Source organism: Antechinus flavipes, chromosome 1 (genome assembly GCF_016432865.1).
Source record: "Antechinus flavipes isolate AdamAnt ecotype Samford, QLD, Australia chromosome 1, AdamAnt_v2, whole genome shotgun sequence".
Classification (NCBI taxonomy): Eukaryota; Metazoa; Chordata; class Mammalia; order Dasyuromorphia; family Dasyuridae; genus Antechinus; species Antechinus flavipes.
In genome coordinates this window covers 285,932,786-286,076,964 of record NC_067398.1, presented here as the reverse complement: position 1 = coordinate 286,076,964, position 144,179 = coordinate 285,932,786, and the positions used below count along the sequence as shown (strand labels likewise).

Genomic DNA, 144,179 nt, shown 5'->3' with positions numbered 1-144,179 from the left:
TTTCACATCTGTAAATTTGGGCTGGGAGGGGAAAAGGGGAAGGGAGTGACTCAATGACTTTCTCCTGCTAATTCTATGATCCTATGTCTTCCCAAAGATGAAACTAGCTAAATCAAAAATTACTTTTTTTAAGAGAGTAGAGTTTCTATTAACTTTTAATATATTCCCTTCCTCCCTAATTATCAATAATAATAACCAGTATTTCTAAAGCACTTACTATGTGCCAGGCAGAATGTTAAATGTTTTAAAATTATCTTATTTGATCCTCACGACAACCCTGGGAGGTAGTTGTTTATTATTATCCCCATTTTATAGATGAAGAAATGGAGGTAAACAGAGATTATATGAATTGACCAAGAGCATACTAATTTGTTTTTGAGGCTGAATTTGAACTGAGATCTTCTTGATTGTAGCCTTAGCACTCTACTGTGCCACCTACTTACCTCCTAACTCTTTCATTACTTTTTGTTTAACTATCTTGTGTCTATTTTATGTTTATTCTTTATTTATATGCATATATATTCGTGTATAAATGTGTGCATACTATTTCCTCATTAAGATCCTTAAGATAATGACTATAACTTTTTTCTTTCTTTCTTTTCCTTCCTTCCTTCTTTCCTTTCTTCCTTTTTTCTTCCTCCCTCCCTCTCTTCCTTCTTTCTTTTCTTCCTTCCTTTCTTCTTTCCTCCTCTCTCTTTCTCTTTCCTCCTCTCTTGCTCTCTTTCTTTTTCTAACTCTCCCTTCCTTCCTCCTTCTTTCCTTTCTTCTTTCCTTTCTTCCTTCTCCCTGTCTCTCCCCCTTCCTCTCTCCTTCCCTCCCTCCTTCCTTTCCTTTCTTTCTTTGTTTCTCCCTCCTTCCTTTTTGTATTTGTCTTCTTAGCACCAAACACATAGAGGGCATTTAATAAAGGCTTGCTCATTGATTGATTAATTGATTCCAGAGACAAAGTTTATTAGACATAATAGAAAATAATTATCAGTTTGAACATATGTACAAATAGCTTTAAAGGAATAATTGTTCTAGGGAAATTGAATTTTGAAAAACAAAATATTTTCTTTGTACAGTCAATTCTCAATTATCTATGAATGGGTTCCATTCTAGCACTAGTATCTCCTGCTGTAACCTCAGTGTGTCTTAAAGCTGCTTTCCTTAACCACTGTGTTTGGAGGGAAGTTTTTCAATTTTTTTTTTTTTTTTGATTCCCTTTTGTCAGGGATGTTTACTCCTTGCAGATGCTGTTGGCAGGCTCCATCCACCTCTGTGTTTGACAGTCATTTTTCTTCTCTGATGATTGAATAATGCCCTCTGGTGGAAAGCATTGAATGAAAGAAAAAAATCAGTCCTCTCCTACTGGGACATTTTCTATAAACTCTTTCCAGCCTTTTTAGGAGATGTTATTTAGCTCACATAAAATCTTCCTTTCCCTTGTTCATATAATTTATCCTTGATAAAGCTGGTAACATAATATATAATTATGAGGAACATAACAACTGGAAGCTGAAAAAAACCTGAGTGGAACAGGAGATACTCATTTGGCAGTTAGATGTGTCAGTTACTTCTAGGAGCCAAGATGATGACATAAATAACCAATCGATATAACTCTCTCATGCTCATCTCTGGGCAAATGATCAGCAAATGATCACCGGAGTGAAGATGGTACTCAATCCAGGACAGTAAGCTTCCCAGCCAACAGGCAGCAAGTCCCACCTCAGCAAGCCAAGAGGAGATTCTGAGCCTCTAGTATGATGGAGCATCTGAATGCCAATACTAGGATCCTCCACATGGTTTAGGAGCTGGAGGAATACAGCTCCAGAAACCACCATGTACTTCAGTGTAGGCCTGGACAAACAGGCATCCTCCAGAGGCCAGACCTCCCCATATTTCAGCAGAGCCTCTAGCAACTAGATATACACCAACCCTACACATGTTTAAGCATACAGATAATTGCTAGCATGAACCTGAAAGGCTTCGGTGTAGTCTTGGGCAAATGGGCAGACTGCAAAGGCAAAATTGCCATATATTCAGTGCTGAAGGGAAGCAGAAACGTCCTGGTGGGCCTCAGCACATACCAGATATCACCACTAGGACATCAGCTCAGTACCAGGTAAGTTGTTAGACCCCTTTAGCCTCTACTAGTTTCAGCCACTCCCAAACCCCCACCACATTCCCAAATATGTGGGACTCCATGGACCTCAGATAAACAATCAGGACCTGCAGCACCGGGCACAAGAAGCCTGAAACTGTATTTTCTTGGAGAAGAGATCAAATTTAAAAGTAAAGAAAAAGGCCCTCCCTCCCCCCCCAAAAAAAAGAAAAAAAAGAAAATTATTATGGTGACAAAGATAAAGACACAAACTCAGAAGAGGACAACTAAATCAAAACACCTATGGGCAAAACCACAAAGAAAAATGGGAAGTGGCCTCAAATCCAGACAAAATTCATGGAATAATTTAAAAAGGAACTTAAAAATCAAATAAGAGAGGTAAAAGAATAATTGGGATAAGAAATGAAAGTGATGCAAGAAAATCATGAAAAAGAATCAATAGCTTGGAAAACTGCTTAAAAGTAGAATTGGAAAAGGAGATACAAAAATCCACTGAAGAAAAACAATGCTTTAAAGAATATAAATGGCCAAGTGGAAAAGAAAGTACAAAAGCTATTTGAAGGAAAAAAAGCACCACCTTAAAAGTTAGAATTGGGTGACTGTAAGCTAATGACTCTATGAAACATCAAGAATCAATAAACAAAATCAAAAGAATGAAAAAAATGGAAAATTCTCATGGGAAAAACAACAGATATGGAAAATAGGTCTAGAAGAGATATCAAAATCAGTGGAGTACCTGAAAGCTATAATCAAAAGGAGAACCTGGACAGCATCTTTCTAGGAAAACTATCCTGACATCCTAGAACCAGGGGGCAAAATAGACATTGAAGGAATCCACCAATCACTTCAGGAAAGAGATCCCAAAAATAGAAGCTCCAAGAAATACTATAGGCCAAATTTCAAAACTATCAGGTTAAGGGGAAAAAAATGACTGTAAATGGTCAGAAAGAAACAATTAATTCAAATATCAGGGAGCCACAAGCAGGACTACATAGGACCTGGCAGCTGCAACATTAAAGGACTGAAGGCCATAGAATATCATATTCTGGAAGGCAAAGGAGCTAGGACTACAACTAAGAATCACTTATCCAGCAAAATTAATTCAATAATTATTCAATAAATTATTGGTCATTCAATAAAATAGAAGGATTTCAAGAAGATCAGAAGTAAACCAAAAATTTGACTTCTAATATCAAGACCCAAGAGAAGGCAGAAAAAGTTAAAAGGAAAAACAAAACAGAAGGGATTCAATAGAGCAAAAAATGTTTACATCCCCACATGGGAAGATAATACTTGTAATTCTTAAAAACTGTATCACTAATAGTATAGCTAGAATATATTATTCTAGTAGTAGAGGATATGGGCATAAAGTAAATTTGAGGGAATGATTAAAAAAAATTTAAGGATGAGAAAAAGGAGTAAATTGGGTGCAGAAGAGGAGAGGTAGAATGATGTAAATTATTTCACGTGAAGAGGCACAAAAAATTATTAAAGTGGATGAGAATATTGTGCAGTAGGTGATAAGCATTGCTTGAATATTGTTTTCATCATAATTAGCTCAAAGAATTCTCCCAGTTTTACTCACTTCACTTTGCAACAGTTCATGTAAGTCTTTTTCTGAAATCAACCTGCTCATCATTTTTTATAGAACAATAATATTCCATTATACTCATACATCATAACTTATTCATCCATTCCCCAGCTAATGGGTAATGATCCATTTTCTTACCACTACAAAAAGGACTACTACAAACATTTTTGCACAAATATGTCCTTTTCCCTGTTTTATGATCTCTTTGGGATACAGACCCAGTACAGACACTGCTGGATCAAAGGGTGATCTTTCACCTAGTGAAAAAGGAAATTTTTTGCCTCAATTGCTACCTAGCCTTAATCACTGAATGAATGTGGCCTTAGTCAAACTGAGACCTGTTAAAGACCTTAGTTTAAAAAGGCTAAGGTCTCCAATTTCATCTTGGGCCTTCTCCAGTTGTCTTGATCTATATCTTGCCATTGTACCCTGATGACTCTGGAGGGAAAAGTGAGGCAGGTGACCTTACACAGTCCTCCTTTACTCAAATACAATTCACTTGCATATCACAGCATTTCCTCCCTAATGTCAAAGTCATCTTTTAGAATGAAGGATAAACACAATCAGTTGAATATAGAAATCTATCTTAATTGACAGAGAAAAAGGAGGGAAGAAATTAAGTAAAGCAGCAAAAGGAACTGACAAAAAGGAGGACAGATCAGGGGAAGTAATAGGCCGAAGAAGAACACTGGTGAGAAGGAAAAGAGTGAAAGGAGAAAGAGGACAAACAGGAGGAAGAATAGCATGAAGGGAAATCACAGATAGTAATCATAACTATGAATATGCAAATTAGAAGAGCAATAATTAGTCTACCTGTCAGATCTATGGGAAGTAAAAAAAAAAAAACTTTTGTACAACAAAACCAATGAAACAGATTAGAAGGAAAGCAGGAAGCTGAGAAACAGTTATATTTATAGCAAGTGTCTCTGATAAAAGCATCATTTCTCGAGTATATGGAAAACTGAATCAAATTTATAAAATGCTAGCAATTTGCCAAAAATGATAAGTGGTCAAAAGATGCAGTTCTCAGATGAAGAAATCAAAGATATCTACTGGCATATGAAGAAGTTCTCTAAATCATTTTTATTTATTGATTTATTTCCCACATTTTAATAGTATTTTATTTTTTCAAATACATGCAAAGATAGATTTCAACAATCACCTTTGCAAAACCTTGTGTTCCAAATTTTACTCCCTCCCCCCAAGACAGGAAGCAATCCAATATAGCTTAAACATGTGCAATTTCTCTAAACATATTTACATATTCATCATGTTGCACAAGAAAAATCAGATCAAAAGAGAAAAGAAGATAAGAAAGAAAAAAAAGCAAACAAATAATAACAAAAGGTGAAAAAAACTATGCTTTGATCCACATTCAGTCCCCATAGTTCTCTTTGTCTCTAAATGTGGATGGCACTTTGCATCCCAAGTCCATTGAAATTGGAATCAGTACAGAAGATTTCATTTTGACCCAGCAGTACTAGCAGTACTAAGCCAATATTATAAAGCAACAGTCATCAGAACCATTTGGTACTGGCTAAGAAATAGACTAGTTGATCACAATAGTCAATGACTATAGTAATCTAGTGTTTGATAAATCCAAAGACCCCAGCTTTTGGCATAAGAACTCACTATTTGACAAAAATTGCTGGGAAAATTGTTATGGAATATTATTTTTCAATAAGAAATGATAAGCAGAATGATTTCAGAAAGGCCTGGAGAGACTTACATGAACTGATGAGAAGTAAAGTAAGTTGAACCAAGAGAATATTGGAAACAGCAACAACAAAATTATGTAAGGATAAGTTTTGAACAACATGGCTCTTTTCAAAAAAATTGACATGATTCCAGCTAATTCCAATAAACTTGTGAGGGAGAGAGCCATCTGTATCCAAAAAGAGACTGTGGAGACTGAATGTGGATCACAACACAGTATGTTCACCTTTTTTGCTGTTGTTTGCTTGCTTTTTGTTTTCTTTCTCATTTTTTTCCTTTTTGATCTTATTTTTCTTGTGCAGCACAATTGTGGGAATATGTATAGAAAAATTGCTAATGTTTAACATATTTTGGTTTACTTATTGTCTAGGGGAGAGGGGAGAGGAGAGGGAGAAAAAAATTGGAACACAAAGTTTTTCAAGGGTTAATGTTGAAAACTATTTTGGCAAGACCCCAGAATGGGAATTAACCAGTGTGAAGTGCAGATACCGCCAGGCTAGCTCTACAGAAACAGCAAATGGGGAACCCTGTGACTAGCTGGGTTTGACTTAATGCTTCAACTAGAACCATAGAAACTTTCACTTTCTGGAGAGTGGGGAGTGGGGAGTGGGGGAGTGAGGAGTGGGGAGTGGGAAGTGGGAAGTGGAGGTTCTGAATCAGGGAAGATTAAGGAAACCTCTCCTAATTAGGAATGCCAGATCCAGCTGTGCTGAGAGACCCAGTCCTAAATGAGAAGGAGCCAAGATTCATGGTGAATGCAAAGGTAGTGGGGCAGGGATGCTGGTAGTTGTGGTCACTTGCAGGAGGAGGGTGATTTGGGATTTCAGGTCAGAGGGGGAGCTGAATTGAAGCTAGAGACACCATTCCCCGAAGCCCAGGATTAGCAGTACTTAACACTAATCCTAAAAAAAAAAAAAAAAAATCACTAAAAAAAAAAAAAGCCTTTTCTATTCCAAAGAGTAATGTGAATGGCTACCTCCTCAAAAAGAATCTATAGAAGAACCCCAAAAAGACTTTAAAAATCAGGTGAGAGAGATTGAGAAAAAAAATCCAAGAAAAACAACAAGTTAGGGAGGAAATATAGACTTTAAAGAAATAAACTCTGAAAATTAAAATTGACAAGTAAAAGCCAGTGAAACTATAAAAGACCAAGAAATAACAAAGCAAAATATAAAGGATGAAAAAATAGAACAGAATGTGAAACATAAGAAAAACAATAGATCTGGAGAACAGATCAAGAAGAGAATATATAAGAATAATTGGACTGTCTGAAAGCTGTGACCATAAAAAGAACCTTGACACAATAATGTAAGAAATAATAGATGAAAACTGTACTGAAGTAATAGAATAGGAGAGGAAAATAAAAATAGAAAAAAAATCCATCAATTAAAACATCAAAGAGCTCTTTTGTGGAAAACTTAAAGGAATATTATTTCTAACTTTCAGAACCTTCAGATCAAAGAGAAAATTTTTCAGAAACAAACAAAAAGCAATTCAAATATGATGTAGCTACAATTAGAATTATACAGGACTACTTAGCAGAAGCCACAATTAATATTAATATTAATATTAATAACTTAATATTGTTGCAATTATTTAAATCTGACTTTATCTGTGTGGAAAGTGTTTTGTAATTTTGCTCATATAATTCCTGACTTTCCTTTGTCAGATAGATTTCCAAATATTTTATGCTATCGACAGTTATTTTGAATGGAATTTCTCTTTGTATCTCTTGCTATTGGATTTTGTTGGTGATGTGTAAAAATTCTGAGGATTTATGTGGATTTATTTTGTATCCTGCAACTTTGCTAACGTTATGAATTATTTCTAATAGCTTTTTAAGTAGAATCTCTGGGGTTCTCTAAGTATACCATCATATCATCTGCAAACAGTGATAGTTTGGTTTCCTCATTACCTACTCTAATTCCTTTAATCTCTTGACTTTTATTGCCGGGGCTAGCATTTCTAATACAATATTGAATAATAATGGTGATAGTGGTCAACTTTGTTTTGCTCCTGATCTTACTGGGAAAGGTTCCAGTTTTTCCCCATTGCATATGATGCTTACTGATGGTTTTAAATATATGCTCCTGACTATTTTAAGGAAAATCTGGTCCAGCTTTCTATATCATTTCTACAAATGAACTTTGTTCATGATCAGACAATTCTAGAATTGCCTTTCTTCTCCTCCTTTAAATTGCACATTACAAAATTTAAAGTACTATATAAATATCTGGTTATTATTGTTATTGTTTTTATCCTGAGGCACTATGTCATGGTGAATGGAGAACTATTCTCCAAGCCAAGAAGATCTGAGTTCAAGTCCTGCTTTTGACATAAATTGACATAAATACCTTGAACAATTCATTTAACCTCTCAATGCTCTAGGCAACTCTCTAAGGCTATAAGTTACATATAAAATATCCATCTGCATTGATAGACTTTTCTTATCCATAAGTTACCTATACCAATGAAATCCAAGGTCCAGAACCTATTCCAATGTGGAAAATATTGCCATAAATAAAAGAGAAAAGCAGTAATGTCATCTCCTCCATGAAGCCTTCTGTCATTCCTTCATCTGAACTAAACTCAGTCTCTCTAACTGAACATCTATCTATTGTACCTTTCTAATAACACTTATACATTAACGTGTATCTATATTGTATTTTTTCCTCTGTGTTATACGGTAAGTTATATGAAGATGACAATGTCTTAATCAAACTTTAGATTTCATCCACTGCCTGTGTGCTGTAACATGTTAGGGGCTAAATCAATATTTGATGAATAAATGAAGTCTAAATGTTCAGATCTTTGTTGTCATCCCTGTTAAACTATATAGAAAAGTGATAAAATGTCTTTTTTCATATGCATAAAGCCTGGTAAGAATCACTTTTCTTTTTAAAAATAAATTACAAAAAATAATGATTACAACAATGTAAATAGAAATAAAAAATAGAAACTTCATGCTATAGAATTTAATCACTAAGCTTGTCCTCCATATGGAACAATGCATATAATGTCAGTCTTTTTCCATTACTAGTTTTGCTGGATTGCTATAGACCAGTTGCTAAGACTTCCTAGGATCAGACAATATAGATAGAGTTCAGTTAGAGCCAGTAGTTTCATGTGTGGTATAATTTCAGAACTACTTAGATGTCTTCTGTCTTCCTACCTTACTGGTACCTGGATTTTCACATTGCTATTTCATTCTTTTGACAAACAAATTAAAGACTTTGTAATCAATTAAATATAAATCATAGAACTATGATTTAGAACTAGGAAAAAACTTGGAGGTCATCTAGTCCAATTCCTTTTTATAGACGAAACTGAAGGCTGGAGGGTTAGGGGATTTTCGTCATGATTGCAAAGGTTAAGTAAATCACAGGTAAACTGAGATTAAAACTCAAGTCTTATTTCTAGTCTTCATGCCACTGGACCCCCTTTCCAGAGAAGGTTTTGATTGCATAGGGAGGAAGAATTGTAAGATGAAAGAAAATGAGGTCACTGAGTGTGTGCTTGTTTGAGGAAATGGTAGGAAGAGGTGCTACCAAAGAGAAGAAAAACTGAAGAAGGCCGAGTTTCAGGCACTAAAACACAATTGTGTCTACTCCTAACTTTTATAATGGTAAGCTCTGCTCCTCAAAGCATTATTCTAAATGTAAATTCTTTAGGGATCAATGAAGTAACGGTCATTGCTTCTACTTAAGAAAGTTGTAATTCTTCTAAACCTTAATGGCTGTTCTTCAAGGCCAACTATTACAAACCAAAATTAATCACAGGATAACTAATCTAAGAGTGAAAAGCTTCTTTGAATTTAGCTAATTTGGTTCTCAGTCACCAGACATATAGTCTTTGCCAACTCTGTAAGACCTCCCAAAGCTTATGTTCTGCTTTCAGAACACAAGACTGCCTCTGTCCACACCATAATGAGGAGCTAGAAGAGGATGTTAGGGGAGGGCTCCAAAGATAGATGAAGGATGTCAACATTATAGGCCTTTCACTTAGGAGAAAAAGGAAGTCATTCTTCTCTGTACGAAACAGAATTCAAATTTCTTGACATGCTCTCTACTTTTGTAAAATTATAAATTCCTTATGGATTGGGGCTATTTTATTTTTTATCATGATAACTTATTTGTGCTAATGCAAGATCATTGGTCTCATTTTCTCCTCCAGCAGATGAGGATGACTGGAGATGGCCCTAGATGCAATGGGAAACCTTGATCTTTTTAAACTAAAGTCTTTAACATAACAGGTCTCAGTTTGACTGAGTCTACACCCATTTAGTGATTAAGACTAAGTAACAACTGAGGCAAAGAAAGGCCTCTTTTGTCTAGTTAAAAAATGAATAAATAAATCTGGGCTCATATATGACCAAAGTGAAAAACAAAAACAAAATCCAACAAGATTAGCAAATATTAGAATAAGATGGCAGTAAAAAGGGATATCACAGTTTCAAGAAAGACAAGAAGTGAAATAGCATTATATTTAAAGGTACCATAGATACTAAAATGGTATCAATAAAAAACATAAGATATCTGGGAACTTGGAAGAATTAAATTGCAAAAGAATTTGGATAGTATGTTAATGATTTTAGGTTCTTTCAACAAGCCTCTTTGAGACCTGGACATGTCAAACAGAAATATAAACAAAAAAGATGTTATAGATCTAAACAAAATGCTGGAAAAATCATATATGATAGACCCTTCATAATTACTGAATGTGAATGTATAATGTATTAGTTTTCAGTATCATATAGCATCTTTATAAAGACAGGTTACAGAATAAGGCAAAAAGAACTCAGAAATGAATACAAAAAGGCAGAAATAATAAATGGGATCCTTTATAAAATACAACATAATAAAAATGTCACCTAAATAAAGCAACTATCAATAAAGAAAATGGATTTAAATATATACTAAATAATGTTGTACTAAATAATGAGTGGTCAAAGGACATATCATAGAAACAAAAAAAATCTATTTTAAAAATGTTTACAGGAGCAGTTAGGTGGCACAGTGGATAGAGCACCAACCCTGAAGTCAGGAGAACCTGAGTTCAAATTTTGCCTCAGATACTTAACACTTCCTAGCTGTGTGACCCTGGGCAAGTCACTTAACTTCACTTGCCTCTGCAAAAAAAAAAAAAAAAAAAACATACTTACAACAATATGAAAAAAATCCCCAAATTCAACAGTCACCTAAAGTAGTCTGTATAAAAAATAATATTCATACCTCCAATAAACCTTTGAATATTTAACAAAAGGAAAAGAAAAAAGTGAATTTAATATATAATTTAAAACAAGACAGTCAACAAATTAACAGAAGAAATTCTTACTGGGTATAAATGGACCATGCTACAGTCCCTCCATGGGCTTGAGCTGAGGCAGCTTTAGTGCTTGGGGCTCCTATAGTCGGACATGCTTCAGGACCCCTTGGCATAGAGTCACACCAGCACTGCTACTGCTATCCTGAAGGAGCCACCAGGACCCCAGTTGGGCTTGTGGAGTTCAATTTGCATAATATGGATTTATGAAAAGCAAGAATTGTCTGCAATGTCAAATTAAGGAGAAAAGCAGAAAGGACAAAAAAAACAAAAGCAGAAAATCAAAGAAGAAATATGCAAAATAGAAGATTAAAAAGCCAACTGAGATGATAAAAACAAACAAAAACAAAGGGCTGTTTTTATAAACAATAAAATTGGTAAGTCATTAATTTGATATTTTAAGAGGAAAAAATCATTACCATGCTCATAAATGAATATGAAGAATTAAAAAAGAATAAAGAGGAAAAAAGACAATTGTCTTTTTTTTTTTTTTATTAAAGCTCTAGACTCAGTTATTTGGTAACAAACTTAAAACTTCATCAAAATGGAAATATATTTGGTATCAGAAGAGGAGATAGAGAATAAGTAATTGAATCTAGGAAGAGAAGTGATCAAGCTATAAAGTCTCACAAAAAATTAATATTGGTTCAGATGGATTTGCAAATGAATTGTGTCAAATGTTTTAAAAATAAACAATTCTATGTTATTTCAACTAACAGAAACACAAACACCTTATCTAACATAAGATATAACATGATAAAAATATGGTCCTGGTACTCAAGCTTGGAAGAAAGAAAACTGTTGACCAATATCACTAATAAATATTGCAAAATAGTATTAAATAAAATATTTGACAGGGCAATATGCAAAAACATTTTAAAAAACTATTATCTATAACCAAAGATTCTAACACAAACATTTCAACATTAAAAAAAATTATAAGTATAATCAATCATATTAATTATAAGAGTAATATAATTATAGAGATAGATTCCAAAAAAGACTTTGAAATAACATAGAATTTATATTAAGCATCATAAAAAAAGATCTTTCCTTAAAATAATCATATAAAACCAAGAGTTGACATTATTTATCTTTTTTTTCCCCTGAGGCAATTGAGGGTTAAGTGACTTGCCCCCAGGGTCACACAGCCAAGAAATGTTAAGTGTCTAAGGCCAGATTTGAATTCAGGTCTTCCTGACTTCAGGGCTAGTGCTCTATTCACTACACCAAGTAGTTGCTCCTGAGTTAACATTATTTCTAATGAGAAACATATGAAGCTTTTCCATTAGGATCAATGATGACACATATATGCCTATTGTCTTCAATATTATTTAAAATAATGTAAAAAATGCTACTTATGACAATAAGATAATAAAATATCCTGAGTACAAATTATGGGCAAAATGAATTCTATTTGAAAATTATATTATAGCTCATTTAGAGATTCCTAGAGAATCAACACCCCCGAGGTGAGACAATATTTTTAGGAAACAAGCAACATACAAAAAAAAAAAAAAAAAAATCTGTAAAAGTCATCAAAATGTCAGCAACAAAATTAGGAAAGAATAACAGGAAGAAAAATTTCACTGCAAATATCAACAAAATTCATCAAGTATCTGGTGATTCATCTACCAAGATACACAGAAAACCTATATAACTACAAATCAATTTTTACAGAAATAGAAGAACTAAAAATATGATAAGACATTCACTATTCATAGTTTGGTCACAACTATATAATACAAATATATCAATCAATTAGCTAGATTTAGAACTATACAAAACAAATTAAGATATTATTAAATAAAAACAGAATTCATTTTTTTAAAGGAATAAAAGATCAAATATATGAAAGAAAAAAATGAAAAAAAACTAGGATGGAGTAGAGCTTGAAAGTATAGAGTTTCAAACTAAAATATAAATAAGTATCAAAGTGCATAATATTTATTTTTTTAAATGGAAAAGGTGATTACTTGATATTGAAATAAGGAAGATTTAGAAAAAAATGAGCACAGAAGTTTAGTGTTTGATATACCTAAAAACAAAAACTATAGGAAAAGAATTTCTTTATCAACAGTAACAGCTTGAGAAAACCAGAAAACAGTATGGAAGAATAAATGATTTAATACAACATCTTATCATACAAAACACCACAATAAATTTAAAGTAGATATATGAGCTAAAGAAGAATCTATAACTGTACATGGAAGTGTTAATGGGAGAAGGATATTATAAATGGCATAGTAGGCAATATTGATTACTTCTAATTACAAATGTTTTCTACAAATAAAATCAATACATCTAGAATCAGAAGAAAATACAAAGGAAAAAAAGCTTTGCATTAAGTAACTGAAAAAGTCTGACATCTAAAATGTATAGCGAATGAAAATATAATAACCATTCTCCAGTGGAAAAATGGTCAGAGAATATGAACAGCTTTCAAAAGAACAAATACAAATCATCCAAAGATATCTGAAAACAATTAAAAATCATTAATAATCAAAGAAATGCAAATTAGATCAATCCTGAGATAGCACTTTACAATTTTCAAATTGACCAAGATGATAAAAGTTGGAAAACTCATTGTTGGAGGAATTATGGTTCAAAAAATGAGGCCCACATTCACTATGACTTGACCTAAGGATTCAGTTCATTTTGGAAAACAATTTAGAATTATTCAAGAAAACTTATTAATATGCTCATGCCCTCCAACCCAGAGATCTACAATTTGACTACACCACCACTGAGCTTTTATTGGCATCAAGAAAAGCTCTATATGAACAAAAATTGTAATATAAGTATGATTTGTGATAATAAAAAATCTAGAAATAATACATGTGCCTGACAAGTAGGGGATGAAAAAAATATATGAATCTGATGGAATACTACCATTTGGTAAGAAGTGATAAATCTAAAAAATTCAGGGAAACATGACAAGGCATATGACGTGATACAGAATGAATAGACCAAAAAAGAAGGCAAGGGAAAGGAATAATCATTTATATAACTATAGATGCTTAATATTTTAATATAAATTAACTTTATACTAAATAAATCAAATTATTAATTAAATTAAATTATGCTAAATAAAAGTAATATAAATTAATTTTTAAAAATTTGTATTTTAATTTACATTTGTAATTAGCATAGTACTTACCATATGCTAAGCCAATGTGCTAAATACAAATATTATCTAATTTATTCTCACAATCACACATTTACAGCTAGTATCTGGGTTTGGATTGGAATTCACATCTTCCAGGCAAAAAGCCCAGTCCTATCCTCTGCACCTGATGATCTTGCCAATAACACATTGGCTACAATAATGTAAGAGGCAACAAAACTTGGGTCAGATATAACAAATGCTCTTGGTACCATGCTATAAAAACTAAAACACATGACCTTCCTCTGCTAACAATCCAAAATATTTTGTTCTAATCCCATCCTAAAGTGGTTTAGCTAAATTATCCTTGGAGAAAGATATTTTGTAGTGGAGAGAAGGTTGTTTGGTGGCTCTATTAGGAAGTGTCTTGTCTTAGAAAAAAGTGTAACGACAGATTAAAAAAATTAAATTAAAAGATGGATTTGGGAGTTTTGGAGAAACTGGAGATTTTATTCATGGCTACCTATTCATTTATACCTGCTACAAGACACCATATTAAAATGAAGATGAATGAGATATAGTCTTGTGCTCTTGAGACCTACTATGTAGTAATGGAAATAAGATGAAGACAAATAATTGTAATCCAATATAGGGGATGGGAAATATATAAGAAATTCAAAGTGGTATGAAAAACTGAATGTGATGTTGCAGAATTAGAAGTAGTTTCACTCCTAGTACATACAACCCTTTCAGAAGAATTCTCAGTAGAGAATTCAGAGATTAATTTATCCATCCTGTATAAAGAGATCTGTGTAGAGGTTAATAGACTTTTATGAAGTAGGATATAAAAATTAACAAAATTTGAGAGCTTTGAAAAGAATGTGGAAACCAAATTATTAAAAAGAAAAAGAGGGAAGAAATTGCGAGAAATAGGTGGGTATTTTGGGTTTCTACAGTTATGAAAATTAAATTGGAGAAATGAAATTAAATTAGAAAATTGATACCCTCAAAGACATAAAGAAATAATCAAGGGTGGAGGTTATTTTTCCCAAAAGAATGTAAGCTCCTTTCGGGAAGGAACAGGCTATGTAATGAGGGGTGGAGATTCATGTTGTGTGAGTTCTGTAACATCCAATTGAAAAATCAGGCGAGGGACTTGTGCTTTAGGATAGTTAATAAAATGCTTCCTTTGGAGTTTTAAAGGTGTGTGTCTACTCGCCTAGATACTCATCCTTGCAAGAAAATAAAATAATCTTCCCTGCATTCAAAAAATATTTTAATGTGGGAGAAATTAATTCTGGGCTGGAACTGGGGTTGGGGATAGGGATGGAATTAGGAAATCTTCAAAGAGAAGATGACCCTTGATTTGTATATATAAAGTGTGGGAGATTTCAAAAGGTAAATTTGGGATCTTGAACAAGCCTATTGTAGGTTTTGGAATTTCTAGGTAGAAATTTAGGTAGAAAAAGATGAATGAATTTTAAGAAAGGTGATTAATTCCATTTGAATAGCATATAAAGCATACAAAAAGGACACGACACAAATAATTGAAAAGAGTTGGCAGCAGTAGGTAAGAATGTAGGAGTTCCCAAGAGATTACTGTACACATAATAACAGAATTATGTCATGACCCACTGTGATGGACTTAGCTCTTTTCAACAATGAGGTGATTCAAGGCAATTCTAATAGACTTGTAATGGAAAGTGCCAGCCACATCCAGGGAGAAAACTATGGAGACTGAATGTGCTTGAAAACATAGTATTTTCACCTTTTTGTGGTTGTTATTTGTTTGGTTTTTTCCCCCTTCTGATTTTTTCCCCTTTGGATATGTTGATTAATTTTGCAGAACTTTCTCCCCTTTTAATTTTTCTTTCTTATTGTAGGAGATCTGGGAACAATGAGAAATGATGTAGGTGATGTAAAAATAAAAGATCAATAAATTTTTTATTAAAGAGCCTATAAGAATTCTGGATTATGTTCTATAGTCATTCCAAAGAAAACATATTTGTGAATGGGAGGGGAAGAGAAGGAGTTTTTAACCCATGGTATTTAACAGAGATATTTGTATTAGGGAGTAAGATTATAGAATCACTTAAATGATATGACCTTTTGCTACGTTGATATGATATACTTCTTGTATAACTTTAGTTTTCTCTTTGGATTTGTGGTTTTATTTAGGTAAAATATATTTATACTGGAAAATACTTGTATTTTACTAACTGAAAAAAAAAAATGAGCAATTCAAATGTAAATTAGCATCAGCTTAAGTGACTTGCCCCAGGTTGAAAAAAATAATAATATGAGGCACTGGACTTAAACTAAGAATTTCCTGACTTCAAAGTCAGCCTCTTCTGTGATACTATGCTGCTTCTTAGAACTCTTTTTCTTTTTTGTTGTTATTCAGTTAATTCAGTTGTGTCTGACTCTTTGTGACTCCATTTGGAATTTTCTCAACAAAGGTACTGGAATGCTTTGTCATTTCTTTCTCCAGCTCATTTTTACAAATGAGGAAACTGAGGCAAATGAAGTTAAATGACTTATTATGGGTCACATAGCTAATAAATGTTTGAGATTGGATTTGAACTCTCTTCCTGATTATGTCTGGCACTCTATTCACTATGCTGCCCTTCAACTTTTCTGCTTAAAGCACATGTGTTGGCACAGATTTTGACCAGGCATATTAACCTCTAGTTAAGCCCTTTTTGCAATGATAATGCATTTATTTTCTAAAACAAAGCAATAAGTTTGAAGTAGCCAAATGATATAGTAGGGTTTTTCTCTCCTGATTTAACTATATGTATTGCTTCACACGTTTCATTTTCCAAATCCTTGACTTTGAGATCATGTCCTCAAAGGACAAAAAAATGGTCCCAAAAAACCATGATGGCCTAGGTCAATGGAACTGTAGGACTTCCCAATCCTGCTGGCCATTAATGTCTTCAGCCCACCTCTTACATAACCTGAAGGGCCCTATACTATAACTAGGTGAGAAGTCATGTTTAGAATCCAACTACAGGCATTCCATCTAAGTAATGGAAATATCCTTAAAAACCACTAGGTGTACTTAGGTGACATCATGCATAGAAAGTCACCTTGGGATTGATTGGGGAGATAGAGTTAGATTTTGCATACTAGAAGCAAACCATTCTGAAATCCAAAGATTGAAATACCAGTGCTAACCCTTGAAAGAAAGAACACTGGTTTTAGCCTTATTCTCAGAATCTTCTCCAGATCCTCTTGGCCCTTGTGATCTTGAATGCTTCAAAGGATTTGGATTTTTCATTAGCATCCTAATAACATCCCTTTCATAGCCAAGATTTATGGAAATGTATGTATTGGGACCATAGACAGACTTACATACACTGATGAAAGTCAGTTTAGGATTGTACAAGGCACTGAATAACACATACAGAAAAAAACACAGAAACAACTATGCAAAAACAAGTTATATACAGAAAAATTAGAGATAATCCAAGAAGGAAGGCACTAGAAGTAAGCTAAGTCTCAAAGGAAACCAGGGGAAACATTATAATAAAACGTATTTTATCCCTTCCCCTTTTATATCTGTCAGCTTTGTTAGTCATTTTTTGAGACTCCTTTTTTTCCCAATATAGCTTTGAAAATAAACTTTTCTTTTGTCTTTAGGATTCCTCACCATCCTCATTTTATCTGTGCTTTAGTACACCAAAACTGCTGTCATTGTACAAAGTCCCTTTGTTACCTGCTTTTCTATATATGTAGATAGATGTATGTATACACACACATACACACACCCACACACACATGCACACACACACTTTTTTGTGGAGAATATTTTCTTTCTTTTTTAGATAATTGTCTGTATATTTTTGCCACCACATGACTGACTGAAAGAGAATATACAATCCCACTGATCTTACTGGAGTTTTTAACTATGAAAAAAAAAAATCACTTGAATCAGCATACTTTAACAGTTCTCTGACAAGACATTTTTCATATATGAGAAGTTGGGGGGTCGTGATCACCTCCTTTTCAGTGCTTTTACCTCCTTTCCTGAGAAGTCAGGGAGGGTGTGATCACCTCTCCTTGGGGGCTCTGACCTCCCTGAGGAGTCAGGGATGGCATGACCACCTGTGTTCTAAAACAAAAGAAAGTGGGAGATGTAATGGGCTAAGCTCGAGTTGATACACTGAGGTCCCAAGTACGTGAGGCTAAATGGGCTGAGGCTCGAGTTGATGCACTGGTCCCAAGCACGTGAGGCTAAATAGTAACTGGACCATACTCTATTAATGTATATGCTTGGAGAAAGAATACCCCCCCTCCCCACATTCTTTGTGCAAGTCCTGATGTGTTGTATAGGAAATGACATAGGGATGATTTTGATGGGTGGAGGCAGAGGGGCAGGAAGAGAGGTGGAGAGAGACTGCTGGCTGTGTTCCTGTTGTGGATGCACTCATTGCTAATCCCCCTTCCCCTCCACAGAGAATAAAGATTGAAGATTTTCCCTTAATCTGAATTCCTGACTCCGGCTGATTTTAAAATACACGGTGATCACAGAGGAGGGTAGTTCTGAAAACTTACTCACATCAGGAATGATTTAAATAGGCAACATATACCATGAAGAGTATAGCACCTTCCAAAATCTGTCAAGAAACAAAGTGGGGAGGGATGGGTATACAAGGAAGCAAAGGTTAAGAGAAGCAGACAAAAAAGAAATCCATGGAAGGGGGAGAGATTAAGTAATAGGCAAATTAAGGAGCAGAATTAAAGCAAAGAATCAGTAGGTATAGGAAAGATATGTGGGGGGGAGGGGCAGGGTGTGTGTGTGTGTCTATATATGTGTATGTATATATTTACATTGTATGTATCCAACAATAATTTGGTTGGGTGTGGTGGGGTAATAAAAGGATTGAAAAGAATAAAGTAAAAAAGGTGCGCAGCAAAAAACAAAAGAAAAATTTACAAGGAAGTAAAGATGGACATTTGTAAATATACTTTATTCTACTAATATAATATATATGAAGAGGGGACCCCAAAACTCTAAAATCCTTGAAGGAGAAAATTTCCTTCAACTCTGCCTCAATGAGGGACCCCACTCTGAGGGACAATTTCATCCTTGTTATCTAGGTGGGGTCAGTTCAGTCCTAAAACTCATTGAATTCTATTCAAATTCAGCTCAAGCTGAATCCCAGATTGTAGAATTCCACCCAGGAGTTCCCTTCAGCTTGTAGCTAAAAACTCCTATTATAAAAAAGCCAATCTAAAATTCTCTTTGCAGAGGTTCCAAACATGCCAGCTATGCCATGCTTGCTATGCCAAGAAGCCTCTGTCCACTGGAATATTCTTTTCCAGTGCCACCCTCTCTTTACTCTCACCTATTTCCCTAACCAGACTTCATCATGCATCTTAGTTTTTTAACTTTAGTTCTCAATTCCTATAATAAGTCTCTTTTATCAATCTAGGTTTCCAGGTCTGTAAATTCCTTTACAGAGAATCTCTGCGCTGCCAGAAGGGAGTCCCCAAAACTCTTACCCTTGCACCGAATCCCAAGGGGGTGCAGGGGAGCCAAACCTCTCCATTTGGTTTCTTGAATCCTGAACCTGCCACTAGACCTTATTATTTAACTTTTTGACAACAAGAAACCCTAATCTCATTTTGGTTCCCTAAATCTAGACTATATATACATACATACATACATACACACACACACACACACACACACACACACACACACACACACACACATATATATATATATATAAATAATGTGGGTGTGGTCCCTTTAAGAATTGATTTATTTCTGATTCCCAACCCCTCCTAGTTGATGCATTATCAATCCAGGACCTTTTGATTCACAAATCCTGGTCCCTCACAAATTCCTGGTCCCTTTGAATTCCAATAGAAGATCCAGGACTGTCCCAGCTCCACCCTGATCTGAGTCAACTTGGGACTCCACCCACAGGCCCCTCCAGCTGAATCTTTCATTATAAAACAGTTAAGCTGGAATTCTCTCTCTCTCTTTGCATAGGTTCCAAACATGCCAGTCTTAGGCCTGGCATGCCAGGGATCTCTGTCCACTGGAATCCTGTTTCCAGTGCCCTTATTATCTCTACTTTCATTTATTTCGTTAACTATACTTTAATCTTATTTCCAAATCCCATAACAGACCTTTTTTATCAATCTAGTTTTTCGGGCCAATAAATTCCTTTATTGGGAACTCTCGCACTGCTACTAGACTTCATTTAACTCTGTATCCTTGCGCCGAATCCAGAGGGGTTGCAGGGGAGCTCTATTTGTCTCCCTGTACCCCGAACCTGCTACTAGACCTCAACTAAACCCTAATTTCATTTAAGTACCCCATATCTAGACCTCATCTAAATATATATATATACATATATGGTTCAAGAAAGTGTATATACATGCCACACACACACACATACACACACACACACTTTCTTGAACTGGTAATTTGATGTCATATATTTTGAATCTTCTCTGATGTTTTGCTGGGCACATGACAATGTTCTCTTTTGTTTTATTTTGTTTTGTATTCCTTTCCTATTTTTCTTTTATATTATTCTGTTTTTTTAAACAAAATAAATTTAAAAAAAGAAAGAAGCAAGAGGATAATCCATGAAGTTTCCTTGCCTGATCCTTTTCATTGGTCATTCAATGCCAATGTCTTCATGCAATAAAAAGAAATCATTTCGTATTTGCAAAATGAGACTGTGGAAAGCATGGGATTCTTGCAGAAGGGGGAAAATTCATTGGATTAAATGCACTGCAGTAAAGAAAGAAAGTAGATTTTCATTTATTGACTGCTGTACTAAAAACTTCTTTCCCCAATGGCATTAGCAGAATGCATTATTACCTTGAGTTGAATTTTTCCTGTTAAAGAAAACAAGTTGACAAGGAATGAGGTCTATTGGAATGTGGCTAAAATAGAGCAAATAGAGGCAATCAAGTGAAGAAAGAAAAAGCAAATGTTCAGAAAAGCAAAAGATTGATTCTTAGCAGGTGCACTGATTCCATAAAGAAACATACTCTGCTTTATTATCCTTGGTCTAGCTTGCAAGGAACAGAAAATAATGAAATTGGGGTTTTCCCTAATAACAATGCCTTACCTAACATTTCAAAATGCACTTGGAAAGCCTGAAAGAAAGGCTATATTGTATCTATGGAAATGAAGCCATCACAACAGGCTCTTAACAACAGTCTTGTCTCAAAAGATTTTGGCTACAAAGGCAAAGAAAGCTTCAGAATCTTTGCAAAACATAAGCATTTATGGCAAGAGCATATTCCAAGTAAAACCAAAGAAAAAGAAATGTCCTAGCTAAATGTATTGAAACGAATGTGAGAAAGATGAATTCAGGCTTTGAAAATAATATCAGGAAAAATGGTATCAAATATAATCTGTGCAATTTCTTTGTTTGATTTTTTCACCCAGGTCATTGAATGTCAATATCTTTACCCAATGAAAAGAAGTGCTTTCCTATTCAACAAATGAGAGTGAAAAGAGTCTTAACTTTCCTGCAAAAGTTAAAAGGATTCATTTCACTGGAAGCATTGCAATACACAGAGGAGTGGATTTTCCTTTGTTTGTTTGTTTGGTTTTTTTTTTTTTTTTTTTTTTTGTCTCCAGTGCTCTCCCCCTCTCCCCATTAGCAGAATGAATTATCTTGAATTGAATTATTCCTGCCAAAGAAAGCAAGTTAATATGAACAAGGTTTATTGGAAGAAAGTTAAAATGAAGTCCATAAAGACTATCAGAAGAAGAAAGGAAGAGCAGAAAGCTAAGCTCAGAAAGTTAAAAGATTAAAGCTTCCTGTGAGACTGCATTGATTTCTTAGGAAACATAATTTAGCTTGGGACCTTTGATCTACATTGAAAGTTATGGAAGATACTGCAATGCAATGATTTCCACTGAGAAGAATGAAATTTGGGCATGCTCTATGGGACAAAGCAACACCTATAATGTTTCAAAATGCACTTGCAAAACTTGAAAAAGAGCTATATTATATCTATGAAAATGAAGCCATTGCAACAGCCATTTAATATAGTCTTCTCCCCAAAAAAACTTTGGCTGCAAAGGCAAAGTTTCAGAATCACTGCAGAACATATGCATTTACTGCAAAAGTGTATTTCAAGTAAAATCAAAGGGAAGAAATACCCAAATGTATTGAAAAAAAGTGAAGGAATTCAGGTTTCAAAAATATTATCAGGAAAAATGATATCAGGTATAATCTGTGCAGTTTTTTCACCTGATCCTTTTATGTATGTAGGCCATTCATTAGCAACATCTTTATGCAATGAATTTTCCTATCTGAAAAATGAGAGTTGGAGAGAATAAAATTTCTGCAAAAATGAAGGAATTGTATTGGATGTACTGCAATAGAGGAAGTGGATTTTCCTTTTTTGAGTGCTGCATTTTTCCATGTGGCATTAGAAGAATGCGTTGTTTTAAGTTGAATTTTCCTGCCAAAGGAAACAAGTTGATAATAAAGAAGTTCTATTGGAAGATACGTAAACTAGAGCCAATCAAGGCCAGCAGGAAAATAAGGAAAGAGAATTACTGATGATCAGAAAAGAAAAAAGTCAAAGCTTCCCATGCATTTGAATTGATTCCATAGAAAAAATTCTGGTTTGGGATCTTTGATCTAGCTTGGAATAAAAGTTACTGCAATGCAATGATTTCCATTTGAGAAGAATAAAATTGCCATTTTGTATCTATTGGAATGAAGCCATGGCAACAGCCCTTTGGAATAATCTTTTTTACTATGGACATTGGCTGTAAAGGACCTGGTTCAGAATCATTGCAGAATATATGCATTTACAGTAAAAGCATATTCCAAGTAGAATCAAAGGAAAGAAATGTCATAGCCAGAAACAAATTTAGGCTTGGAAAAAAATTCTGTGGAAAAGTAGCTTCATCTATAATCTGTGGAGTTTCCTTGCCTAATCCTTCAATGTTGCTTATTCAATGCCAATGTCTCCATGCAAAGAAAAGAAGAGCTTTTTTTCTGATAGTTGGGAGAGGGTCAAATTCCTGCATAAATTTGAAAGATTCATTGGATTACAAGAATTGCAAAAGAGAGAAAAGGAGAGTAGTTTTTTATTTTATTTATTTATTTATTTTATTGACTTGCATTAGCAGAAGGCATTACCTTGAGTTGAATTTTTCTTTGGTCTAACTTGTAAGGACTAGAACACACTTATTACATTTTTTTTTTTTTTTTGGCCAAAGAAAACTAGTTAACAATGAATAAGGTATACTGGAAGATGGTTAAACTCAAGCCAATTGAGATCATTTGGAGAAGAAAGGAAGAGCAAGAAGTAATGCTTAGAAAGGAAAAAGATTGAAGCTTCCCATGTAGGGGCATTGATTCCATTAAAAGTATATTCTGCTTTGGCAGATAATAAAGCAGAGTAGGTTTCCTAAGGAATCAGTGTACCTTCTGGAAGACTTCAATCTTTTTTCTTTCTGAACATTACTTTTTATTTTTATTTTCTTCTCCTGAATGATTCGGTTGCTAGTTTAGTCAGTTCAAATAGAGCTTGTTTCTTGTCAACTTGTTTTCTTTGGCAGGAAAAATTCAACTCAAGATAATACATTTTGATACTGGCAGAGAGAAAGGAAGCCTTAAGCACAGCAGTCAATAAAAGAAAATCCACTTTCTCTGCCTATTGCAATACATCCAATCCAATGAAGCCTTCCACTTTTAGCTAGAATCCTGTCCTTCCCACAATTTCATTTTGCAAATATGAAAGGATTTCTCATTGCACAGAAACACTGGCATTAAATGACTAGCACATAAAGACAAAGTGAGAAAACTGCACTGATTATCCTCAATACAACTATTCCTCATATTATTTTCCTAGCCTGAATTAATCTTTTTCACATTTACTTCTATACAACTGGCTAAGTCATCTTTCCTTTGATTCTACTTGGAATATGCTTTTGCTGTGAATGCATAAGTTCTGCAATGATCCTAAACCTTGGATTTTGCAGCTAAAGTCCTTAGAAAAAAACTATTTCAAAGAGGTATTGTCAATGGCTTAATTTTCCTAAATATAATATGGCTCTTCTTTCTGAGAGTGAAGATTTCTTGGCAATTTCATTGGATTCCTTAGGGAAATTTCTTAGGAAAAATTTTGCCTTTTTATCTTTGATATAAAAATTCTGGAAAAATATGGTTTCTCTGGAGCAGTTATTGGATGGTTAAGGATTATAACATATCCATGCCAATCGTATCTTTATTACCATTGGGTGACCTTTGATTTACAAATTTTTCCAAGATTTCAGTCTTACATGACATTAGTAGAATATTGTTGCTAAAAAAAATGGGTTTTTATTTAAAGTAGAAGCCTGAGGTTGTAATGCCAGAGAAACTGAGCAAGACAGAGATTAGAGAAAAATTTAATAGTTTATTAAATGGAAAGATTTACTGGGACCAAAAGGATCCATGTTTGGTCCCTGGGCTGAATGAGACCAGCCCCGAATATCAGATACAAGACTCTTTTATAGGATAACAAGAACAATGACATAATGGAGGAGGTACCTGGATGGGGATGACCTAATGGGGGGGGGAGGCACCTAGGATAACATAATGGGGGAGGCACTGGAGAGGCTCCTGATATTCTACTGACATCTAAAATGGATAAAGACCTTTATCCCATTAAACATTAAGAAGGAATAAGTATGGCCTAAGGTCTAAGATATAACACCTTTATCTTATCAAACATTAAGAGAGAATGGTTATAAGCTGAGGCAGAGTAACTAAATAGAAAAATTAGGGAAACTGGGTCAGGACATTAAAAGGGAATTGTGGCACAAGGTTATTTAAAGAACGTTAATAATTTACTAAAAACCTTATGCTTTCCTCCTGTCTAATTTCTGCTCTAGCAGAATGTACAGTGTCTAACTGAAATATATTCAAGCTGATGGAAGTGGGCTATCATAGTCAGGACAAGAGACATTTATTTAGTTTTCTCAGCATGGACAGTTAGATCTAACTTTTTTGATTATGAGTTTATGGATCTCATTTGGGAGGCTCGGAATGTTCTCAAACTGATATGAGTACAATATCATCTATAAATTAGAGTATTTTAGAGAATCTAATATCTCTATCAATGAGGCCCAACCAGATAAAAATGTGATTGGGAAATGTTTGAAAGTAAGCAACAATATAATATAACATAGGTAATATGCAAACTAGCCCACTTGTGTCTCTTATCTAATTGATCCAAGATCCCAGGCCATATTTCACTTTCACACCCCACCTAGCCATTCATCCAATCCCTTCTCATCATCTGTCTACAATTGTTCCTAAATTTTCACCTTCTGTATTCTGTCCTACAACCACCAACTCTTATTCAGGGAATAATAATCAAATTAACTGCAACAATGCTTCTGGAAAGGATAGGTCAATTAACTGCTTTTTAATTAATCCTCTCACTTGCCAAACCAAACTCTCTCCTCTGATCATCACACTCCAAATGTGACTGGCTACTTGAAGGCAAGTATTGTCTCTCTTTTTGGGACATCTCTAGCACATGGCACAGAGCTTACTTTTTTTCATCCATTCATTTATTCATGCCTGTATTTATTCATTGATTTTTTCAATTTCTATTTTACCCTCTGGTTCTATAATATCATAACAATTTTCCTTGACAAATTTCTTGAAAAATGATGTCCAGGCTCTTTTTTTTTTTTTTTTTTGATCATGATTTTCAGGTAGACCAAAAAAATTTTTTTATTAAAGCTTTTTATTTTCAAAATATTTACAGGGATAATTTTAAATATTCACCCTTACTTTTTTCCCTTCTTTTCCTCTACCCCTTCCCCTATATGGCAAGTAACTAATATAGTTAAACATATGTAATTCTTTTATAGATATTTCTACAATTATTGTGCTGCATAAGAAAAATCAGATCAAAAAAGTGAAAAAGAAAACAAAAAGAATGAGAATACTACTGTTGTGGTCCACATTCAGTGCCCACTGTCCTCTCTCTGAGTGCAGATGGCTTTCTTCATTATATTGGAAACTGGCCTGAATCATCTCATTGTTTATGAAAGCCATGTCCATCAGAATTGATCACTGTATAATCTTGCTGTTGCTATGTATAATGATCTCCTAGTTCTGCTCATTTCACTTAGCATCAGTTCATGTAAGTCTTCACAGGCCTCCCTGAAGTCATCCTGTTGGTCATTTCTTATGGAATAATAATATTTCATAACATTCATATGTTCAGCCATTCTCCACCTGATGGGCATGTAATCAGTTTCCAATTTCTTGTCACTGCAAAAAAAATGTTGCCACAAACATTTTTGCACATGTGGGTCCCTTTTCCTCCTTTATGATCTTTTTGGGATGCTGGATTAAAGGGTATGCACAGTTTGTTAGCCCTTTGAGCATAGTTCCAAGTTGCTCTCCACAATGGTTGAATCAATTCATAACTCCACCAACAATGTATTAGTGTCCCAGTTTTCCCACATCCTCTTCAACATTCATCATTATCTTTTCCTGTCATATTAGCCAATCTGAGAAGTGTGTAGTGGCACCTCAGAGTTGTCTTAATTTGCATTTCTTTGATCAATGGTGATTTAGAACACTTTTTCATATGACTAGAAATGGTTTAAATTTCTTCATCTGAAAGTTGCCTGTTCGTATCTTTTGATCATTTGTCAATTGGAGAATGACTTGAATTCTTATAAATTTTAGAAATGAGACCTTTATCACAACCCCTTGATGTAATGTTTATTGCTTCCCTTCTAATCTTGTCTGCATTGGTTTTGTTTGTACAAAAACTTTTTAACAATATAATCAAAATTATCCATTTTGCAAACAAAAGTGTACTTGAGCTCTTCTTTGGCCACATATTCCTTTCTTCTCCCCCATCTGGCAGGTACTCCAATACATGTTAAATATGTTGAAATACAATTTAGATCCAAAATGTGTATACATATTTATAGTTACCTGATTACTCAAGAAAAATCAGATCAAGAAAGAAGAAAAAGAAAAACTTGAGAAAAAACAAACAAAATGCAAGCAAATAACAGTAGAGAGAGTGAGAATGCTATATTGTGTTTCACCCTGTTCCCATGGTTCTCTCTCTCTAGGTGTAGATGGTTCTCTTCATCACTGCACACAAGTGGAACTGGTTTGAATCATCTCAATGTTGAAGAGGGCCATGCCGTCAGAATATAGTCTTGTTGTTGCTGTGTATAATGATCTCCTGGTTCAGCTCATTTTACTTACCATCAGTTCATGTAAGTCTCTCCAAGCCTTTCTGAAATCATCTTGCTGGTCGTTACTTACAGAATAATAGTATTCCATAGCATTCATATAAACATAATTTCTTCAGCCATTCTCCATTTGATGGGCATACACTCAGTTTTCAGTTTCCTCCCCCTACAAAGAGGGCTGCCACAAACATTTTTGCACATGTTTCCTTTTTTTAAAGATCTCTTTGGTATATAAGTCCAGTAGAAACACTCTTCAGAATTGTAGACCAATAATTTTAAAATTATCTCTCCTGGATCCGTTTTCCAGTGCAGTCATTTTTCCAATGAGATATTTCACAATTTTTTTCATTTTGAGAGGTTTTTGCTTTATTGTATCTTAGTTCTCACAAAGTCACTAGCTTCCATTTGCTCAATTTTAATTTTTAAGTAATTATTTTCCTCAGTGTGCTTTTGTACCCCCTTTCCCAATTTTGCTTCTTAAAAATTTCTTCACATTAGTTTTTTGTGTTTCCTTTTGTTCCATTCTCAATTTTGTACCTATTTTTTCCTCTGTCTTACTTGATTTTCAAAATTCCTTTTGAGCTCTTTCATGGCCTGAGACCAATTTTTATTTTTCTTGTAGGCTTTGGATGTAGGAGTTTTGACTTTATCTTTTTCTGAGTGCATATTTTGATCTTTCTTGTCATCACAGTAAATTTTGATCAGAAACTTTGTTGTCTGTTCATTCCTAGCCTATACTCAGCTTTTTAACTCTTTGTTAAAGCAGGGGTCTGTTTCCAGGGTGCAGGGTTTTTATGCAGCTGTTTTCAGAAATCCTTCTAGGGACCTGATCACAAGCATTCTTTTTCTGTCTTGCAATTATTAGGAGTGTCCCTGCACCACTGTAGCTATGAGATCTAATATGTTAAAGCAACCTTTTCTGCTGAACTTCCAAGTCCTCTTTGGTGTCTCTGGGCTGAAAGATCTAGAAACTGCTTTAGTGGTGTGGAACTGGGCTGCACTGGCCTGATCTGCACCAAAATTGCATGCTGGACTCCCAAACTGGTGTCACAAAATTTTGCTGGTGACCTTCTAAATTGCCTTTGGCTGGAAAATATTCTGCTCCATCTTTTAGGATGTTCTGATGCTCTAAAATTTGTTTAGTCATTATTTAAAGGAATTTGGAGCAGTTTGGGGAAGAGGTTAGGTGAGTTCCTCCTCACCACTGGAGTCTTTATTCCATTATCTTGGCTCTGCTTCCTATTTATTAATTCATATTCATTGTATTGTTATTACATTATCTTACTCTTCTAGAAATAGCTCCCTGAGAACAGGGACTGTTTTTGCTCATATTTGTATTCTTATAGCTTTAGCGTAGTCCCTGGCATTGAATATATGCTTGTTCACTTGACTTCCGCTTCAGCTGACTTAGTCAGCTGATCACTGAAGATGTCATCTCCATTACTTCTTTCAAGGAATTCTATTCAATTTTGACACATTCACAGCAAATAGCTTGTTGGAAAGCCTTTAAAAAAGGGAATTTTGTTTTAATGAATTTTCTTTAAAAAATCAATGCACAATTAGCAGTTCGAGCTTGTATTCACCATACCATTTATTTAGCTAGTTGTGTGATTATAAAGATGTAGAAGAAGATAAAGTCAAAAAACCTACATCCAAAGCCTCCAAGAAAAATAAAAATTGGTCTCAGGTCATGGAAGAGCTCAAAAGGAATTTTGAAAATCAATTAAGACAGATGAAAAAATAGGTACAAAATTGAGAATGGAACAAAAGGAAACACAAAAAACTAATGTGAAGAAATTTTTAAGAAGCAAAATTGGGAAAGGGGGTACAAAAGCACACTGAGGAAAATAATAAATACCATTAAAATTGGTTTTGATGCAAAGATAATTCTCATAATTCTATAGAGATGTGAAAGTAGGTATATGACTTGACAGTCACTAATATTATCAATTTCTGTGTGTCTGTCCCTGAACAAGATTTCTTATGAATTCTTCCAAGTGTTTGGCATTTTCTTCTCTTTCAGATACCTTAAGATGATCTCTTATCTCTCCCCAAAATGTCATACTAGCATGGTCACCATTGTGAATAAATGATCTACTCCAGCCAATTTCCTCATCTTTGTTTTCTTTAGTTATTTTCTTGTGTCAAATTCTAATGAGGGATTGTGATATGGTAGTTCTATTATCATTGACCAAGGCAAGTTATGCAGCACTATCTCCATTTTACAGATGAAGAAGGAGAAATTCTGGTGAAACTCATAGAGCTTGAGTGAACCAGGATATTAATTTGGACTTTCTCATCCTAAGTGCACCGTTCATCACATTGTCTTGAAAATCCACAAAATGCTTAGAATCTTTCAGGCTAATAAAAAGGAAATAAGAGGCCTTAGGTGCTAAGGCCTGAAAAGACTACTCCAGAGTTAGAATAATTGTCTCCAACTGGCAAATACATAGGTGGAGCTGCCACTGATAGGTTATAAAAACAAAGACTTAGAGAAACAAACAACTGTTTCTTATAAATGATTCAGAAACAATTTCAGAATCCAGTTCTTGCCAAATTTTAGGCTTTACTAAATGAGTGATTTATGTGTGGGATGTCCCTGACTAATCATACTGGAAATCTCCAATACTTTTTGGTAAGATAGACAGGAAATTCTACAAGTAAAAAATCGAAAGGAAGGAAACCACATCACGGTAACAGATAGTCTCTGCTGGATCATAAAGAATTATTCCAAATTTAATGTTGTAGAAGGGATGGGGATGTGACATTATGATGGAAATGATCCCATTGGAATAAATGGGAGACAAAACAGGAAAACAAAGAAAAAAATTGAAGGTCTCATTATGCTTTTTTTGTAGTCATGCTACCTTGTCACATTTTTGGCCACAAGCGTATAGTTTACTGCTTCTCTACTTCTGATTTTTCATGCAGAAAATTTACTATAACACCTATGGCAGTACAAGGTCAATAAAGCAGGTATTTCTTAGGTGGGGTAGTTACCTTTCCACCCCAACACCCATCTTTCTTATTTGTTCTTGTCCAAGGTCCTGAGGCAATCAAGGGGTATGTTCTGGTATTTCATTAATTACTAAAATTGTAACATCATTAAATGATCAATCATCTCTGAGCTGCCCTCATTAGTTTACCAAACATTACTTAATAAAGAAATAAATGTTACTTAATAAATTGGAAAAATCTCTCTTCCCATTAACTTTTGCTAATGTATAAATACTGAACTCACTAATTTTTTCAGCTTAAAGAAACATCAAAGTTACTGGCTACATTATTATTAGTGTAATGAACAAGAGAACAAATAAATAATTATTCACAGTATATTAGCTATGAGAAGGATCACAGCCAAATGACCATCATAAATCTAGATCTTCAAAATTCTGGAAATAAAGTTTCATCATTCTGTTATTAAGATACAAACCAGTCTCAGGGGCCCAGAGGCCTAAATAAGAAATGCTGAAAGCCCTTGTTTATAGGTGGACATTGTTTTCAGGTCCATTATACTTACTAAGTTCTTTTGAAGTGATTCTCACTGTTTGTGAGATTTGAGATACTCTTTATCTTTTATCTTTGATCCCATCTTCATTTCCCATTTCAAATTCTTTGGAACTGTTTCTTAAACATCAGTTCTTTAGATTTATTCAGCACTCCCATACCACAAGGTTATAATTGTAACAGAAATCAGTTGGTTCTCTGCTGGTACTATATTGGTGAAAACCTTGCAGTCTTTTATATTTAAAAATAAGATAATTTTATTTTCTGATTCCATCTTTCAAGTGATTCTCTGCAAATTTTTGTCCCAAAATCTTTATTATCGATGAGATTTTGGTAGTGCTTATGCCTCTACCAGTACACAAAATCTTCCACCTAAGTTTTGAAAACTGACTGACACAGTATTCAGAATGGAGTTCAAGATCAATACTGCCCAACAGACATTTGCCTCCCAGTGTTTCCATGTCATCTCTCTGATTTAGAGCAGTGTCAAAGAGAAAGACATGGATCCCTGCCATCTCCTTATTAACTAAGAAAATCATAAATATCATCTGTGTTTTTATTGTATTTTTCTAAATCTTGGTAAACATTTCCCTATTACATTTTAACCTGGTTCTAGGTTCTATTCTAGGAATTCTAGGAATTCTATTCTAGGAGTTCTAGGAATATTGTCTTTGGGTGCCAAGTTTGATTATTTTTAGTACCGAGCATCCTTTCAGAAATTGGGAGGGCAAAAAATATCTATTAAAAAGTACATATGATAATACAGATTTGAAGATAAAAGTTTATAGGGAATTTGTAAATTGTATGGTCTTTTTCCTTCTTATACAAAGCTATGAAAGACTGTTTTCCAAAGATCACTGTTTCTTTGGGGTCTTTGGACCCTCAAACTTAATGGAGTAACCCTACTGGGTGGTCTATCAAATAAAATAATTTTCCCCACATAAATAAAATATAAATGAACATACAAAACACTTTGACTCTGAAAATACTGGGTATGATTTTTCAGTCTCTAGCGTATACAAGTATGTGCATTGTACACTGAATCATTTTAAAATAAAAATAAAATCCAATACAAACTTGTATTGCTTGAGCACAAGCCTCTTACAGAATCATAGGATGCAAAGAAACATGATACTTTTTAGACATCATTCCCAACATAGTAACCTGTCTTTTTGTTAATTTTTCAAAGTATGCTATCCTCCAAATATAAATGAATTAATAAATCAACAAAAGATAATTAAGTATTATGTCTGCTATTGTAGATGCAAAGACAAAATTTATAGTTTTGTCGCCATCCTCAAGTAGCTAACATTCTAATTAGCTAACAACATGAAAGGTACAAAAAATATAAAATAGGTGTGATGATGATGATAGAGAATATTAGTAATTAAAAGTGAATAAGGAGAGGCTTCACTTGTGCTAAGAAGTTTAGGGAAATGAAGAAATCTATAAGGCAGAAATAAGGCAAGGCATGGGAGAGAATTTATACAAAGATTGGAGATGACGTGCCATGTGTGAGGAACAACAAGAAAGTATATTTTGCTGAACCACAAAAATGTGTGAAGGACAAATAGTATGTAACAATGAAAGCCAAGTTGAAGCCAGATCGTGAATTGCTAATTACTAAATACAAGTGTATATTAAAGTACTTATGTGTCAAGAGACTCAGGATATAACTGAACAAATGAGAACTGATAAGGATACCAAATGTGGGTAAAGATCAAAAAAAGAAAAGAGGGTATAGCAACAAAGGCTGGCTTTGGAGTGTGTGAAGAACTGGATTAAAATATTGTTTAAGATAAATGCTGCCTATTCGACTATGGACAATTGATCACATGACAATTTTCAAACATACATTTCTTTTTTTTTTTTTTTGCTGAGGCAATTGGGATTATTGAACATTTATTTCAAATTAATTGCTTATATGTGAAAATGGAAGCAGTTTCCAAAACCATGGACAAAAAGATCGGGGCCTAATGCACTGAACTAAGCTCACATTTAATAAACTCTATTCAATTGATGCCATTTCTTTCTTCTATTTTTATGCATTTTTTTTCTTCTTAAGGAATGTTTTAAAACAGTTTTAAAATTGTCCTGCATGACAGAACAGGTAAGCTCATAATTTTAAACCTTCACTATTTAGGATAAAAAAAAATTATTTTTTATATAAAAATATAATTTTTAGCTATATAACATATACTATATATACATATATAACATATCACTATTAAAAATGATATTTCAGAACATTCAGTATGTCGTCTTGGTATATGGCTTTGCTCCACTTCTATATAATGGTTTACATTCTAGAAAATGACTCTGAGTCAGAAAACAATTCCTATATAAATACAACCTAACTAAATAACATAGATTCTAAGCTATTACAATTACATAAATAGGCCACTAGATGATGCTCTTTATCAAACTTTCTTCCAGTTGAGTAATCTGTGTAACAGGCACCATGCTTAATAGTAATAATATGCAGAAAGCAAAGACATTGCATAATTACATTATATCCTGCATGTGTTTTGAATAACTGAGATATTGCTATTATATTAAAACACATTTATAAATGACTAGAAGAGAGCTGAGAAAGATGAAGATTACTGTCCTATTTAGCATGCTGGGAGTATAGCTCCATAAACTTGTTTTCAGAAATTAATATACCATTTTCATATTTTCTAAATGATTTTATATTCAAAACTATCCTGTAAGACAGATGGAATAGAAAGGGTATTGGCCTGAGATAATTCAGAATAATTCTTCTGCCACTATTACACCCATACAGCAAGGGGCAATTCCTGTGTTCTTTGTGGGCCTGCTTTCTCATCTGCAAATGAATAAACTCTACAATGTTTATGACTTGAAGCAGAATAACTCTTATTAACTTGCTACATAAGAAGCTGAGAATCAGAGAAACTCAGTTAACTAGCATCTAGTTGACTGGCAAGAGTCAGAAATCAATTTTATTACTTGTCCTCCTTTCTGTAAAGTGCTATTATATGGATGATAAAATAAGTATATAAAAGGGCTTGAGTATAATGTATCCCAAAAATGTTTGTGTCTAAGATTTCTGGGTCATGGAATTGAGTGATACATAGAGATTATACCTTCTGACTTTTCACAATATAACATCACTTCTTTAATGTAAAATATGAATTGTCTTTTATATGAAGAAGAATGAGTAGTATAAAATGATATTATTATTCTTACAAATAAGAATATTCTTACATAATTTTTGTGAATAAGTCACAGTTTTTTAATGTTTACAAGATGTTTTATTTATATCAACTCTGTATAGAAGGTATTTTTTAACTTCCATTGCACAGACAAGGAATCTGAAGTCCAGAGAATTTAACTGACTTATCTAACTTGTAAGTTTTACCTCACATTCAGTGTTCTTCCTATTACAAAATTTTATAATGAAGGAAAAATATGAGATTATGGCTATTCAATGTGAATTGCCTATTTGGGATTAATTAATATTTATTGAAGTCCCACATCCTAATAATCACTTCCTTTCATATCAGAGAACAAAATATTCCATTATTCCTCAATATTGTTCAAGTTTATGACTTTTGATCATGTACCTTTCTAAATAATAACAATGAAATTTCAGAACTCTTGATCTGAAAAAACATTCCATGAGAAAACTCAAAATGGAAACATCAAAATTAAAGGAATAGTATGTTGAATTTAAAAAAAAAAAAAGGAATTTTGTTTTTATTGTTCTAAGAGAAAATTTAAACATGGCTTCTGTTTCTAATGGAATCCAAATGACAGAAAACTACAGTTGGAAACCATTTTCCCATCTTTTTATTCCATTTTACAGATGAAAACAAAAAACAAAAAACAGATTCCAAGAAAGCAAGAGATTTGACCATGGTTAATTAACTTGCTAAAAACAGAAGCAAACTTAAAACCTAGCAACCTCTAATCCCAGGTCAGTGAGCTTTCTATTGTCTTGTATTTAATTCCATAGACCTTTGTACAAGATCTTCAAGTTAGTTAGATTTTCACATTTGCATATGGATTATCTTGTTCTTCATCTTCTGATTCATTTAAATCAATGTCAAAATCTAATTCATCACTGGTCTGTCCTTCAAACCTTTTTCTTCTCTTGTAGTTACATATTTCATCACTTTTAACATTGTCTATCTTCTCTAGCTTGTTACTGATCCTGATGGAGAGAGGAAAAAAAATGAAATTACCTGCCAGGTTTTTATTATTATTTTTTGTTCAGTAAAGGCAGAGGGAGTTTTTTAAAACAAAATTCTACCTTTTTCAGATTCCTGATCAGCAGGAATTTCAATGAAACAAGTATATATAAGGATTCATGAAGATTAAGTTATGAGTCCAGTCAATAATAATGTTGAATAATATATTCATTGATTGGCTATTTATTCCACTTTTGCAAAGTAATTTAGGCTTAAAACTTCTCTAAGGAGTAGATTTGACTAGAAGCTAAGGAAAAGTAGTTGGGGCAAAAGAATGAATGAAGGGTATCTGGGTTTCAGGGAGTGGTGTTAACTGTGATAACAGTGCTTGTAAAGAACAATCAAATAGAATAAGGTTTGGGGTACTTATTGACTCATCCTCCCAATGGTTGTACACCAAGTAGTAAATAAAGTTATACTAAATGCTTATATCATAAGGCTTTTAAGATAATCTGCATCCTTGAGACAACATTATAGGAATACTACAAGTATGCCCTACAAGAGCAACAGCAAATATATTCCAATTGACATTTGGTTTTCCATTTACTATAACAAAGCAATAAATGCATCACATCTAATTCACAACTCCTTATTTTCTTTTCTTTGTCAGACAAGCAGGTCTTAACATGAACCAGATATATATAGATTACATCCTGAGTTTAATGATCTCAGCCAGACAAATAAGACTTGACTTATGAATAAAATTATGCCATCAACGGGAAAAAAAATTTTTTTTTAAATTTAATATAAAAATGTTAACTTATTAGGGCTGATTAATGTAAAAAAAAAATTATTGAAATTGATATGGTGAAAGACTATAGAAAAATTTTAAAATAGAAATTCTCTTATAATCTGTTTCCACAGATTTGCTTTTGGCCCACTGTATAATTATACTGAAATATGAGCCCTAATTAGTTACCAGAATGCTTCAGCATAAGAAAACTCAAGTGCCTCAAACACTGAAAGAGTAAAATAAAATTTCATGGAAATACTCACGGAATAACAATTTCTTCTTTCTTTCCACATTTAGCACAAACTTCAAGTTCACAAGCACATGGTCTACAGATCGTGTGATAAGAATCCTTCACTGTCTTTTGTAAACATTTAATACTAAAGAAGAAGAAAAAAAATTGATACCATTTCATTTTAGCTATTTGAATTTTATCAATTATCCTTATCAAACATTTTACCTCCTAGAAAAAAGCTTCAGAAATTCAAAAATTATAAAGAAAATTTATTTTCACCAATCTCATTCAACAAATGTTGAATGGAAGTATATGGAAGGGAAACTGGTAGAGGACATAATATATGCTAAAATATAATACTAATTAATAATAAAATTAAAATATAGTAACACCAAAAAATTAAAAGGACTTCTGTCTAAAATGACAGAAGTTGACCCCAAGGTTTGTACTTGAATGCGGCCTTCAGAAAGGGGTTGCAATTCTATAAGTGAAAGCAACAAGTGAAGAGAAGGAAAAACTGAATTCCAGACTTAGGTGATAATGTAAAGAAAGGTATGAATGTGTAAAAAGAGAGAGAGGGGATGAAGGTAATGACAAGTAGAGTCTTGTTCAGTTCAATAGAATACACCTATATTGGTATAGGGATTCCTTCCTTCTACCAATGAAGTAACAGGTCCAAGCAAAAAACAAAGCAAAACAAAACAAACAAACCAAAAAATAGAGAGATATGGTGGTGGGGAGTAGAATTATTGAAGGCTTCCAAATGTGGGAGTAAAAGGGATCAATTCTATGCATTAAGAATTTTACTCTAGCAATCCTAGGTAAAACAGATTGAAATAGGAAGAATGTGAAAGTGGAAAAGTCAACTAAGAATCTAAGTTGAGGATTACTTAAAGAGCTATAAAGAAGCAAAGAGATGGGCTGGTTATGTATTAAATATGGGAAACAAGTTAAGGAACTGCTTGTGTGCTCTACTGATTTCCATGAAATGTCAAGAGAATAAAAAAAGGCAACTATCAACTCAAGTGGGTCCTCTGTAGTGAAATGACAGGCCAACATGGAGAGAAATTGACAAGAAAGGATGGGATCTGATTTGTGGTCACTAGAGAGATACCTTGAATAAAATTATCTCAGCTCCACTGGAATACCCAAGTAATAACTAACAGAATGCTTTAAGATTTACATAATGCTTTACAAATATTATCTTTTTTGAATCTCACAACAACCATGTGAAGTAGATACTATTATCTCTATTTTCACAGTTGAGGAAATTGAGGATCAGAAAAATCAAATGAATTGTCCACGGTCATCCAGCTAAAAAGAATCACATGTAAAATTAAAATTTAGTTCTTTTTGACTTGAAAGTCTAGTATTCTTTCCACTAAGTCAGTATCTTCAGTAAGGAAACTGAAAACCAAATAAGCTGAGTCGACTTGTCTATTCACAGGAGCAAGAACCAGAATTAGAATTTGTTCTTAAAATTTTTCTACTCTAAATGTAGCATTTTTTTCAATCAACCACATTATTCCTAATGGGAATTTTGCCTGAGAAACTGTCCCACTATTTGAAATGTCTATCAAATATTTCATGATCACTGCAATGCCATGAAAACTATAAAGTATCTCTAGGAAAGTTTTTTAGATTTTTAGTCATATGCATAAAATGCATTTTCTTTTTTAAAAAAAGAGGAAATAACAAATTGAGGTTTCTACTTAAAAATACACGACGGGGAGCCAAGGTGCCGGAGTAACCAGTAAACCCAGTTAATTCCCCCATATTTACTCCCAAACTCACAAAATAGTGCCCCCAAACAATCCTGGAATAGCAGCAAAAAAAAGTAAAAAGTAAAAAGACAAAGTAAAACAGTTTCTGAGCCCAAGAAATTTAGAAGATCCAGGAAAGGTTTGTCTCACTCAGGTAAAAGGAGAATGTGTAGTTCAGGACAGGAAGCAAGCCCTACCTCAGAAAACCAGTGGTAGATCCTCAGTTCTAGTGCAGTGGAGCAGGTAAATGGCAATAACAAGACCCCCAACCACCTCAGAATAATCAAGAAACTGGATAGACTCCAGCTTTGAGAGTCTCTTTATGCTTTACACATAGCCTAGGGCAAACAGACAAACTTCAACAGTCAGACTTCCTAGTGCTTTACTGTAGTTCTTAGCAAACAGGTAGAGACCAGTCCTAGGATGTCTAAGCAAACAGGCAGCAGCCAGCTCCAGGCCCCCTGCCACTTGCTTCAACATAGCAAATATAGAAAATAGGCAGGTAATAGAGCAAGACTGCCTTACACTTCAATATAGCCTGGAGAAACACAGAAATATCTCACGCAGCCTCAGCACATGCCAGACACCACTTATCAGCACCAGGTAAGCAGCTAGACCCCCTACAGCCTCTACTAGGGTGAGATACACACCATCTCCTGTCCCCTACCTTCCACTGTTTCCCCTCAGCACAGCAGAATGAGGCCTCAAAGCCAGAATCTGCAGCCTTAGGCAAAAGAAGCCTGAGATGATGCTCCCTCCACCCTGGGAACAGAAATCAAGTTTAAAAAAAAAAAAAAAAAAGGTAAAAATCTGCCCCCCCCCCCCGCAAAAAAAAAGAAAAAGAGAATCTGACCATAGAAAGTTATCTTGGTAACAGGAAGACCAAGAAACAAACTTTGAAGAAAACAACAAGACCAAGACATATATCTATGGGCAAAACCCCAAAGAAAAATGGGTCCAAAAGTGGTCTCAAGCCCAAACAGAACTCATGGGAGAGTTTAAAAATCATATAAGAAAGGTTAGAAGAAAATTTGAGAAAAGAAATGAGTGATGCAAAAGAATTATGAAAAAAAGGCTGCAAAAAGAGATACAAACACAAATGGTTAAGTGAAAAAGAAAGTACAAAAACTAATCGAGGAAAAAAAAAAACCTTAAAAATTAGAATTGGGTAAATGGAAGCTAATGACTCTATGAGATATCAAAAATTAAAAAAAAGAAAAAATGAAAGGAAATATAAAATACCTCATGGAAAAAAAAAAAAAAACTGACCTGGAATATAGATCCAGGAGAGACAATATCAGAATCACTGGAGTACCTCAACAGCATCCAAATTATCAAGGAAAATCATTCACATGCCATGGAACCAGAGGGTAAAAGAGGTACTGAAAGAATCCAGCAATCATCTCAGGTAAGAGACCCCAAATAAAAACTTCAAGGACTATTATAGCTAAATTTCAGAACTATCAAGGAAAAAATACTGCAAGTGGCCAGAAATGATTCAAATATTGGGGAGCCACAAATAGGATTACACAGAAATTAGTAGCTATAACATTAAAAGATTAGAAATCATGGTATCCTGGAAAGAAAAGGAGCTTGAACAAAAAGTAAGCATCAAGAAAAATATGGTCATTTAATGATTGAAGTTTAATGCTTGAATAAAAGGAAGGATTTTCAGCTTTATAAGAAGACCAGATTTAAATCAAAAATTTGATCTCCTATATCAAGACCCAAGAAAAACTGAGGTATAAAGGGGGAAAGAAAACGTAAGTGATTCAACAGAGCTAAACTATTTACATACCTAAATGGGAAGATGTTATTTATAATTTTAAAAAAATTATATCACTTGAGGATGTTGATTTCAGAAAAGTTTGGATGCTGAGTGAAGTTAGTGGAATCAGGACACTTTACATAGTAATAGCAAGATTATATGATGATCAACTACGACAGAATTAGTCTTCTCACCCATGCAGTGACCTAAGACAATTCTAATAGACTTGGCATGGGAAATGCCATACACCAGAGAAAGAATCATAGAGACTGAATCAAAGGATAGCATTTTCACCTTTTATTTTTTTTTGGGGGGGGGGTTGCTTTTTCTTGTTTTTTTTTGCTTTTTTTTTTTTCCTTTTGCTCTAGTTTTTCTGGCATAGCACATATGGAAATGTTTTGAAGTATTTTACATCTGTCTATAATCACTGTTTTGTTGTCTTAAAGAAGGAAAAAGTAAGGGAGGAAAAGAGAAAAATATGGAACAAAATCATACAAAAATGTTAAAAAAAATAAAAACAAAATATTGAGAAAAAAAATTGTATCACTAACAGAAGATATAGGCATAAGATGAATTTGAAGAAATGGCATAAAAATAATTAAAGAATACACTGCGTGTAGAAGGAAGGGAGAGGAAGAAATATGAAAGACCTATTACGGTGGAAGGGAAGATGGAAGAGCAGGTAGTGGGCATTGCTTTAATCTTACTCTCATCAGTATTGGCTTGAGAGGGAATAATATACACAATCAGCTGAATATAGAAATCAATCTTAGCCATTATAGAAATAGGAGAAGAAAAGATTAAGTAAAGAGAACTGACAGAAGGGAGGACAGATAGAAGCAAAACACTGGGAAGAGGGAATGGATGTTTGAGGACAAACAGGATGGAAGGAAATACAGTTAGTAAATATAACTCTAAAGGTGAATGAGATAAACTCTTTCCCCATAAAACGGAAGCAAATAGCAGAATGGATCAAAAACCAGAAAAAATTCTACCAGAAACCAAAAACCAGAAACAAAGCAGAGTAAAGACATGGGGCTAGATTATTTTATACTTCAGTTTAAGTGAAGTAAAGCAAAGAGGAAAAGCAAAAGTAGACATAATTTTAAAAGATGAGGGAAATTATATCTTGCTTTAGCAAGGTATCAGACAATGAAGCTATATATATATATGTATACATAGCATACAGGAAACATGCTCCAAGTAATATAGCATTCAAATTCTTTATATATTATATATCTTTTTATTTACAAGATATATGCATGGGTAATTTTTCAGCATTGACAGTCAGTTGCAAAACCTTTTGTTTCAATTTTTCCCCTTCTTCCCCCCATTCCCTCCCCCAGATGGCAGGTATACCAATACATGTAAAAAATGTTAAAGTATATGTTAAATACAATATATGTATACATGTCCATACAGTTATTTTGCTGTACAAGAAGAATTGGACTTTGAAATAATGTACAATTAATCTGTGAAAATGCAAGCGGACAAAAACAGAGGGATTGAAAATGCTATGTTGTGGTTCACACTCAATTCCCAGAGTTATTTCATTGGGTGTTACTTGTTCAATTCATTACTGTTCTATTGGAACTGATTTGTTTCATCTCATTGTTGAAGAGGGCCACGTCCATCAGAATTGATCATCATATGGTATTGTTGTTGAAGTATATAATCTCCTGGTCCTGCTCATTTCACTCAACTCAGTTCATGCAAGTCTCTCCAGGCCTTTCTGAAATCATCCTGCTGGTCATTTCTTACAGAACAGTAATATTCTATAACATTCATATACCACAATTTATTTAGCCATTCTCCAATTGAAGGGCATCCACTCCAGTTTCAGGTAGCTACAAAGAGGGCTGCCACAAACATTCTTGTACATATAGCTCCCTTTCCCTTCTTTAATATCTCTTTGGGATATAAGCCCAGTAGTAACACTGCTGGCTCAAAGGGTATGCAGAGTTTGATAACTTTTTGAGCATAGTTCCAAATCGCTCTCCAAAATGGCTGGATGTGTTCACAATTCCACCAATAATGCATCAGTGTCCCAGTTTTCCCAACCTTCCGCATTATCTTTTCCTGTCATTCCAGCCAACTGACAGGTATGTAGTGATATCTCAGTTGTCTTAATTTGCATTTCTCTGATATTTAATAATGACTTGGAGCATCTTTTCATATGGCTAGAAATAGTTTCAATTTCATCATCTGAAAATTGTTCATATCCTTTGACCATTTATCAATTGGAGAATAGCTTGATTTCTTATAAATTAAGAGTCGAGGCCTTTATCAGAACCTTTAACTGTAAAAATGTTTTCCCAGTTGATTGCTTCCCTTCTAATCTTGTCTGCATTAGTTTTGTTTGTACAAAAATTTTTCAATTTGATAATCAAAATTTTCTATTTTGTAATCAATAATGATCTCTAGTTCTTTTTTGGTCACAAATTCCTTCTTCCTCCATAGGTCTGAGAGATATACTGTCCTATGTTCTTTTAATTTATTTATAATCTCATTCTTTATGCCTAGGTCATGAACTAATTTTAACCTTATCTTGGTGTATGGGGTTAAGTGTGGGTCAATGCCTTGTTTCTGCCATACTAATTCTCAATTTTCCCAGCAGTTTTTGTCAAACAGCGAATTCTTATCTCAAAAGCTGGGGTCTTTGAGTTTGTCAAACACTAATTAAAGTTATTGATTATTTTGTCCTTTGAACCTAACCTATCCCACTGATCAACTAGTCTATTTCTTAGCTAATACCAAATGGTTTTGGTAATGGCTGCTTTATAATATAATTTTAGATCTGGTACAGCTAGGCCACCTTCATTTGATTTTTTTTTCATCATTAGTTCCCTTGAAATTCTTGACCTTTTGTTTTTCCATATGAACTTTGTTATTTTTTCTAGGTCATTAAAATAGTTTTTTGGGAATCTGATTGGTATAGCACCACATTAGCAGATTAGTTTAGGTAATATTGTCATCTTTATTATATTTGCTCAATCTGTCCAAGAACACTTAATATTTTTCCAATTGGTTAAATCTGACTTTGTGTGAAGTGTTTTGCAGTTTTGTTCATATAGTTCATGATTTTCTCTTGGCAGATAGATTCCCAAATATTTTATACTATTGGTAGTTACTTTAAATGGAATTTCTCTTTGTAACTGTTGGATGTTATTAGTGATATATAAGAATGCTGATGACTTATGTGGGTTTATTTTGAATCCTGTAACTTTGCTAAAGATGTGGATTATTTCTAATAGCTTTTTAGTATAATTACATAATAGTTGACATAAACTGTGAATATAAGTCACTATGACTAAAACCCAAATATAAAGTAAACTCATCTTCCTGGAATATAGTGACACAACATTCCTTCTTGTCACTATTAGTATTTACTGATAAGAAATCATAATTTAATGACCCCAATATTTATTTATTTGGGACCCACAGTTTAAGCAGCTTTGCTCTAAATCAGCTTTGCATTTGCCTACCGGGTCTCTTGGCAAAGAACAATTAAATATCTCACGGACTGAGGAAGCTGTCATGCTCTTTAGCCTTCTCATTGTATTGCCTGCTTTACAATGTTAATCATTTAAAAACTGTTTTCTCTTTATACAGGGCATATTTAAGATGCAATTCAATGAAGTGTCTTCAGTTAATTCTTCTAATTTGCTATTGACGGTCACATTTTCTCAACTAGTCAATGATCTGGCCAGAAATAAATGATTCTAAAATGGTTCATTCACACATTAGTATTTCCTCTTTGTTTAAATATATTCAGTTTTGTTATGAACAGTACTTATCTTGTTCACCATTCCAAATTCTTGAAGAAATTGCTTGACAGATTGACCTTTAAGAAAATATTTAAAGGGAATAAGTATACAGCTTCTGAGTAATTTACATTCCTTTGACATATTTCTTTTCTTACTCATGAAAAAATTTTGCTATATTTTCCTATGCCATCAAAGAGAAGACAAATAACTATATAGTATATGTTAACTTGGTATGGAGTAACTATGTCAAGCATGGGAGCCTTCCTACCTTCATTGCTGCTCTTGGAACAAACCAGATTAAAATGCAATTGGGAAATATTTAACTAAATAAAAATACAAAGAATGCAAAAAATATTTATATGTGGTTTTCTAAATCAATATGTGGCATACAAGGATCCCTTTATACAATTTAGTGGCTCCCATTTCTATTTGAATTTGACACCACTATTTTGGAGGATCCTATCGCATCTTCCACAAAGATGTTCAATTTCTTCATGCTTTGCAGTGGTACCTAAACCGTAATTTATGGAGGTCTATTTCCTTATGCTCTTTATAAGTACTGCAAAGCAAGTATTTCAAGTATTCCAGCAAATGATGTTTGTTATTACCGTGGGGAACACAATAAAACCAATGCCATTCTTCATTTCTCTGAGGAGAACCTGTGATCCATCTTACCATTTAGGTACAATTGTTTTATATCTTCTGGTATCAATTACAAAAAAAATGCTAATATAAGTGTAATTTTTCATGTTTGTGATATTCTTAGAGTTGGGCAAGTCTGATATACAGCACACTTAATAGATGATTATACAATGGAACTGAAGTGGTTTGTATTCTCCTGTCATTACTGAAAAGAAGCTGTAGAATGACTCTTTATCAAGATGAACTAAGAAGATAAGTTTGCATCCCATCCTTATCCTTGCCAAGGCCAATTATGGATTTTAACATAGTTCCTCCTAAACACAAAACACACATTTTCCACTCTGGTCTCTCCCAGAAGAGGCTTCCCATGTGGTACCATACATTGTCTTTGTGCCTACACTCTGAACAAAGGTGGGCAAAATCATACAATTATTCTGTCTAGTCCACTACAAATTTATGTTACTTTATCTCAAATGGGCCCTGCTACTAGATAATCTTCCTATATCTCTTGTCAATTCATTTTCCATAGCAGCAATTCCAAAGCTTCTCATGCTTGGTTAAACCCCCCATGGAGCTCTCTACCCCACTCTCTCAGCTAAGAACCTTTGAGTCCATTTACCATCAACTCTCAATTTTCACTCTTTTTTTCATCTCCTGTCACTTTTGCCTCTCTCTCCCTTTTGCTGTTGCATATGAGGAAGCAGCCATAGTTCTGTACCAAGGTTAACTTTTCCACTTGTTCAAGTAATTGTATTCCATCTCACCTCCTTCAATCACCGGAACAGCTCCCTGTCATCTCACTTTCACTTATTTTCAACCTTTACCCATTACCTTATTTCCTATTGTTGGCAAATATATCCATGTTTCTCTATCCTGAAAAAAGCCCTTATTTGATCCTTCTACTCTTATGTCTCTTCCTTCTTTGGAGCTAACCTCTGAAAAAAAAGCTATCTACAATAGATACTTCCACTTTTTTTCCTCACTTTCATCTTAACTCCTTATAATCTGGTTTCTGATCTTATTCAACTGAAACTGGTCTCTCCAAAATTATTAATGATCTTTTGTTGCCAAACCCAAAGGTCTTTCCTTGACCTTTCTGCAGCCTTTGACACAGCTAATCACAACATATGGCGCCCGAATGTGGGTCATAAGATACACAAAGAAACAAAGAAGCATCAGTGCCCAAGAGCTGTTTGTGAGTAGGATCCTCCCAGAGTTTCTTCAGTAACCTGCAGGGAAGGAAAGGGAGAAGAGACCCAGTAAGACTTTTTTTAGTCTAAGTAATTAAATGGGCCAACACATCAAAGGGCCAAGCCAGGAGACTGATGAGAGATTTATGAAAAATGCTTGTTCTGACTACAATTCTCTTCTCTATTTGATTTGCCTCCATGACAAGTCACAAGATTCAACACCTGCTATAGTATCTTACCCTACAACTATCTACTAATAGATCTATTAGTAATAGTGCTGTTTGCACTCCCTAGCATGAGGACTCGTGTGTCTTAGCATGTGGACTTAGATAACAGCTAATGCATAAACTTACTGACTATGCAATGGGGGGAAAATAATCGTGTTTCCATAAAACAAAAACTGGGGAATTGTTAAAGACCAGGCCAAGGTGAAAGGGCAGGTCAATTCTCCGAGAGCCTTCACAGTTGTGAATCATAATTAAAGTGCCTATCCAATCATAACATTTCTCTACTCAACCAACTTTAGTCACTTCATACCATCTTCAGGAGAAAACAAAAAGTTCTATTTGGCATGCAAAGTGCTTCATAACCTAGTCCCCTCTTACATTTGTCTTTCACCTCCCTAACAGTTTTCAACTCCAGTAATAACATTGGCTTACTGGCAGTTACACAAACAAGACATTTTAACTCTTGGCTCCAAACATTTTCCCGAAGTTGAGAAAACTCTTATTCCACTCTTCCTAGTGATCTCCCTGGCTTCCTTTTAAGTTCAAAATAAAATCCTATCTTGTAAATGATGTCTTCCCCAACCTTGTAAATTCCATTGCTTTTCTTCTTTTAATTATTTCCTATTTATCTTGTATATAGCTTTATAATATCTTGGGTAAATGACAGAACTTATAGGGGCCTCAGTTTTCTCATCTGTAATAACACCTATTTACATATAGTACTTTAGTTTACAAAGTGAATTGAATTAAATAATTTTGAAGGTCTATTTTTTTTAATAGTATTTAATTTTTCCAATACATGTAAAAATAGTTTTCAACATTTTTAAATTTTTCTCCCTCCTTCCCTTAGCCCCCCCCTCCTCAAAACAGAAAGCAATTTGATATAGGTTAAATATCTACAATTCTTTTAAACATATTTTCTTATTTATCATGTTGTACAGGCCAAAAAGGGAAAAAAACCCTGACAAAGAAAAATAACAAATAAATAAAAAGGGAAAATACTATGCTTCAATCCTTATTCAGTCCCCATCGTTCTATCTCTGGATGGCAGATGGCATTTTTCATCCCAAGTCTGTTGGAAATATCTTAAATCAAGACATTGTTGGGAAGAGCCATAATCTTCTTGTTACTGGGTACAATGTTCTTTTGGTTCTACTCACTTCACTCAGCATCAGTTCATGTAAGTCTTTCCAGGGTCTTTCCAGGGTTTTCTGAAATCAGCCTATTCATCATTTCTTTTAGAACAATAATGTTCTATTACATAATACCATAAATCTCTAATAGATAAACATTCACTCAAATACTAGTTCCTTGCCATTATAAAAAGGACTGCTACAAAAATTTTGCACATGTAAGTCCTTTTTTCTCTTTTATGATCTTTTTTGGAATATAGACCCAGTAGGGACACTGCTGGATCAAAGGGCAAGCACAGTTTGATAGCCCTTTGGGCATAGTTTATAGTTTTTTCCCCCAATTTTCCACATTTTTATTTGAAGTTTTGAATTCCAAATTCTAATCCTCTCTCCCCATCAAGCAATCAGATATGGGTTATACATGTTCAATCCTCTAAAATATTTCTACATTAGTCATTTTCTATATTTCAAATAAAAAAAGAAAAGGAAAGTGAAAAAAAGCATGCTTCAATATATCTTCAAACATTATCATTTCTTTCTCTGGAAATCGATAGTATGCTTAAACATTAGTCCTTTGGGATTGTAGTAACAAGAATAGCTGACATTCACAGTTCTTCATCAAACATTATTGCTGTTATTGTGTACAACATTCTCTTGGTTGTTCACTTCTTTATGCATTAGTTCACAAAAGTCTTTCTAGATTTTTCTGAGATCTTCTTGTTTTTCATTTCTCATAGCCCAATAATATTCCATTACAATCAAACATCACAGTTTATTTAGCCATTTTCCATCTTTTCTATAACATGAGAAGTTAAATGATCTGTCAAGTTTTTCTGGGAAATAAAATAAGGCAATATTTGGACCCAAGATCTTTGATTCCAAATTCAATGCTTTTATACTTTTTCTCTACATATACACATACTAAATAAGTCTTGTAATTTAATCAATGTGGGGATACTCTTCACTGATGGATTATAACCTTACAATCTATGAATCATCATGGCCTCCCTTTTCATCCAAGATCAAAAGTTACAAATACACAAAGCTATACATATGACAAATACATAGATACAGTTATAGACCATCAAAGATAACATTTAATAATGCTTTAAGGTTTGCAAAGTATATTACTAAGATTGTTTCATTTGATCATCATAACAGTCCTACGAAATAGGTACTATTATAACACCCATTTTGGAGAAAGGAAACTGAGGCTAGCAAGCTCAGTGACCTGCCCAGAGTCAGAATGTCTGAACTCTTCCCAGTTTCCTCTTGGAAACAATGATAAAACAATTCTTGAAACAGATGCTAAGTGACAAAAAGATGGAGTGAAACAGTTTTCTAGCTTAAGATAATTCAGAAGGATTTGAGGAAAAGTTTTGTCTCTCTTGTATAAAGGGAAGCATAACCCATAAGTAGCTGAGGCAGGAGTCAAACTAAGCATTCCAGACTCCAAATTCAGCACTATATCCACTCTGATACCAATTACTTAGAGATGATATAGAAATTAGCTCAATTTAGTAGGAAAGCTAGAAACCGAAGACCAGATATTTACTCTGTGGTGACATATTTTCATTTGCTTACTTATGGCAGGAGACAGTATTTTTACTCAGTATCTCACTATTTGCCAATACATAACAGACATATCAGCGGCAACTACAGCTAGCTAATAAGAATAATAAGATGAACTTTCAATAAAATATTTATTTTATTGAATAATAAAAATCTTTGCACATCAAAATTCCCTTGTAAAGATAGTTATAAAACATTGCTGTTCATACTAATTACCTTTTTTATTTAGATGTGGTGATCTCACCAATTGTAATTGTTGTCTTTTGCCTCTAAGCAATTACCCATAGCAGACATTAAAACATCTGATTTAGTCTACAGAATACAAAGGGAAGAATAATACAAATCTTCACTAAAGCTGAACTCAGTCCAAGAATTTTCCAACAACTGCAAAAATCTCAATGTTTGGTACTTATTTTCAGTGCTACCAGCAGCATCCTTTTTCACTATGTACATTAAGAATAGAGACAAAAATCATGAAGGTTGGAACATATAATTAATGAAAAAGTCAAATGCAGCCTATATAAATAGGACGAGCACATTTTATATATCTACTTCCTGTGATTTAATTTGTCATTTATTAAAAGGCTATGATAAAGAGTGATGTTAAGACTATAAAAACTTGAAAATACCATTAGCAGGTTTGAATTCAATCAAAATATTAAAAATATCTTAAGTTTATATGAGTTCTATTTGTTGTTTTTCAGTCATTTTTCAATTGTGTCATATTCTTCAGCACCCCATTCAGGGTTTTCTTGGCAAGTATACTGGAGTGTTTTGCCATTTCCTTTTCCAGCTCATTTTACAGATGAGGAAACCAAAGCAAACAAGATTAAGTGTCTTACCCAGAAGTCACTCACCTAGTCAATCTCTAAAGCCAAATCTGAACTAAGATTTTCCTGATTCCAGGCATGGTGACATCCATTATGATACTTAGCTACCTTTATAAATTATAAGTTCCATAAATTAAACTAAATACCACATAGCAAAACTAGTCCTAACTACAGTACAAAATACAGCTAATTCAGTTACATAAATTGGAAATTGACATATTTTGTCATATTCATGATGGACAGTGAACAGAAGCATCCTCCAGATTTCCTGATATGTACTTTATTGTAGGAAATAATATTGCAAAGCATGAAAAGAAGTTCTGACTTATGATGATTTTTTCATGATTGCAAAATTTCTATAAGAATGATTAAAGAGAGAGTGTACTTGATGACAAACCCTCCTTTACGTCTCAGGTAAAGTCTCACCTTCTACAAGAAACCTTGTCCTATTTCCTCCAAATTTTCAACTTTACACACATACACACAAAAACACAATCTATTTGTATTTAGCATTTTGAATTAGTGCTTAGTACAGTATCTGGCACATAAGAGGTACTTAATAAATGCAAATTTACTGATGGCCTGACAGACTACATAAACAGGATTCAACAGTTTTCTACAAAAGACCACATCTTTACAGTCACACAAATGAATGAAAGATATAAAGTACAAAGGATGCCATTGCATATACTATTTCTTGATTTTTTCTAAAGTATTTAACATTGTAAATCAAAATGCAGCCTTGCTTGAACAAATTGCATCCCATACATAAGTTCAAATGATAGATAGTACTATGAATTTAATTTTACTCAATGATACATTAAGTAGGGAGGAACCAAAATGGTAGAAAAAAGCCAGGAAGTTGTCTGAACTTTCCCCAATTTTTCCTGGAAACAATGTTAAATCAATCCTTGAAACAGATTTTGGAGTGACAAAACTCACAAAAACATAGAGTGAAGTAATTTTCCAGCTTACGATAACTTAGAAAGACTTGACGAAAAGTCTTGTCTCCCTTGGGTAAAGAGGAACATAACCCAGCACAGACAGTGCCCAGGCAAATCAAAGGGAGGCTTTCAGCACAGATCAGCAACTAAGGCCCCTCAGTCCTGGCTCAGCAGGCTAGTGTCACAACAGGCCAGTTGTCAGGTCTCCAACCCCAGCATAGGAGGGAAACTATCAGTCTTGGAATTCCCAACACAATAGGCACAACTACTCTGGGTCACTCAAGTGCAAAATTAGTGCTAACTATAGTAGAGAACACAGCTAATTCAATCACATAAATTGGAAATTGGCATATTTTACAGAATTTGTTCTATTGATAATGTTGGACAGTGAATAGAAATATCCTCCAGATTCTCTGGTATCTGGCTTTACTGTAGGAATAAGTACAAAGCATATGAAAAGAAGTTCTAACTCATGTTAATTTTTCATGACTAAAATTTCTGGGCTGGGCAAACTGCCAGCATCTGAGGTACAGAAAGCCAAAAATCAGGTTTCAGGTCCATAATGAAAGAAGTGTAAAATGAAAAGTCATGAAACAGGTGCCAAAATAGTAAAAAAGAAAAAGAAGAAATGAACCCATACTATACAAAGCTACTATGATGACAGGGAAGGAAGGAAGGAAAGAAGAAAGGAAAAAAGGGAGGGAGGATAGGAGAGAGAAAGGAAGAAAGAAAGGGAAATGAGAATTAAGAGAGTAAACAGCTTGGAAAAGGAAGGACAAAAATTTACTGAGGAAAACAATTCCTTAAAAATATAATTCATCAAATGGTAAAAAAAAAAAAAAAATCCACTGAACAAAAAAAAACTCCTTAAAAAATAGAACTAGCCAAATAAAAAGGGAAGTATAAAAATTCACTAGAGATAATAGTTTCTTAAAAATTAGAACTGAAAAAGGTAGAAGTGAATGACTCTATGAGAAACCAATAATCAGTTCAACAAAATCAAAAGAATGAAAAAAAAAAAGAAGAAGAAGAAGAAAATGTACAATACCTCATTGAAAAAAGACCTGTCCTGGAAAACATCCAGAAGAGATCATTTAAGAATAATAATTCTATTGGAATATTCTATACAGACTATCAGAAAACCAAGATTTTAAAAAGGGGCGTAATTTCTATTAAGAAATTATCAAGAAAAACTTCCCTGTTAAGGAGAAGAACCAGTGAGAAAATACTTAATGAAAGAATTCCCCAATAACCTTCTAAAACAAATTTCATAATGAAAACTTCAAGGAATTGATATTCCTGCCCAAATTCTAGAATTATCAAGTATCAAATAAATACTGCAGACAGCAAGAAAGAAACAATTCAAATATCAAGGAACCACAGTCAGAATTACACAGAAAATAGCACCTTCTTTATTAAAGGACTGCAGGGCTTGAAATGTAACATTCCAGAATGCAAAGGAGCTTAAATTATGACCAATAATAAACCGCATATAATATACTATAATAAACTGAGCATAATCTTTCAGGGGGGAAATTGACATTCAAGGTATAGAGGACTTTCAAATATTCCTAATGGAAAGACCAGAGCTGAACAGAAAATTTGATTTTCAAATACAAGACTGTATTTCAATTCAAAAGAAGCATAAAAAGGTAAATGGGGAAAAAAATGTAATATGTTATTCATAAGATTAAACTGTTACATCCCAACATGGGAGAATGATACTTAATAACTCTTGAGAACTGTATTCTATTTGGACAATTAGAAGGGAGGGTATACATAGATGATATATAAATATACAAAAGCAGGCAAAATATTGTATTGGGAGAAGACAGGAGGAGGCAAAATGGGATAAATTACATCACATAAAGAGGCACAGAAGACGTCTTACAGTAGGGAGAAGTGAATTTGAACCCTAGTCTCATCACATTTGGTTCTGAAGGGTATAGAAATGTATCTTCTCCTAAAGGAAAGTAGAAGGGAAAGAAAAGGTAGAGAGGTTGATAGAACACAGGGCAGATTGAGAGAAGTGATTATCAGACCAAAACATTACTTTTAAGGGGTAAAAGGAGAAAGAAAAATACAAATGAAGGGAAAATAGGATAAACACAATTAGAAATCATAACTGTGAACATGAATGGGATAAATTCTATAAACAGAAGCAAATATCAGAGTAAATTAAAAATCAGAACCCTACAACATATTTACAAGAAACATCTGAAGCAGAGAGATACACATAGAGAAAAAGTAAATGATTGGAACAGAATATATTATGCTTCAGCTGAAGCAAAAAAAAGCAGGGATAGCAATCTTGATCTCAGACAAAGCAAAATAAAAAACAGATCGAAATAAAAAAAAAAAACATAAGGAAGGAAACTACATCTTGCTAAAAGGTACTTTAGATGATGAATTGATATCAATAGTAAACATACATGTACCAAGTCATAATACATTCCAATTTTTAGCAAATTTGAGTGAGTTTTGGGAAGGAACAAACAGCAGAACTATAATGGATGGGTAAGGGTACCCAACCTCTCCTTCTCAAAATTAGATTAATCTAAACATAAAACAAAAAAGAAATAATTTAAGGGAATGGAATCAAATTTTAGAAAAGTTAGATATGATAAGACATCTGGAGAAAATTAAATGGGAATAGAAACGGAATTAGAAAGGATTATACTTTTTTCAGTGATATACTTAGGTAAAAAATGACCATGTATTAGGGCATAAAAAATACACAGTGAAGTGCAGAAATGCAGAAGTAGTAAATGTTTCCTTTTTAGATCATTGTGTAAGAAAAATTATGGGTAATAAAAGACCATAGAAAAGAGAGATTAAAATTAATTGTTAATTATTAAATAATCTAATCCTAAAGAATCAGTGGGTCAAATAACAGACCACAGAAGTAATCAACAATTTCACCAAAGGGAATTATAATAATGAAACATACCAAAATTTATGGACGAAGCTAAAGCAATTCTTAGGAAATTTTATATCTCTAACTGATTGCATAAATAAAACAAAAAAAGAGCAGACTGATAAATTGGGCATGTACTTTAGTCAAAGGAGATACTAAAAAAACTAAAAGAAAGAAAACTATTGACCTAATAAATAAAACCAAGAGTTGATTTTATAAAATAACCATTGAAAAATAAAAGTTTGGTTAATTTGATTTTTAAAAAGAAGGAGAAAAACAAATGAAAAGGATAAATTTACCATCAAAGAAGAGAAAATTAAAATAAAAATTAGGTCTGACAATCCAAATGAAATGGATGAATATTTAAACAAATATAAATTGCCCAGATTAAAACAGGTAAAAAAAAAACACTTAAATAACTGCATTTTTTTAAAAAAGAAATTGAACCAATCATTAGTGGATTCCCTTAGAAAAACTATCCAGGGCTAGATGGACTTATAAATGAATTCTACAAAACATTTAAAAAACAATTAATTCTAATACTTTATAAACTCTTTGAGAAAATAGGTTGAGTCCTATCAAATTTAATGACATAAATATGGTCATAATATCTAAACTAGGAAGAACCAAAACAAAGAAAGAAAAATATACATCAATTTCTTTAATGAATTTTATTACTGTAATTGTTATTACAATAATATAATTATATTAATGTAAAAATTTTAAATAAAATACAGCAAAATACAGCAATTTATCATGAGGATAACATACTATGAGCAGATGGGATTTGTACCAGGAATGCAGGGCTGGTTCAAAATTAGAAAAACTTTCAAAATAATTGACCACTTCAATAATAAAACCAATTGAAATTATATAATTTAAATCATATGATCACAATTAATGTTATGATTCAACATTTAACATTATCTCTTCCTGTCATCTTAGCCAATCTGAAAAGTGAAGCGATATCTCAGAATTGTCTTAATTTGCATTTCTCTAATCCATAATGATTTAGAGCATTTTTTTCATGACTAGAAATGGTTTTAATTGATAGGAAACATTTTAAAATGCAAAATGGATCATTTTTTTTTGCACAAACAAAACCAATGCAAGCAAGATTAGAAGGAAAGCAGAAAGATAGGAAACAACTTTTACTGCCAGTATTTCTGAGAAAGACCTCATTTACAAAATATGTAGAGAACTGAGTCAAATTTATAAGAATTCACATTATTCTCCAATTGATAAATGGTCAAAGGATATGAACAGGCAATTTTCAAATGAAGAAATTAGTCATATTAAAAAATGTTCTTATCACTATTGATTAGAGAATTGAAAATTAAAATAACTGAGATATCATCTCATATAACAGAAGATAGAAAAGGAAAATGATAAATGGCACAGTGGATAGAGCCTAGGCCCTAAAGTCGGAAGGACCCGAGTTCAAATCCGGCCTCAGACATTTAATACTTCCTAGCTGTGTGACTCTGGATAAGTCACTTAACTCCAACTGCCTCAGCAAATAATAATAATAATAATAATAATAATAATAAAAGAAAATAATAAATGATGCAGAGGTGTGAAAAAAAATGGAACACTAATGCATTGCTAGTTGAACTGTGAACTAATGCAACCATTCTAAAGAGCAATTTGGAATTATGTTCAAATGGCAAGAAAACTGTGCATATCTTTTGATCAGATCTGTATCCCAAAGAAATCACAAAAAAAATGGAAAAGGAAAAAATACACAAAATGTTTATAAACATGTACAGAAATGTTTACAGCAGCTCTCTTTGTGGTGGCAAAGAACTGGAAATCGAAGAGATATCCCTCAACTGGGGAATGACTGAACAATTTGTGGTATATGAATGTAATGGAATATTATTATTCTATAACAAATGATGAACAGATGAATTTCAGAAAAACCTTGGCAGACTTATATGAACTGATGCTGAATGAAATGAGCAGAACCAGGAGAATATTGTATAGCAACACTGTGCAAAGATAAACTATTAGACTTAGCTCTTCTCAGTAATATAATAATATAAGACAATTCCAAAAGACTCATGATGGAAAGACTATCCACATCCAGAGAAAGAACTACGGTGTCTGAATACAGGTGAAGCATATTATTTTCATTTATTTTTGTTGTTTTTTTTTCCTCATAGTTTTCCCCTTTTATTCTGAATCTCCTTGTACAACATGACTAATATAGAACTATGTTGAATATGACTGTATATTTATAATCTATATCAAAGTGCTTGCCATCTTGGGAAGGAAAGAAGGACAAAAAGGAAGTCAAAATCTTTTAAAAATACATGTTGGAAACTAAAAAAAATTTTTTTTAATTAATGGAAAAAAATTGTTTTTATAGATAACTGGGGGAAAATAAAGTGTTTAAAAAAAAAAAAAAAAGACTTGGTTAGGGCAAAAAGCCTGAGGAGTATACCTAACTCTCTAAATGACAGAAATAACTTACGATCTATTGCCCACAAATTCAGACTCCAAAGGGAATATGGTAGTATTATAAGCACAAAGATTTGACATCTAAAAACCGATACAAGTCATTCTAGGAACCTAACTAGGAAACCATTATTTGTTGCAGGATTAAATCAATGCTAAACTAGATTTAACCATTGCCTCCTCAATTCCACTTAGTACCTTGTTTCAAGTTCTGGCCCATAACAACAACTTGTAGGATTTAAATCAATCATACTGAACCATGCTAAATTAGATAACTATTGTCTTTATCAATTCCACTGACTTAGTACCTTGTAAGACTCCTTTGTTTCAAGTTCAGCGTTCTAGCCCATAACAGCTCACGGTATGGGAACCAAAATATGATGAGATTTAGGTTTTTAAGGTTCCCTTTAGTAGGGAGTCAAATGATAAGATCTAGATTTAGAGAACCAAAATGAGATTAGGGTTTCTGGTGGTCAGGGAGTTAAATGATAAGGTCTAGTGGCAGGTTTGGGGAACCAAATAGAGAGGTTTGGCTCTCCTACACTCCTTGGGATTCGGCGCAAGAATAGGGAGTTTTAGGGAACCCCCTTTTGGCAGCGCAGAATTCCTGTGTAAAGGAATTTATAAACCCAAAAACCTAGATTGATGAAAGAAATTTATTATAGGGATTCAGAAGTAAGGTTAGAAATCCTGACAGAGAGGCATAAAAAAGGAAATAGGTGAGGATAAAGAGAGGGTAACACTGGAAAAGAATATTATTCCAGTGGGCAGAGGCCTCCTTGTCATGGCCATAGCATGACCCGTTTAGAACCTCTGCAAAGAGAGGATTTTAGATTGGCTCTTTTATATAGGAACTTTGGCTATAAATTGAAAGGGGCTAGTGGGCAGAATCCCAAGTTGGCTCATCTACTAGCTGGGTTTCAGCAGTGAACTGGAATTTGAATAGAATTGAATAGAAGATCTTTAATTGAATATTTCTTTTGCTCAGGACTGAATCAGCCCCACCAAGAAAATAGAATGAAACTGTTTGTCTTGTTTCCCTAGGGAGGGTCCCTCACTGAGGCACAGTTGAAGGAGATTTTCTCCTTCAAGGATTTTTACAGTTTCAGAGTCCCTTCTTCATTATGAGCAAGATAGAGTGATATAGGGGTAAATGACAAAATAACGAGAAAAGGAATTGCCTGAAGTAACTTGACTTACAAAGTCATTATTAATGATTCAAAATCAAGTTAATTGGAAGGACAAATCAACCAGGGATCATTGCCTGTTCCTATGCTGTTCTGTATCACAGATGTTTGCAGATTGTACAAAGCTTCAAAAGATAATTAACCTAATGGATAAAAGAATTAAGACCCAAAAAGATTATGACAAGTTAAAACTGCATGCTTAATCTAATAATGTGAAATTTAATGGAGATCAGGTAGGCTTGGTATACTTGGCTTCAAAAAAAATCAATTTCCTGAGTACAAAATATAAGAGGTAAGGCCAGACAGCACTGTATCTGAAAAAAGATTATAAAATTTTAGTGGGTTAGTCTCAAGTCAATGCTGTGAGAAAAGGGAGTAAAAAATGTGAATATACTAATCTTACATTACAAAAAGAGATAGTATTATTTAGATCTAGGGAGCATGATAGGATCATTGTACTCCACCATGGGCAAATCTGGAATGTGGAATACAATGTTCAGTTAAAGGCATAATCTTTTTGGATTAACATTCATAAGCTTGAGTGAATATGATCAGGATAGATAAAATTGACAAACTGGTAAGAAAGAAAAAGATTCAGGAGAAGTATGATACTACTATTGTCAAGCATTTATAAAGGCTTGGCAGATGGAAGATGCAAAGATAAAAGTTGAGGCTTGATGTAAGGAAAAAAAAAAGATATATAAAAGGTTCAGTAATAAATTTTGAAAAGTGACACAACTGATGCTGCATCAACATCAGTGAATAGTTAACAGTCTTGTCCTGTTATGCCACAGTTCTCTTTAACTGTCCTGACTCAGTTTCCCTGCACTAGTTTCCCTTCTCTCAGTTCCTTTAACTGTTCTGTGTCAATCCCCTAAGTTGTAAAACCCCCCCTCTGGTCTGACTGAGGACCAATTACTCTAAGGTTATATTGTTAGCAAGATAAACAAGAGAGTAGATCTCCTGACTCTTTTCTGTCCTCAAGAATTTACAATATCCCTCTAAAATATTCCAAGATATCTCTGTGTATTCAGACATCCTGTCTCTGTTTTTTTTTTTTTTTTAGGATTTATGGCCTCCCCTATCTTGACAGCTTCTTACCCCTTCCTTTGTTTAGAGAAAAGGTATTTAAGAAGTTGGGGTTCCTCCATTCATGGATTCTGGACGCTGGATTCTTTGGGATGACAGTCTCCTCCAGGCCTAGGACCAACATGGATTCCTTGGTCCCAGTATGCTTATCTCTGTCTGACTGCATAATTTGAGACAAGAGTCCTGTCCAGTCAATTTTACTCTCCCATTAATAAAATATTAAAACTCTCTAATCTCTCTCCTGCCTCAATTTCTCCGGCATTACAGTCCAACAATTCTTTTCAGACTCATTTTCTATTATTCTTCAACATATACTTGGTATTTCAGCCAAGTTTGCTGGATGCTTGCTGGATGAGCACCAGACACCTGCTGAATACTTACTAGTGATTTGCTATTACTTCCTACCCCTCCATGATTTTGCACAAATGACACCATTCCCCTTCTCAGCCTCCCTTTCCCTCCAGACACCTTCTGATCTTAGCTAAGCCCACTTCCCATTTAAGGCTGTTCCCAAGCATTCTCCCTCACCAACTCTCAGTTCTTCCCTGTAATTGTTAGTGCTCTGCATCTCTAACATTATTTTCTATTTATTCTGTATATTTAAGTTTATATTTTTCTGTATATATTATTATCCTGTCTCCTCCAGCCCCCAGCAGACTCCTTGAGGGGATTAAGTGGATTTTTTTTTTTTTTTTTTTATAAATTTTATTTTATTTAATAATAACTTCGCATTGACAGAATCCATGCCAGGATAATTTCTACACGACATTATCCCTTGCAATCACTTATGTTTCGTTTTTTCCCCTCCCTCCCTCCCCCCCCCCCAGGATGGCAAGCAGTCCTATATATGCTAAACATGTTGCAGTATATCCTAGATACAATACATATTTGCAGAACCGAACAGTTCTCTTGTTGCACAGGGAGAATTGGATTCAGAAGGTAAAAATAACTCGGGAAGAAAATCAAAAATGCAAATAGTTCACATTCATTTCCCAGTATTCCTTCTTTGGGTGTAGCTGTTTCTGTCCATCATTTCTCCAATGAAACTCAGTTAAGTAGTGGATTTTTTTTTCTTTGTATTTACAGTGTCTGGCACACAATAGGTACTTAACTCACCATTTTTTAGGTTTTGATAGTGGTTTGTACTTGCTGTATTTTACTCGCCACTCCAGAACTCCTTTACAATGCTGACACACTCCATCATGAAGCTTTGCATTTATTCTCTTAAGGAAAAAAAAGACATAGTATATTGAAAGATTATACTTATATAATGGAATATGGCATCAGACAACTTTAAGCCATAGAAAAACTCATTGTGTAATAAAGCACTTCAATCATCAGCACTTTTGGTACTTAAACAAAAACATACTTTTTCCCCCCATTCTATTTCTAATTTTATATTATTATTTATATTATTTCTAATTCTATAAGAAATGAGGAGGATGCTCTCAGAAAAACTTGGAAAGTCCTGTATGAGTTCAGGCAAAGTGAAATGTACTATAAACAAAGTAATAGAAATACTGTGGAATGATCAGTTGTGAATGACTTTACCATTCTCCAAGACTACTCTGAAGGACATATGATGAAAAATGCTATCAGTGCTATCCATACCGAGAAAGAACCAATTGTATTTGAATACAGACTGAAGCATTTTTTTAAACTTTATTTTTCTGGAGGATTTTTTTTTGAAAGGGGAGAGATCTATGTTTTCTTTTATACATGGTTTTTATGGAAATATTTTGCATAACTTCCTATGTGTCTTCTCGATGGGGGAGGGAAGGAAGAGAGAATTTGGAACTTAAATTTTAAAAACAAATATAAAAAACTGTTTTACATGTAACTGGGACAAATAAAAATATTAAAACTTAAAACATTATATATGCGTTTCCATTTTTATCCTCTTTATTTCTAATTAGTAGTCCAAGAGGATTAGCTTAAAAAGAGAGAAGTGATAAAATTAACATTTAATTTAGATAAATTAGACAAATCACTGAGATAAAGAATTAAAACTATTGATTAAAGTAGTATCTGAGATGACCTAATAGTTTGTTATCTAGGTTATAGCTTAATAATTTCTAATAAAGATTTGAATGGTCACTTAATTTACTTTTAGAAAATTAAGTAAACTATTGATATTAAAAACATCATGGCACTTATAACAACTTTATAAATTTGAGTTACTGATAACAAATAGATGCTTTAAAATGACCCTCATTTCTAACTCCCTTTGTCAAAATATTTCAATAGCAGTATTAACTAATACAATCTTAAATGATTTTATATAATTACAGTATCCAGAATAAGTGTCCAACACAAAGTGTAGTGTGTTTTCAGAAGTATGACCAGGATAGTGAAAGGTCAAGAAGCCCTGTCATGTGTTTTTAATAAGCAGGCATTCTAAATGCTTTAGAATCATTACCTCATATAATTCTCAAAAGCACCCTGGAGGTAGGTGCTATTATTATCCTCATATTATAGATGAGGAAACTGTATATAAGGCTGGATTTGAACTCAAAGTATTCTTAACTCCAAATCTAGCATTCTATTTATGGTGACACAATATAGTCTGGTAACCTTCTGATTAATAATACCAAATAAAGCAAACAATTGGGTGCTTCCCACTGTCATGGAAGACACCTACTATAGAATGCAGATCTAAAAGGTTCTTTATAAATGTCAGGGCCTCTCCAATATGTTTTTGTTTATGGAAAATTTGTTAATTTCACTGAGTCAGGGAACAGTGCAAAGCCTACTAGATAAGATAGAAAATCTATGAAAAGCGGTTAACAACCAAAGAATTTGATCAGACAAGAAAACCTCTCTTTCCTCTTTCTTGTTTTTTCCATTTCTTTGGCTAAACTCCATAGTTTAGTCGCATCATCCTTTGCCCCAAACACTATAATAACTTCCTAAATGGTCTCTCATTCAATCTATCTCCACAAAGCTACCAAATTAGTTTCTTTAAAGCATAAGTCTGACTTTATCATAACCCAATTCAACAAGTTCCAGCACATCCATATTCCTTATTGGATAAAATGTGAACATCTGTGTTTATATATTAATACCTTACAGATCCTTGTTTATTTTATAAACATATACTCACATTACTTCTCTCTCTATATATATCAGATTAAAACATAGCTAGTTCTTGTATGTGCCATTCTATCCTGTCTTCATATCTTTGCACGAGTTGCCTGTTTCCCTTTCCTGAAATAATCTTGCTCTTTACTCACCTCAGGGAATCACTACTGAATCCAAGTACCATATTTAATGTAAGGTCTTTTCTTATCCTTCTTCTCATTATTGTTTCTCCTCCTTCTTCCAGCATTACAACTTTGCATTGTTTATATATATTATTACATATTGTTTATATATTTTGTATTTAATTAAAATAGAAAGATTATGGAGAAAGTGAGACTGAAAAATAACTGTGATAGGCACACACACTCGTACATATCCTCCTGCTTCACTGATAGTTAACAAAATTTCAAACTATATAGAGGAAGATTTCCACTATGTTGGTTAGACTTTGTGGAGGCTTCAGGGAGATTCAAGTCAGTCAATAAATGTTTTGTAAGCATCATGTTGTTGCAAGTTGTGCTGCATTAGAGTACCCATATTGATTAAATCAAAGATCTACATTTGAGGTATAAAATGTATAAAAACAATCTATATTTGTTACCTTGCCAGCATTTTCTTTGCCCTTTACTTAAGTTACAGACAAGAAGATACTCTATTTTGAAAAAACATCAGATCAGAGAATTGTAAAGTGGGAAGGAATCTGAGCTGATTTTGTCCCACTTCCCTCATTTATGAAGAAGGGAACTGAGCCCAGAGAGCTTGTGCTGCTAGTCCCAATCACATAGCTGGTTAGTATTTTCAGATTTTGTTTTTCGCTCAGCCTGACTCCAGTAATAAACCAGAAGATATACTAGGGAAGGTTACATTTGTTAACCATATAGGGTATGTCTATAATTTGATATGAAATGGAACACTATAGCAATAAGTTTCACTATTGGGATGTAGGAAAGTCATTCCTGGACCGAGAAGTGGAAGATCTGGAAATTCTAGTTTAGACACACAACTCCTTTCATTATCTATTTTTTTTTAAACCTTGATCAAGTTATTTAACTTTTCTGAACTTCAGTTCTCCTACCTATAAGGAAATATATTTATGAGGCAGATAGATGGCACAGCAGATTGGGAACTAGTTTCTCCTGTTTGGAGTCAAAAAGATCAGAGTTCAAGTCCATTCTCAGACATTAGCTGTGTGATCATGGGTAAGCCATTAAACTTCTGTTTGCCTTAGTCTCTTCAGATGTAAAAGGAGTATGATAATAATAGCTACTAATCAGAATTGTTGTAAGGATAAAACGAGATAATATTTATAAAGCATTTAGCAGCACAATGCCTAGCATATGGTAAGTGTTATATAAATCATCTTCTATAAAAAGGATTCTCCACCAATTCTAAGTCCCATTTGAGTTCTAAAATGAAAAATACTGTAATAGATCTCTATATCTTTTAAATCATCATAATTAGGTTTTAGTGGACTAAAGAAAAGTAACACTGAGCATTTATTAAAAATGAGTAGATTACGAAAAAGCTAAGTGATTTTTATAATTGTGAAAACATTTCCTACTAGTACAACTCCAAGCCCTGTCTCCTCTCTAATGTTTTCACTCTAATATAAGGAAGGAAAAACACTTTCCAGTCATCTGCATCCTCACATGTTGCCTATCCTTGATAATGCTCATTAATTTTTGAGAATCTCAGAAATTACAGCAACCATGCTATTTCATGGTCAAGCCCGGGATAGTCTTGTCTTGGTGTCCTAAAACAGATTCTCTCTCTCTTTTTTTTTCCAACAATTCCTCACTTCTGAGGGGAAAAAAAAAAAAAAAAAAAAACCAAAAAATATTTAAAGTAAAAGAATGCTTAAAAGCAAAGCTAAAAGAATTGCTGTTGAAAAAAGAGAAATCTGAAGTTTATCAAAAGATGATTTTCATACTTCATTTCGTTTTTGTTTCTAAATTTCATTTTTGAGATTTTTAGTGCATTGGCCCCAGAGCCAAATAAGGACAAAGCTCTTTTTAGGAGCATAAATCTTTCAACTGTCCCAAAGCATCTTTGGCCCTTTGAGAGGAAAAAATCTATTAGATTTAGTGGTAATGATAGTTAAGTCAACTAAAGTCCTATTTCCTGAAAAAAGCCTTTCCCAGTTCTCCTTATTTTTTTTATCTTCCCTCAGAGATTACCTCCAATTTGTGAAGCCTTTTATAGGAATGATGTGAATTCTAACCAAATTCATCCTGTTCCTATTGACAACTTTATTACAGACACAAAAGGAAGCCTGATTTCAGGGACTGCCTTGTCAGCATGACTAAGGCTTATTCAATTCACCAAATCAGTTAAGAGACCCTTTCTTCCTCTAAGCAGGTGCACTAGAAAAGCCCTACAAATAATTTTTTGCGATCAAAGCACCTTGATTACCTTATATTACCATAATCTATTTCCCAGTTATCCCATCATGCAGTTGCTGATGTACATAATGTACATGGGAATTTGTTCTCCATTAGGACCATCCCCAACTTCTTTACAATTCTATAGACTCTACTCTTATCCTTCCCCTCAGACCTTTCAATGGCCTCCTTCACTCATACATCTCTGCTAAATCATTCTGATATTTCCATGTGCCTTTTTACAATAAAGGGTCCTTGTAGCTATGATAAAACCATGTTGTGAATTTTCCACATTCAGAACTACATTCCTTGGACTGCTATTTCATCACATAGAGGTCTGCATCTTGCTTCCCTCATTAGACGGTAAATTTCTTGAGAACAGAGACTGTCTTTTAATTTTCTTAGTGCTTAGTTTTTTCAATGTTTAGCAAAGTACCTGGCATATAGAAGGTGTTTAATAAATGCTAGTTGACCTGACAAAAAAGGTTTACAGTTCCTATGAGAAAAGGATCACAAGAAATCTGGAAATTCTTTAGAAATTTATTTGATATTGTGTTGAAAACTTAAAGTTTAGAAATAAAATCTGAAGTAAAAAGCTTTTGAGTAATGTCTGATGTTATGTAATTTTTAAAAATGGATAGAATTTTATAATTTCATTCGAACAAAAGACATATCAAGAGTATTTTTTGAAAACTAAAAATTATGCTGGGAAGTGATTACTCTATTTGAATGTAAATCTACTTAAAGTATTTTTTCAGGAATTTTCTTGACTCAAAATTGAAAGAAAAGCTTGAGTCAGAAGGTCCAGTTTTATTAGTTTTAAGATATGTTACATTTACAAGTCCCTTTACCTCTCTGAGCCTGCTTACTTATGTAAAGTAAGGGAAATAGTATTTCATCAAATACCTCATAGGATTGTTGTGAGGAATATAAATTTACATTGTAATGGACTATAAGGCTCAAATTTGTATATGTTAATAGCTGGCTTTAGACTGGTTGAGGTAGAGTTGTTTGTTAGCAGTGAGTGATTTTAAAAACCTGAAAAAGAAGGAATGTTAGAGATCATTTAGTTTAATATGAGAAAACCTGAATCTCAAGGAAACAAATTGATTTGTTCAATGTACCCCTAGGTAATAAGATGCAAAGGCCAAGATGAAAAAAAAAAAAAAAAAAAAAAAAAAACAAAACCTAGTGCTTTTTTTATTCCCAACATGAAAAATTCTTATGAACCAAATTCTAAATTTGTTTCATACTGACAGACTATATAAGAACTGGCACTTGGGAAGAAAGAAGTTAGCCTTCATCAAGAGAAGGAGAAGAGAATAAAAAAAGATAGTTTCCATTGCCAGCTATAAGAAACAAAAGATCTTATGAAGAACTCCAATGACTCACTGATCAATACAGAAAAGTTTTATTTTACATTCTAGCAAAAATAGGTGTGAATGAGGTGAACAACATCTCCTAAGATGGAGATAGTGTTCTAAAAGTTGAGCTGGTGATCTCTGTCTCACACAGTTTATGAGGGGCTTGTCTGGGATCATGTGACCCATATGGTCACATGGGCGTGATCTTGAGCATTAGCAGGATGACTCCCTGCCTTGCTTTGTGTAGCCTGCAAACTTCCAAGAACTTTCCCTGCTCTTCAAGGTAAAGTGACCCACAAAATGGGTTCATGACCTAGGCATAAAGAATGAGATTATAAATAAATTGGAAGAGCATAGGATAGTTTACTTCTCAGACCGGTGGAAGAGGGAGGAATTTATGACCAAAGAAGAACTAGAGATCACTATTGACCACAAAATAGAAAATTTTGATTATATCAAATAGAAAAGTTTTTGTACAAACAAAACAAATGCAGACAAGATTAGAAGGGAAACAATAAACTGGGAAAACATTTTTAGAATCAAAGGTTCTGATAAAGGCCTCATTTCCAAAATATATAGAGAATTGACTCTAATTTATAAGAAATCAAACCATTCTCCAATTGATAAATGGTCAAAGGATATGGACAATTCTCAGATGAAGAAATTGAAACTCTTTATAGACATATGAAAATATGCTCCAAATCATTATTAATCAGAGAAATGCAAATTAAGACAACTCTGAGATACCACTACACACCTGTCAGATTGGCTAGAGTGACAGGGAAAGATAATGTGGAATGTTGGGGAAGATGTGGGAAAACTGGGACACTGATACATTGCTGGTGGAATTGTGAACACATCCAGGCATTCTGGAGAGCAATTTGGAACTATGCTCAAAAAGTTATCAAACTGTGCATACCCTTTGATCCAGCAGTGTTTCTACTGGGCTTATAAGCAAAGAGATACTAAAGAAGGGAAAGGGACCTGTATGTGCCAAAATGTTTGTGGCAGCCCTGTTTGTAGTGGCTAGAAGCTGGAAAATGAATGGGATGCCCATCAATTGGAGAATGGTTGAGTATATTGTGATATATGAACGTTATGGAATATTATTGTTCTGTAAGGAATGACCAGCAGGATGAATACAGAGAGGACTGGCGAGACTTACATGAACTGATGCTAAGTGAAATGAGCAGAACCAGGAGATCATTATATATCTCAACAATGATACTGTTTGAGGATGTATTCTGATGGAAGTGGATCTCTTCGATAAAGAGAGCTAATTCAGTTTCAATTGATCAAAGATGGGCAGAAGCAGCTACACCCAAAGAAAGAACACTGGGAAATGAATATAAACTGCTTGCATGTTTGTTTTTCTTCCCGGGTTATTTATACCTTCTGAATTCAATTCTCCCTGTGCAACAAGAAAACTGTTCGGTTCTGCACACGTGTATTGTATCCAGGATATACTGTAACCTATTCAACATGTAAAGGACTGCTTGCCATCAGGGGGAAGGGGTGGAGGGAGGGAGGGAGGGGAAAAATTGGAACAGAAGTGAATGCAAGGGATAAAGTTGTAAAAAATTACCCTGGCATGAGTTCTATCAATAAAAAGTTATTAAAAAAAAAAAAAAGAAAGAAAGAAAGAAAGAAAGAAAAAGAAACATATACTGATGTTAAAGCTAAAAAAATTTTTTTTTAAATAAAATATTTGCAAAGTGGAAAAAAAAAAAAAAGGTAAAGGACCCAAAGAGGAGAGACTCAAGGCAAAATGAAAATCAGCAACTCCACGGCAAATTCTGAATGATTGTGATTGGATGGCAATTTGGCAGCTTTCATGCACAGGAAACCAAAGGATAAAATGACCTGTGAGACCCTTGAATCAAGGGTTACAGATTCTGGACAGGATAGACTTTTTGAGATAACTGTGGGTTGGGGGTAACCCTGATGAACTGGATTTGAGACGGGGATCTAATCTCACTTGAGGAAAAATCTCGTCAAATATTCAAAATCGGAGGGCTCAGCCAAAGCCTCCTCTCAGCCCCCTCCAACTCCCCATGGAAAATACAGTTCCTTGGGAAGATAGAAGGGCAAAAGGTAAATTGCCTAAATATTGTTGCTCTGTATGAAGATGCTTTGAGTATGCCTGACTTAAATCTGTATGTAAAATAGATTTCTCTGTGTGTCTGTTTTGCATTCTGTGTTCTGTGCTAAAAGTTAGCAAGCTGAGTGAGTGATAAGTAGTCAGCCTCTGTTGTTACTAGTACTTGTTATACCCAACATTTCAATCCAATAGCTACTATGAAATTCAAAGTATCTGGTCCAGTGAAAATGTTGGTGAATTTGTAACCAAAAGACATGAGTTCAATCTGAAGCATGACTTTGGGCAAGTCAATTAACCTTTCTGGGGTTCAGTTTCCTCATTTATAAAATGAGGGGATTGGAATAAATTTTCTTTAAAATTCCTTTCAACTTTCAATCTGATATCATGATCTCTACCACCAACTAAAAGATTTGCTACTTCTACTCTTTTTGAAAACCATCAAAAGATTTTGAAAATCCTAGTAATAGCAAAAAAGGTAGTTTTCCCTGGATTCAGAACTTACCTTCCTTAGGTAGTAATATTTTGTTTGTTTTTTAAACTTTTCCCCTACTATTGCATGAATCTTTTAACAAAAATATCTGCAACAACAAAAACAATCAAGTTTCTAACCAAAGGCTGAACACCAACTAATAGAGGTCCTGAAACAGATGCCTATTATCTCAGAATGCATCATTATGACCATTGTCATTTGCAAGTTACACAACAAAATGCTCACATTGACACTAATTTAAAAATATTCATATGAGCAAGCTGCCATTCAGGGGAAGAACAGTAGCTACATCTGCCTATATTCTCTGGGGCAGTGGCTGCCTGAGGGGAAAAAAATTTCTTAAAATAACTCATTTTGCTAATTCATAGTTTTTCTAGAAGAACCAAAATTCTGGATTTAGCTGCTGCCCATTTTAAAAGAGTAATAAGCCTAATACTAACTAAAATATTGATCTTAAATAAGTCAAAGCAAATTTCAAAATAGGCTTTTCTAAGTTTCAACAAAGATCACTGTGGTCCATGGTAATTTGCCGTTCTTTCTATTCTGTTTCCAAAGGCAGATTAAGGAGAGAACATGTTTTGAAAGTTAAGCTGCATTTTCAATGAAAGGACAGCAATAGAAATTGAGGTACAGATCTTAGACAAGAATCCTATGGACAATTTTCCTGAGGTCAGTGGGAGGGTCAGAGTGAGGAAAGCATACCTTCCCAAATAAACTTTAAAGTAGCATTTCTTTGATTATTTAGGAGTAGTATATTATCAATTCTCTTTAGATATCTTAATGGTGGGAAATCCTTGATAAAAAAGAATGAATCACAGATTTTTACTAATCTCAACAAGTTATCCAAGTGCATAAAATTTTCAAATATGACGCTGAACTACTCCAATTAAAAAAGGTAGCACTGCTTCTCATCTTCCTAAATTATTGTATTTGACACAATTTAAAGGAGATTTAAGTTTATAATACATTATGAGACCACAATGCAATAAAATTTAATCAAATAGACAACTGTTTAGGAGTGTCAGTCTTGTTTTTCCCCATTTCTCTGATTTTTTTTCTTTAGTTTTCTGCTCTTTAGATTATTTTTCATTCTTGTTTTTATTCTCTTTTTTACCTAAGCCATGCTAAAAATTAAACTCTGTAAATTTAACTTATCTCTAAATCAGGATAGCACATTTGGCTGATATTTTAGTCTCTCAGCAACTGTATAAGGTAGTATGTAATCCCCTTTAGGGTTTTCTTGGCAAAGATAATGGAATGCTTAGCCATTTTCTTCAGTTCATTTTAAAGAAGAAACTGAGGCAAACAGGATTAAGTGACTTGCCCAGGATTTCTAAATACTGTGCTACCTAATTGTGCAACATAATTTCTATCATTATCCTCATTTTGCAGATGAAGAAATCGAAGCTCTGATTTATGCAAGATCACCCAGCAAATGAGTGCCCAAAACAGGATTTCAACACCTCTTTCTGATTCCAAATCCAAAACTATCCATTCTGCCTCCAGGTCTTTGGAAAGGCTTTTAAAAGACAATGATCCAAAACAATCCAATAGACAGAAATTTTTAAAATCTGACATCTTCTCACATGAATTCTATCTGATTCATCAAAAAGAGGGAAACTGAGTCAAGTTTTTGTTTTCTATACAGAAGAGTAACATGATTAGAATAAATCTAATTCAGTTTCCTACCAAACCCAGCCATTTTGACAAAATATATTTTTAGTTTCCATTGGTTGAACTGTTGGGCAATTTAAAACTAAACTGTTATTCTGATTATTGAAATATAGTCACCATATAATAACTTACATTTATATAGCTTTTTAGGGTTGGATAGTTGTTTAACGTTATCTCTTTTGATACTCTCAACTACCTTATGATGGGGATACCACAGGTATTATTATCCCCAATTTATAGATAAGGGAACTGAGATTCATAGGAATTATGTTATTTGCTCATAATTGCAAAGTTAGTTATGTATGTTTTGAAGTCAGATTTTCCCGATAACACTGAAGCCACTAAACCATGCTGCTTCTTTATAAAAGCTTTATCCATGTGATTGTACTAGTTCCTGCAAGTGTTTATTATACATATTTATTGAGAAGGTATTATGTGTGTGGATGGTATAATAAAGGCTTGGAGAAAAACAATGAAGAATCAAGCATGGTTTATGTCCCCATAGAATTTAAAATTTTTGAGAAGAGAAAATATGTACTTTGTTAATAAGGATAATAGTAATTAGCATTTATATAGTGGTGAAGACTTGCATAGGATTTTATGTATGTTAACTCTAGTTTATATGCCATTATTACCTTAATTTTACAGATGAAGAAAGGGAGTTCTTTAACTTTTAAGTTAAAAAGAAGGGTCACACAGCAAGGATATAAGGTGGCATCTGAACTGCGGTCTTCTCGACTGCAAGGTCAGCACCATTTATTGTGTAATGTTGCTATCATAGTAACAAAATGCTATGGGGGATAGAGGAGAGTATTTAAAGCAGAACTTGAAAAATGGACATCAATAATAAACAGAGCTGCAAAAATAAAATAAAATTAAAATGTAGAGCTGGGAATAGAAGGGGATTAGTGGGAAAATAAAGGGCGGAATTCTAGACTGAAAAAATATTAACAATGCACAAAAATGGGGTATGTTTAAGGAAAAACAAGCTATCTAGTCTAACTGGCATGGGGTACATGATGGGGTGCAATACAGGGAAACAAGGTTAAAAAGGAAGATTGAAAATCATTATAGGGTTCGTTCAACATTAAAAAAAGTTTTAAATTTTATTTGGTATATAATGGGCAAACTGAAGGTTTTTTGAAGCTTTGATTAGGCAAAACTAGGATGTGGTAGTGGTGTTAATCAGTCATTTTTCACTCATGTCCGACTCTTCATGATCCCATTTAGGGTTTTCTTGACAAATATGATAGAGGGGTTTGTCATTTCTTTCTTCAGCTTATTTTACAAATGAGTAACTGAGGCAAACAGCATTAAATGACTTACTCAGAGTTACCCAGTTAGTTAAGTGTCTGAAGCCACATTTGAACTCAGAAAGGTGAGTCTTTCTGATTCCCATTCCAGCCACTATGTCACCTAACTGCCCTAGTAGACTGTTTTAATATAGTCTAAAGGGGAAAATATAGAAACAGGAAAGACAAGTTAGGATGTGATTAAAACATTCTAGACAAAAAAAACCTGAATTGGGGAGGCAGTAGTGGCAATAGGAAGAAGAGGAAAACATGTTAGGTTTATAATGGAAATAAAAATATCAGTATCTCGGATATGGAGGGTGAGGGGAAAAGAGGCATCAAAGATTATTCCTTCAATAGGAATTGGGGCTTCAAGTCTGGAAATCTGAATAAATGGTACCATCAACCACCATGAAATGATGCTATAAAAAGAGAAAAATGAAGGAAGGGCTAGTTTTGGAGAATAGTTTTGTCATGTTAAGTTTGCCTAGAAAGAGCATCAAAGACAAGTAGGTATTTGAATGAATGGATGAAAAAATATTCATTAGGTGTTTTCTGTATTAAAACACTATCAATGAGGATATCAATGATAAAGTATGGCTTCATTCACTTTACATCTGATTATTACAACAGCCAGCTGGTAGATGTGCCAACTTCGAGTCTCTTCTCACTCCAATTTACCCTCCATTCAGCCACTCATGTGATTTTCTTTAAATACAGGTGTGATTATATCATCTCCTTCTTCTCTACGTCCACATTCATTAAATTCAAGTGGTTTCCCATTCCTAAAGTGCAAACACAAAGCCCTTTACAACCCTAGTCCTCTCAAAGACTCTTTTCCAATTGCCTTAAAATATACTCCTCCTAACTTCCTACCAACTATGCTTTGATGCAGTGATTCTAGCCTCCAAGTTGTTCTATATTTTTCTTTCCCTTTCCCCTACCTTCCAGCTCCATCTATTCCTTCCCCTGGCTTTCTTTCAAGCTCAATTAAAAATTCACCTTTCTAACAAGAAGTTTTCTCTCCAATAAATTCTAATACCTTCTCTATGTTAATTATTTCCTATTTAAGTTGTGTATAGTTTGCTTCACATATGTTTGTGTGAATGTTGTGTGAATGTTATCTCCTTCATTAGACTGTAAGGTCTTTGAATGTGAGGACTATCTTTTGTCTCTTTTGGATACTGTATTCCAGTTCTAAGCACAGTAACTGGCACATAGCATGTGCTTAATAAATGTTTATTGGTTGATCACTAAAAAAAGGGGAAGAAGAAGGACCTATTTGTACAAAAATACTTAAAGCAGCTCTTTTTATGGTGGCAAAGAACTGGAAATGGATTGGGAAATAGCTGATATATTATCATAATGTAATACTATTGTGCCAAAAGAAATGACAAGAATAATTTCAGGAAAAAACTGGACTTATATGAACTGATGCAAAAGTGAAGTGAGCAGAACCTGAAGAATACTAAGTCTTCTTTTACAACACAGTATGGGAATGTTTTGCAAAACTGTATGTATATAACCTGTATCAAATTGCTTGATGCCTCAAGGAGAAGGGAGGATTGGGATTCAAAATTTTAAAAAATTTGAGATTCAAAATTTTTTTTAAAAAGTTAAAAAAGACTGATTGATCATGTATGAATCAACCAATAGTACAGTGTTCATAAATTGGAGAATGCTTAATGGCAAAGCACAGGCTCATGTGGGCCCCTTGTGTGGGCTTAAGGTCACAGTAGACAGGCAAACTTCAGATTAAGAATAAAATATTCTTAGCCAAACAAGTTCTAGAAAGGCAAAAAATTACTGACTTGATAGAAGATTTATACTATAACTAAATTGTATTTCTGAAATTCCTATGTAAGTATAATTTTGGAACTCAGACTTGTTTTCTGACAAAAACAATACTGCAGAGTGGAATAGAGTGACATCAATGGAAAGTCTAGCCAGATGAAGTATGAAATCTAACAACTCAAATCTTCCTTATATACATACAGTTTACAATTCATAGAAAAATCAGGCTACAGGTATCTCATCCCAAAAACTACAAATAGAGATGGGGAGCAGAGAATGGTAAGTATAATTGGGGGAAAAGGAATGAGATGGGGATTAATGATGAAACTGGGACTGGGGAAATTACCATCAGGTATGAAAAAGATAAAGCTAGGACCTATCTTCCCCTTTTTCATCCTTCAGTATTAGTAGACCTTCTAACACAAATCAGTTCTCAGGTAATGCCAGGGGAAAAGTATGCAAAAGTCTCATGCAACAGTCAATGAAAAGGATTGTTCTTGTGGTTAGCTTGAGTAGTCGATACCAAGTAAAAGACACAGGTAAACTGGGAATGTATATATCACAGATGAACTCAAAGTCCCTAATTTAGATGCCATGGCTTGCTGAAGAGTGATTTCTAGATAAATGTTTTTAGATTGACTGATGTCATTTTCTAATATCTTCATATGTATGGGATACAAATGTTATTTAGACCAATCTGTACTTTGATAAGTGTCTAGTAAATTGCTTTCTCAATATATTTTTGTTTATACAATCTACTATAAAACATGTCCTTTAGATAAGATTACTTGGGACAGTGATGTTATAATAAAAACAATACACATAATAATATCACATCAAATGCATAAATCACATTCTCAATATTTTGCAAAAGTTCCCTTTACTGTTCTTAGAATATTCCACAGTGAATGGAAGCAGAGATTAAATAATTTGCTTGATATCATACAATTCATCAGTGAATGCCAAAGCCAGGATCAAAAATCATAATGCCTAACTGTCCAGTGCTTTTTTAATCCAACATACAGATAGAAAATTATTCCTAATTCTTTCAAAGTTGCCTATATAACCTTTCATGACTCTTTTAACTATTACTTCAATTTGAGTTTTAATATTTAAGACTGATTCACCCTGGACAAGGCACTCAATCTCTCTATGTTAAAGACAACCATATAAAACCACCCAGGCAAATCTGTAAGACTATAAATTGTGAAGGTGACAATTTATATTGGTTGCCAGAGTTTCATCACCCTGGAGATCATAGTTCCAATTCCTATCCCTTACTAATTATTAAGTAAGCAATAATAATGAGATTAACCTGATCATTTGTATTCCTCAGAGGTTGAATGTCATTAAAAAAAAATTATAGATTAAAAAGAAAGAAGAGTATCAAAAATAAAAAAATTAGTTTTGAAAAAAAAAAAAAGGTCACTTGCTAGGCAATATTCTTTTTAACAAAATGAATCATGTCATGTCATTTACAGAGACTTCACTGACTGGTAATTATATTCTGCATCTATTCAAACGCAAAGAGGAACAAGTACTAATAAGTCATAAACAACATGGGCTGAGTTCTATAATGAACATGGAATGCAAGATCCCTACTCTTAATATGAAGTAATGTAATATGGAAAGACACACGTGTTTTATAAATATTCATTAAGAGTTAGTCATAGGTAAGACTTGTCCAACAGGTATGATATTATGCCCCAAGTAAGGGATCTTAAAAAAGACAAATTATTGACCTTTGTTGAAAAACATATTAAATAAAGACATTTATTTTCATATCCCCTTTATGTAGGGTTTTTCTGGAACATATCTTCAAGCACATTAAGCAACTAATTATGGCATCCTTAGAAATAATAAATGATTCAAAATCAAAATCTTATAAAAATGAATGCTGAAAATTATCTCTACATGTAAGTTGGGAAAAATTATTCTTGGGGAAGTAAAGAGAAAAAAATGCCAATGGACATCTCTATGAAAAATTAAATTCTTCAATGGAAAAGGTCAAAGCAGAACTGGATGATCACCAGTTTATAATGTTGTAAAGAATAATGTATTTGAAGACAAGTTAAATTAGAAAAACTTTAAATTCCTATTAAAAATTTATGATGCTATCACGATTATTATGTCTATTGATGTACCAATGAAATTGAAAATATAAAAAGTAAAAAAAAAATCCATTTTGAACAAATACAAAGAAACATATTGAATCTAGTTAATACCTTCATGAAAGGTATAGGACTGGGCCTCTCCCTATATAAGAAAGCAAACTGAATTTGAGATTAGAGCAATCCATTAGGGCAGCTGAAACCTGGACCTTGAGTTGAGAGGATATGAAATTCTGTCTTAAACACTAGGTATGAGACCGTGGACAAGTCATTTAATATCTATCTGCCTCAGTTTCCTCATGTGTAAAATACTGACAGTAGAACTTTTCAAAAGTTGAGAATAAAGTGAAATGTTTGTAAAGTTCTTTGCAAGTTTTAAAGTTTGAAATATCTGAAATAAATGAAAGCTGCTATCATGACTTCCTTCAAAACTTCAAGAAATCTATGACATTTACAAAAATCAAAATGCAGCAGGGTACAACAAAAAAGCACCAAATGGGGTCAGAGGACACTTATTCAAATCCCAGTTTTTCCCTTAATTTCTAAGACCCTGGAAATGCAAATTCACTGCTCTGGGCCTCAGTTTCCAAATATAAAATGGGCAATTGGAGTAGATGGCCTGTAATGTCTCTTTCAATTCTATATCTATGAACTCCAATACAATTCAATATATGGTCTCATTTAGGATCCAAAATTTAATTAATCTGTAGCCAAGCTTGTAAAGAGTGTTTTAGAAATAAAAGCAGGCTGGCTTGATGAGCTTCACACTCAAAAGTCTTTTCTGATCAATCTGGTAGATAGAGCTTGTATACAACTTCACTTTCAAGAACTCAAGAACTTTTAAGAGCAGGATTTTGAGGGAATCTGAGTCAATTTTTTGTGTGTAATTAAAAATTTTCTTGATTGTAAGGTGTGAATATTATCTAAGTCTCTCTTTGTCTGTAGGCAATTCATTTAACTTCAATGTGGTCTGAGTTACCTCATTTTCTAAAATGAGTGCAGGAAAAAAGGATATGAAAGCAAGTGATGAATTAGACATTGAAACTGCTATTGAGTTAATGGATAGAAATTACTCATAACAGAATAACAATGAAATAATGATATCTTATATTTCTATAGTTGCTCTTATATCTAAATTCTTTTTAATAAATCATCTCATTTTAATCCTTGAATTATCTCTATGTGGTAGGTAAGTAGCAATATTGTTCCAATTTCTCAGAGGGGTTATATAATATGGCCAAGGGTATATACTTTTTGAGTCACATGGAAAGCCCTATCTTAGCTCCTAATCCAATATTCTTTCCAAGATTACATAGTAACTTAACTCCTGGGTCAATGTTCACTTCAAGCTGTTTATATATAAAGAAGCATAAATTAATAATTTTACTTACACTTAAATAAAAAGTTTTCTAAAAAATAAAAAGTCTCTAAGAATAACTGTGAAAGGGTTAAAGTAATGTATTTTGATATGTAAGAAGTATAATATTAATTTCCCCACAAAATCACAGAACAACTATGCATTTCATTTTTTCTCTAGGTGAATACTATTAGATACTTGATTCCTCTATCTGTCAAACCACAGAAATTTGGGAAAAAGGAGTGATACACTATCTTTGTATTTGTTCTCTTGTCAATAAGACATATATTTGCCTGCTTCTATTTCCTGTTTAAGTGAGTGAAAAGGAGAAATCTAAGCCAATGGATAAAGGACACAGAATCACAGGAACTGGAAGAGATCTCAAAGGTCATTTAATCCAAACAATATCCTCTTTATAAGATCCCTAAAAATGTTCAATTAGACAAATTTTGAGCAAAAAAAAGAGCATGCTACTATAGAAGCAGTCTCTTAATAGTCAAGAGTATGAAAACAAACACTATATAGATAATTTAGGAGAAGGGAGGGGGAAAGCATAGGTAGTACATGAAGATCATCTAAGCATTTTTAACTTAAAAGATTCCTCAAAGTAATTTTTCAAAATTCTACTTTCTTGTAAGTTAGTTTGAGCTAACATTACTGGAATTTTAATTCCTAATTTGGAACAGTTATAAAACCAATGTAATCCATTTTAGCAAAATGTCTTAATTGCTATGATTAATCTTATTGGATACCTATAATATGACACTTTTAATTTAGCATATTACTATACAACCAGTACCATCTTTTTAAAGTTTTATGATAACTTTAACAAATAAACAACATGCAGAGTTTACAGCAATCAGTATTATCTGGTTATATAACAATAGTTCTTTCAATTGGATAATTACTGAATAACTTTCAAAATTATCAGGAATATTACTAATCAGATGTTCTAATGCTACCCAGTTACCTGATTCTTAAAATTTTTATTCAAAGAGATATCTGTAGTATAATTTTATTCAAAGTAATAATAGGAACAATAAAGATAAAAGGGAGCTGATAACGTCTTAAGAAAATTTTATCTACTATTCCAAAACATTTTTCCATCAATGGTTTCTAATGCAGAATCATTGAGAATTATGTGGAGTTGCCATATCTGTACTCAGGCATCAAACATTTATTGAGTATCAATCAACACAACCCTAAGCTGTTTGGCATACTCCTCTAGAAGCAATAGTTGCAAATAAGAAATACAAAATAACTAACAATATAAGACGGTATATGATAAAAGGTAAGTATGCTTGAAGGTGATTAAAAGTGACTTTATGCAGGAAGTTTCATGGCTTCTTAATCATCCTTTTTTATCTTAATTTCATTCTTCCACAGAAATCATCAAGGTTCAGAGAATATTGAGAGACAAAGAATGATATGAGACAGCAACAGATTGCTCTGAGGAAAACAAGGATGTATACAAGGAGGTATAAAGATACCTGCTTAGAGGTTGTGGTCCTAAGATGCAGCCCTAAGCAACATATATTGTGCCAAACACATGACAGTCTTAAGGTTCCCTTTCTTTAGAAATATTGTTATACCACTTCTACAACCTTGTTTTCTCAGGTGATCTGGTCTTTGCCTCGAAAAGCAGAACTTATAAATGAGGAAAGCATACAGAGATACAAGCAGAAGCAAAAGAGGCTGGCTGACCTGGTGGATCTAAAAATCCCAGGATACTTTGAATTTTATCTCACAGTAGCATTCAATTAAATGGATGTTTCTACGTAATATAAAGTTATAATTTTTTCAGTTTCATGATAATTCAGTCAACTAAATGACATTAATTAAGCCATGATAAGTGTGGCAAAGACAGACAGAATGGTATAGTAGTTAGAGTACTGCATCTGGAGTCAGAAAGACCTAGGTTCAAATCCTATCTCAGATATTTATATATAACTCTGGACAATTCACTTAACCATTATGCCTTATGAAGCTGTACATCATGGTCTCTAAAGTCTATAATCAAATGCTATTTCTGAATATTACTAATAAAATATAAGTAAATCAAATGTGATATTTCTAACATAAAAATTGATAAAATAGTGAACAAAAAGTATGTTTCTACGAAGAAAAACTTATAATCAGGACATTTAAAATAAATAAAATTAAGATGTACATGTCCAAATACTGCGTAGCTCTGATGAGATTTTCTAAATTGTCCTAGCACTTTTTTCATTTATGCATCTATTTGCTAATAATACCCATATCAGGGGCAGCTAGGTGGTACAGCCCTGAGGTCAGTGGGACATGAGTTCAGATCTGTCCTCAGACATTTAGTACTTCCTACCTGTGTAATTCAGGGCAAGTCATTTAATCCCAATTGCCTCAGCAAAATAAATAATAATAATAAATAGTAATAATACCCAAGTCATTCCAGAGTATCTTTACTGTATCAGCATATTGCTTTCCTGAAATTAGTTTATCCATATATATTACTACGTAATCATCAACTCAACTAGACCTTATTTCTAGGCCCCTGCCCAGTGAATAACTTCTATTTCCATACTAAACTTTTTAGCATTTAGTAATTCATTGTAAGTTTTTCTACAATATTCAGCAATATTTTTCTTTATCAGAAAATCTAAGATTAGGTGAGGTATAAGTAATGGAGCTATAGAAAAGTGGTCCCAAATTAGCTACACAGAATAGAAGTCTGGCAAAAAGCCTCATTTCCAAAGCAAGTTTACTCAATTTGTGGAATGGGGCCCAGAAATCCCATAGAATAGGGATAAACAGATTATTCACAGTTTAGCCACCCTGCTTCACATCAATTTTTTAAGAAAAATTCAAAATTGAGAGAATATAAAAATATGAAATTTTCATGAAATAATTTGAGCTTTGGCATAATTATGATTCTGCAAATTCAGTTAAATCTCCTATTTTTACATTTGCAAAGTATTTGCATGTATTTATTGCTTGTGTGATAATTAATAAGAATTTACTAAGTACCTATTAGTAAGTACAATTCAAAACACTTTCCCCAAACTCTTTATACAATAAAACATGAAAAGCACACCAGAACATACGCTATAAATTTTTCTCATGCACTGATTTACACACTTCTGCAAAAGATTTTAATCAATCTAACAGTCATTCATTTGTGGCATTCTTTGTCCATTAAATTCAATATTGACAACTTTATTGGCTGTACAGAAAGTACATTTTCATTTCCAACCAAAACTAAAATAAAGTTTTTGCTTACAGAGTTAAGCTATTTACAGATACAAATACAAAGACACACACACACACACACACACACACACACACACAATTTTTTCCTGTCAGCTTTTAATCAGTCATATTATTATTTCACTTTATTATTAGTATTGACTTCGGTTTGAAAACATAACACTTCGACAAAGCTGTATTTTAACATGAACATCCTCCAGCAAATCCAAACTATATTTACTACATGAATATCTATTGATATTCAAGAATTCCAGAAACTTAAAAGTTACTGTCTTCAATTCTACTTTGCAACTCCTGTTTTTTTTTTTCATTGTTTGTCTCAAATTCTCAGCGATTTATTGTAAATTACCTAAAAAATCTGAATTATCAACCACCTGAACCCATTGCCTATGTTTTTTTAAATACTAACATAAATCATTTTTGTTATGATTTTCAACGAATCGAGTACACTATAGAGATTATATAGCTATAATCCAACATGTTAATTATGATAGTTTTTTTTAACTGACCAATAGCTATATTGGAACAGAATTGAAGATTACAGGCTAAACTGAAAGCTACCAGAATGGAAGGAAACTGCGACTGAAGTAAAAAGGAGAGGTAATCACTTTTTCACAGTATTTGCATCGTTTTCTTGTCTCCTCTCTTGTCATCATTTCCACTTCATCCCAACTAGTACCTGGTCTCTCTGCCATGGAACCCCTGAGATTTGCCAATTTGGGTCTAATCTTCTTTTGATACAGACTTCCACAACTTTTCCCAGGTATTTTCAGACCACTATGAGGCAAATGTATCTCCTTCCCAACTCTCCATTTCTCTCTCCCACTCTCCATGTGTACTCTTCTTTTGGAAGAAGAGTACACATGAATGTTTTTGGAAGGACTGTCCCCAGAGTTTAACATATTGTAATGCACATTTGTAGTTAAAATACTTTTTAAAAATCTATTAACTATCTCTTTTCTCCACTCGTCACATATATAACAAATGACTTAGCATCCTATTTCATCCTAAATATTCATTTAGCAGAGAAAACTAAAGCAGGCCAAACCTGAGACCTGTAGCTTCTCCCTCCATTTCTTAAAAATTCTCAGCAGTATCAATCACTTTTCCTGTGATCCCAACATAGGCATACTTATCTACTGCTTACTAAGACTAATTCCCTGAACCAAACATTCTCTCCAGCTTCCTTAAGAACTTTGCTGAAGATTCCTAAAAGGAGGTGGCATCCCTAAGGAAGGGTTAATTGACCAGCATTTTGTTTTAGTTTGTTTGGGGGGGAGAGAAGTACTCAATCCCAGGAGTTTGGGGAAAAATAGGGCTCATAGCAAAGGAAAAGAGGCTCTAATGTTCCTTGTTCATAGGGTTTCCCCTCTCCCAGTTTTTTTGTCTCATCTTCCTTTACCTCCCATTGGACTTTTCAACAAAGTCAATCTAAATAAGAATTGTACTATATTCCACAAATTCAAAGTCCCTTTCCTTTTTCCAGACAAGACAAATTCTGATGTCTCTTGGGGAAACCCTGAAAAACAGAAAGCCATGAGGAGAAATTCGGAAACTTCTGAGGCCATGTTGGACATGTAATTTTGACAAGGGAGCCCCAAACTCTCTAAAACTCCTTCAAGGAGAAAGTCTCCTTGAATCCTGCTTCTGTAGGGGATCTCGCCTGAAGGAGACATCCTAACAGCTTCATTCTGTTTTCCTGAGAAACCACACCATCCTCATTGATAACACTACTGATTAAGCTTCCCATTGAATTAAAGATAAGCCTAGAGACACTCATTCAATTCTATTCAATTCCAGTTCAAGCTGACCAGCCCCCATCAATAACAGGCCAAGGCTTCTATTATAAAAAGAGGCAATTTAAAACCCAGTCCTTGCAGAGGACCTAACATACTATGCCATGCCATGCCAAGGAAACCTCTGTTGGCTGAAACTGAAATAGCCCAGGCAATAAAATTCAAGACAGCCAAAGTGTTGTAATTTTGAGAATGTTAAGTCCATCCCAAATAGAAGAAGGGACAGGCTTATAAACATTCTTGTTCAGCCTTGCTGTTCCATTTGACGTAAACAGTGACTTGACTTTCCACTTACAGGGGGAAAAATAGGGGGCTTACAGGATGTAAGGAGAATACACAATGGAAGATGTTTGACATAGATTATTGGAATAGATCAGAGTTATCCAACATTGTTAGGCAAGCATCCTTATGGATAAACACTTGAGCATTGTTGAGCAAGCACTTTCATAGAGCAAAACACTTCCCTTAATCTAGTTTTTTTTTTTTTTAATAACTTTTTATTGACAGAACCCATGCCAGGGTAATTTTTTATAACATTATCCCTTGCACTCACTTCTGTTCCAATTTTTCCCCTCCCTCCCTCCACCCCTTCCCCCAGATGGTAAGCAGTCCTTTACATGTTAAATAGGTTATAGTATATCCTAGATACAATATATGTGTGCAGAACCGAACAGTTCTCTTGTTGTACAGGGAGAATTGGATTCAGAAGGTATAAATAACCCGGAAGAAAAACTAAAATGCAAGCAGTTTATATTCATTTCCCAGTGTTCTTTCTTTGGGTGTAGCTGCTTCTGTCCATCCTTGATCAATTGAAACTGAATTAAGCTCTCTTTATCGAAGAGATCCACTTTCATCAAAAAACATCCTTGTATAGTATCGTTGTTGAGGTAGAGAATGATCTCCTAGTTCGGCTCGTTTCACTTAGCATCAGTTCATGTAAATCTCGCCAGTCCTCTCTCTATTCATCCTGCTGGTCATTTCTTACAGAACAATAATATTCCATAACATTCATAAAACACAATTTACTCAACCATTCTCCAATTGATGGGCATCCATTCATTTTTCAGCTTCTAGCCACTACAAACAGGGCTGCCACAAACATTTTGGCACATACAGGTCCCTTTCCTTTCTTTAGTATCTCTTTGGGTAGAAACACTGCTGGATCAAAGAGTATGCACAGTTTGATACCTTAATCTAGTTGAGCAAACATTTCTCTGAGGCCATTTGACCCAAGACTGAGGGAGGGAAGGGGAGGTCAATCTTTTGTCCATTTCAAAACAATATTCTCTTTCAGCGTTATCCTCTCTTTATCTCCCTCACCTATTTCCCTAACAAGCCTTTATATATATATCTCTCTTAGGACCTTGCCACTAAGGAATTCAGTCTTTCTATTCATGCATAGCAAAAGCTGACTTCCCAATGCAAATAATAAACTTTTTATCAGTCTAGCTTTTCAGGCTCCTAATTTACAAAGGATCTCTCTGCGCTGCCAAAAAGGGGTTCCCACAACTCCCTACCTATGCCCCGAATCCTAATGGGGATTTAGGGAAGCCAAACCTCTTCATTTGGTTCCCTGAATCCTGAACCTGCTACTAACCTCATCATTTAACTCCCTGAACACCAGGAACCCTAATCTCATTATTTTGCTTCCCTGAATCTAATCTCATCAATTTAACTTCCTAGAGAATGTTTCCTCCTGGAATTAGATGGCTTCTGAAACAATCTGAACATTCTTTGAAAACTGAAGAAAATCTATTAGAACAACAAAATGCATGGTTCAGTTTTATTAAATATTTCCTAAGCACCTACTTTTGAGTAAGTTATCAGGCAAAATATAAAGGATACGAACAAATAAAGGAAAGAGCCCCAGTCTTCAAAAGAGCTTACAAGGTTTGCAAAGAGTTTTACAAATGTCTAATTAACTCACAACCACCCTGGGAAGTAAGTGCTATTATTATTCCCATTTTACAGATTAGGAAACTGCAGCAAAAAGGTTAAGTGACTTGCTCAGAATCACAAAACTATGGCTTTACTCTCAGGATAAGCAAACCATAACCTGGAACATCATCCTACCGAGTTCTGCATCACAGCCAATTCCGGATTCCTTTGAACCAGTATCATAGAAAGTCTGAGCCAAAGTGGTGTTTGAATTATTTCCCAACCATTCCTTTTAAAGGTGCAAATAGGGCCCGGGGGATGATTTGCCTAAGGCTCATAGCAATGGGACCAGGACTTCAGAGTCCACTTATTCAGACTCAAAGTTCAGTACTTCTATCTCTTTCCTCCTCTCCTCAATTCTAAGCTGCCCTCGGATGCCGTTCGACCCCACTCTTATTCCATTTCTGTCTTTCCCCATTGCTCCGAAGCAACTCCTCCAGATGTTTAGTGATAGCGATGAGTTCTCCTACCTTGGTCTGAATACTAGTATCGAACTTGTCATTTTTGAAGCTAAATGCATTCTGGTGCCTCTGAGGTCTGGTCCGGGTCACATTCCCTTTCTGGGAGCTCATCTCGGAAGTTGCCGCCTCCAGGAAAGGTGGAAAAGAAAGAGAAACGAGATTGGGAAGTTAGGGGCTCAGGGGAGCCCCTCACACCCAAAAAAGGTTCCAGAGAATTTGGCCAGAAGGCGCTGGAGTGATATAGGGCGAACACGAGGAATTCTCAGCGATTCCTAGGCTGACCCGGAAGGAAGCGCTTCAGCTAATTCTCCACCGCCCACGTGACTCCTGGGGCGGGGGAGAGGGAAACGATTCAGAAAAACTCCACAGTCCCTTAGCAACACCCAACTCACGAACATCCACCTCTCCAAGACGACGAATCACTCACTTTCTGTGTCTTTCCCTTAAACTCCAAGGACTAATCCTGCTTTCTTCGAAAGGGGACTTGTCTCATTTACCCCACTCCTTATCAAAGCTAAGGGGCCCGCAATGGTCGCTCTGATTGGTCTAGCTTTTCCGCAATCCCCGCCTCTTGCCGTCACCACTCGGCCGTTCCGGAGGCCCCTTGTGAGTCTCGCTCAGCTGGGCGGCTCCTGATTGGCGAAAACCCAAGCCAGGATGGGTCGCTCCTCCCCCGTGCAGACTGAAGCCCGAGTTGTGTGCGACCGAGGCCATCTGTTCGTCGTGGTCTTAACTCCCGCTTTACTGTGGGTCGGTTTTGTCCCTCTTCCTCCCCTTCCAACGCCCCCCTCCCCCTCCCCGCCTTCCCATTCTACGCTCCATACTTTTCCCTTTCTCTACGTGAGGGAGCCCAAGGGCCTGACCAAAAGACACCTAGCTGGCTTTTTTCCGTGGACGGAAGAAAAGAAGCATCGGCCGCAACCACCAGGACCACTACCACGCGGGACATAAGGCCCCAGAGCAGCCTCTCGCGCCCAAGCCGTTACTCAGCAGAAGAGTCACTTAATCTGAGCAGCGCGAGGAGGACTCCGGGGCGAGAGGCAGCGAAGAAGGAGCTCTCGGGGCCCCTGACCCCCTTCTCCTTCTCCCCTCTTCCTCAGCCGCCGCGATCTGGTCTTATCCTTCCTCCTTGGGACGAACACGCCGAGCCTCCAGCCAGGCGGGAAGAAGACCCGCCGCCATTGGAAGGGGTCCCTCGGCGACGGCGGCGGTGGACTTCGTCCTTTGGGGAGGGAGGCGAGAAACCCGGAGTGTGAGAGCGAAGTGGGAAGGGGAAGGGGGGGGGGGGGGGGACGGGACGGACGTCCCGGTTTTTCGAGAATAAGAGGCTCTCCCGCGCTAGGTTCCTTGAACTCAGCCTTTCTCTGAGGTGCAGGTGAGTTTTCGACGGGGGTAGGAGGGGAAAAGTCCCGGGGTCGGGACTAGGGGTACGGGTCGGCCCTGTCCCCTAATGCAGCTGCAGCACCACCTAGGCCCCGAAACTGCAGAGGAGACAGAACCCGCCGGGGCTGGCGGGGGGAGGAGGAAGAGAAGGCGACGAAGGCTGGGAAGGAGAAAGGCTGGGGAGATGCCTTTGTTGGGTACCCGCAGAATCCCGGCCTTGTGTCCGGGAAGCTAGAGGTGGGATTAGTTTTTGGGGAAGATTATGACTAGATTGGGGAGAGAGGGCACTGGCTCTAAATTAGTCTTGTCATTGTGGAATCAGTGCTTGATGAGTCCTGCCTCTAGATAGGGGTGCCCGGCTCTGAGCCATTCGTGGTAGATAAAAGGTGTGGGGAAGGTACGTTAAGAGCTTTCTTGCTTATTCCTGGAAGAGGAAGAGGAAAGGGAAGGGGAAGGGGAGGGGAGTTGATCCTGGTTAGGGATGCCCCAGCTTTAGGTGACTTGAAAGGATTCTTAATCTTCGAATCGGCTACTAGACTGATTTCTGACTGGAGGCAGATATTCGGGGTCTGGATGTTGGGGAGGGGTGGGGAGATGCCATAATGTTTTGAAGTTTGTTTGGAGGGGTGTAATTTTTTTTTTTCCTTTCCCTTTTGTTTTTGGAGCGTTCCGTTTCTGGGACTGGTCTCTTCCCTCCACTCCCATCCCTCGCCCTCCACTCCCACCCCTCGAAGTGTTTACATTAGGAATTCCCTTTTTAAATTAGAATTTTGTGCGGTTAAGGGAAAAATTGAAAAAAATTCACGTTGCATGTTGCTCTGAAGTCAATTTGTGCTATAAATTTTATGTGGATTAAAAATGTGTTTGAAGAGGGATTTTTGTCCATTTCTTCCTTCCTCACTGAAAAACGTTACTTGAGATTCTTCCTCCTCCACCCCTTTCCCCAGTTTTGTTAGTGAGAACAAAAAATAGATTTCAAGTTGGAAGGGATCTTTATAAATTAAATCCCCTTCCTTTCCCCCCGATTTACAGATGAGTAAATTGAGCCTCAAAACTAATATGTCTGGAGGAATTTGAATCCAAGTTTTTAAGTCCTAAAGTGAATTTAACAAGATTTTTGGAGCAAAAGCTCCCAAAAAAGTTTATTTAAAATGAAAGCCATCCTCCTATTTGTAAAATGTAATATAATGTAGTCTTATTTCATGATTTTGATAATTTATTCCTAGTCATTTTGTGATTCTGTTATAGTATAACATCAGTGTTTGCAATCCTCTTATACATATAAAATATACTATAAAAGATATACATCTTTTGTACTTATGTAGTTAAACAGATAAGGAAACTGAGGTTCAGAGATGGGACTTGGCAGTGGTCAACACAGCTGGAGTCAATGTTTGGGATTAGTGCTTCTGAGCCAAGTGTGTCTTGATTGGTTCTTGTAATTCAAATCTCATTAGGGGAGTTTACAAACAAAATCAATTTATAAAAATAAGTTTTAGTCTCTTATGATGTCCATACTATAGCAACAATAATCAGAAATAGGAAATAATGACTGATGTGCTTTTGCCTGTATTCTTTGCTTTCTTTTTTGGGGACTCTATTCATGGAATTAATTGAGTACAGCAAGACCAACTATATTTCAGGAAACAGTGTTAAGGTAATCACAACTGAAGTATATTTGGATTGAGAAGATTCATCTCTAAAGCTCTTTCCGTTTCTAAAAGCCTATAACTTTCCAAGGACATTAATATTTATCACCTATTATTTTGACCTCTTTGGATTTAGGGAAGTTAATTGCAGAAGCTAAGATTTAGACTTTTAGAAATCTAAGCAGATTTAATCCTCTCCCTGTGAAATATGCTAGTTGCTCTGAAGACTTTTGTTTCTTTTTTTGGAATTTGTACTAATATTGAAATTTTGTCTGAAATAACTTGATAAAATGTCATTGGGATAAGCAGAATAACATAAAGCGTCTTATTAATGTGTTATTTCTTTGCTTAGTGAATATAAGGTGGAACTGAGCTTTTGATTTGAGTTCATTGACTTGCTTTACAAGTTTACAAACTTTAGTCATCTAGGGTGCTTCATCTAGTTCAGTTTCTTCACATCTTTTAGATGGGTCATGATCCAGTCTTGCTGACTTCTTGGGGGAGACTATGAGAATATAAAAATAACGATGCGCATTGTTTTGAAAGAAATTTTTCGATTTAACATTAGAGAAAATATTTTAGTTTTTTGAGTTTTTATTATTTTTGAAGAATTTGAATTGACTCTTACACAATTAATATTAAGAATTATGGCATAGTTGGGACATTTATGTAATCTATTTGAATATATGCTCTCATTTTAGTTCTTAGTTTAGTTTCAGAACTCATTTTTCATCTTTTCTGGAGATTAGTCAAAGGTGTTGATATTTGTTGAATTTAAAGTTTTTTTTTTTTTTTTAAAGATGTTTTTAATGATCCTATAGAACTTTTTCAGGTAAAGATTTATATTGCTACAATGAGAATCCCTGATGATGGGAAATTAGTCACAGAATGATGGTGTGCTTTTTACTAGTAGGTTTCATTTCAGATTTCAAATTTTTACCTATTAAGCTTAACATCACCAAGAATGGTGAATATTTACAAATTCTAGTTGTTCTTGCCTCTGCATGATTTTTTTCTAGTTTACAGGGTTTTTTTTAGTACTGACGGTAATCTCAGTTTTTATAAAATTAAAATGTATATCTTTTCCTCACTGAATTAATGAGTATCCCTGAATGAATTTTTTGCTGCAACTTCAGGTTTTAATACCCTACGAGCCTGAAACTAGAATTTTTAGATGACAAATAGCAGGCTTTTAATTGTAGATAGAAGAAAGAAAAACAACTTGAAAATTGGAAGTGAAGACTAGTATATGAAATAAAAGTAGAAAAGGGAAGTATAATGGAATGTATATTCCACCTCTGAAATTGTTTCTTGGACACCTAGGTGCTATGAGATATATTCTAGGGAGTCAAATTACTTTATAAACATCACCTTTTTAATATCCACATTTCAAAAAATAGACATTGATTAAAGCATGGATCATTTTGTACTTGAGAATACTAAAGCAGTTCAATCAACCAAGATGATAAAAGTGAGGGTAAAAGACCAACTTTCCCGAAAATCCACTAAAATCTTGACTAAAATTTTGTTCCTTCCATATTCCTGCAGTATTCTCTTAATTAACTTCCCGGAAAATATAAATACAAAAAAAAGTATTTCTTAAATTGAAATCTTAGTTTTGGGAAATTATTATAAAAATAGTATACCCAGAATAGTTTTTAATGTGAGGAAAAATGAATGTAGAAGTTGAATGTAATTATGGATATAAAAGTTGCAATGATTTTCTTTTACTAATGTACACAGAGAAGAACTTATGGTCTTATAAGAACATCTAACCATTTTGACTTTTGAAAGTATAACTTTAATAAGAAGTTAGGGCTGGAGCAACTAGGTGTTGAAGTGAATAGAGCACCAGCCCTGAAGTCAAGAGGACCCGTGTTCAAATATGGCCTCAGGCACTAACACTTCTAGCTGTGTGACCCGGAGCAAGTCATTTAATCTCAGTTGCCTCAGCCAAAAAAAAAAAAAAAGTAGTAGTAGTAGTAGCAGCAGTAGCAGCTAAGAAAATGTATATGCCCAAGAAAAAAAGACTTTTTAGTTTACATTAGATATATTTTTTTTCATTTTGCTTCCTCTCTTTGCCTTGCTCATAAACAATTGTGTAAGCTGAAACTAAATGATAGTCTGGACATTTTCTCTCTATTTTAATCAAATGAAAATTGAAGAAATTCAATTAAGGCTATTAACTATTAATTCAGTTAAGAATATTAACACATTATAAATATAATTTGACAGTGTATCTTAGGCATAGATTTTCTTTACTGCAAGGGAATGTTATACACCATCCATCCAATATCTTTATTTTACAGATGAGATGTCTGGAAAAATAATGTCTTGGTTATGATTTGATAGCCATCATAGTAACAGAGCTAGAACAAGAAGACTGTATTTCCTGACTTAGAGGCTTCTTTACTTTCCATCATATTGCAGTAGGTAACATCCAGCTTGAAAAATAAATAAATTCTTTGCTCTTCAACTAACCCTCAAGTAAAAATTACCGTAAGTTCATAATTCTCTAGAAAAGATTTTTAACATTTTATATGTAACGTTAATACAAATATAATGCAATGCTAACATTATTATATTTATTAAATTGTTAAGTCATTTCTGTGCTGTACAGCTGTAGAATCCCACTGCCACCATTTTACAAAATTTGTTTAGTGTTATATTTTGTTCAAAGACTATAAGTAGTGTTAAATTGAGCTTTTATTCATTTAATAGGAATTAGGAAGGTCTTCGTAGCAAGAAGGAAATAACAATAATTGGTTATAAACATCATTGTGAAATGACATTAAAAATAGATCTCTTTTATACAGTAATAGAGACAAATTGATTTAGTTTGGGGGAATTCATTGTCTTTGGATAAACTATTAATTTGAAACCTAATTTCTAAGTTTTACATTTTTATCACCATGTTTTTATTATTTCACTATGGCTTATGAACTTTTAACAGATTTCAATATGTTGTTGATGAATCATTTTCAGTCCTGTATGGTCCTTTATGACTCCTTTTGGAAGTTTTCTTAGCAAAGATATTAGAATGGTTTTCAACTTCTTTCTTCAGTTCATTTTACAGGTGAGAAAAACATGGGTAAGTGACTTGGCCCAGGGTCACTCAATTAGTAAGTATCTGAGGACAAATTTTAACTTAGATCTTAAATATTTCCAAGCCTGGCACTCTATCTACTTGTAAAGAAGCCCCTGAACTTGTTTTTTTGAGTTTCCCAAATTTCCAGAGATAAACTCCCCTAAACACACTGCACCACTTAGTTGCCCTACATCAGATAACTACTTAGGGTAATACCACTTAGGTACATACCACTTGGCTTCTGAGTGTTGGTTTATATACTTTATCCAATTTCATCCAGGCAGTTAGGTGGTACCATAGATAGACCTCAGGATGACTTGAATTCAAATGTGACCTTAAAGATTTATAAATTTTGTGACCTGAGCAAGTCATTTAACTTGTCTGTCACAGTTTCTTCAACTATAAAATGAAGGCACCTACTTCCCAAGGTTGTTATAAGGATCAAAAGAGATAATAACTGTAAAATCCTTAGCATCATCCTTTCTTCTAAGGCTTGCCTTGATAATATGAAAGTGTTTTGAAAAGTTACAAAGTGCTTTGTAAGGATGGAGTAAGTGCTTGTTGGAGGACAATCAGAGCAAAGGAAAGGAAACAAGAGGTGAACTTGGTATGAAATATAAGTAGGCTAGTTTAGTTGGATTGTAGAATTCAGAGAAGAGTAAATTATAAGAAAGCTGAAAAATTAGATCAAGGCCAGGTTGTAATAAACTTTAAATACCAGATGACTTTATATTTGATTCTAGAAGTGACAGAGAGTCACTAGAGCTCATTGATCCAGGTGACATGCATTAGAAAAGTCATCATAGAGCTAAGTGGAGGATGGATTGGAGTGCAGGGGGAGAGGCTTGAGTCAGGAAAAACTGTTAAAAGACTTGGAAATGGCCCAGGTGAGAGAAGATGAGGACCAAAATCTTTTGAAACAAAGGAGATTTTCATGAAAGATTTGTCTTGCTGCAATAAGAGAGACTATTTGAGGTTATGTAACATAAATTTCTAGTGGACCCAGTCAGCCTGATAATATGATTTTTCTCCAGTTTCATTCAGCTGCATATTTGTAAAAGCAAATTTGTAAAAGCATTGAATGGAGTGATTGATTCAAGACTGAGATCTGTAAGGTCAGATTGGGGGAGAAGCACTCAACTCAGCAGAGTTGAACTAGTTCATCAAGTGCTTAAGGTGGGAAAGGAAAAAGAATATAGTTAGAATGAGGGGAAAGAACTGAGGTAATAGAAATCTTGGTTTTGGTGAAAGACAAGATTTGAGGTTATAAAGCAGAGGTGAATGAGTATAGATTGTTATTAAATAAAACAATTTCAAAATTTATGATTGTGGAAGTAGTGCATTTTGTGAATCAAATGTATGAATATCTTTGTAGCTAATATGAAATGGAGCAGTAAGTCATGTGAAATAAATCAGTTGAAAAACTGATAAAAGGGCAGGTATTGAGAGATTGAGCCCAGACAGTGAATTCTTTAAGATGCAGAGCATAAGGTAATTTTCTCAAGAAATATAACCGAAGAGGATTTAACTAGAGGTATTAGGTTCTTGTGGGGAAGGAAAGAAAAAAAAAAAATTAAACAAATGCAATTTTTTTTTTAAGAATTTGGGAGACTTTGTAATACTTGTAAGATAATGGACTGCTTTGCAAGAGAATTGAAGGTGGGAACATTCCTATCTGAGTGCATTAGAGAAAAAGCACTACCTTTTCAGTAGAGAGAGTGGAGGAACATGTTATTTGAATGATATTATATAAAGAGGTGGGGGAGGTGTTTTTTTCTGAAAAGTATAAGGTGAAGTTCTTGACTGAGGAAATTGTTGGGGGCAACTACTAAGACCATTTGGAACAACCAAAATAGAGTGTAGGCTAGGGACACTCTTTTGGTGGTAGATGAGGGAGGGGGAAGGTGTTCGCAGAGATTCTGCTTCCATCCTGTTCAATCCTGAGTCTGGGGACCAAGAATAAAGATTACGGACTTTTGCTTATCCTGACTCCAACTGATTCTGGGGTGTCCTGGGTGCTAGCGTGGTTGTTACAATAGGACAAAAAGTCAAGGGAATTATCAGTAGGAAATTATGTAGAATTGATTTACTTCATATGGTTAAAAAAGGAAAGAAAGGGGAATATAAATACTTTGATAATTTTATCCTATAGCCATTAGGGAGCCATTGAAGGTTTTAGCGCAGAGGGATAACATTAATAATAGCATTTCTATTGTATCTATTGTGTACTAGACATAGTACTAATCAACACTTTACAAATTTTAAGTCATTTGATCTTCACAGCAACTCTGGAAGGTAGGTGCCCTTTTTATCCCTATTTTTCAGTTGAACAAACTAAGGTATACATATGTTTATACACACACACACATATGTATATGTGTATATTATATATGTTACAATTGAAGAAACTGAAGTAAACAGTGATTAAGTGATTTGTCTTCAGGATTACGAGTGTCAGATCCTGAATTTAGAACTTAGGTTTTTTTGACTCCAGACCCAGTGCTTTATTCACTGTGCCAGCTAGCTGGTCAGATCTGTGCTTTAGGAAAATTATGTTAGTGCTCTGTGGATAATTTATTGAAAAAGGGAAAGCTTGAAGACAGGGTGAGGTTATAATAGTCTAAACTACTGTGGTAATTGTGTTAGAAAGGAAAGGAATGCAAAGATGGTATAACAATAGATTTTATTAGACTTGGAAATTAATTGGTTATGTAGAATGAGAGAAGGAGTTTCATGTAACTCAAGTTTATAAATATGTGACTTGAAGAATGGTAGTATCTTCAGAAATAGGGAATTTATTTAGTTTTAGATAAGTTCAATTTGAGATGTTAATGATATTATATCTAGTTAGAGATAGCAATAAAGAAACTAGCTATATGAGATTGGAATTCAGAACAGAGATTAGAGCTAGTAATAAAAATTTGGAAGTTGTCCTTTATAGAGATGATAATTAAACCCATGAGAATAGAGGAGATCATAAAGGCAAAGAATTTAGAGAGATGGAGAAGAGGATCCTGATGGAACCTTGGGGGACCATACATGCTCATTAGCTTAAAGATGGGTGATTATAAAACCTTGGAGACTTGAGGAAGGATTAGATAGGAACACCAGGAAATAGCAGTACCTTGAAAGCCAAAAGAATAAAGAAGTTTTGAGTGATGAGGAGGAGGATCAATAGTTACTAAAAAGTTAAGAAAGGTGAGGATTGAAAAAAGGCTAGATGGGATTTAAGCAGTTATTTTTGAAAGAGACATGTCAGTATAATACTGGTAGTATGAGAAGCTAGATTTCCTAGAGGTTGAAGAAAGGAGGAAACATTGGGAAATAGATAACTTTTTAGGAGTTTCTCTGTTAAAGGGAAACATGGTTATAGGGCATAAAATTCAATTAATTCACATTATCACAAAAGTTCAAAGTTGTAAAGGGCCTAGAGGCCACCTAGTCAAACATGTACCTAATAAATGCCTCTGCAGCAGATTCAATAAATGGTTACCTACACTTCATTTGAAAACTTCCACTAAGGAGCAATCCACTATTTCCTAAGTTAACCCCCACCACTTTTTAGACCTCTAATTATTAGCAACCTTTTTCTCATATAAAACTGAGATCTGAGACTCTAGTCTTTTCCTAATTCTCTAAATTGTGTCTTCATCAGGGTAAATATCCCTTTTCTTCAATCATCTTTATATAATATGGTCTCTAGTTCCTTAATTATCCTGGTCACATCTTTCTGATCAGTATTCTTCTGGAGTACCCAGAATTGTAGCGATATAACTATCAAAGTAGAGCACAGTGTGGACTATAATCTCCCTCATTCTTCATGTAGCAGGGCTTCAAGCAAGTGTTTCTCTTTATTACTTAGAGATTCTGAGGCAAAATGACAGGTCTCCAGGCAAAAGCTAGATCTACTCTCTCAAAGTCTAGAACTAGAATTGAGGACAAAGTTGTACTTAGCAGATAAGACTTGCATCATTCACTATAGAGTTCATGTTTGTTGACAGTGGATTTAGGAAGAAGTTCTAGTCTCTTCAGCTTAGAATATTAAGCTTTTTACAGAAGGCTAATTTTTAATATGCCTAAGTAATGTGAAATTTGTGCTTTGTTCTTTGTGACATCTCTCCAACTTTTCATTATTTGAAATTCTCTCAGAGGGAGACTCTTAATAAGTATTACTTATGGATGATTGGGTGGGGAAGAGATCTGTGTTTAAATTCATCAAGATATAAAATAAACAGAAACTTGATTGACTATTGACTGCCTAAAGGTTGTTTTGAAACATAGGCATTCCCTAAGAAAAAACAGAAAGCATCAGTAAAATTTTTAAAATTGAGATCAGAGGTTAACAATTTTGGCAGAATCTATTAATGAAATACAAGATTGTACTTTAGACCTTAAAAGGGAAGGGATCTTGAAGATATGATCCATAAGCTAAAGACTTGATGTAATTTACAAGAGAACCCCACAGTCATAGATATCAAGACATTATTTCATTAACCATTATGTTTTAAATAAACTTGTTCATTTAATTATTAGAAGTGAATTGTCTTTTGTGTTATATTTCTATGTTTTTCACCTTTAGATCATTTCTAAAAACGAGCTTGTATAGAACACTAGGAAATTGGTATCTTAGCAAGCAGAGTTGCATGTCAATCTTATTCGACCTGTGTTGGAGGGGAATGAGAAGTGATAAGTTCAGTATTTCCTCAAGGTTCTTTTCCATTAAGCTAGTTTTTCCTTTATATCTTTAAAAGTTGTTTTGTAGCTATTTAAGTACAAATGTTATTCAAATATTGTTACAGTTTTAAGTAGTTTTTATAGCTATTTTTCCCCAAGAGAAAGGACATATTTAGATTTAACGATCAATTAATGTTTTGTGGGTTTTTTTAATTTAAGTCATACTTAGAGGCAGTCTTTTTCCCAAAAGAATTAGTTTGAGTTACTGATATAAAATTGAAGGAGATGTTAGATATCACCAAGTTCAAATTAGAGATATAGAAAAGTGACTTGTGGAGGGTCACACATCAAGGGAGTGGCTGAAGTGGGTTTTGAACTTAGATTTTCATGACACCACATTCAGTACTCTGTTGACTTAATATTGTATACACAAACCATATTACTTTTCAGAAAGCCATCAACTAAAGAAGAAATAGAAATGGTTTTCTCAGAATTAGTGGCAGAATGAGAATCAGAATACCTGGCTTCAAATCTTGTCTTTCCTACTTGCCACAGAATCATTTACCATCCCTGGTCTTAAGTTTCTCTGTCTCTGGAGTTATATTAGATCAAAGCTTTTTAAACTGTGGTCATGACCCCTCTTCCATATGGGATTGTGTAACTGATTGTGGAGGTCACAAAATTATAGTTATTAGTAAATATTGATTTGCCTATCTGTTTTATATACCTGGGGTCATGTAAAAATGTCTCAGTGAAAAGGAGATTGCAAGTGAAAAAAAATTTAAAAGATCTGAACTTGATGCTTGTGAGTTCTCTTTTAATTCAAAATTCCTTGATACTAGTAAAATTTTATTCATCAAAGCACTACGCCAAATACTGACCTTAACCATTTTCAAGTTGCTTAATGAAAATATATAAATGAATTGGGATCTCAGTGATACAGATGTTACTTCCACCAATACAGGTCCTACCTGCCAATACTTAGCCTGATCAACTTAATCTATGTCCTCTCATAACTTGATTTTAGAGCATCAATCCAGTATTTTGAGAGCCTTCCTTGCTTTTTCTTGATACAACAGATACTATTGAAACACGCGAGCTAACCCTCATTTTATCTCTTTTGTCTTTTGAGTAATCCTCAATTTTAATTCTTTGGAGAATAATAAACAGTAAACAGCCAAAAGAAAGTAAAGCTGCCAAAAGAATATTAGATTTTTAAATTTAGGGTTTTGTTTTTATATAGAAGTGTGAGATTATTAAAAGAACTTTGTACTTTTCCAATTTATATCTCTAGATCTCAACTACTCTTGTTTATTTCTGGCCCTTTGTCCATTTGCAATGATCAAGATATATATAGATAGATAGATAGATATGTTTACATATATATATATATATATATATATATATATATATATATATTATATATATATATATATATATATTCCTTCTCCCCCACTCCCCCCTTACTGGCAAGCCCTATAGGTTGTCTATCCAGCTAGTAGGTCTTTGCTCGGCTTACTTTGATAACTCAAACTCTTTAGAGTTACTATGGATACCATCTAGGAGTGTTTCATGGCTTAATGCAGTCAACACAGAACTATACATGGATAACTTCAGAAGAATAGCCTTAACCAATAGAAAATCTATATTCCCTGTTGTATCTCTATGACAATAGCAAATATTTTCACCACCAGTTGTCTTTTTTTTTTTTTTTTTTTTTGATTCTTGGCATTAATCATCAGAGATTCACTAAATAAGCTTTATCTTTTAAAATTTTTCTTTCATGGAATCTTTTATGATTTTGATGCAGAATATTCTTACGTAGCATTTAGCTTTATAGCCTCAGCTATTTTTTGTACTAAGCACAACATTCTCTACATCTTTGAATCAGTTCTATAATGTTAAAGATGTGGTCTTACATTTTTACACTTTTTTTTTTAAAGATGTGAATTCTACTTTTCTAATAACTTCATCATGCATTGTTTTGTTTTTATATATTGATAACACCATTTTTGGGTAATGTATCTAATTTCTCTATGCCTTTGGTATTTTAAGATACTTGGATATATATAGCTTCTATCATGTACTTCCTCTGGGTCTACTTGATAATAGTTTAGCTGTTTTCCTATCATAGTTTTTTGTAGTGACATTTCTACAAATACTCTGTAGTATGAAAAATTACAAAAATTCTTATAATATTTTTATTCATTTGTTGTCCTTTAATTTTCATCTTTAAATACCATCAAGGTGACTTTGCTTAGTTGAATCCAACTTTAAAAAAAAAAATTTCCCCCTCTACAGGCTCACAATTTTGTGACGTGATCTTGTAATCTTGTTAACATGTAAGATTTCACAAATGAGTTAAATTTTCAAAATTGATATTGCTTTCAATTGTGATGACTCTGAAATTGCAAGCAACTGGAGTATTTACTAAGTGAGGAGCTAAGAATTTTTTCTTTTTTTACCTGTTTATGGCAATTGATTTGTATCACTTAAAAGTTCTGTATGAAATTTCAATCAATTTATATAGTTGTCATTTTTCTGTTTTCTAGTACCTATTTTATTTAAGTATCTAGTTTATTTAAATATAACTGGTTTGAGCTCTTCATTCATTGCCTTCTTTTAATTGTGTAATAATGTCTGATTCTGCAATAAGTCTTGTTGAATAAAACAACTTTATTTCTGAAGATGTTATTTAAAACTTGTCTCAATAAGCATCATCCTGTTCTTTTCCAGGAGAAAAAATTCATGATACATGAGAAGTTTATTTCCATATTCCTGAATAGCATTTTCCAATAGATTTCTTTCTTTCTTTCTCTCTCTCTTTTTTTTTTTTTTTTTTTTTTTTTTGAGAAGATGGGAGTCATTGGAAAAAAAGTCCTGATGTAGGAAAAGATTGAAAGCAAAAGGAAAAGGGGACAGTAGGGGATGAAATGAATAGATAATGTCACAATAAACATGAACTTGGACAGATTTTGAAAGATAATGGAGGGTTCTTGGAGTCACGTAGAGTGGTATACAAATAAATGACTGAATAACAATTATTTCCTTTTATTCTCTTCTCCCTTCCTAAAGAGCAGTATCCTTGAGAACTTGACTATCTTGTATCACAACTTGTACTTTATTAGAAAGTAGAATGTTAAATTGTCATCTGTTTCCTACACTTTCTGGACATCATGATGTTTCCATAGGCCCTTGGAATGATAATGTTCAGGTCATTCTAACTTATTTAAGTTTATAAAGTAATTTGCATTTAATTTGAGTATTCTCTCAAGAACTTTGTTTTTTGTTCTTCAAAATTCTACAATTAGCATCTCTTAGAAAATGATTAGCAAATCAGAAATTTCAGTCTGAAATATTTTTTGAGTTCTGGAAACCCATCCTGTCTAAAATCAAGCTCATTCTTTTTCTCCAGCTTATTTCTCCTTTTTAAAGTGTGCTTTTACTATTCATGAAATACTTCACATAAGAAAATTGGAATTTTCTTAGACTCTTTCTTTCCTTTCATGTTATAGGGAATCAGTCCAATAACTATACTTTTCTAACATTTCTTTGTGTCTGCGTCCAATATTCCTTTTCTTCTGACTACTTGCGTAGGCTACCATAGTAGTTTGCCCACAGGTCTTCCCATACCACTTCTTTCAGACCACTAATCTTTCATTCCATCTTTTATCTTTGTTTCCTTGAAGATCTAAATTTATATACTGCCATCTGAATAAACTTCAAACTTCATAAACAAGGACCATCATAACCTTCTATCACTTTGTCTTTCTAGCCTTATACTACTGTATTGCATACTCTTCTGTCAAGCTAAGTTTTTTAAAAAAGCAAAGTTACACCAGCTTTTTGTGATTTGCAAACAGTTCAAAGAAAACTAGTGTAACAGGGATAGGTAGCATGGAATGAAGATTGCAATCAAAAATTCATTCTTCTTAATAAATCAATCCATTTACACAAATGTTTCAGGTTTCTATAAGATTGAAAGAAAATAAATGAATAGTGAAGAAACTTAACTGCAAGTATTAGTTGGTTAAGTAACCTTAAAACCAAATTCATTTGCATACTTTTATATTTACAAGACAAGTGACTGGCGCAAATGGCACTGTGGCAGCTAAATAGTCCAATGTTTGAGGAAAATAACTTTAATGTGCATAAAATAGGCTTATTTGGAAAAAGGATACCTATTGGAACTTAAATTTCTTTCCTCCCTTTTTTTATTCAATAATACTTTATTTTCCCAATTATATGTGAAGATAGTTTTCAACATTCATTTTTGTAAGATTTTTAATTTGAAAATTTTCCTTCTTCCTCTCTTTTCTCTCCTTCCCAAGATAGTAAGCCATATGATAGAGGTTGTACGTGTACAATCATTTTAAACATTTTCATATTATTTGTCTTGTGAAAGACAAATCATTACAGAAGGGAAAAACCATGAGAAAAAACAAACCAAAAAAAGGTGGTCTATATTCAATCTCCATAGTTCTCTCTGAATACAAATGATTATCTTCCCTCCCAAGTTTATTGGAATTGTCTTGAATCAACATATTGCTGAGAAGAGCTGTTACTATACTATGTACAGTGTTGTGGTTCTGTTCCCTTTACTCAGCATCAGTTCATGTAAGTCTTTACAGACTTTTCTGAAATCAGCTTGCTCATCATTCCTCATAGAACAATAATATTTCATTATATTCATATACCATAATTGATTCAGACATTCCCCAGTTGATGAGCATCCACTCAGTTTTGAATTCTTTGCTACCATAAAAAAGAGTTGCTACAAACATTTTTGCACATGTGAGTCCTTTTCCTGTCTTTTATAATCTCTTTTAAGATGCAGACAATATAGACACCGCTGGATCAAAGGATTTGATAGTTTATTAGCTCTATTTTGTCATTTTAGCCAATCTGGTGCCTCAGAATTGTTTTAATTTGCATTTCTCCAATGAGTACTAATTTCATTTATATGACTACAGCTGGCTTCTAAAAATAGTTGGGGAATAGCTAGGGAATGTCTTATATATTCTTATAAATTTGACTGTGTTTTAGAAATGAGGCCTCTATCAGAAAGACTGACAGTAAAAATTTCCCCACCTTTCTGCTTTCCTTCTCATTTTGTGCTGTATTGGTTTTGTTTGTGCAAAAACTTTTAAATTTTGAACATATTAAATTAAAAAGATATTGCCCTAACAGAACTTAAATTTCTAAGAAAAAACTGAACATGGGTTTCAAGTGTCTTAAGGATTATCTAATGCTTTTGTTAAGAGGTGGTGCACAATTTAATCAATGAACTAGTTTTGAAATGAAGAATGGCACCGGAAAATGGTTTGTGAATTGATCAATAAGAATTTTTTTAATTAAGAATTTATTAAGTGATTAATCTGTGTTAAGTAATGGGGATACAAAGACCAGAAAATAGATCTCCTTTCATGGAAGGTGAGTGTTCTCTAAAATTTAATTGTTCTCTGGGAGCAGGTTTTTCGAGGGGGCTTCTGGAAGCAGCCCTAGTTTTAGTTCAGAGTAATAATCACCTCAAATGAAGTCAGTTGTTAAAGTCCAGATCCTTTATTTTTTCTTTCCTTCACTTGGAGCTCAGCTAGCTTTCTGGATCTTGGTTTCAGTGTTCTCCACAGGACAGCCTGCCACTTCTCTGTCTTCTTTCGTTCTGCCTGACTGAATCCTGGCTTCTCAATCTCCCAAAGTGCTCTTTGGCCCTGAGAGCTTATATTCTTCACACTGAGTATACTCCAATCATTACATCACTAGGAAACCATTATTTGTTGTAGGTTTAAATCAATGCTAAATTAGATTTAACCATTGTCTCTTCAATTCCACTGACTTAGCACCTTATAAGAATTCTAACATGTGAGTTCATTAGTTTTGTTTGTACAAAAACTTTTCAATTTGATATAATCAAAATTTTCTTATTTTGTAGTCAGTAGTGATCTCTAGTTCTTCTTTGGTCATAAATTCCTTCCTCTTCCACAGGTCTGAGAGGTGAACTATCCTATGCTCTTCCAATTTATTTATAATCTCATACTTTATGCCTAAATCATGAACCCATTTTGAACCTTACCTTGGTGTATGGTGTTAAGTGTGGGTCAATGCCTAGTTTCTGCCATACTAATTTACACTTTTCCCAGCAATTTTTGTCAAATAATGTGTTCTTATCCCCAAAACTGGAGTCTTTGGATTTGTCAAATACTAGATTATTCAAAGTTATTGGCTGTTTTGTAACTGGTGAGTTCTTTTTTTTTTTTTTTTTAATTTTAATTTTATTTTATTTAATAATAACTTTGTATTGACAGAATCCATGCCAGGGTAATTTTTTACAACATTATCCCTTGCACTCGCTTATGTTTCGTTTTTTTCCCCTCCCTCCACCCCCCTCCCCCCAAGATGGCAAGCAATCCTATATATGTTAAATATGTTGCAGTATATCCTAGATACAATACATATTTGCAGAACCGAACAGGTCTCCTGTTGCACAGGGAGAATTGGATTCAGAAGGTAAAAATAACTCGGGAAGAAAATCAAAAATGCAAATAGTTCATATTTGTTTCCCAGTGTTCCTTCTTTGGGTGTAGCTATTTCTGTCCATCATTTATCCATTGAAACTCAGTTAGGTCTCTTTGTCATAGAAATCCACTTCCATCAGAATACATCCTCATATAATATCGTTGTCAAAGTGTATAATGATCTCCTGGTTCTGCTCATCTCATTTAGCATCAGTCCATGTAGGTCTCTCCAAGCCTCTCTGTATTCATCCTGCTGGTCATTCCTTACAGAGCAATAATATTCCATAACATTCATATACCACAATTTACCCACCCATTCTCCAATTGATGGGCATCCATTCATTTTCCAGTAACTGGTGAGTTCTTAAAAACTGTCTAGCAGTGAAATAGTTTTGCTTAGTAGTTTTGATTTGACTTTACCTTATCACAAGTAACTTTATCTTCAGCTAAATGAAGGTTTATGAAATTGGCTTTCATTACAGAATGTGGGATTAATTATTTAGAAAACAATAAATGTATAAAGCTTTTGAAAGTGCTAAAATTAAATTTTTCTTTTTGCCAGAATTGAGTTTTATGTGGAGATTAGACACATTAAGAATGAATCTGTTGTTACATGACTTTAATCTAAGGGTAATTGTTTGCTATCTACAAGCATTATTACCTTAATTTTGTCTTTTCCTATCAGAAGTTTGGTAGATTGTTTAGACTTGGTACAGAAAAAATACATTCATAACTAGTTATGATGAAGGAAGATTCTTTAATACATTGCTTTTAAACATTAGAATTGATATGGAAATTACCAAAGAGAGGCGGAAGAAATAGTATTGAAGGAGGATTTTTTTTTTTTTTTTTACGTTGGCTGGCCTACCTGTTTTAATCTTTGTCAGTGAATAGGAAAAAGTTAGCAAGGACAAACATTTTGATAATTGCCACTTATTTTAGGAAATTTCTTTGAACTTTCAGCAAAGTAAATAGCAGATTTTGGCAGAAGATTAGATAAAAGAGGAAACAAAGTTAACATCATTAAAAGCCTGGAAATCTGGTTGCTAATAACTTTGAGAGCTGTTTAAAAAAAAAGTTTGGTTAACTAGGGGATGTGATAGAGGGAAAATCAGTTCTATTTGAAACATACTGAATTGTCTGTGGGACATTGATTGTCATACTGTTGGCAGAAGATTTGAATCTAAATGTTATAGATCAAGTTATATTACATTATGGCAAATTACTTAATTTTTTTTTAAAAGTTAGACATTAAACTTCTGAATTCATTGGTATAGGGAGCTTCTGATGAAGAATTCCTTCTATGAATATATCTTCTCTGCCACTTTTAGTTTCAAAAAGTTATCTAGATTTGCTTAGAATTATCCAAGCTACATGTCAAAAGCAGTATTTAAATTCACATCTTCCTGCCTCTAATACTTGCTCTCTATCTTCTATGACTAGAAGCTTATTTTTTTTTAAAAAAGTATACCTAAATTTATACACTTAAGCAGAATTTATTTCCTTTTAAAGTGCTTTGTTTTTAACGAACAACCACTAAAAATAATAACAAATTTTTTATCAAAACAAAATGCCTTGTCATTTATTCTTATTTTAATAACTGTGAATGTTTAGTCATACAAATATTTTTATGCCATATCCATTATCAAGTGTCATATTTTTCATATGTTGTAAGTGTTATCTAATGTAGAAATGGAAATATATGTTTGCCATAAGCAACCAAAATAAGTCCCTGGATAGAATGTCCATGGAGCCAAAATGCATGGCTCTAACCTTGGAGGTTTTGAGACTTAAAAAGAAAGCTGCAGTACCCTAGAGCCTACTTCAACTCCTTGTTTGCAGATAGCCTGACCTTTCTATATTCAGACTAAATTACTCGCTAAACTTTGCAACAAGATTAGAAGAGATTTTTAAGGAACCTGTTATAAAAAGGATCCAGAGTAATTCAAATAGAAAACTTCTGAGTGCTTCTACCAGGGATTTCATTTCATTTCTGCCTAGAGGATTCAGGGATATCATTTGATTAAAGTTATCTTTCTCTACTTTCACTTTTCCTGTAGTAGTATTTTCCTATTTTTCCTTTTGCTGTTTTACTGTTTTTTCCTCTCATCTTGGCTCTATCAATTAGAGAACTATTTTACTATATGTGGATACCTCAAAAGTATAAATTATATAAAGATAGAAATTACAAGTTCTTAAACCAGCTAGGTACAACTTGCTTATATTGATTGATTTTTTTTTTCTTGTTTTAGGCTGGGGCTACATGAGGAAGATAATTTTGAGCCTAAGACCATATCTAGAAAGCCATTGTCTTAAAAGTTTATCTTCAGCTATCTATATTTTTTCTCTAAGCTTGTCCTGAGGGGAACCTCCCTTATCTTCCCAATTATAGGTGCTCATTCAGGCCCCATTCTTGACCTCAACAGTGTTGTTGAGCCTTTTTTTCCTCATTCTGCCAGAGTTTGAGTTTTCCATAAATAAGCATAGCTACTTTCCATATTCAACAATAGAGGTAGTAGAAACAGCTGTGACTGTGCCATCTTGAATAAATCACCCAGTCTGACCCAGAGTTTACTTGTCTGTAAAAAGGGGAACAAAATTATTTCTAAAATTCCTCCTAAGTTGGCCTTCCCAGGAGAGAAATCTGTGGAATAGGAAGGAAATAGCTTTCTTTAAACACGAATTTACCACAAAGCATTAGGATAGTAGGGAAGCTATGTAGCTCAGTGGATGGAATCCTGGATCTGGAGTCAGGAAGACCAGAGTAAAATCCTGCCTCAGATAATAGTAGTTATGAGACCCTGGCCATGTCACTTAAGCATTGTTTGCTTTGATCTAATAGAGAAGGAAATGACAAACCACTTCAGTATCCATGCCAGGAAAATCCAGTGTGTGGTAGGATCCATGGGGTTACAAAAAGTTGGACACATCACAATAAATTGGGTGCTAATGGAGATGAAATATGACATGGTTTAGGATTGGACCTGGGAATTCAGAATCAAAGAGAAGACTTCAAGAAAGTATCTCATGCAAAAAAAAATTTTTTTTTGTATTTTTTTTAATTACAGCTTTTTATTTACAAAACATATGCATGGGTAATTTTTCAACATTGTCCCTTGCAAAACCTTCTCTTCCAACTTTTCCCCTCCTTCCTCCCATCCCCTACCCTAGATGGCAGGTAGTCCAATATATGTTAAATACTATATATACACACACACACATACACATATTTATATAGTTATCTTGCTGCACCAAAAAAAAAAAATCAGGTTTAGAAAAGAAGGTTAGTAAAAATAACCTGAGAAGGAAAACAAAAATGCAAGCAGACAATAACAGAAGTGGAAATGCTATGTTGCTCCCACCAAATCTTAACAGCAATAACACACTGTTTAGAAGACTGAAAAATATGGTTTAATATCAAAACCACAGTGAGTTGAAGCAAAACAAAGAATAGGAATAAATGGAGGTGCACTATAATATGCAGATTTAATCAGTTTGAAGGTAGATTTAGTTTAAAAAATACTTATCAGATTTTTTTTTTTTACTTGATAATTTCTGAGATAAGGTATAAAAGAAGTCAGTGCTATGGATTTAAGATTGATTGTTACTGTCCCTTGCTCTTTTTTTTTCCTTTCTTCATAGATCCCTGTCTCTTTCTGATCTCAAAATCCTTAGAAAACTCAATAATTTTATGCTTATTTAAGAGTATAGACAAAATGAGAAAGTAGAAAGAAGGATGGATAACAATAGAGAAGGGAAGTAACCAAAACAAGTTTTGGGGGGCGTTAGGGAAAAAAGAAGGAAATAGGGCACCAATTAAGTCAGCATTTAGAAATATCTTTAGAAGCTTTCACAGCTATCGGTTCTCTGCTCTGACCAGCTCAGAAGATAATGTACAGACTTAAGATTCTATCCTTTTATCCATCTCTTTCTTCAGTTCCTTATTATCTCTAATACCTAGAAAAATTGATACTCAAAAAAGTGTTTACTCTGTGTATGATGGGCTTAGGAAGGTCTTCTTATATCAGATGGACTTTGGGGAGAAGAAGGGACAGAGTTAAGAGAAACTTGGGGTGGCTTATATGGTATGATGTGGAGTGAATGAAACAAGGAGAGCCAGGAACAATTTATACTATGACTGTGATTGATCGAGATTTTCCCTGCTTAGGATCTTCCTTGGCCTCTATTTCCCTTTACTCTGCACACACTCTGAGAATCAGTATTTGCTAATTTAAGACTTTCATGGCATCTTTCATGGCATAACTGTTATTTCTGATACCTTTTCACTGTATTATTAAATTAACATTTAAGAAAAGTACACATTGTATGACCAGCTGATTTCATTTTGAACAAGTTAAGTCTCATTTCTGATCTCTAGTATAGGTCACTCATTTTAGTTATTCCACAAAAGTAGTTTTGTTGGTTTAGGAACAAATGGCATCTTTTTAAGGCTTACTTAAAGGTGGGCTCTAATTAGAAGTAGAAGCTACAATTTAGGTGGAGTTTTTCTAGTTGGTTTATTTTTTGATTTTTATCCTGTAACTAGTACAAGAGAAAGGATTAAAAAGAGAGACTTAAGGAAAAAAGATTTTATTCTGCTTCTTAGGAATTGATACTTTAAATGGAAATTTAAAAAAATAATATCATATTCCAGCTAATTTGAAACTTTTAGATAGCCTAACATATATAGGACTGCTTGCCTTCTAGAGGAGGGGGTGGAAGGAGGGAAGGGAAAAATCTGAACAGAAGCGAGTGTAAGGGATAATGTTGTAAAAAAAATTACCCTGTCATGGATTCTATCAATATAAAGTTATTATAAAATAAAATTAAATTAAAAAAATAAAATAAAACCTTATGTAGAGCTTTGGGGAAAAAAAAGAAATTTTTAGATATCTTCTTAATATAGTAAGTAATACACACATGTCCTACTTGCAATAAGTTTTGCCATAAATTTGACATAAATGAATATGACTAAAATTGTAAAACAGGAGTGGAGAACTTTTTTTCTGTCAAGGCCATTTGGATATTATTTGAGGCCTATATAAAATTATCAGCTTCTAGAACTTAAGCAGTGGGAAGTTATTGTTTCTAGCTTTCAGTGCATCATCACCTGTGATTTAGCAGACCTTAAATGGCCTGTGGACCAGACATTCCCTACCCTTGCTCTAAAGGTCAATCCCATCTAAGGTGTACAAAATTCTAAATGATTGATTAAGGTTGTACATTCTGTATTATTTTGATCATATATTTTTCCCAAAATAATTCTAAATTTCATTTTGTGAATATTAAGATTAACTATAAAATGTTAAAGATTTTCTATGATGTCCATCATGTACTGGAGTTGGAAGCATAATAACTGTGACTTTAAGCTAGTCCCTTAATTTCTTTTCATCAAAAAATGAGAGTAATACCTTTAATGTTTACCTCAAGAGTATTATGAGGCTCATATTCAGTGTAGATTGTCAAGTATTTTAATGTAAACCTTAAAACTCTATGGTGTTATTCATGTGGTTATTGTTCATTATTTCCCACATTTGTGAATTATATATTATTCATTTCTGTTATAAATTTCAAAAAGCAGGGACCTTTTCACTTAAATGTGACCTTGCCAAGGGAATTTTCCCAACCATTGTTTCACAAAATTTCCATTTCTTAAGAATCACACATGCTTGAATCCTTATAAACCATAAATGTTGTAGCAAGTTATTTTGTTCTTGTCTTTATAAACTCTTCCAATATAATGATTTGAAAAGTGTTTTTTTGTTGTTGTTGTTTTTTTTTTTTTTTTGCCTTTTCTTTTATAGATTGGAAGATGAATAATCTTTCATTTGGTGAACTTTGTTGCCTCTTCTGCTGTCCACCCTGCCCAGGGAAAATTGCTTCTAAATTAGCATTTTTACCACCTGACCCTACTTATACTCTGATGTGTGATGAAAGTGGAAGTCGTTGGACCCTACATCTTTCAGAAAGAGCAGACTGGCAGTATTCTTCCAGAGAAAAAGATGCTATTGAGTGTTTTATGACTAGAACCAGTAAAGGTAACAGGATTGCCTGTATGTTTGTGCGTTGCTCACCCAATGCCAAATATACTTTACTCTTCTCACATGGAAATGCTGTTGACCTTGGTCAAATGAGCAGTTTTTACATAGGACTGGGTTCAAGGATTAATTGCAATATATTTTCATATGATTATTCTGGATATGGAGCAAGTTCTGGGAAACCAACAGAGAAGAACCTTTATGCAGATGTTGATGCAGCGTGGTTGGCTCTTAGAACAAGGTAAATTTGAATTATTTGATTTACTCAACTTTTAAATACCTTGAACACGATAGACCAGTTTAAATATTTGTTTAGTTTTCCCAAAACATAAGAAACCAGGAATGGTGGCATGTGCCTAGTGTTTCTACTACTGAGGGAGGCTTAGTAGATTACTTGAATTTGGGATTTCAAAATTCCAGTAGGACTGCTCAGACAGGAGTCTGCATAAGATTGGGACCTATATGGGGGTATGTGGGTATGTAGAACCTTCAGGGTGTCTAAGGAGAAGCAAACTGACCCAATTGGAAAAAACTTGAGATCTGATCATTACTTAAATTAGAACCTTCTATGTGTGGCTATTACAGTTCCAGTTTGGTCAAGATGAAATGAGCAGTCTCAAATAACAACCAAAAGAATAGGAATTTGTAAAGTTCTTAGTGATTCCTTCCCTCTATTCTCCCAACACACACATCTATTAGTTACTTTATTCATATTCCAAAGAAAATGTAATTTTTAAAGTTGTACCTAACATTATAAATTAATAAGGAGGCATATACATTTTCTCTAGCAATTAGATTTTCATTGTTTAGATAGGCAACTAAAATAAAAGGCAAATCTTACTGTTCTTACTAGGACTATTTAGTGATTAAATGGTTATGTAAATTACATTACCTATTGGAGACCTCTCATTCTAAATTGTGGCAATTTATAAAATATATTTTATCAGTCTACATTTTGTGTCCCTAATTATTAAGTAAGAATATAATGTGATATATACTTTATGTATTAGAAATGGAAACTGAATCTATGATTTCAGTGGTAGAGACAACTCCCAGGTGAAGAAAATCCTTAAGGCAGGTTGGTTGGCATTACTTTTCCAACTCAGTCTTTAAAAGACTGCCTTTGAGCACTGAGAAATTAAGTAACTTTTCTTGCACAAGAAATGACAGAGATAAGACTTGAAATGCATCTTAGTGTTTTAAACGATAATTTTTCAGTCACTATGCCATACTGCTTTTCTGTATATAGGGGAGGAGTAGGAGTTAAATGATAAAATTTCAAGTTGATACTTTTGAGTTTTAATCGGGGATTTTAAATATCATTGATTTTTTTCTGTTCCCTATACATCATATTGAATTAATGTATACTGTAATTTAGAAGATTGATTATGAGTGTTTTATATTTGTTTTCAGACCTTAGAATGATAAAATCACAGGATTTTATGATTTAAAAAAGCGACCTCACAGGTCATATTCTTTAGTCCACTGTTAGGAAGAAATAAAACCCCAGGATAAGTTAAATAACTTATATGATTGCTAGTTACTAGCAAAGATGGAAGTCAGTCAGCTCTCCTAACTCCTCCCACACCAATTTGGTGTTTTTGTTTTTCTCTCCCAGTGTTCTTTTTACAATAGTCTTTAAGTTTTTACTTAATAAGAGTTAATTTTATGTAATAATAACAGCATAGTTTCATTAATTAAGCGTATTGAAACCAAAATACAAAGTCCGATTCTGCCATTGAATTTTCAGGCAAATCATTTATTTCTAGGCAATACTTTTTTTTGGCTGACAGCAATCTGAAAGGAATAGAGAGGAAAGAGATCATGAGAGTTTGTTTAGTCCAGTAAATCTTAATTGTACGATTGTCCTATTGAAACCATACTTAAAGAAATTTTTGTGCCTGGGGATCCTATGGTTAGATATTATTTGCCTTTCCTTTCTTCTGCATACATATACTCAAGGCCCCATTGTATCTGGAGAATTAGTAGTTGAATCATAACATAGCTCCAGTCCTGTGCCTTAGTATTTACTCATAACTTCTTTAAATTTTAAATTTTATTTACCAACTCAAGGACGCAAAAAAATCATTCCTCAGTTTATAAAAGCTATTTGTTGACTATAGCACCATGCTTATCTCTTAATTCTAAAGTAGCCCTGCATATATCCCATATTAAAAAATTTTTCAGTGAATTTAGGGGATACACTGGGGATAGAATTCAATATTTCATAATTAGCAAAGAATACCTTTTTCCTTTTTGTGAACAGCTTTCATAGAATTTCCTTATTTCACCCATACCTCAGATTATACAGGGTCAAAAAAAGTGATTTATAATCATTTTTAAATCTTTTTAACATGTTCCATTATCAGTGACAAGGATTACCTGGATAAATCAGTAGTGTCCTAAAACATTATTTCATTGAATAATTATATTTCATTCCCTACTGTCTTTGACTTTACTGCCATAAAAGCAGTTTGATAATAGTGGAAAGTACTTGATTTGACAGTGAAGTTGGAACCTGATTATAGCCTTCAGCAAATCAATTAATTTCTCTTGGTCTGAATTCCCTTATTTAAAAAACAAAAAAAAGATTAAACTAGATGGCTCTCTTAAATTTCTTTCTGGCTGTAAATTTTCTTTTGTTGTTGTTGTAATTTTTTTGTAAAAAATTTTGTAATATTTGCTTTTCATAGTGTAGTCATATCTATGCCTCAGGAAGTACTTTATGAAGAATTAATTCTTTGGGACATAGAAACAGTTGGGGGATCAGTTTAGGTTGTTACAAATAGTCTAGTTAGGTGATCATAGGGAATTGAGTTAGGATGAGATAAGAATTGACAGGATTAAGCAACTGACTAGATAGAGGGAGAAGGAAAATCAAAAATGACTCTGAATTTCTATAACTAGCATTCATGATACTTATTGACAAGTACAAATTCTTTGAAAAAAAATCATTTTTTTTTTTTAACTTTTGAACTTCACAGGTATGGTATCCGCCCTGAAAATGTGATTATATATGGCCAGAGTATAGGAACAGTACCATCTGTGGATCTTGCTGCTCGTTATGAGAGTGCTGCTGTCATTCTTCATTCCCCTCTGACCTCAGGAATGAGGGTAGCTTTTCCAGATACTAAGAAGACCTACTGCTTTGATGCATTCCCAAAGTAAGTGGCAATATTCAAAACTACTTATATTTAATATTTGGGGGGGGAGGGGAATTTCAGGGTAAAACAATAATATAAAATTACCTGTTCTGGTCATATTGGATATTCACTACATTTGGCATAAATGGTGAGTAAATTAGGAGGAAAGTTAATTTTATTCCACAAAAACTACTGCTGTTATAGCAATAATTTTGTAGTAATCCAGTTTTAAATTTTTCAACAACTATACTCTCTTTTAGACTTCCAAAGGAAAAGTGCTGTTTTTTTACTTGGTCTTTAGAGCATTTAGGAAAAATTAGTATACTATGAAAAAGCAAGATTTGTTAAGAGGGAAGAATTGTCATATTTCAATCTTTCTCCTCTTTTCCATTGGCAGTGACACAGTGTTTTGTGAATGACAAGCCAAAAGCCAGTGACTCCGTATGGGAGCAGAATCACTCCAAAGAAAGGTTCTTTTAAAAATTAACCATCTAGACTGGTAACTTAAAGGAGGAAGCTGATGGGGTATGAGTAGGCCACCAATTAAGTTGTCATTGTGAATGAGGAATGGTGGAACTTAAAGTTAAAAATGTGTGCTTTAGCTAAGGCGTTATGTAGGGAGTGAAGAAAATCCTTTTGTGCTATTTAGAGCAACTTAAAAATCAAAGGAATCATTAGTATCTTTCTCTTCTCCTGATTCATCAATGAACAGACTAATATTTGCCAAAAACTACTGGGCAAGAATATGAATTTCTATTCCAAAACTGAGAGCTTTAAAACTTCTTTTTAAAAAGAAATGGTATGTCATAGGGGAGAAAAAGCCTGTCTTGGAGTGAAGAAATGTGGCTTCTGACTCTTTGTAACTCTAGGCAAGGCATTCTCTCAGTGTCCTGGACACTACTGTGTAACTTTATATAACTATATAAATAGTTGTCTCTTTGAGTTGCAGAGAAGATAGTATTTTGTATTGGTACACCAATTATAGTGATACATGGTATAGACAGCACACTTGGAATTAGGTTGACATGAATTTATATCCTCTCACCCTAAATTAATCCTTAACCTCTCTTCAAATTTGATTTCCTCACCTGTAAAAAGACTATAATAGAAGTGAGGATCAAGTGAGATAATATCATGAATGCTTTGCAAACTTTAAAACATTGTAAATATTAGCTATTCCTATTGTTATAATACAATATTCTCTTGAGTTTAGTACCAACAAAACTTATTCAGACCATGAATCTAATTCACATCAGAATAACTTTGTAAAGAAATGTGATCTAAGTTCTAAGTAAATCTAAGATCTAAGTAGAAACTTGTTTTTAAAATAGAAAATATTGACTATTTATACTTTTTGATAGTTAGGGGGAAGAAGAAATAGTGAAAACATTTTTGTTGAAATAATAGCTTTAGAGATAAAAAAGGATATTTTTTTTATGGCTTGGAAAAAACATTTTTCTATTTCTGATAACAGTTTCTTCAAAAGACATATAATGGTGGCTAGAACAAAAAGCATATTACTTCTGAATACATTGAAATTTTTACAAGAACATAAATATGAAATGATCTAGCAACAACACTATTACATCCTGAATCTGTTTAAGTTCTTGGCAATAGTGAGTGACCCAAAGAGGTCTATTTAATCACTTCTGTTTCAGAACCTCAATAAATAATTGCTTTACTAATTATTACCCTGTTGCTCTGAATATGGTATCCCAAATAATCTGTTAACTTCCCAAAGAAATTATGAAGACTGAATACTAGGGAAGAAAGAGGACAGGCTTGCTATTCTGACCATCCAACCCTATATTGCATAGTTCTTGATTTAGTTGCCTGCTAAAGTGAATAATCCCTCAGTTCCCTATTCCCTTATTGTGCAAGATCTATGAGGCTACCTTTGATCACTCTCACCAGAAATTTAGTATGGAAGCAACATTTATTGAGTGATCCTCTAGGAAAAGTAAAGTAAAACTCAGCTTCTTCGTGTAGCTCAGGGGAAGGTGTGTGTGTGTGTGTGTCTGTGTGTCTGTGTGTGGGTGTGGGTGTGTATTTTTTTTCCCTCTTGGTATTTTGTTCATTTTTTTCTTTAGACCAACAAAATTAGTTTCTGATAAGTAAATTCCAGAAGTAGGAATCTGCTTTAATAGCTTTTTGGTATAACAGAAGTGATCTTATATGAAGTTTTACTTCAGTCACTTGTATTCTGCCTCATGAAGAAAGCTGTAATATAAATACAGTATACTAGTCTAAATAAAATACAAAAACCTGTTTTTTCACAGCATATTAGAACTATCCCCTTAAGATCCAGTAATGTGCAGTATATTTCTCTAGGTCACAAAGCTTGTAAATGGTAGAGGCATGGCTCAAACCCAGGTCTTCTAACTCTTTATCTTTCAAAGTATACCATGATTCTAAAGCCAGGAAAAAATAAAAAAAATTTTTCTGAGTGGATTCAGTGACATTTTTAATAAACAACTGAATAATCTCATCTTTTATAGCAAAAAGTCCATTGCTCATTTGTATAGCTAGCTTATTTTTCCCCTTTTCCTCGCAGCATTGACAAAGTTTCTAAAATAACCTCACCAGTGTTAATAATTCATGGGACTGAAGATGAAGTCATTGACTTTTCACATGGCCTCGCATTATTTGAACGCTGCCAAAGACCTGTGGAGCCTCTCTGGGTTGAAGGAGCAGGTCACAATGATGTGGAACTTTATGGACAGTACCTTGAACGATTGAAACAGTTTGTGTCACATGAACTAGTGAATTTGTAAATTTCTTTATAGATTTACATACTGTGTTCTGTTTTGATGCTGAACTGGGCACCTTGGTAAATAACTTAAAACCTGAAGGTTTTGTTTTCAAATCATGTTAGTTGCCTTCATAACTGTACAGGTATGATTTGTTAACAGAATTAATGAAGGTTTTAATTATCAGTATAAAAAACTGGAAATAACAGTATCATGCAGTTAAGCTATGTAATTTATATATTTTATGTGAATTTTTTTAAAGAAACAAAAACCACCAAGATGAGTACTGTAAGAAATTTTAATTCTATAAAAAATCAAATGCTGTAAAAATATTGCCAAATGCTTTCACATACCAGAAACGAATTTATAAATATTTTTAAAACATCTCAGTGTATTAATCCTTGTTGCACTAATATAATATTCTTTTAAAAATCATACATCTAAAACTGTGCAAATAGTCAATGTTAAAACAAATGGTAATAAATACCATGAAATGTGCAAGTGTAGAGTTGAACTAGACTCTGTTATGCAAGGTTAATGGTTAAAAGGTATTTTGTTTCCATTTTTATATCCATATCCCAATGGTTAGTCTTACATTTTCTCTTTTTGTTCATTACAGTATTAGAGTTCATTTTTGTCCCCCATGTAATAATTTACCAACTGGTTACTTTATAAAGGGAAAGTCCTTAGATAACACTAAATTTTAACTGACTTTGAGTCATGAGGTCAGTACTGTGAGGCAGTTACCTAAATTCTCATATTAGGAGTTTTAGAATGATTTATTGTGTGCAGCATTTTTTTTTTTTTTTAACTTTGAATGATCGTGTAGAAATACAGTACTCTTAATAGTATGGAAACCTGAAATTTCATTTAGGTTTATTTTATTCAGTATCACATGCACATTCACTGCTGTATTCCATCCAGGTTTCCTTTGGCTGTTTTAAGTATAGAACTTCTTATTTTTGGCTGCCATTTGAGAATATTACTAATTTACTCCTTAGTAGAAGAGAAAGAAAAGAGAGAACGTTAACACTTTTGTAATAACTAATGTAGTTTTTTTAAAAATTGCAGAAAAATAAAACTGTAAGTTGCCTTTTCCTTGGATGAATCTTGCCTGAATAAAATTATGAAAGAAAATGCTAATAAAATTAATGGTATGTAGTCTAATTTGTAAATGATTCAATATTGAAATAATACACACTGTGGATATATTTTAAGGCCTTATGTAGTTTTAATTGTTCTGCTTGTTCTGTGGTTATGTCTAAGACTATTATATATGATTCCCTTAAAAGTATATCAAGTATTGTGAATGCTTCGGTTTAGACGTGTCAGATTTAACAGTAAAATAGCACATATCCCACTCAGATGTGATTCTGTGTTTATATTTTCTCAACTCTCAATCCTAATGCATTATCCTTTTCTCTGAAAAAAAAATTTGGGGGGGATGGAGGAGTAAAGGTGAGGCATTATTGTAAATAACCTTTCTATAAAGAAAAAAATTTCCTAAAGCTCTGATTCATTATAAATTTCTTTCCTTTCATAGCATACTAACCAAGAATTTGGCTAAAAAATCACTTTGGGAATTGATTTGAAAACCTCCAAGGATTAATCAGTAAAACAGTAAAGTAGATTGATCTTGGCAGGAATTGATACTAGGTTTATGCACAACTAAAATTTACAGACTAAAGAGGAAAAATAAATGTAGACTACAAATAATGGGACACTTCATTCCAATTCCCATTAATTAGTCAAACTTGTTATTTTTTGGACTCATAATTTTCTTTCTATACTCAAGCCATGATAATATATTTAGATCTTTGATCCTTTTGGTAGGATTATTGAAGTTTATCTTGGTTATGCTGTTATACTCAATTTCCTTTTACATGTAATGGTTTCCAAATTCTTTCTGCCACATGATAATCTTAGCTAAAATCTATGAAATATTAGTGCCTGTCAGTGTAAAACAATTGTTTAATTATGCTTTAACAGCAATGTATTGAGCATCTACTGTGTTATATTCTGGTAAGTGCTGAAGGTCTTCATCTTCAATTTTTTTTTTCCCCATAATTTGTGATGGAAAAAAACTAGGTCTGTGTAGGATATAGCAAGTGGGCATTTTTTTTCAAAAAGTTATTTTGTTTCAAAAGGTAAATATAATTTATTTCCCTAAGGTCAGTAAGTGCTGGATGAATATGTTAAAAGCTTCCCAAGATAGTAGCTGCTAGTTAGGTATTGAGTAAATGATTAACAAAAGTTATAATCTATTAATTAATGGTTATAAGCTAATAGAATTGGACTTGCCTGTGGTATAATGCAAAATAGAATATGAAGCGGAAAAAATTGCAGTGATTTTTGAATCAAATAACAGTTAAAGTTTGGCTTTTATGTTTCTGAACCATGGAATTATTGACATTTATATTGATTACAATTTGAAAAGTGTGTTCAGTCATATTCAACTCTTGGACCTTGTGAACTATAGAACACCAATATTATCTGTGGTTTTCTTAACAAAGACTCTGGAGTAGTTTAACCCTTTCTTTCTTAAATGGATTAATGCAAACAGATTTGTGACTTATCCAGGGTCACATAGCTAGTATGGTGTTAATAATAATTACCCACAGCCAAATTTGAACTCAGGTTTTTTTTAACTACAAGCCCAGGGCTTAATCTACTGAGCCACCTAGTTCATTGGATCTCCAATTTGAAAGCAAAGATTAGTTTTATTATTATTTTTTAACTCACAGACCACAATTTAAATATAGAATAGTGAAGATTTTCCAGGAACTTCTTGGCATTCTTGGCAAGTTCAGGTATTTCCAGAACATGATAAAAGCTAATAGGAAGTCCTAGCAATGTATTTGCTTAATCTGAATGCTGAAAGTATTGAGGACAAGGCCCATTCAGTTAATTATATCTACTATTCATGCCAGGGTATTTTGATATAAACATGCTGGACATATGTTCAAGAAAAATTGAGATTCAAGTCTTAGTCCTAAAGCTCTTGTATAACATCAGTTCTCTGGAGCTTAATTTCCTCCTGTGTTGAATGGAAATAAATGTACTACCTACCTCAGACAAATATGAGGCAAAATGCTTTATATGGTGCTACATAAACAAATCTATATAATATTTTTGTATCTGAGCACACATTTAAGTATTTAATATGCCAAAATAATTCTTTTTAAGAGAAAAGGAATTCATCAGATTTGCTGAGTCTAGAAATATGGGAAGGATAGTTAATATGCTCGATAATCAAATTGGAATTCCTAGCCATTTCCATCCCAGGAAAGACTAAAACTAAGATCATTGGAGAATTTTTATTGTTTTTCTTCTTACTGTCTTCTGTTTTAATTTTTTTCTTAAAATTGTAAATTCTAATAATTAGTAATCTAGTGAAGTCCTTGATACACATTGATAACAATAAATGTTTTTAATTCGTTCCTGTTTAAATCATTTTTCTACTTGAAAATTTGTAAGAGTTTGAGTAATGCTCAGTTATTTTAGAATAAAGTTGGAGTTTCTGGAGAAGTTGAATGGTTAGTTGGTTGCTACCTAAAGACTACTGAACTAATGTTAACTTGGTGGGAGGTCTCTAGGGGCATCACATTTGGTTCAGTGTTTAGCCTAGTTTTGTTCACAGTGTTTTTATGAAAGGCTTAATGCTATACATAGTATGCTTCCCAATAAGATCAAGCATGAAACAAAAATGTCTTATTAATATTATTATCAATATTGTATTAGAAATGCTATAACAATAAGATGAAAAGAAATTGAAGGAATAAGTGAAGAAATAAAATTATCACCCTTTGCAAATGATTTGATGGCATGCTCAAAGAATCATAGATCATGAATTCAAATCTTGCCTCATGCACAATACACTTAGTATTTTAACCTCTCCCTGCTTTAATCTTCTCATCTGTAAAAACAGGGATAATTAGCCCTCCAGATTGTGAGATTGAACTGAGGAATTATATGTGAAATTAACTTATTCTGGACTTTGAGAAAATCACTTAAACTTAAGAGATTTATCTCTAAAATGAGGCAGTTGAATTAGATGATTTCAAATATCTTATAGTCATGAGACCATCTAAAATTTTTTATTATATTAGAATTCCATTGTATCATATAGCCCTTACAATTAGTTGATCAGGGTTTAGAAATCCATTATAACTTACACAGAACTTCATTGTCATAGAATTTGTCCAAACAGGAATTCAAGTTGGATTATGTGGTAAAGTAAAATAATAATTTTTTGGGGGAGGGAGGGGAAACATAAATCATCAACTGAAAAAAACCAGCAGTTGTAGTAAATAACAACTTCACCAAAATTTCAGGATATAAAATAAACCCATATTGATCATTAGCATTTCTATATACTACCAATAAAACCTAGCAGGAAGAGATTAAGAAATTACATTAAAAATAACAGGCAATCCAAAATAGTTGGGATTCTACCTGCCAAGACAAACCTAGGAATTATATGTACACATTTAAAAAACAGTTTTCACAGAAATAAAAATTTCTAAACAATTGGAGATATATTCATTGCTCATGGGTAATCTTAGCCAAAATAATTCTACTTAAGCTAATTGGCTAATTGGCTTATTCACTGCTTCACCAATAAACTAGCAAAGAATTTTTAATTTTTTTTTTCCTGAGGCAATTGGGTAAATTGCCCAATTGACCAGGGTCACACAGCTGGAAAGTGTTAAGTGTCTGAGTCACATTTGAACTCAGGTCCTCCTTACTTTAGGGCTGGTGCTCTACTGTGCTACCTAGCTGCCCCAAAGAATTAATTTTTAAGAGCTAGAAAAAATGCAATAATTTCATCTAGAAGAACAAAAAATAAAGAATATTAATGCAATAAGTGGGAAAAAAATGTGAAGGAAGAAAGCCTTAGTTCCAGATTTCAACCTATATTACAAAGCAGTAATCTTCAAAAAAATCTGGTATTGGCTAAGTAAAGATCAGCAAAATAGAGTAAGCAGACAATTGGTTGTCTTTCATTCTTGAAAAGGATCATCATCAGGAAGATGATGCCATGAAATGCAAATGAATTCGATTTAAGTGAGGGAGGGCTATGCAAAGTCATCAGCCTCACTCTTCTCCAGAGTCACCTGAGTCCAATTGCAAGATATAGATCAGGAGGCCTACAGATGGCCTTGGATGCAGTGGGAGATGTTGGTCTTTTTAAGTTAAGGTCTTTGACAGGTATCAGTTTGACTGAGGCAACACCCAATTAGTGATTAAGGATAGGTAAGAAATGAGACAGAGAAGGCCCTCTTTAATCCAAAAAAAAATTAGGAGGGGAAGACCCTTAGGGTTTTTGGCCAAAACAGTTCTAGGGCATGACCTGTGACCTATGCTGACCAATCAGAACCAGAGATTTGGGTTTTTAAGGCATGGTTCTTAAGATAGAAAATCTACAAGGCAGTTCCAATAGACATGACGAAAAGTGCCATCTGCATCCAGAGAAATGGAAAACAATGTGGATCAAAACATAGTATTTTCATCTTTTTGTTGTTTTATTTACTTGGTTTTTTTACTTGTGAGGTTTTTTCCCTTTTGATCTGTTTTTTCTTGTGCAGCATGATGAATATGAAAATATGTTTGGAAGAATTACACATATTTTTAACTTATATTGAATTGTTTGGGTCTTGGAGAGAGGGATGGGAGGGAGAAAAATATGGAATACAAAGTTTTGTGAAGGTGAATGTTGAAAACTATTTTTGCATGTATTTGGAAAAATAAAATACTATTTTAAAATTGTAAATATATGTATATATATGTATATGTATATGGGGTTTTTTTGCAAAAAGGAAAGGAAGAAAGAAAATCTAGCCTGTAACCCTTGTATCTTGTGAGGTGCCAGCAATCAAAATTTATATTCCTTTGGACAGAGTATACATAAGTAAGAGAAAGGAAAGAAGAAAGAAAAGGAGTCACACAATAATAACTATAGTAGTCAATAATTTGAGAAATCCAAAAATCCAAGATTTTTTTAATAAGAACTCAACATTTGATAAAAGTAAATCTGAAAACCAATTGGTAGAAACTAAGCATAGACCAACATTTCATATTATATACCTTCAAGATAAAGTCAAAATGGCTAAGTGATTTAGACATAAAAGGGCACCATGGGATTTTGCCTGTCAGATCCAAGGTAAGGGAAGAGCTTTAAGACCAAACAATAGGATTACAGGAAGTAAAACATAATTTTGATCACATGAAATGAAAAAGATTTTGTACAAACAAAATCAGGGCAGCCAAATTAGAAGGAAAATGGGAACTGGTAAAATATTTTTACATCGTTTTTCTGATAAAGGCCTCATTTCTGAAATATATAAGGAACTGATGAGATTTTTAAAAATAAGAACTCTCCTCCCCAGTTGATAAATCAAAAGATATCAGAATTTTCCAAAGAAAAAAAGCAAGCAATGTGAAAGAACACTAAAACACTGATTAGAGAAATGCTAATCGAAACAATTTTGAGATATCATCTTACACCTATCAGATTGGCTAACAAAAGAAAATGCCAAATGCTGGAGATGATGTGGAAAAATTGGGATTATTCATTGTTGGTAGAGTAGTGAATTTATCCAGAGAATAATTTAGGATTATGCCCTAAGTATAAAACTCTGCTCTTGTCCCAGCAATAGTATTACTAGGTTTTTGTTACAAAGAGATAAAAGGGAAAAGGACTTATTTGTGCAAAAATATTTATGGGACCTCTCTTTATAGTGGCTAAGAAATGAGAAATAAGAGAATGCCCATCAATTGTGGAATTAATGACCAAATTGCTGTATATGATTGTGGTGTGACTCTTGTGCTATAAGAAATGACAAGCAAGATAGTTTCAGAAAAACTCATACAGAATGAAGTGAACAGAATCAGTAGAACATTGTAGAGTCGTAGCAATGTTGTGAAGATGATCAACTGTGAAAGACAACTACTAAGATCAGAACAGTGACTCAAGACTATTTGAAAAGACTCATGATGAAAAATGCTATCCATCTCCAAAGGGTGGACTGATAAACCAAGAATGCATATTGATACATACTTTTAAATTTTCATTTTGTTTTCCTTTGCAATAAGGCTAATATGGAAATTGTTTTGAATGATATCATGTATATATATATATATGTATATGTATATATATATATATATATACATAAAATATCAAATTGCTTTCTCAAGGAGGGAGGGAAAGAATTCAGAATTTTAAACTTTTCAAAATGATTGTTAAGTATATATATAACATCAAATTGCTATCTTAGAAAGAGTAGGATGGAAGGAAAGAAAAAAGTTAAAATTCTTTTTTACTTGCCATTGGGAAATATTTAATGAAATAAATTAAAATAATGAAAATTTCTGACAGGTACAAAATTGAGAATGATAGCTCAAATATTTAGATAAAAAAATCCAAAATTATCTCAACAAGCTCAAACATGGTGCATGTTTAAAAAGAGGAACTTTACAAGGAATGTGTTTAGAACCGAATCATTTGAAGTAAAAACAAGAAGGAATATGATAATTGCTTAAGATATTTGAAGGTCTATCAGTTATTTAAAATGGTCAAATAGCATATTTGACTATCCCTTTAGGTAGTAAATTTTTGTGTTCAAACAGATTTAATGATCATCTGTCACAGATATTACAAATAAGATTTACCTATTTTGTAAGTTGTAGAGGGTCAGTGAGGAAATTCTGGTGAGGTATAAGACCCTTCAGCCCAGAGGGAACTTATTAATGTCTGGTTTGGCTCTCCATCTCCCCTAAGGGCTTTCAGTCTTCCTGAGAAGTCAGGGGATGGTGACAACCTGTGTTGTGATTGAAGCTGAGTGATACCAGGTAGAAAGGCGATACCAGTTGGCAAACTACATACAATAGCAAGTTGTTTATGTGGCACCATGTGTGTAGTATATACTGGGCAAGTGCCCAATGTTTTTGTTATAATGGTGTATGAGGATATAAAAAGGGGAAAGTCCTTGAAATTAACGGACTCCATTTTTCCACCATCCTCAGGAGTCCCGCCTCATCTGTTCTCCACTAGGACGGTATATTGTAATCACCCAGATATGGGGGCTCTAGAAAGCAATAGTACACTTTGTCACCCTAACTTGAGAGCTCTAGAAAGCAGGATATTTTAATTACCCTGGTGTGGGGGTTCTAGAAAGCAACAGTACATTTTTTTCACTCTAACTTGGGAGCCCTAGAAAGCAGGACACAACAGTAATTGGTTATATTAAGGGCTTCTTTTCAAAAAATATTCAGGTTCAATAAAAACAACTGCTTATACATACAACATTTGGGAGTTTGCTTCATCATAATTTGTAGAAGAAACAACAAATTAGTATAAATTAAAAGGACAGGGATGGGAAAGAAATGAGCACTTCAAATTATTGTTCTGTCTTCTGGAATTCAGTAAACAACTAAACACCTACTATGTTCCAGGCATTTTCTTAAGCACTGGAGGAGCCCTATTATCTATCATGTCTCACTGCATGAGTAATCCCCTAGAAACCTGGAACAATTGTAAGCTGAACTAGACTTTTTCCCCCCACAATTCCATTGTCAGCATCATGCATGTTAGCAGGTCCCAACTGGTTCCTTCCTTTGAAATCCAAGCTGAATTGATTTCCCATTTCACACCTGACCTTTTGTAAATTTTTTATACTGCATAATATAACATAGTTACAGCATTTTTTGAAATTGTTTTTCTTAAATACGTGTCTTTCAAGTTTTTGTTCCACAAAACCTACAAAGAATCTTATGGCATATAACTTTTTTTAATCCACTAATGTGCATAGAATTTAGACTTTTAGGTCTGAGGGGAAAGCTGGAGGTCCTCAAAGTATAGGTTGATTTGATAAGTTAAGAAGCACAGGCCCAAGGAAGTAATATGACTTGTTCAGGAGCCCAAAATTGAGCTGAGATTTTCTGATTTCCAGTCCAATATTTTTCCATCTAGGGTCCATTTCTTTAAAAATTTTCAAATTTGCTTCAAGTAATCTATTAAATTTGTTTTATTTTATTTTTGTAGGCAAAGATATAGTTAACATGAATCAAAGAAAGAAGGCTCCTTATATTTCCCACAAAATACCTTTCCAGATTGCTCAAACGTGTATTTCTGTATTTTATATTTGTGTATTTTATATTTCTGTAGACTCATGTATGTCCATTCCAAATTACCTGCTAAGTTTTGGCCTTTTCTGCAAAAGTGCTTGGAAATCCTCTATTCCATCAAAGATGGATTTTTTCTTATAAAATTATACTCAGTTTTGCCAGATAGGTTATTCTTGTTTGTTAAACTTTTATCTTTTGCTCTTTGCAGTATTGTTGTCCAAGCTCTTATCCTTTATTGTGGTAGTTGCTAAATTTATGGCAGTGAATCTTTTGTGGCTGTTGCTCCCTGAACTCTTTCTTTTTGATTACTTGCAGTATTTTTTTCTGTGATCTAAAGTCTTTGAATTTGGATTATGACCTTCCTAGCAATTTTCATTTTGTAATATCTTTCAGGAGGTGACTAGTGGAGACTTTTTATTTTAAAATATCTGGCGAGTTTTCAATTATGGTTTTTTGAAATATGGTATCCAAGCCTGTTTTGTTTTGTTTTTGTTTTGATTTTCAGGTAGTTCAGTAATTCTTTACATTATCTCTCTTTGATGTATTTTCCAGGTCAGTTGTTTTTTAATATTATATTCCTAGTATTCTGGGTTTCTAAAATACTAGAGATTTTTACTTTTGATCGTTGACTAGCAATGAAGAACCATTGGAATTTATTGACCAGGGGAGGGACATGGTCATTCTGTATTAGGAGTAATTCCTGCTCAAAGAGATTTTTTAATATAGTCTTCAAAATCAAGTTTTTTAACCAATATTTTCTAGCCTTAGCAGAGGGAAGAGATCTATACCAACTACTTCTGCAGTAAGGACTTGGCATGGAATATTCCTGCTTTTATAGATCAGTTTTGGCGTACTTGGATTCATCTGTTGGAATAAATATGGCTGTCAGCTTGCCAGGACTTGTTGGTCTCCACCCCGGGGAATACTGTCATCTGTTAATAATTAAGGAAATCCCCATGCAGGAGATAGGGTAATTCTCATGAAAATAGGATCAAAGTTTTAGAATAGTCATAATAGATGAATGAAACTAGATCAACTATTATTCTAATTATAGAACACAGATATCCTAGACTTAGAGGAATAAGGATAATGATCAGAGTTCAAAGGTGAATGAGATACAGCAATTTAGAAGCTTAAAAGGACAGGGATAGGAAAGAAATGAGCACTTCATCTGACCTGGACTGCCCCTTGAAAGATTTTTTTCTGGAAGCTTGTTTACCATGCTGGCTGTCACTGCTTCCTGCTTACAGAGTCAAATGCATCATCACATCATAGACCTCATGTATCATTGTTACTAAATAGTGAACCAACAGTAAGGAAAATCTACCAATTTTAAGACATTGTCATTATATTCTATCTAGTTTTCATGTCCTCATATCTTGTGGTGCTGAAGATTTTTGATAGTCCCTTGGACAGCAAGGAGATCAAATCAGTCAATACTTAAAGAAGTTAATTCAAAGCTTAAATACTTTGGTCATATAATGAAAGACAGTACTCATTAGAAAAGACTCTGATGTTGGGAAAGATTGAAGGCAGAAGGAGAAGAGGATGATAGAGGATGAGCTGGATTGTGTCATGGAGATACTGAACATGAGTTTGGACAGACTTGGGGAGACAGAAGAGCCTGACACACACATTCCATGGGTTCACAAAGAATTGGACACAACTGAGCAGCTAAACAACAATTATATCTATAGACCTGCCAATCCTCATACTAGAAGTAGACTTATCACCTCTAAGAAATGGCATGACAGCTCAATATGAGTTCATAGTTTAATCAGGCAACCAAGAAAAGTCCATGTCAAGTCAACAAGCATTGATTAAACTTTATGCCAGGCATTATCTTCTAGGCACTAGGGCTATAATGAAAGACAAAAACAGTTTCTTTCCTCAAAGAACTCACATGGTTGAGAAGACAAAATGAAAACAGCTAACATAATAGAAGTAAGAGTAAATTGGGATCTCAAATTTGAATTAATCTCAAAGAGAAGACCAGTATCTTCAGGTAGGAGAGGGTGGAAGAGGGCTGGAAAATTGGGAACTGAAAAAAGACTTACTAAATGTGGAATTTGAATTGTTTTGAAGGAAACTAGAAAAAAAAAAAAAGAAAAGAAGGAAGAGAATGTAGAGGGTCACAGATAGTGGGGGAATTCTAGATGAGATATAAGACCCTCCAGCACAGCAAGGGAACCTGCTGGCAGCAAGGGAACCTGCTGACATGTCTGGTTTGGCTCCGCTGATATCACCCCAGGGGCATCTTGGCCTTCCTGAGAAGTCAGGGGGAGTGACAACCTGTGTTGTAATTAAAGCAGAGTTATACTAAGTGGCAAGAAAACCTCTGCACATAATAGCAGGTTGTTTATGTGGTCCCGCAAGCACAGTGTATAGTTAGCACATGCACAGTGTGCTACACCTATGTAAGGGTATTAGGGTATATAAGGCTGAGAGAATTTTGAATAAACAAACTTCTGCTTGACCATCTTCGTGAGTTCCACCCGTTCACTTCTCACCCATGATCAGGATTTGGACTGGTATTGAAACCCTCCAGTGAGCAGGTCTGGACAAGAGAAATCGAAGCATAGGGACAGCTATTAAAAAGATACAGAGTCAAGAGATGAAATGTCATGTGTAAAGAAGGAAAGGAAGTAATTTATTAAGCACTTACTGTGCCAGCTACTATATCAAACATTGTACAAGTACCTCATGATCTTCACAACAACCCTGGGAGAAAAGTACAATTTTTACAATTGAGGAAACAAGGCAGTAGAGGATCACACAATTAGTAAATTTTTGAGGCCATATTTTTTCTTTGACTTTACTTCTAGCTTAAAGGGATTTAGTGAACTAACAGTAAGGAAAATCTCTTGGCTAGGCCCTTGACTGGGCCTAGTACTTTTATCCATTGTACTGATAAACTGCAAATTAGTAAGCCAGGGTTGCAGGATTTTAAGAGTGTGTAGAAAGTAAAAAAATGGAAGAACATAGAAAAGATAGGATAAACCCATACTGTGAAGGGCTTTAAAAGGCAAATATCCTTTGATACGTGATTCAGGGGGCAATAAGAACCATTGAAGTTTATTGAACTGGAGAGTGACATGGTTAGCCCTATATTATAGGATCACTTTGACAAGTGAAAGAATAATAGTCTGTACTGAGGAGAGTATTGAAGCAAGGAAGCTTAACCACTATTGCAATAATCCAGGTTTGAGATTATGAAGGGGGTAGCAACTTCATAGGAGAGAAGGATGATATATGAGATATGTTTCAAAGGAAATCAACAAGATTCGTCACCTAATTGGATATAGGGGATCAGGAAGTAGATTAGAAAAGAACTAAGGATAGTTTGAGAGCCTGGATGACAGTAATAGCTGGTAGCACACAGGAGAGATCAATGCAATCTGGAGATATGAAGGTTTGTTGTTCAGTCATATCTCACTGTTCTTGGAGCTTTCTTGGCAAAGGTATTGGAGTAGTTTTCCAGTTCCTTATCCAACTCATTTTACAAATCCAACAATTCACAACTTCAACTCATTTATTTATTTAATTTTTTGAGGAAATTGAGACAAACAGGACTTGACCCGAGGCACATAATTAGTAAGTGAATGAGAGTACATTTTATGAAGATCACGCTAGCACCCAGGACACCCCAGAATCAGCCGGAGTCAAGATAAGCAAAAGTCCTCAGTCTTTATTCTTGGTCCCCAGAAGCAGGATTGAAGAGGATGGAAGCAGAATCTCCACAAGTGCCTTCTTCCTCGTCTGTCGCCAAGAGTATGTCCCTCGCTCGTCTTACTTCATCCCCTAGTCCCTCTTACAATCCTCTATACACCAATCATTGAGCCAGTACGGATAGTGGAAAGGACCATTTTCCAAGCATATGCCCATAGAGTATTGTCCAATCAGTAGTTAGCCTCAAGCAGTCAGCAGTCCCGATCTCAGTGCATCAACCCAGTAATTTCAGCCCTCTACAACATTTGAACTCAGGTCTTCCTGACTCCAGCACTCTGTCCATGGTGCTACCTAACTGCTACAGAATCAAGAAAGCCTGAGTTGAAATATGACTATAGACACTAATGTATAATTCTGTCAAATAATTTAACTTCTATTTGCCTTTAAAATGTAGACTTGTTTTGAGGATCAAAATATTTATAAAAGAGGCTTAGCACATTACCTGACACATGGTAAATATTAAATGGTTATTCCCCTCCCTCTCATTTCTTCCTTAATAAGGAGGTTAAAAAGAGGAGAGAGTTGAAAATAAGTTCTGCTTTAGACATATGGTATTTAAGATATCTATGGTATTTCCAGTTTGAGATGTTCATCAAGTAAGCATTTGGTAATACTGGAAGTCACATGGGAGATTAGAGTTGGATAAATAATCTGAATCATATGCATAGAAATGATTATGGAATCCTTGGGAGCTAATGACATCACCAAGTAAAGTACTATAGAGAAAGAGAGCAGGGCCAAAGACAGACATATTTAGAACACCATGGTTCACAAGTATGACATATGTGACCCAAATGGAGATCTAAAGCCATGTTAGGCTCATTAATTGATTAAGAAAGGTCATGGTATGAAAATAATCTGACCCAGTCAGGCTCAGAAATAGTCTTCAGTTCTAGATGCCACATTTTTTTTTTTAAATGCTCACATCTAGAGCAACTATGTCAAATTCCCAAAAAGGAACCAGATTACAATGTAGTTGAGACATATTTAATAAAATAATTAAAAATACAACATAGACTGTTAATTTATAGTTTTCTAAGTCAATATGTGGTTTGACACTAGTAGTCTAGAAAAAAGTTACTAGTGGGGAGGAGGACAGTTAAAATTATGGTAGCCAAAGATCCTGATGTTCAGGTTAGAGAAAACATGGTTGTTAATCTTTGAAGAACCATCACATAGAAGAGAGATTATACTTATTCTGCTTAGCCTTAGTTATAGAACCATAGGCAATGCATAGAAAAGCAGATTTGGGCTCAATATAATGAAAATTTTCTAAGCATTTAAAATTGTCCAAAAGTTGAATAATTTGCCTTTAGAAGTAGTGGCTTGCTTTTGCCCTGAAGAAAAAATATGATCACTTCTTAGTGATATCAGGCAGGAAATTTCTGTTTAGACAGGTATTGATACAGATTAAGGGTCAACAAACTTCAGCCTACAGGCCAAATCATTTGCCACCTGCCACAGGTTTTACATTTTTAAATGAGGTTGCTGTAGTAATATCTGTGGTAATAAAAGTAATATCCTTGAGAAGGGTAATTCCAGCCACTTGGTTCATAGACTCAAGAACCGATTAATGGCAGGATCTACCACTCTTTTCACTAACTTCTAGGAAGTATCCACATACTTAGAAGTTGACTTTCAAGACCTGCTCTCTCCTATGCTCCAGAAGGCTTCCAGGAATGTCGTGGCTCCTTATTTGTATTCTGCTTTGGCAGCCTAAAGTTTGTGTTTTTAGTTGGACTAGGCAGTCCCAAACTTTCTCAGATAATGATTGATGGCATGGGGTGAGAATAAATGAAGACTATGGATATGGCAACAATATATCTAAGAACATATTTGATATAGGTGAGTAGACCTAGTTGTTAGAATGCCATTATGGTGTGGTCCTCAAACTTGTTTTGCTTACAGCAAAATATTGTTCTTTGCTGTAAAGAATCTTGGACTCTTTCATTTCCAAGTGTGAATTCAGTACAATATGCTGCATATCTAGCAAAATTTGGGAAGCATACAAATATGCTTACACCTTTTGAGAACCCTATTTCATAACTATAGGAAATGTGCCAATCAATCATCCTGGTTCCAAATGGTGGTGTATTTATTGCCTTTCCATCCCTGACATGGGGTCTAATATACTAGCTGATGCCATGGCATTGTCATATGCAACAGGGTTATGTAAAGGTTTTTTGTGATTTTACTCCAGAGTGTAATGGCAGAAATGAAATATTAGTTGGTATTCTTGCAGAAAGGACACAGAGATACAAGCAAAGGTTTTGAGCAACATTTGAAAGTTGACATTCCCCTGGGCACTTGATAGAGTTGGAATGCCAAAAAATGATCCCTTGGTTCCTGCCCCTAATAAATTATTTTTTCATCATTTGAGACCTGGTGAATAACCAGGTGGTTATTCAGTTGATAAATAACCAAGTCACCCATGCAGTCAAATAGCACATTTCTCCTTTAATAAGCTTGACTACTAGTAAAAAAAAAATTTTTACCATCAACCACCCCCACTATATTCATATTTACATATTTGTACATCATATATATATGTGTGTGTGTGTGTGCTAATACAGTATTACATACTGTATTAAATACATATATAACTAGAATTTATATGTCTATCTAAGATTACATATTTCATTTGATAACAAACCTGTGATGTAGGTACTTTCTAAGAAAACTGAGCCTGAGACATGATGCCTTTCCCAAATTTACACAGATGTGTCCAAAGTAGTATCTGAATTCTTGTCTTACTGTACTATCTATGCACTCACTATATGTACCACTTATGCTACCTATTAATAATTATGGAAATTATAAAACAAAAATTTAAAAGATAAGATGAAGATGAAATAATATTTGATCCTAGAATCAATAAGGAACTATTGAGTAGCTTGTACTTAAGGAGAATCACTGGTAGCTGTGTGGAGGAAGGTTTGGTTTCTAATACAGAGAAGCTTGAGTGAAGATGACTAAGAGGCCATTCTTGGGGCAGCGAGATGGTGCAGTGGAGAGAGTACCAGCCTTAAAGTCAAGAGGACTTGAGTTCAAATGTGGCCTCAAATTTTTAACTCTTACTATTAGTGTGACAATGAGCCAGTCACTTGATCCCAATTGCTTCACACCAAGAAAAGAAAAAAGAGGCTATTGCAATAAGGCAAAGTGTGATTGAGGCTTGATCTAAAATAGTGGCTATGTGTAGTTAGAAGAAGATGCATGCAGGAAACACTTTGGAGATAGAAATAATATTTCAGAGGTGATTAGGTATGTGGGATGAAGAAAATTTGACTATAACACTGAGGTTACAAAACTGGAAGACTGTGAAATTGGTAGTATCCTCAAAAGAAATAAGGAAGTTTACTAGGATTGGGTTTTGGAAGCAAAAGTAATGAATTCTATTTTAGACATGCTAAGTTCGAGGCCTCTTTGAAAGGTCCAGTAGGAAGTTGGTGTTGCAAGTCTGGAAAGACTGGAGCTCAGGAAATTTTGGTTCTGGAATCCCTGAGTTACAAATATGTAGAGATGATATTTATACTTACAGGAGCTGCTGAGATCACCTATAAATTAAATATTTATTTGTTATGTGCCAGGCACTTAGTTATGGCAAAGTATTTTTTTTTAGTAAGTGCTGATTTTTTAAATAAATGAAGATAGATGTGAGAGTGTATAGAAAAGAGATCATACCAAAGCACAGAACTTTGAACTATATCCACAGTTAGGTAGCACAAAATGAATAATTTCTCAGTAAATAGTTAAGAATAAACTTGAAAACACGCAATGTTCATTTCTTAGCTTTGTTGGTATGGTGAAAATAAGACTAGTCAAGTATGTACATTTAATAAAATTAATGATGGATATTTTGTAAAATAAAATTGTAGCATTATTGAGGGGAAGAAAGAGACAAGACTTCTGTTTTGAGTGGTAGGTTAGAATTCTGGTGAGAAAACTCCTAACAGTACAAGTTAACACCTACTCTTCCACCTAAATTTTTAGACAGTTACAGGTTAAGTAATTTGTCTTGAGGCACATGACCCTTATGTGTCAGAAGTTGAGTTTCCTCACAGGTCTTCATTCCAAGCTTTCATCTCAACAGCATTCATATGGAGGGATGAAAGGTAAAGAATATAGAGAGGAATAATAGGAAAAGGAGGGATATGTACATGGTGTAGTGGATAGCATACTGTGCCTAGAGTCAAAAAGACTCCCTGAGTTCAAATCTGATCTTAGACATTTACTAAGCGAATGGAAACTAACTCCATTTGTATCTGTTTCCTCATTTGTAAAATGAGCTAGAGAAGCAAATGGCAAATCACTCCACTATCTTTGCCAAGAAAATCTCAAACAAACAAAACCAATGCAATCATAATTAAAAGGAAAGCTGAAAACTGGAGGAAAATTTTTTTGCAGCAAGTATGTCTGATAAAGGCCTCATTTCTAGAGAACCGAGCCAAATTTATACAAATAAAAATCATTTCTCAATTGACAAAAGATCAAAGGTTATGAACAGGTGATTTTCAGACAAAGATATGATTAAAGGAATGCTGAAAATTCTGAGGTATCATCTTATACCTATCAGACTAATATGATAGAAAAGGAAAATGATACAAGTTGGAGGGGAGTTGGAGGGGATGTAGAAATATTGGGACACAGATGCACTGTTGGTAGAGTTGTGAAGTGATCCAACCATTATGAAAAGCAGTTTGGAACTGTGTCCAAAAGACCATAAAATTGATCCAATAATACCATTACTAGGTGTATATATGTAGATAGATAAGATATTTTAATATATCAAAAGGTCTTTTTATGGTGGCAACAAATTGGAAATTGAAGGAATGCCCATTAGTTGGGAAATGGCTGCACAAGTTATGGTATATGATTGTAATAGAATACTATTGTACTATAAGAAATGAAGAGCAGCATGATTTCAGAAGAAAGATTTATATGATCTCATGCAAAGTAAAGGGTAGAATCAGAAGCAGAATCAACTTACACAATTATAGCAATATTATATGAAGATCAACTATGATTGACCTATGTAGTCTTAGCAATATAATTATCCAAGCCAATTCCAAAGACCTCATGAAAAATGCTATCTATTCCAGAGAAAGAACTAGTGGAGTCTGAATGCAAATTGAAGTATATTGCTTTTTATTTTATGTTTTCATTTTTTTGATCTGTGTCTTTCACAATGTAACTGATATCAAAATAAGGTTTGCATAACTACACACATACATTATCAAATTGCTTACTATCTTTAGGAAGGGGACTGGGGAAAAGAAAAGGATAGAATTTGGAACTCATAATTTTTAAAAATGAACGTTAAAATTGTCTTTAGATGTAATTGGGGGAAATAAAATATTAAAAAAAAACTTCATATTATGAAAGAATATTCCTATACATTCACAACTATGTCTTCATATTTGTCCATATATATTATTGACAATTATGTTAGGAAAATAAATTTTAAATCAACATTACTGTAGAAATGTTAAACTATTAAAGCAATACCTTTAGAGATTAAAAAAAAAAGTTTGAGTTGTAATTTCATTTATAGGAAATGTTCCCAGAGCTGCAATCATTCATAATGTTCTCAGGTTCTTCTCTTTGCCATCTCATTAGCAAATAAAATAAACTATGATCTATGGTGCTTGTGACTTTTGGTTGTAAACCTGGTTCACTTTGGCTACATCCTTATAACCATGATAGAATTTTATGTAGCCAAAAGATTCTGTTAGCCACAGTTAAGATGTGGCTTAAAATGGCTCTAAGAGTAATAAGACTAGTATTTCTGGAACTTCCTTGTGGTTTTCTGGGTATGTATAGTCTAGGCATGCTAACTAAATCTATTAGTCATGTCCAGTACTGCCTTGATATTAGGTGCACAACTGTCCTCTACTCAGAGCATAAACGTAATCAACTTGGATCATGTTTTTATTTTTCTAGCTCTATCTGCCTTATATTAAATTCTGGGGATTGGGATACAAAGGAAAACAGCTTTGAAAGTTTTGAGAGCTCTGATCAATGTAATGATCAACCAAGGTTTTAGAAGAACCAAAATGAAGATCTAGACTTAAAGGTGATGTACTCAAAATGCAGAATGAGAACTGTATTTTTAGACATGGCCAATGTGGGAATTCATTTTGCTTGATTCTATGTATATTTGTTTACAAGGGCTGTGTTTTTCTTTTTTCTATTGTTGTTCATTGGGGTGGATGGGAGAGCAAGTTGGGAGTAAGGAAAATGTAGCAAATTTAAAAAGAAAACAATCAATTGAGACTTTTTAATAAATTAATTTTTTTTCAATGAATAGATAACTTTTCTCTCTCTTCCTTGCTTCCTCCCCATTGGAAAGAAAAAAAGATTGTTGTAACAAACGTGTGACAAAACAAATCTCCACATTGGTGATATCTTTAAAAGAGTCTCAATTTTTACCCTGCATCCATCCTTAGGAGATAGATAGTATGTTTCATCATTATTCTCTTGGAATTGTGGTTAGCCATTAAATTGATCAGTTCATAAGTCTTTCAAAATTGCTTATCTTTACAAGATTGTTGTTGATCAGAATCAGGAAAACAATTTGTAATGTAACATCTTGCTATCCCAATCAGCTTGCCTAATATATCAGAAAAGAAAAATGATAAATGTCAGAGAGGATGTGGGAAAACTGAAACACTAATACATTGTTAGTTGGCTTGATCCAACCATTCTGGAAAGCAATTTGGAGCTATGTCCAAGAGACTAAACTTTGCATACCCTTTGATCTAACAATGCTAGGTCTGTATTCCAAAGAAATCATAAATAGGGAAAAGAATCCATTAGTACAAAATTATTTATACCAGCTCTTTTTGTGATGGCAAAAATTTGGAAAATGAGGGGATGCCCATCAATTGGGTAATGGATGAACAAGTTGTGGTATATGAATATATTGTGCTATAAGCAATGATTAAACAGGTAAATTTCAGAAAAACTAGGAAGACTTAAAATGAATTGATGCTGACTGAGGTAAGCAGAATCAAAACATTGTGCAAAAACATCAACTATGACAGCTCTTCTCAGAAATAGAATGATCCAAGAAAATTCCAAAATACTCATGATGGAAATGGCTATTCACAGCCAGAAAAAGAACTATAAAGTCTGAATGCAGATTAAAGTAAATTTTTGTTGTTATTGTTTTGTTTTTCTTGAGGTTTTCCCCTTTTATTATTATTTTTAATATAACATTTCCTCACTTTGGCCCCCAGGATCACTTCTTTAAATACTTTATATATTATGGTTTCCACACAGAATGGTAGCCTATCTTAAGAGACATCAAAAGGATGGGATGAGAAACATAAAGAGTACAAGCAAAGTCATAATCTCATATGTCTTAAGGAGACAAACCTTGTTAAATAAACTCTAAGGGTAAATTAAGTCGAGCTACAGATCTAATCTGAGAGGTTTCACCATGGACTAATTTGAGAGGAAAGTTTTACATGTTACTAGACTAACCAAAAAAACCTCAGTAAAGTATAAATTCCATGAAACAAAAAGATTGAAATAAAACAATGACTATCATCAATATGAATTAACATTTTCTCCTTAAAATCTTATATAAAAATTATATATATATATATATATATGCAGAAAATATCCCACTTCTAATGTCCATTTAATCACATTTCATCTTGAGTTCTAAATGTCCCAGGTAATCGTTTGATCTCTGGAAACATCTTTTCTTGGACATTCTGGGATAGGTCTAATTCTCAAGGGAACTCCTAATAGATCTGCTTTTATGGTTCCAAGTCACATTATTAGATAATTCTATTAAAATCTGCTAGTAACAAGATAACACTATTTGGTACAACTTTCTAAATTTAGTTTTCTAGTAACTAGTTCTTGTGGTGAAAACCAGATAATTCTATCGAAACAGATCAACAGAGCTCTAAGAAGAATATCAAATTAGGAACCTGTAATTCAATTGAAATTTCAGAAAATTTCAATTTTTACATACCATTTTTCTACACGAACAATAACATCAGCAGGCTGAAGAATCTTAAGTAGACTCCATGAGGGTCTGACTTAAAAGATGAGTTTGTCTGTCTCTTAAAATTATCAAAATTATTTAAAATGAGAACCATTCTGCATTTGATAAGTAATCAAAAGATATGTACTATGCCCAAAGGACTATAAAATTATGCATATCCTTTGACCTAACAATATCATTATTAAGCATTAAAAAAGATTTTAAAACTTTTTTTAAAAAGGAAAAGGACTTTATATGTCCAAAAACATTTATAACAGCTCTTTTTTTTAGGGAAAAGAATTGGAAATTGAGGGGTTGCACAATAGCTGAATAAATTCTGGTATGTGATTATGATAGAATATTATTATTCTATGAGAAATGATGAGAATGCTCTTAGAACCTTAGACTCTAAGAAAAAATCTCCAGGGCCAAATAGGTTTACATGTGAATTTTGCCAAATATTAAAAAAAAAAAAAAAAAAACTAATTCCAATATTATGCAAACTATTTGGAAAAATAGAGAAAGAAGGAGTCCTACCAAATTCCTTTTATGACACACATTGATTATATCAATAATCAAACTAACAAATCATATGATTATCTCAATAGATGCAGAAAAAAGCATTTGACAAAATCCAACACCCATTCCTGTTGGAATACACGGGAGCTGTTTGAATACACAGAAGCCACCTGACTATGGTTGCTGGAAGTCCAACCCAGACTTGCAGAATGGATCTCCTCTTGTGAGAGGATGATACAAGGAGACTAGACTGAAAGGCAGTTGCTATTCTCTGACTTCTCTGACTGAGAGGCCATTGTGTTGTCTGACCTTTATCTTCTTCCCTCTGCCTCCAATTTATTTCATTCCCAGACTCACAACACCTGTGTCTGCAAAGGCTGCCTTGCAACTCTTTCAGATGCTATGATCCACACTGTGGAAGCTCTCAGGGAATTGACCTGACGCTTAACACATTCCTATTAAAAACACTAGAGAGTGTAGGGATAAATGGAGTTTTCCTTAAAAAGATCAATAGCACTGACCATAAAACCATCAACAAGCATCATATATAATGGGGATAAACTAGAAGCATTCCCAGTAAGATCAGGGGTAAAACAAGGTTGCCTACTATCACCATTACTATTCAATATTGTTATTAGAAATGTTGGCTTTGGCAATAAGAAAATAAAAAGGAATTAAAGTAGATAATAAGGAAACCAAATTATTATTCTTTGCAAAGAATTAGAAACTATTTCACAACTTCAGCAAAGTTGGGGGATACAAAATAAGTTCACATAAACCATCAGCATTTCTATATGTTACCAACAAAGTTCAACATCAAAATCCAGAAAGAGAAATTTCATTTAAGATAACTATAGATAATATGAAATATTTAAAAGCTTACCTGCCAAGACAAAGTCAGGAACTATATATGAACACAATTACAAAATATTTTTCACACAAAGTTAGATCTATTCAATTGGAAGACTATCAAGTGGTCATGGGAAGGCTGAGCTAATATAATAAAAATTATAATTATATCTAAATTAATCTACTTATTCAGTGCCATGCCAATAAACTCCCAAGAAATTATTTTACAGAGTTAGAAAAAATAACAGTTTATCTGGAATTTCAAGGGAATTAATGGGAAAAAATGTAAATTAAGGTGGTCTAGCTGTACCAGATCTAAAACTATATTATAAAGTAGTGGTACATAAATAAATAAATAAAGTACTTTATTATAAAGTAAAAAAGTCACCATTTGGTATTGATTAAGAAATAGAGTAGTTGATCAGTGGAATAGGTTAGGTTCACAAGACACTATAGTCAATGACTATAGTAACTAGTGTTTGATAAACGCAAAAGACCCCAACTTCTGGAATAAGAACTTATTTAACAAAAATTGCAGGAAAAATTGCAAAATTTTTGCATTAATCCACACTTAGCACCCTATACCAAAATGGATTCATGAATTCATGAGTTAGACATAAAGAGTGATACTATAAGCAAATTAGAAGAACAAAGAATAGTCTCTCAGATCTGTGGGAAAAAAAGGAATTTGTGGCCAAAGAACTAGAGTACATTATGGAATGCAAAATGCATAATTTTGATTATATTAAGTTAAAAAGCTTTTGTACAAATAAAACCAATGCAGACAAGATTAGAAGAGAAGCAGTAAACTAGAAAAAATAATTTTACATCCAAGGGTTCTGATAAAGGTTTCAATTCTAAAATATATAAAGAACTGACTCTAATTTTTTGAATACAAGCCATTCTCCAATTGATAAATGGTCAAAGGATATGAACAATTTTCAGTTGATGAAATTAAAGCCATTTCTAGTCATATGAAAAAATGTTCTGAAACACTATTGGTCAAAGAAATGCAAATTAAAACAATTCTGAGCTTCCACTACACATCTCTCAGGTTGGCTGAGGTGACAGTAAAAGATAGTGATGAATGTTGGATGGGATGTGGGAAAACTGGGACACTAATTCATTATTGGTGGAGTTATGAACTGCTCCAACCATTCTGGAGACCAATATGGAACTATGCCCAAAAGACTATCAAATTGCATACTCATTGATCCAGCAGTTTCTCCACTGGGCCTATTTCTCAAAGAGATCATTAAAAATGGAAAAGATCCACATGTACTAAAATATTTGTAGCAGCCCTTTTTGTAATGGATGCCCATCAGTTGGAGAATGGCTGAATAAATTATGGAATTTTATTATTCTATTAGAAAGGATCAGCCGGATGATTTCAGAAAGTCTTGGAGATGTAACATAAACTGATCTTAAGTGAAGTGAATAGAACTAAGAGAACATTGTACATAGCAACAGCAAGATTATATGATAATCAATTCTTATGGATATGGCTCTAACAGTGAGATGATTCAGATCAGTTCAAATAGTCGTCTTATGGAAAGAGCCATCTGCACCCAGAGAGAGAACTGTGGGGATCGATTGTGGATCACAACATAGTATTTTCACTCTTTTTGTTGTTGTTTGCTTGCATTTTGTTTTCTTTTTAAATTTATTTTATTATAGCTTTTTATTTACAAAACATATGCATAGGGTCAACAATGACCCTTGCAAAATCTTCTGTTCCAAATTCTCCCCTCCTTCCCTCCATCCCTTTCCCTAAATGGCAGGTAGTCCAATATATGTTAAATATGTTAAAATATATATAAAATCCAAATACATATTTATGCTATTATCTTGCTGCACAAGATAAATCATATCTAGGAAGAAAAAAACCTGAGATGGAAAACAAAATGCAAGCAGACAATAACAGAAAATGAAAATTGCATTTTGTGTTCTTTCTCATTTTTTTTCCTTTTTGATCTGGTTTTTCTTGTGCAGCATGATAATTTTGGAAATATGTATTGAAGAATTGTACAAGTTTAACATCTTTTGGATTACTTGCCATGTAGGGGAGGAGGTGAGGAGAAGCGAGGGAGAAAAAATTTGGAACACAAGGGTTTGCAAGGGTGTTGAATGTTAAAAACTATGCATATATTCTGAAAATAAAAACCTAAATAAAAAAATTAGAAAATATTAATATAAAACAAAAGAAAAACTTAGAAACTCCTCCATGATCTCAAACAAAGTGACATGTACTGTGTACAAAGTAATAGCAATGCTGAGGGATGATCAGCCAGCTATGAATAACTTGGCTATTAGTATCCATGCAGTGATTCATTATTATTCTGAAGGACTTATGATGAAAAATGCTATCTATACTTAGAGAAAGAACTGATTGTGTCTGAATACAGATTGAAGCATTCTCTTTTAAAAATAAAAAAACAAAAACATTTCCTTTTCTTTTTTTTTGGAGGGAGACAGGGAGGATCTATGTTTTCTTTCACCAACATGACTTTTATGGAAAGGTTTTGCATAACTTCACATGTGCTCTTTTACTGGGGGCAGGCTGGGGAAAAAGGGAGAGCACTCAAAACTCAATGTTTTAAAATACATATATTTATATATAAATTATTATGCATGTAACTGGGGAAAATAAAATATTGAATAGGAAAAATTATTTCTAAACTTCAAAAATAAAATAATTTCACTTCTGTTATATTTATCAATTTTATATATAAAAGTTTTAATTCATTTTCGAGAACTTATTTCTAAAACATGCTTAAGACCTATATATGTCATTAGAAACAATTGGAACTCAATTGTGTGTGTGTGTGTGTGTGTATCTTAATTCTTAGAGAAAATATTATGATTCTGTTGTTTTCTCAAAATTTACTACTCCATTTGATTAGAAAATTTTTATATCTTTGTTTTATAGACTTTTATATCTTTGATGTCTTATTCTTCTTTCCCCTTTAAGAGAATATTATTTCCATATCATCCTTAAAAAATTAGATAGTTCAAGGACTTAATTTTACATATTAATATATACCTATTAGCAAGTTTTTGACAAGTCCAAGAATTAACTTAATTAGTTGCTTAGGACTAAAGGAAAAAACTGACCACAAATTCAGAGTGAAAACAATTAAGATCTTTCATACTTGAGTTCTATTTTAGTAACTTCAGATGTTTCCGTATTAATTTAATAATAGATTTGGTATTGCAATGCAAAATTTCTGCTGTTCATCTGCTCTGATTGTAGAAATTTGCTAGGAAAAGAACAGAAGAGATAGTTATGACAGTATTAAGGCTGTCTCCTCAAGAGCATAGAGTGGTTACTGTATGTAATTTATAAAATGGGGTAACTCCTTTAGCCTTGTTAGTTTCCCAGGAAGGGTCATAGTAGATAGCAATCACAGAGTAAAGTTTCACTTTATTCATAGTGAATGGTACTGTTTGGATGAAGTATTTCTCAGTATTGAATCACATGATCCCTGTTCCCAGACCTGGGACCCTGGAAAGGTCATATGATTTCTACAGGGATGAACTTTGAACCCTGGGATATAGGAAGTTGCAGGAAGTGACATGACCTGTAGGAGGCAGTCAATATTGGTGACCATTGGTCGAGAATGGTTACGCCCTTTTAGTCTATCCAATGAGAAGACTCGGATCTTTTGCTTTTAAACTCTGGACAAGCCGGAAGTTGGCCAGGTTCCAGGAGCACATGGTGGAGTTGGGATGGCTCCCAGGTATGTCTGGGCCTCTCCTTGCAAGGACGAAATAAATACTTTCTCTTTGTACCTGATGATGTCTCTAATTAGTTCATTGAGAAAGGGAGTCTTGCACCCCTCCTAGACAATAGGTGACCTAAGTCAGGCTCAGAATTAACCGGCTGAGAAATTTTCCTATTCAGAAAGAAAAAGGAAAATGAGTCAAGAAGATCCTAGCTTAGCCTACATCAAGGTTGTCCCCTCAACTTTCCCAGACATAGCTTTCCACTGGAGCAGTTTTTAGACTACCTTGTACTCCATTTGGGTAGCACATGGCATTTCCCTAGAATGGTAGACTATTAGCTTAATGATACTAAAGACAAATCTGAAATCAAAATTTAAAGTAATGTTAGATTAAGGTTTATAGGAATTTTACCTCATATAACAAAATTTCACTAAGCACAGCTTAGAACTAGGTTAACAATGAATAATACAAGGACGTTTCATTTATCTTAACCACATTCTGGAGTTTTTAGACATACAGTGAATAGCTGGGAGTTGACTCAAAACCACAGAAAAATTCTGACTGTAGTAAAACTCCCATCTCTATTGTCTGTTTACCCCTAAAGCAAGATTGAAATCTTTGAATCTAAGATCTATACTACTAAGTTGGTTCAAATATATACTTTAGAATTTTACAACATACAATCAGCAGAGCTGATAAATCTTATGATCTCACCCAAATAAAAAGTACCAAGGAACGTCACAAATAAGGATAATTTAGATGGTGTGTGCTACTTTTCTTCCAAGAGTAAGTTATTATTCACTTTGAAGCAAAATATGCCCTTATCAAATGTTTAAATTCTCAGATATTTTTACCACATTTTTCTAATAGTTCAATTCATAATCTAACAGCATCTGAATTAATAGAGGGATTACTTTTTAAATATCATTTCTGATTTAAAAAATGGTTTCCCATTTTATATTTCTCATATGTATTCCTAAATATAAGAAAATTTTGAAATACAAAAATCACATAAATGATATCATGTACTGAAAATATAAAACAAAACATTGCCACTGAGGTAACATCAATTCAATTGAATGAATTTCCAAACTATCTTACATAGAAAATCATTCAGTTGATCATTTTTGACATTCTATATTCATTGTATTCAAGACTAATATACTTCCATTTACACTAAACTAAACTAAACTAAAAACTATGCAAGAAAAACAAGATTATGGGGAAAAAAACAACTAATCAACTAGAAAAGGAGATAAAATATCAAACACAAAAATAATTCTTTGAAAATTAGAATTGAGCAAGGGGAAGTCAGTGAAGCTATAAGAGTCCAAGAAATAATAAAGTGGAATAGAAAGAATGAAAAAATAGAAGAGAATGTGAAACATAAGAAAAACAATGTATCTGGAGAAGAGATCAAGAAGAAAGAATATCAGAATAATTGGACTACTTGAAAGCTGTGATCACAAAAAGAATCTTGATACAATAATGCAAGAAATAATTCAAGAAAATTGTCCTGGAGTGAAAGTAGAAATTTTAAAAAAATCTATCAATCATCATCTCAAAAAAATCCTTTGTGGAATAGGAACATTATTACTAAATTTTGAAACCCCCAGATCAAACAGAAAAATTTTCAAGAAACAAGAAAAAATAATTAAAATATGCTGGAACTACAATTAGAATTGTAAAGGATTTATCAGCAGCCCCAGTAAAAGACCACAGGTCCTGGAATTATATCTACCAACAATCAAAAGAACTGGACCTATGGACAAAAATATCATCCTGCAAAAAATGACATTCAATGAACTTGCAGATTTCTAGGACCTTCTTTCAACCAAACTTGAACTCAATAGAAAATCTAATTTTTAAGAGCCAACATCAAAGGTCAATTTCAAAAGTTAATATGAACAAATTGTTTATGTTTTTTACATGGAAATGCATACCATATATTTACAGGCATATCATAGCCATAATTGGATAGCTGAGAAGAAAAATTGGGGCAGAGTTGAGTATGATGTGAGTCTAAAAGGCAAAACTGTCTAGAAAAGGTAAAAATAGTAATTACGTGGAGAAGAATAGACACAGAGGCATAAGAGCAGGGAAGAGGGCTCATAGTTCTGAAAACCTACTCACATCAGAAATGAGGTAAGTAGGCAACACTGCATATATACCATGAAGAATATAGCACCCTTCAAAAATCTATAAAGGATAAGGTGGAAGAATGGGGGAAAGGGCAAGCAAAGAATAGGAGAAGAAGACAAGGGAGGGATTTATGGGTGGGGAGAGGTGAAGTAATAGCAATATATGGGATAAACTGAATGAAGACTCATTAGGATGTGGCTTTCACCAATGAACATTCCCTCCTGTTTCACATCACTTCTTAATTAGCATTTAAGTACTTATTTTAAAGGCAATTTATTCTTTTGTTTCTGGGATAGATTTCTGTATTTAGAGTATAAGCCTAAACTCCCCCAGACAATGGGAGAAAAGGTGAAGGGTGAGGGGCTTCTGCTCCATTTAATTTTGTGCTTTGCATTTCTTTAACTGACACCTTGTTGGTTAGAAGTTGCCCTTTCTTACAAGATTGTAATGTATGGGACAGAGTACTAGACCCCTCCTTACCCAAATTAACTACTCAAAGACATCTCTAGATACAAACAAAAAGCATTTATTCGGTTCTTACAAGAAGCGGGCCAAGCATACCAACTAGATAGTGTGTGGCCCAGTGCAGAAGTGTAAACTAGATTATATAACAGAAAAAAATGAGTCCTTCTCCTCTTCCTGTTTTTTAAAATTTATTGGTTCTGGAACAAGGAAATGACTATTGACCAATGGACAACAATGTTTTCTATTTCCTGGGAATCACATGGCTCTCTGAAGCTTAGGCCTAGGGTCTGATCTACTTTACCCTACAATCTTCTGAGAAATCTTCACTTGTCCCATTCAGTCTCTCCTCTTTATTTCATACCTTTGAAGATTTCTCACACTAATCCTAATATATTTCTTTCACTAGGACATCCTATCAAGCCTTTAGGCTTCTCCCTCTCTTCAGTATCAATTGTACCCCATCCTCTATCATTCAGAACCAACACCTGCACATCATTGGAAGCTTTTATTGAGACCATTTTAGCTTAGGAATCTTGAACTATTCTAGTGATTAAATGTATCATTCAAGGTAAGCAATCAAGTAATAGGATAATGCTGCTTAAAGCAATGAGCAGGAACTAGAGACTCTGCTTTCACCAACTTCCATCATTTGTCCTGGAAAACTTATCACAGACCAATAGATTGGCATCTGGTAGCCAGTCAGGGCCATTACCATACCTCCCCTAGAAATTATATCCCATCATTCCCACTTCAAGCAGTCCAGAACAAAATTCATTTGAGACTTTGGAGGTACTTTAGCCTGATAAGGGGCATAGAGCTAGCCCTGCCTAATGGGGTCCAGACTGAGGAGGAGAGACACATGACTTGTAGGCAGTGTCTGCTAACATCCAGAGAGTGCTGAATGTCAGAATCAAGTATCAGGTCATTTTGGGTTGACCAAATAGTTGGAATTTCATGGCTTGGAATCTGGAAGAAACCACTCACAAATAGATTAAAGATGCAAGGACCAAATAAGAGGAAAAAAAAAGAATAAACAAAAATGGAGTAAGTATGGGGGTTACTAGGATAGTAACCAGAAACTCCAGTCAGAGGAAGACTAGGGGGAAGGAAATGAGGCTATCATGAATGTCTCTCATTCAGACAGCTTTTCCTAGGGTAAAGACCAAAGAGAAATTTTTCCAAATCCTGCTTTTGTCTCCTTAAAGGAATAGGGGCAATGGGTGGACAAATGTGGCCCTTATACACAGTGAAATAAGTGCTCAGAATGCAAGTACTATAATGTTTAAAAGGAATTAACTATTGAGTAGAGAGAATGACATGCAGAGTGGAGATAAATAATCTTAATTAGGTTTGATCTCCTTTAGCAAAATCCCTGAGCCTTTTCAGTCTTAAAAAGGAACTAACTAGTAACCGGTGTCAACAAAACTCAAAAGTGTCAAAACAAAAACCCGTGCAAGGGGACATATGTGTAAAATTCATCTGCCAGTCCTCCCCTAAGTATATATCCCTCATCCAGATAGGCTTCAGGATGTGGGGTTTAACAGCCCTTTCAGAATTTACTTGAGCACAAACTGGACAAACCTGACAGATCTGTTTAATTGTTTCTCCTAGCTTATGACTAGTGAAAATAGGTTTCTCAAGAGATTGGAGAACATTTATTTTTCAAATGACTAGCTTGGTGTAGAGAAGTTTTCCCTGGCGGGCCTCTGGGATTAGAAATTGGCTTGAACATGTTTGAAACCATCCAGAAGGAGAAGGAATATACCTCCTTTCTTTAGCAAGGGCTTATTCCTTGGAGCTGTATGGAATAGAGAGAGATAAGGTGAAGAACTTACAGGAATGTATGAATTCTTTTTCAGTATTTTATTTTCATTATTTCTGTGTTTCCTCTATGACCTATATAACATGTGCAGGCTCATATTTACTTGAACCTTGGCCATCTAGAAACATATTTACTTAACCTGAGCTGATGACATTTATAGGTATTTGACATTTATCGATATTTACTCTATTAGTTGGACCACTGTCTGCTTGATTAAGTCTGAAGGCCTGACTTTCTGTTTCCTAGAAATCAGAAGATTTCAGGGAAATAGAAACCTTCCATTCCAATCTCTCCAAATAGCAACAACCAAATAGATGCCTCCCCTTCCCCTTCTCAATGGTCTCTTACTTCTGATGTAATTTCTTGTATAAAAGCTATGTATCTTTACTACTTCTTTAGCCCTCCTACTGCAAGCTTTCTCTTTCTTATCTCGCGCTGGGATGGCTCATCCTCCAAAGGTTTTCAATAAACAACTTTTCTGCCTTCTACTGAGTGATCTCTGAGTAATCATTTGGGGTAAGGGTCTTCTACATCCCTCACAGGAGTGGGGGAAGTCCCTGAGGCAGACTCCAAAACTAGAAGGTTTAGGATTACTGATTTATTGTTAAAACAGAAGCTGCTCTCCCCCCACCTTCCACCTAAAATCAGGGGATCTCAAAATCATTGCTATATTACATCAATACAGCAAAGTCAAAGCAAAATTGAACTGATGTAAATGGTATTTTTTTTAGGGAAGGATATTTTGATAAGGATAGCAAAATGGGTTGGAAGGCAGAAAGTAATAGGACCAGTATTTCTAAGGGAAGAAGGTAAGGAATTCATATTTATTATGTGCCTATCATGTGACAGATACTGTGACACAGCAAATGCTAGGAAGACTTTTGTTTTTTGATCCTTTCTTTATGAGGGAATGAGCCCGGTTTCAAAGCAAAAGTAATTTTGGTTATTTTTCTTCCTGAACTCCTTCCACCTATCCCCACCTCACCTTACTTGAGACTCCCTCTTTCTGAAACTTCCTGTGAGAACTGTTCCTTATCCAACTCTGGAAGAAATCATGTAGTCTGTAAAGCAGATTCAATTGATTCTGAGATGAGATCTCATCGCCCTCATTTCAGAATTCTGTTTTGTATTTCTTTGAGCAAAGGTGGCCTTGTGAATTTAAAAAGTCAAACTTCTAGGTACTTGCTGTTTTATGGGAGAGAATACATATAGCTACTACAGAGATTCTTAAAGAAGATAACCACTGATAAGAGGATGTAAAGATATGTTTGTTTTCTGACCTGACTTGCCAGGAAAAATGGACTTTTTAAAAATAGGTTTTTTAAAAATTTTTCCAAATATTTTCCAAAGATGGTTTTCAACATTCACCTTTGCAAAAACTTGTGTTCCAAATTTTTCTCCCTCCCTCCTCTCCTTTTCTCTTCCCAAAACATCAAGCAATCCAATAGAGGTTAAATATATACCATTCTTCTAAATATATTTCCATATTTATCATGCTGTGCAAGAAAAATCAGATAAAAACCACAAGCAAGCAAACAACAACAAAAGATGAAAATACTATGGTTTAATCTACATTCAGACTCCAGAGTTCTCTCTCTCTCAATGTGGATGGTTCTTTTCCTCACGAACCTATTGGAATTGTCTTGAATAACCTCATTGTTGAAAAGAGCCATTACATCACAGTTTATCATCACATAATCTTGTTGCTATGTACAATGTTTTGTTGGTTCTACTCATTTCACTTAGTAGCAGTTCATGTAAATCTTTCCCAGGTTTTCTGAAATCATCCTGCTTGACAAAGAAATGGACTTTGAATGAAAGAATTGTTCAGAGAATATAGAGGCTAGGTGAAAGTAAAATATTTATTCAGTACTTCTATTAATTGCTTCATGATTTGATCTTTTAAAATATATTGGCCTCTTGGGAGAATGAATATAATGGTGGTTATATTATTGTTTCATGCTTAACTCTTTGCACATAACTTTTTAGGAGTCTTTTTTGTGGTTTGAGCATTTATTTTGAGTGGAGGAAATAGATAGCTCTCCTATAGCTTATTTACACTGTATATTTAATATCTTTCCAATTTGTACTTTGGGGAAATCCTGGACACGAGCCAAAATCAAGCTTTAAAAGTTTTCTCTAGGATTCTTAGGGGAGGAGAGTATAAAAGATCCAAAGAGTTTGAGTTTGATCCTCCAAGCTCCTCCAAGTCCAAATCCATGGGTCAGAGGTAG

General features: G+C 33.9%; 2 protein-coding genes across 2 annotated transcripts; one reads left to right on the top strand and one right to left on the bottom strand.

Moving 5' to 3' along the window:
• Window positions 1-34,359: 34,359 nt before the first annotated feature.
• Window positions 34,360-82,803, bottom strand: C1H9orf85 (chromosome 1 C9orf85 homolog). Its single transcript, XM_051962119.1, has 4 exons — window positions 82,335-82,803; window positions 58,359-58,465; window positions 35,785-35,898; window positions 34,360-34,751 (listed from the first exon to the last, which is right to left on the bottom strand). Exons 1-4 carry the CDS (start codon window positions 82,434-82,436, stop codon window positions 34,580-34,582), a joined length of 495 nt encoding a protein of 164 aa, XP_051818079.1. The 5' UTR covers window positions 82,437-82,803; the 3' UTR covers window positions 34,360-34,579.
• A 794-nt stretch (window positions 82,804-83,597) lies between these two features.
• ABHD17B (abhydrolase domain containing 17B, depalmitoylase) lies at window positions 83,598-113,073 on the top strand. The gene is made up of 4 exons (XM_051962109.1): window positions 83,598-83,700; window positions 105,439-105,913; window positions 108,657-108,836; window positions 111,370-113,073. The coding sequence occupies exons 2-4, from the start codon at window positions 105,447-105,449 to the stop codon at window positions 111,587-111,589; spliced, it is 867 nt and encodes a 288-aa protein (XP_051818069.1). The 5' UTR covers window positions 83,598-83,700; window positions 105,439-105,446; the 3' UTR covers window positions 111,590-113,073.
• Window positions 113,074-144,179: the final 31,106 nt, after the last annotated feature.

Excerpts from the sequence above, each read along its gene's own strand:
- C1H9orf85 (XM_051962119.1), bottom strand. The coding sequence starts at position 82,436 with ATGAGCTCCCAGAAAGGGAATGTGACCCGGACCAGACCTCAGAGGCAC. Across the intron at positions 58,466-82,334 it reads ATACTAGTATTCAGACCAAG|AGAATAAATGCAAAGCTTCA; the intron begins GTAGGAGAACTC and ends TTTTTCCTTAAG. Across the intron at positions 34,752-35,784 it reads AAAGAAGAAATTGTTATTCC|GATCAGTAACAAGCTAGAGA; the intron begins GTGAGTATTTCC and ends TCTCTCCATCAG.
- ABHD17B (XM_051962109.1), top strand. The coding sequence starts at position 105,447 with ATGAATAATCTTTCATTTGGTGAACTTTGTTGCCTCTTCTGCTGTCCA. Across the intron at positions 105,914-108,656 it reads TGGTTGGCTCTTAGAACAAG|GTATGGTATCCGCCCTGAAA; the intron begins GTAAATTTGAAT and ends TGAACTTCACAG. Across the intron at positions 108,837-111,369 it reads TGCTTTGATGCATTCCCAAA|CATTGACAAAGTTTCTAAAA; the intron begins GTAAGTGGCAAT and ends TTTTCCTCGCAG.